Source organism: Neoarius graeffei, chromosome 5 (assembly GCF_027579695.1).
Source record: "Neoarius graeffei isolate fNeoGra1 chromosome 5, fNeoGra1.pri, whole genome shotgun sequence".
NCBI classification, from domain to species: domain Eukaryota; kingdom Metazoa; phylum Chordata; class Actinopteri; order Siluriformes; family Ariidae; genus Neoarius; species Neoarius graeffei.
The window spans coordinates 17,899,907-18,044,085 of record NC_083573.1 but is presented as its reverse complement, the minus strand read 5'-3'; the positions used below and the strand labels follow the sequence as shown (position 1 = coordinate 18,044,085).

The 144,179-nt window shown below is 41.6% G+C and overlaps 4 protein-coding genes across 6 annotated transcripts; 2 read left to right on the top strand and 2 right to left on the bottom strand.

Moving 5' to 3' along the window:
* Nucleotides 1-35,671: 35,671 nt before the first annotated feature.
* Nucleotides 35,672-57,770, top strand: tomm40 (translocase of outer mitochondrial membrane 40 homolog (yeast)). The gene is made up of 10 exons (XM_060921350.1): nt 35,672-35,755; nt 36,576-36,796; nt 36,948-37,015; nt 42,634-42,726; nt 44,855-44,956; nt 49,869-49,974; nt 52,314-52,436; nt 52,659-52,735; nt 52,920-53,022; nt 56,817-57,770. The coding sequence occupies exons 2-10, from the start codon at nt 36,577-36,579 to the stop codon at nt 56,954-56,956; spliced, it is 1,032 nt and encodes a 343-aa protein (XP_060777333.1). The 5' UTR covers nt 35,672-35,755; nt 36,576; the 3' UTR covers nt 56,957-57,770.
* A 4,334-nt stretch (nt 57,771-62,104) lies between these two features.
* nsmce2 (NSE2 (MMS21) homolog, SMC5-SMC6 complex SUMO ligase) lies at nt 62,105-76,653 on the bottom strand. 2 transcript variants are annotated; one of them, XM_060921351.1, is made up of 7 exons: nt 76,611-76,653; nt 76,158-76,281; nt 72,005-72,117; nt 71,778-71,931; nt 63,166-63,260; nt 62,507-62,613; nt 62,105-62,418 (listed from the first exon to the last, which is right to left on the bottom strand). In XM_060921351.1, exons 2-7 carry the CDS (start codon nt 76,270-76,272, stop codon nt 62,307-62,309), a joined length of 696 nt encoding a protein of 231 aa, XP_060777334.1. In that variant the 5' UTR covers nt 76,273-76,281; nt 76,611-76,653; the 3' UTR covers nt 62,105-62,306. The 2 variants fall into 2 exon arrangements, with proteins under 2 accessions (XP_060777334.1, XP_060777335.1); XM_060921352.1 differs by having other exon boundaries at nt 76,158-76,285; nt 76,611-76,630.
* Nucleotides 76,654-79,911: 3,258 nt separating this feature from the next.
* derl1 (derlin 1) lies at nt 79,912-102,388 on the top strand. 2 transcript variants are annotated; one of them, XM_060921347.1, is made up of 8 exons: nt 79,912-80,269; nt 96,331-96,442; nt 98,801-98,865; nt 98,940-98,966; nt 100,006-100,101; nt 100,185-100,237; nt 100,694-100,804; nt 101,085-102,388. In XM_060921347.1, exons 1-8 carry the CDS (start codon nt 80,117-80,119, stop codon nt 101,236-101,238), a joined length of 771 nt encoding a protein of 256 aa, XP_060777330.1. In that variant the 5' UTR covers nt 79,912-80,116; the 3' UTR covers nt 101,239-102,388. The 2 variants fall into 2 exon arrangements, with proteins under 2 accessions (XP_060777330.1, XP_060777332.1); XM_060921349.1 differs by lacking the exons at nt 79,912-80,269; nt 96,331-96,442 and adding an exon at nt 96,449-97,122.
* An 88-nt stretch (nt 102,389-102,476) lies between these two features.
* zhx2a (zinc fingers and homeoboxes 2a) lies at nt 102,477-143,468 on the bottom strand. The gene is made up of 3 exons (XM_060921346.1): nt 143,154-143,468; nt 107,506-110,042; nt 102,477-103,296 (listed from the first exon to the last, which is right to left on the bottom strand). The coding sequence occupies exon 2, from the start codon at nt 109,895-109,897 to the stop codon at nt 107,516-107,518; it is 2,382 nt and encodes a 793-aa protein (XP_060777329.1). The 5' UTR covers nt 109,898-110,042; nt 143,154-143,468; the 3' UTR covers nt 102,477-103,296; nt 107,506-107,515.
* Between the last annotated feature and the right edge of the window lie 711 nt (nt 143,469-144,179).

The following is a 144,179-nucleotide window of genomic DNA, read 5'->3' as shown; positions in this document are numbered from 1 at the left end:
AGGAAGTGGTAGAGTCACTGCCACATTCCCATACAGCACATGCCCACTTGAGTGCCTTGCCAGTGAGGAAGGTGAGAAACTTGGCAATCTTCTGTTCCTCTGTTACTCTGGAGATCAAAGCAAAGTACAAGGAGCATTGAAGAAGAAATCTCTTACACTGTGACACTTCACCCAAAAACTTTTCTGGCAGAAGAATGAACTGCATAGAGACATTGGGAGATGCGGGGTGTGGTGAGAGGGCCTGCAACATGACAGCAGCAAGCTGAGCGATCCTGGTGCTTAGATCCCAAGGCATCTGCTCATGTTCTCCCAACAAGTGCCCCTGAGCATTGAGCACAGTTTACTTTGACTCCTCTGCTGCATCCATCAGTGGCAAAGTATCATGTCAGAGTGCAAGCACTTACGATGCAGGCACAGGGGAGACCGGGGCTGAGCAAACTGCAGACATAATCCAAATCGGCATGCAGGAAGAGAGGTCAGGAAACAAGCGAGGGTTGACCAATCAGTGAACAGAGCAATGTAGAATAAACAATAAGGTGAGGTAAAGACGAAATGGGAATACAGGTCATACACTGAGAGACAGGTGGAAATCATATGGTTTGGTATGCTAGCAGAGAACACTAAATGATACTTTGCATTTATGTGGCATGAGAGCTGAGCTTATATAGGTGAGGAGCAGATTGTTGAAAAAGATGTAGGTGGCATGATAAATAATCAGGTGACAGAGGGTGCTGTGACTCTTGGGGTTTGGAGTCCGGAGCAACCATGTTTGAATGCTGTTCAAAACTCGTGTTCTCTGTGCAGTTACTGACAGTTTTAAGTCATATTTATGCAAAAATACAGAATATTTTAAAGGGTTCATGAACTTTCAAGTACCACTTTGTTTTCTTGCATTACTAAACAATATGAAACAATACCTAACACTTCAGTAGCTGTATTAATGTTAGTTTCATGCAGTAATTCTATCTACTGTGTAAGTATAAACAGAACATCTCTGTGTGCAGTGTGTTTTGGATACAGTTTTCGAAATTGTACATTTCACTTACCTTTTCTAACCTTTTGTATCCAAAGATACCTGTTTTAATGACTTGGCTTTTAAGTCATTAAAAAAAAATTAAGTGGGGTGGCAGGTCAGCACCAGTAAACATCTTTGGGTGGACACCACAAAGAATAACATAGTTATTATTCAAAGATATATTAAAGAATGGTTGTGAAAGTGTTCTAACTGTACACACATAATACAAAGTAGTTAAATAATCATGTCTATTATCGAGACTAGCACAGGACTGGCATGTATTATAACACACTGGTATTTATTACAGTTACTGATTGTTTTATACAGTTTTTACACTACTTTTCAGTGTGTACACTCTAAAGCAAGTGTGTCAAATTCTGAACATTTCAGTCACTGACGTGTTTCAGACAGTTAATGTTTAACTGAAAGCCAATATTCAGGGCCTGAGACTGTGTATGGAATACTGGAAATGTAAACAGGTAACCAAACAACACAAAAAATGCTGCCAAGTTAACCCAAATAATAAACTTGTAAGTAAATACCTGCTGCAATATTTAAAAAATATCAGTTATTAGAGTTTCCATTCTGACCTGAGATCCTGAGGTAAACACCCTAACACAAAAATCTAGCCTCATTCAAAAACACATTTCAATATGTTTTCCCCACACCCACAGCCACCCGACTAAATTAGAGATTGATTGACCTCTATACTCCAGGGTATAGAAATGTGTAGTCAGTGGAATAACCCAGTTCACTGAAGTGCTGCCTCAAATTTAACCCTATAAACTGAAGCATCATATGTTTCTCCATATGGTTCAAAGCTTTTATATGTTCCATAGCAAAAAAAAGGCTATTTTTAGTGTAAAAGTAGGTCTGACTGTGAATAAAGCTCTTTCAGACAATGACAAGAAACTGATGCTTCTATCCACATCCATATCCTTTCTTACTAAGGTCTTCTGTGAAGCCATTCTGTCCAGCTGGGTATTATTTTTGGAATCAAGTCTGGACAGGAGCCCCTGGGCACAGGAAGGGCTCAGGAGAAGGCGCATGTTTATTTGCTTATTCAGGCGGGAAATACAGTTCTATCTATACAGGCTACTGGCTCAGGTCACTCGTCCATGATTAATAGGTCCACTTGGTGTTGGAATTTATAGATGGTCACAAGTGGTAATGTGTTCTTTCTTCCTTAATTAATCACAGACAAGCCCTAATTCCAATGCAGACACAAAAGTTACATTATTCTCATCTCATCTCATTATCTCTAGCCGCTTTATCCTGTTCTACAGGGTCCCAGGCAAGCTGAAGCCTATCCCAGCTGACTACGGGCGAAAGGCGGGGTACACCCTGGACAAGTCACCAGGTCATCACAGGGCTGACACATAGACACAGACAACCATTCACACTCACATTCACACCTATGGTCAATTTAGAGTCACCAGTTAACCTAACCTGCATGTCTTTGGACTGTGGGGGAAACCGGAGCACCCGGAGGAAACCCACGCGGACACGGGGAGAACATGCAAACTCCACACAGAAAGGCCCTCGCCGGCCACGAACCAGGACCTTCTTGCTGTGAGGCGACAGCGCTAACCACTGCACCACCGTGCCGCCCAGCTACATTATTGTCCCACAGATTTCATACAGAGTAACATAGGTTAGTCCTTATGTTACCTTATTTACAAATAAATCTAAAATGAAAAAAAAGTAATACAGCTGCAAAGTGCTGTATGTATACTTTCTGCAGTATGAAGAACTATGACAACATACGACAGAACTTTGTACAAAGGGCTGTACATGACACCACAAGGAGTGCCTACTACTTTCAACTAGAGCAGTGGTAATGATTTCTCTGACTGGAAATTCAAGGCAGGCATAATAACAATAAGAATTTGTGCTCATTTAGGAAGCAACCCATTTAAAGAAACAAGGACATTAGGCTCCATGCAAGAGTCTGCTGAGTCTCATATTGTTTGAATTCCAGCCTGTTAGGAGTCATCCCTCCCTCTCCCCTTTTCTAGTTTCCTTTAAACGAGCAGTTATCAGACCCCTGATTAAAAAAAAAGTGTCCTTGACCCCTGTCAGCTGTCCAACTGTAGGCCAATATCAAATCTTCCCTTCATCTCCAAGATCATAGAAAATGCTGTGGCACAGCAGTTATGCTCATACCTACATAGGAATAACATCTATGAAATGTATCAGTCAGGATTTAAGACAGCATCATAGCACAGAGACAGCACTGGTTAAAGTAGTAAATGACTTACTACTGGCCTCTGATGAGGGTTGTGTCTCCTTACCTGTGTTGCTTGACCTTAGTGCACCTTTTGATACCATTGGTCATATTATTCTCCTTGACAGAATGTCATAGATAGATAAAATGTCATTGGAGTTAAGGGAAAAGCCCTCTCCTGGCTCAGGTGTTATTAAACTGATCACTATCAGTTTGTTGATATAAATGGCGACTTCTCTGTGCATATTAAGGTGAAGATTGGTGTTCTGCAATGTTCTATCTTAGGCCCACTGCTTTTTCCTTTATATATGCTATCTCTGGGGAATATTATGCATAAGCATGGTATTGACTTCCACTGTTGTGCTGATGACACACAGTTGTATGTTTCAGCAAAGCCAGATGAGAGACACCAGCTTAAAGGTCTCCTTGCATCGTTTTTTCATTAATTGTGCGGTGGTCTCTAATATGAATGAATTCCCTGTGAGCTAGTTTTGGTGAAAAAAAAATTTTGTGGTTCTCCTGTTTCAGGCTGTTCTAGTTTGCTGGAGGAGTGGGTGGCGGGAGAACGACAGGATTTCAGCTCTTACTCATTAATATTCATGACATGTAAACGTGTTACCTCTGACTGGCTAACAGCACTGTGACGCTACCTCCAGTGAGTCAGAACAAGCAGATGTGGGTGTCTTACTACGGCAAGAGAGAAGGAACAAACCGCGAAGGGAAAAATACCGCGCACTGACGTCATTAAGGTGCGACGCGAGGAAATAAGAAAAATTTCAACAAATGTTTGGGTTTTTACTGAACAAATAAATGAATAAAATGAACGAGTGACTTAAAAAAAAGAATGTGGGTGTCTTTGTAAAAACTGTTTTGATTGGCTATTATGGTCTTGACGTTGATGTTTTGACCAATAACAATGTAGATAACAGGAATTTTACATCACATTCAATGAGATTTAAACGAGACTAAAGATGGTGACTTACAAATAATGTGTAAACATCGTTGGAGTTAATAAAGTTTGAACAGCATGAAGGAACATACCCCAACCCCCCGAAATTAATAAAACAAATTCTCAACAGATTTGGCATAATATAAAAAGGTCGTTTTTTACTCAGAAAAAGCGGAAAACTCTCATCCCTGCCTAGCTTGTGACCATGTCATGCATGCTAACATGGAGAATATGAACATGCTATTTTGTAACAAAAACCTTCGAACAAAAAGTTCATGTTTTACTTACAGCTTGTGAGCTGGTAGTCAATCGTCTTGACGGCACAGATCCAGGGGTTAAATGCAACCTCGAAGCAAAACCACTACTGAAGGCACCGAAGTTTGAAAAGTCACTGTGGTTGAAATGATCAGAACACAGTACTAACACTGCATTATACTTTACTGGTAGTGTTCCAAAGATAAATTCCAACCATTTATTCTTCACCTCTTCTATCTTGGGCAAGAAATGCAACGTTGATGTCTTACTGCCACAAATAACACAGGCACGAACTTCTTCAGACATGTTTTCAACTTGCTGTTAGGTCCTCTTCGTTAGCTACTGACGAGATGGGCTCTGCTCAGTGTTGCCAGACACTGCTGATGTTTTCCAGCCCAAAATATGTTCAAATCCGCCAAAATGCACTTAAAACCACCCAATCTGGCATCATTGGCTCTGCTATCTCCCCTCGCACCTAAATCTGAATTTCCTTCCCGTGGGCGGTCGCAAGCCAAGGTGGGCGAGGCCATGAATACTAATTTATGAAGTGACGTAAGATCGTAGGGCTTTTTCAGATTCGCTCGTTTTTCCGACTATTTTCTTTCATAAGCTAATACAGGGAATGGGGGTAGAATTACATTTTCACATGCAGCATGCATATGCAACTCGGAGTGAACTATGGTATTTCAAAAAGAGCCAGTATTAAACGTTTTTGGTGGAAGGGCACCTTTAATAAAGTTGAGGAATGTGTAAAGGACATTAGACACTGGATGCATATTAATGTCTACGATGACCTGGCGACTTGTCCAGGGTGCACCTCGTCTCTCGCCCATAGCTGGGATAAGCTCCAGCTTGCCCGTGACCCTGCACAGGATAAGTGGTTATGGATGGATGGATGCTTATTAATGTAATTCTGATATAACAGAAGTACTTGTACTAGGGCCACATGCAGCTAGAAGCGAGCTTTCTGATTACATACAGAGTTCCATAGTAACTCTGGATGGCCTTTCTGTTTCATCATGTGCAGCAGTAAAAGACCTTGGTCTGATTATTGATTCCAATCTTTCATTTGAAACTCACGTAGATAATATTACTTCTTTAATCTCAGAAATTTTGCTAAGATAAGAAATATAATGTCACTGCACAATGCAGAAAAACTAGTTCATGCCTTTGTGACCTCTAGGTTGGATTATTGCAATGTCTTACTGTTTGTATGTTCCAGTAGGTGCGTAAAAAAGCTCCAGTTAGTCCAGAATGCAACAGCAAGAGTCCTTACCAGAACCAGAAGATATGACCACATCACCCCTGTCCTATCCACACTGCATTGGCTCCCAATCAAATTTTGCACTGATTATAAAATACTACTATTGACATACAAAGCACTGAATTATCTTGCATCACAGTACCTAAGCAAACTTCTGGTCTTTTTTGAGCCATCACTCCTACTTGAATCAAAAGTTGCAGGCTATTTGTTGGTACCTCAAATAGTGAAGGCTACAGCAGGGGGAAGAGCCTTCTCTTACAAAGCCCCACAGTTATGGAACAGCCTTCCAAGTAGTTTTAGGGACTCAGACACAGTCTCAGTGTTTAACTCAAGACTGAAAACATATTTGTTTAGTCAAGCCTTTTGTTAATAGTGTTTTATTAGGCAAAGGAACAGATCTGGAGGATTCTTGGGCATAGAATGTGTTGGTAAACTGGGATGTATGGATGCTGTCACCCCCCCGATCTCATGTGTTCACACTAATTTGTTGATAGTGTTGTGGCTGGCTGCTTTATGTCCCAGGGTGCCCTCATGTCTGTGTTACCTTCTGGCACTCCTTTTTAACCTTTCAGGTATGCTGTCATAGTTAGTCTTGCTGGAGTCCCTGCTTGAGCTCAGTGCACAATGTACACTGTTCTTAACCATTAGAACAATAGAACAATCTGTGTTTCTCTCTCTCTCTCTCTCTCTCTCTCTCTCTCTCTCATATTACACATTACTCCTGAGATACCAGTAATGCTGATCTCTCCTGCTCTTCGGACCTGCCTGATCCATCCTGATGCTCCACTTCTGGCTGAGGTTCTCAGGTTCTCAGCACTTCTTTCCTGTGGAGGATGGCCCCATATGGACAGTCAAAAGATACACTTAGAAGATGGCTCTAGACACTTATAGTTTTGCTACAATGGCTTAGGACTACAATTGCCATGATAACTTTAGGACTGCAGTTGTCATGAACAGTTTTGCACTCAGTCATTGAAGTTATCAATGAACACCTGATAACTTCAACAAAATAGACTTCATGTCAAAAATATAATGAATTTCCTGGTCATACAATTGCACTTTTTGACCATATAGGACACACTTATAGAAGCAAGTTATTCATCATGACGCTATCTGTTATCACACAAATGAGGATGGGTTCGCTTTTGAGTCTGATTCCTCTCAAGGGTTCTTCCTCATGTCATTTCAGGAAGTTTTTCCTTGCCACCATTGCCTCAGGCTTGCCCATGGAGGATAAATGTATGAATTCATATGTTTAAAATATATATTTTTCTGTAAAGATGCTTTGCAACAATGTCTCTTGTTAAAAGTGCTATACAAATAAATTGAAATTGAAACTGAAAAAAAGTTAAATATTTTAGTTTTAATTTAGTTTTCAATGAATATTTATTAATCATATATCTTTTAATCTTTAATGTTCTATTTAAGCTAAGAGACTGGTCTTATCACTCAACTTTGAGGCACATACTATATGACTATTAAATGCATACTTAGGAGATGATTCATTGCAACTGTAAAGTAGCATGTGTCAACAGTCACCACTTATTGGATGCAGTTCTAGGAGGAGATCTTAACCCACAGTCAGGACATGACCAATGAACAAACATCAGGAGGTTGCAACATCCTGTCTACCCTCTTCCTCATGAGTCAGGTGCTGGCTATACCTTTGGTATTGAATTAAATTATTGGGTAATTTTTTTACTAGGTCTACTAGATCTCTGACCAATTTTTCTCAGTTTAATTCAGTGGAAAGATGGTAGGATTGACCGTATTGTATTGTGGCTCACTGGCATATAAATGAGCATGCCCAAGAAATGCCCAAAAATGTGAGTACTCTTAGCTAAATAAATCAGAAGACCGGAAAACCAGCAAGAAGCCAGGGGAGGGGGCTGTTTCAGCTCTGTAGTCACTCTTGGCATACTCTGTGTACTAAAACACATTTCCAGACACTTGGCGCTTGCCTCCTTGCAACATAATGGCTCCTGTTGAATCTTTATTCAGCTCTCTTGTCCTAGATTTATTTAGCCAAAACATGTCCTCTGCTCCCTGGCACATCAATCCCTAAAGCCCTGATTAGGGCACAGCAGATCCCGAGCCTATCTCAGGAATCCTGGGGGTGAGGCTGTATTGAGCAAGCTTCCCAGACTCCTGTCACTACCCACTCCCCTAGTTTAGCCTTATCTCCAGCTTTACTTCTACTTCCTTTCTGTCATGGAGTTCTGTCATAGAGAATCACACTAAGAATCTCCATTTACATTTATCCATCTGGAAGATGCTTTTATTTAATTTTATTAGTCTCAATTTTCTGATTGTTCTCCTAGAGCCTTAACCACTGAGCCGCCATTGTAGGCACCTCCAAGACGCTCTGAATTGTTTTGGGACTCTTGTTTGGCTCAGTGGAGCTCTGGTTCAGTCTCTGCAGGATCACTTACACCAACTCCTACAGTCTGACATCATTAGTACAGCAATTTGTGCACTTTTATTTTTTCACAGCATTTCTAAACTACTGTGTGTTTGTTTTCCTTTAATCACCAGTTTTTCTATTGGGTTATTTTTCCCCCTGGAACCTTCGTCATCCGTTGCCAGGTTAACAATTACATAACACATTGCTCAGTCTGCTGGTTTCTTTCAAACTATCTGCCTGTAATGACAATGTAGCTCTCCCTGTGCTACTTCATACTTCATTTATGTTCATACTACACTTGGCCTGAAACAGCATCACAGCCAACATGACTTTAACTGCAGCTACTCACCACTGACCTACAAAAATCTTGAGATTTGTCTAAAAATATCTCCTCCATCATGCCTCCTGAAGTTTATCGCACACCTTCCCTGCAGCAGCAACCTTTAACACAATTACCAAGTTATCCTCAGTTTAATCACTAAATGAATTTAATGACTAGCTAATCTCCCACACACACACACACACACACACACACACAGCTTTTCCTCTCCACTGATTGCATTATGGACAGGTGCTGTTTTTCACAGAACATCAAACAGGTAAGATCACACACTGTAGGATGGTTTAAGGAAATTATTACTGGGTATGCAATATCTCAGAGCAAGTTATCTGGGAATTTCCGGGACAAATTAGGAAGACAGAAACAGAGATATTCTTGATATGCTCATAAGGACCATCACATAGGCTTGATTGATGTTCAAAATGTGCCAGATAAAAGACAGGTATTTTCTCCAAGGCTATCACTATTTATATAAACATGCTTTTGATTAAACACTACCATTTGGAATATCTTCTCATAGTTTGGTATCAATGTTCCCAATAAGATATAATCTGTTGTTCTGCAAATGCATGATGAAGTAAAATATACACTCACTGGCCACTTAAATAGGAACTTGTTCTTGATTCTAAGATTCCTGGTCTTGGCTGCAGGAGTGGAACCCAATGTGGTCTTTTGCTGTTGCATGCTGAGATGCTTTTCTGCTCGCCATGGTTGTAAAGAGTAATTATGTAAGTTACTATATCCTTCCTGGCAGTTCAAACCAATCTGGCCATTTTCCTCTGACCTCTCTTATCAACAAGACATTTCCACCCACAGAACTGTTGCTCACTTGATGTTTTTTTTTTTTTTGCACCATTCTGTATAAACTCTAGAGACTATTGTGTGACCCCAGGAGATCAGCAGTTTCTGAAATACTCAAACCAATCCATCTGGCACCACCCATGCCACAGTGAAAGTCACAGAGATCATAATTTCTCCATTCTGATGTTTGAAGTGAACATTAACTGAAGCTTTTGATTTGTATCTGCATAATTTTATGCATTGTGCTGCTGTCAAGGGATTGGCTGGTTAGACAACTGCAGGTGAATGGGTGTTCCTAATAAAGTGGCCAGTGAGTGTATTTGTCCAAAAAGTTAACAGCATGGCAAAAGAGAATGATATTGGACATATATACACAGACATGTGCAATTAGAGGGTCAGTGCTGAGGGTGTTTCTTTCTTGAAATGCTCTCAGAGTCTTCAGGGGGTTTTCAAAGGTCATGAGGGAATCTGCCAGGCAACCCAGGTGTATCATCCACCATTCCAGAATCACAAGTAAAAACAATCTGGATTTAGCCTTGCTTTAACACTCAATGTTAGTATCACCAGGTGCTCATTATTCCTGGACCGTAGTTATCAGGACAGAGTGTAGGTCCTCATAAGTGCCATCATGAAGGTAAATGAAGTTCCAGAGGTTTCTCTGTAGGTTAGCATGAAAATATTTGAAGTTGATGTGAGCTGCTATATATAACTGGAGGTTTCCTGGTTGCTAGACAGCAGAGAGTAGTTATAGTTCAGTTGTGAGTTGGCATGAAACCTACAAAAGGAGTTATGTCACATATTTTTGGTCTGATTTTCCCAATGTTATGCAAAGTAAATCTGCAAGATTTACTTATAATTCATCCATGTATTCATCCATCCATTATCTGTACCTCTTATCTATCACGGTCATGGGAGAAGCTGGAACCAGTCCCAGCTGACCTTGAGTGAGAGGAAGAGTACACCCTGGGCAGGTCGTCAATCTATCAAAGGGCTTTAGAAATAATCCCAATGATGTTTGTGAAGATGGTCATTGATGATTACCCCCAAATTTCTTGGTGCACCTTGATGGCAATACTGACTATTGACACTGAGTCACACTTGATCGTGGTGATGTATTCTATTCAATTCAATTCATCCATCCATCCATTTTCTACCACTTATCCAGGTCCAAGTCACAGGGGTAGCAGCCTAAGCAGAGCTGCCCAGACTTCCCTTTCCCCAGCCACCTCCGGCTTACATCTCCAGGGGAATACCGAGGCATTCCCAGGCCAACCAAGAGATGTAATCTCTCTAGCATGTCCTGGGTCTGCCCCGGGGTCTCCTCCTGGTGGGGCATATCCAGAGAGCCTCCCTTGGGAGACGTCCAGGGGGCATCCTAACAAGGTGCCCGAACCATCTCAACTGACTCCTTTCAATGTGGAGGAGCAGCAGTTCTACTCTGAGCCTCTCCTGAATGACCAAGCTTCTCACCCTGTCTCTAAGGGAGAGCCCAGCCACCCTGCAGAGAAAACTCATTTCAACTGTTTGTATCCACAATCTCATTCTTTCGGTCACTACCCATAACTCGTGACCATAGGTGAGGGTGGGAACGTAGACGGACCAGTAAATTGAGAGCTTTGCCTTTTGGCTCAGCTCTCTCTTCACCACAACAGACCGGTCTAGCAGCCGCAACACTGCTGATGCTGTCCCGATCCATCTGTCCAACTCCCACTCCCCCCTACCCTCACTCGTGAACAAGACCCCGCGATACTAAAACTCCTCCACTTGAGGCAGCAATTCCCCCCCCGACCTGAAGTGGGCACTCCACCCATTTCCAGCTGAGTACCATAGCCTTGGACTTGGAGGTGCTGATCCTCATCCCAACTGCTTCACACTCAGCTGCAAACCGTCCCAGTGCCTGCTGGAGGTCATAGATTGAAGAGGCCAACAGGACCACATCATTCACAAAAAGCAGAGACATGATCCTGAGGCCACCAAACCGGACACTTTTTCAATTCAGTTCAATACAATGTTATTTGTATAGTGTTTTAAAAACATACGTTGTCATAAATCAGCTTTACAGCAAACTTGATGTAGATTTAGATTCCTAAGAGGAAAAAAAATAAATAAAACCAGACCACATGAGAAAAAAATGTTGAGAGGCACCAGACTAAAAATGGAACCCATCTTCTTCTGAGTGACATCAGATAATGGGATTATAAAACATTCAACAACTGTATAATATAAAGTCAAACAGTAGTAAATGTGTTGAAATGATGTTGAGTATGGGTATCATATTGTACAGCAATAGTTATTTGGTACAAATTTACTATATCCAGGTGAGATTATCCATTGAAGCTAGGGTGAGATTTGGGCATAAACACCATTAGGTGGTTTATGTTTAACCCTCAACAATGAAGAAAGTACAAGTGTACGGAGACAATACATCTTCAAAGTTTATCAGTAGTTATCTGATGTGAATTGGACTCTTGGCTCCTCCATGACACCCTTCGCCCTTCACGCTGACCCCCATGTTTACACCCCTACAAACTAGGTTGATTTATTGGATAGTATCAGCTATGAAAATGGTGATATGCTGTATCAGTATTTTCTGTGGCTTATTTCAGTTAATATGTTGAGCATGTTTGTAGCATCAATTTATTGCAAATGACTGATTCAAATTTGGCTTTAATCCACTTCTTGATACATAGCTATTAATAAAATAAAAGCAAAAGTAAACAACTGACAATTCACTTGACTGTGCTTCAGGTTTTGGTTATTTATTTGCTTAGTTAAGTCTTGACCAAGAATAAGAAGAGTTTAATTATGCAACAGGGTTTGCTGTGGCATGAAAATAATTAACTGGGTGGTGTGATGCAAGCCAACAGCCCATAAAAGCACATCCTAAAGTTATTCCTTATTGCTCTTATCACACAGCAATTTCTGAGCCTGTTTTTTGTTTATCTGAAACGTCATTCTTTATCCCTTTATAGTTACAATCAATGTTGTGGGACATCCCAGACACAAGATAGTACCAGTTTTAACTTATTTTATAACAGCTATAAACGCACTGATCAGCCACAGTGGCACCTGTCAAGGCATTAGGCAGTAAGTGAACAGTCAGTTCTGAAAGTTGATGTATTGGATGCAGGAAAAATGGGCAAGTGTAAGGATCTGAGTGACTTTGACAAGGGCATTGGGGTTGAGGTCAGAGATCTGTGCAGGACATGAGTTTTTCCACTCCAAACTTGGCAAACCATATCTTCATGGACCTTACTTTATGCTTTGTTATACTGGAACATGTTTGGGCCTCTGAGTTCCAGTGAAGGGAATGTGCAATGATACAACATAAAGACATTCGGTACCACATAAGACATTCGGTCCACAAATTTTTGGTCAAATTTGCTGTGTAAACCCTAAGCAAAGTCACATTAGAAAAAATGAAAGTGTTTTACAATTACATTGTCTTATAGAAATATGCCATTCAATGCCATAATAAAGGTGCAGCAAAGAAAAGACAAAAAAAAATCATAGCTGTCTCTGGGGTACTGAAGTATTTCTTGCATAGAATCTGGAATATTTGAAGCTGACAGTTTAGTTTTGAACAAACTAAACTGTTTTTAGATATGTTTTGTTGTTCACAAAAAAATCTAACAATTTTAAAAAACAATATTTTTGTTGTTTCTTTTCTTTCTCAATTTATTTTTTGTGTCAGAATCCGTGTTTACATGAGGAAACTGGCAGTTTGCTGGCACAGTCCTTTACTGTCGTCCCTTGCCTTAATTTTACGTAGGTTATAAAGAAAGAAACAGGAGTGGCAGAGTTTCACACAGTCATGATTCACAACTGGAAATAAATATTGCACCATAACAAATCTGTCAGTTTGCTTCAAAGATACTAAAATAAATGGTTAACACATATACAGCCATGTTCCCATGTTCCCAACAATGTTTTATTCTGTATATTAAATCAGTGTCTGCATTTGATCATAAATATGTAATATTATAAATCAAAAAGAAGGAAGAGGTAAAACATGTATGGGAATGTAACACATTTTCTCAGCGACATGTAACAAGTGTATTTGTGCTATTTATGGCCTCCTCTTTGTATCTGTCTTGCTCAGGAACAGGGGAAGGAAATGCTCACTTACAGAGTCAGCTGATGAATGACAACGTATTTCCTGTTTCAGAAAAGCCTGTGAGCCAGTGAAGTGAAGCCAGTGATGCAGGTTTAATCCTAATCATCATGATCCACATTGGCTGAGAATGTTTATGTAAGAAGAGCGCATCCCATTAATACATCCATCCATCCATTATCTGCACCCCCTTATCCTGTCCTGCAGGGTCGCAGGCAAGCTGGACCCTATCCCAGCTGACTATGGGTGAGAGGCGGGGTACACCCTGGACAAGTCACCAGGTCATCACAGGGCTGACACATAGACACAGACAACCATTCACACTCACATTCACACCTACGGTCAATTTAGAGCCACCAATTACCCTAACCTGCATGCCTTTGGACTGTGGGGGGAAACTGGAGCACCCAGAGGAAACCCATGCGGACACGGGGAGAGCATGCAAACTCCACACAGAAAGGCCCTCGTCGGCCACTGGGCTCGAACCCAGGACCTTCTTGCTGTGAGGTGACAGTGCTAACCACTACACCACCGTGCTGCCCCCTATTAATACATTACTATTATATTGGATATCATTAATTATTTGGTCCAAAACAAATGGTCCCCTTGGCCTACTTGGCATAAGTTAATGACAATGTTGCCCCCTGCTGGAGATGTGTTTTTTCACAGACAAAAATAACTGTCCATTTTTTTCATCTACTTCCTGGGAAAGCAATATTGTTGTCTGTCTCAGATGACACTGCAGGATATTTTTCAGCACTATAGTCCAGCCTTGCTTTTCAGTACTCCCATAAATTTCTTATTCTTGTAGTAAAGTGTTTGGCATGCCACCAGACCAGCTTGAATGCATCTTGGCATAGATTGTGCACCTCTCCATAACTGTGCTAGAGAGAATGAATGAACATCATTCTTACAAAAGATATTCTCTTAACTGGTGTGTTGATGATGGTGATGGAGAATACAGTTGAACATTTCAGTCCAAAGTCTCCCATAGGTGTTTCATTGGGTTGAGATATGCTGAGTGTAAAAGCCATAGCATATGATTTACATCATTTTTATCCTTATTAAACCATTCCGTGACCCTTGTGACCTGTGGATGGGACATATACACTCCCATCAGGATAGAAATGTTTAAAGAAGAACTTTTTGCTGTGATTTCTCTCTGTGGAGACAAACGAACCTACTGTACATTATGCCAACAAAATGTCTTCATAGCATAACAGAGACATTTTTCCCTTTTAATTTGCCACCTGTTTGCGTCTATACCTTGGGTTTATAAATACTTTATTTTATCCTGATAAAAAAAAAACTACAAAATTACAGGGAAAAAAAAATCAAACACTACTTTAGATCTAGACAAAAGTGTTAAACATAAATTACATGCATACAGCTACTGACCTCTTGTGGTTAACACAATGATAAAGCTCTGGACTTCAACATTTTGAATATGTACAGTGTATATATACAGTACCAGTCAAAAGTTTAGACACACCTTCTAAGTCAATGTTTTTTCTTTATTTTTATTAATTAAAAGACACTTCAAAACACCAGTTGGTGTCCACTTTTTATTATTGCCCCAACAGTAGAAATGGACATTTTCCGGTGAGTAGCTTATATACAGTATATATATATATATATATATATATATATATATATATATATATATATATATATATATATATCCATTCTCTGACTTATGAAAGTCAACACACTTCTCCCTCATTTGGTTTGTATGTTCTCTTTTCTTTCCCATGTTGATGGATGACTAAGGGAATTTGGCCTCTGTGTCACCTCATATTTGTCCCCCAGTTAATAATGAAGTCATGGATTACAGCTTGAAAGTTCCTACACTCCAATCAACTCAAAAATATACAATTTAAATGGGAAACACGCTTCAGTTACATTATGTTCACTATCATTTCCAGGGGTACCAATAACAGTGTGACGTGTTTTTGTTGAAAATAATTATTTCTTAACGAGCAAGGTTTTTTTCTCTGAATAAATTTGTTTCAATAAAAAGCTGGATTTTTCTCATCTCATCTCATTATCTCTAGCCGCTTTATCCTGTTCTACAGGGTCGCAGGCAAGCTGGAGCTTATCCCAGCTGACTACGGGCGAAAGGCGGGGTACACCCTGGACAAGTCGCCAGGTCATCACAGGGCTGACACATAGACACAGACAACCATTCACATTCACACCTACGGTCAATTTAGAGTCACCAGTTAACCTAACCTGCATGTCTTTGGACTGTGGAGGAAACCGGAGCACCTGGAGGAAACCCACGCGGACACGGGGAGAACATGCAAACTCCACACAGAAAGGCCCTCGCCAGCCACGGGGCTCGAACCCGGACCTTCTTGCTGTGAGGGAACAGCGCTAACCACTACACCACCATGCCGCCAGCATTGTATATAATACTGACAAAAATTTGAACACCTTCTAATTCAATGGTTTTTCTTTATTTTTAACCCCGCCGACAGTAGTCTGAGGGGTTATTATTTTCACCTGCGTCAGTCTGTGTGTGTGTGTATCTGTCTGTCTGTCTGTCTGTCTGTGTGTCTGCAAGATATCTCAAGAACCAATGGATCGATTTGGACCAAATTGTGTACATGTGTTGCCAATCACCCAGGAAGGAAACCATTAAATTTTGGAGGTCAAAGGTCAAGGTCATGGCAGAACTTCGAAATTTTCGCCCAATGTATTTTAAAAGGGAAAAGGCGGGGTTTGCACTCGTTAGAGTGTCTCTGTCTAGTTTCACCTTCAAATTAACTGCTCAATCCTGGAGGTTCACATACTTTTGCTACTCACAGATATGTAATATTGGATCATTTCCCTCAATAAATAAATGATCAAGTATAATTTTTTAGATGACAGATGAAGAAGACTGTTTGATCTCAAACACATTAAGAAGGCAAGAAATTGCACTACTTAACTTTGGCGAGGCACACCTGTTAACTGAAAAACATTCCAGGTGACTACCTCATCAAGCTGGTTAAGATAATGCCAATAGTGTGCAAAGCATTATCAAGGTAAACACTGGATACTTTGAAGAATCTAAAATATGAAACATTTTGGGTTTTTTAAACACGTTTTTGTTTACCACATAATTCCATATATGTTCCAGATTTTATTTAATAGTACTGATGTCTTCAGGATTGTTTTACAATGTAGAAAAGAGTCAAAATACAGAAAAACCTATGAATGAGTAGAGTAGGGATGTACAAATTTTTGACTGGTACTGTGCATATATATATATATATATATATATATATCATCTCATTATCTCTAGCCGCTTTATCCTTCTACAGGGTCGCAGGCAAGCTGGAGCCTATCCCAGCTGACTACGGGCGAAAGGCTGGGTACACCCTGGACAAGTCACCAGGTCATCACAGGGCTGACACATAGACACAGACAACCATTCACACTCACCAGTTAACCTAACCTGCATGTCTTTGGACTGTGGGGGAAACCGGAGCACCCCCACGCGGACACAGGGAGAACATGCAAACTCCACACAGAAAGGCCCTCACCGGCCCCGGGGCTCGAACCCAGGACCTTCTTGCTGTGAGGCAACAGCGCTAACCACTACACCACCGTGCTGCCTATATATATATATATATATATATATATATATATATATACTTTTAGATCCAGGGCACTGTGAGCATCACTCAGATTTTTATCAACGTTTTAAAATTTTAAAATTGAGTTTTGAGCTGGGGCGGCACGGTGGTGTAGTGGTTAGCACTGTTGCCTCACAGGAAGAAGGTCCGGGTCCAAGCCCCGTGGCCGGTGAGGGCCTTTCTGTGCGGAGTTTGCATGGTGTCCGTGTGGGTTTCCTCTGGGTGCTCCGGTTTCCCCCAAAGACATGCAGGTTAGGTTAACTGGTGACTCTAAATTGACCGTGAGTGTGAATGGTTGTCTGTGTCTATGTGTCAGCCCTGTGATGACCTGGAGACTTGTCCAGGGTGTACCCTGCCTTTTGCCTGTAGTCAGCTGGGATAGGCTCCAGATTAAATATATCATTTGTAAATTGTCTGATCTATTTCAGTCAGCTTTCTACAGAAGTTTGTAGAAGTTTTCACCACTTGGCAGATAGATAGATAGAAGTCATCACATAGTATGTCATAATAATGATAATGTATCTCATAATTATGAGGTGCTATGTTATAATTATGACTTATTTTGTCATAATAATAATTTACTCTTTCATAATGAGAACACGGGAGGCACGGTGGTGTAGTGGTTAGCGCTGTCGCCTCACAGCAAGAAGGTCCGGGTTCGAGCCCCGTAGCCGGCGAGGGCCTTTCTGTGTGGAGTTTGCATGTTCTCCCCATGTCCGCGTGGGTTTCCTCCGGGTGCTCCGGTTTCCCCCACAGTCCAAAGACATGCAGGTTAGGTTAACTGGTGACTCTAAATTGACCGTAGGTGTGAATGTGAGTGTGAATGGTTGTCTGTGTCTATGTGTCAGCCCTGTGATGACCTGGTGACTTGTCCAGGGTGTACCCCGCCTTTCGCCCGTAGTCAGCTGGGATAGGCTTCAGCTTGCCTGCGACCCTGTAGAACAGGATAAAGCGGCTACAGATAATGAGATGAGATGAGAGATGAGATAATGAGAACACTTTCTCAAAATGATGACTTACTATCTCATTATTATGAGAATGTAAGTCATAATTATGAGATACTTCATAGGATCTTAATATTTAACAATTATTCGCTGAAGGTATGGTGAATATTGGTGAATAATAATGGAGATGAAGTCGAGGTTATTATTCACCAATATTCACTGAGCCTGAAGCGGATAATTGTTTTAGTATAAATACACAGGTGATAATAATAATAAGAAGAAGAAGAGAAGAGAAATCGTATTAAAAATAATTTCTTTCAATCTTCAAAAGCAGCATGCAAATGTAATAAAGTTGCATGCAGACTTGTGTCACTTATCTATGCCGAGTCACATAAAATACGTAGCTGGTTTTGAAATAGATAAAATAAATCACAATTCCACTTTACCTTTGAATAGTTTTAAACCAAACTTTGTAGCATCTTTAGTGCTTTTAGGAACAGCATTTTCTTTCATCATTTGTAATTCTTTGTCACATACAGTGACAAAGTGATTGGCTGCCATTTTGCCAAGACGATCGAGGTGATTATTGAGAAATAGTCCAAATTCCTCAACAAATCAACACACGGGATTTTCTATAATCACCTCCGTATTTATACTAACATGAGATAGCAAGTCATAACTGAGATACTAAGTCATTATTATGAGACATTATGAGTCACTGTGTGTCTCAATGACTGATGTGACGCGTAAATGGCTAGCAGTGTTCTGCGAACCAGGGAGCAGAGTGTGTAAGCCTTCCTGTGCCAGTATATAGCCTCTCCATTAGTAAGCCTTATGTAGTGCCTCCTCGTGGCGACACATGGTAACTGGGCACCCTGCGGCCCCAGGCTAAACTGCAAAGGACTCGGAGGAGATCTGGCCCCCAGACATGTGGCATGCAAGCCCACCGGCGTGTGGACCTGTCCTGATGCACATGTACCAGGTCCCCAGCTATGGGTTAAACAGCCCCGTTGCCTAGTGGGTCACTCGGTGAGAGAACCAGACTAAGGGAGAAAACCCCAACAAAAAATACGGAGTGGAGCCCCACAGACGGTTGATGTCAACAGAGACAACTCCTGGCAACTCCTGCAGCCAACCTGGTGCTAATCTGTACTGGTCTACTCCTTTCCATTGGGTATCATCAGGAAGGCCGAGAGGGAAGTCCTGGAAACTGGGCAAGCCAGAGCTTCCTCATCACTGCCCAGGCTCATCACCTGGAGAGGACATTCCAGTTTTAAACCACACTTAGGACGAAGAAACAACACGAGAAGCGGCAGTTACCGGTTCTAAGCTCTAGTCTAACTGGTGTAGGACAAGGGCGCCAGGGGTCATTTCTGATGGTGGGAGGGGTTATCACATTCCACTGGACAGCTACCGCCCGCCTCAAGCTGGGCAGCCCCCAGTCAGTTAGGTGCTGTCTCACCACGGCTAGCCTGCTTCAATGGGTGATTGGAGCTCAGAAGAACCTGTTCTTTGACAAGCTGGCCATAAAACCCAGTCACCAGACATAAAGAAAAGAAAGAAGACATCTGTTCTTCGGTTTGCAACCTGGAACGTTAGGACTATGCAACCTGGACAAACAACCAACTTGTGTGAAGTCGACGGTCTTAGGAAAACTGCCATCATTGACAAGGAGCTTTTAAGGCTGCAAGTGGACATAGCTGCACTTCAGGAAACCAGGCTGGCAGACAGCGGATCAGTCAAAGAGGAAAACTTCACCTTTTACTGGAAGGGTAAACCCGAGGAGGAAACAAGAGAATATGGAGTGGGATTTGCAGTGAGAAACTCCCTCCTGAAGATGACAGAACCCCCAGCAAATGGTACTGAACGTCTACTCCAGATTCGCCTGACCACAAAACAAGGCCCTGCCACTATCATGAGCATCTATGCTCCAACACTCTCAGCCACTCCAGAAACCAAAGACAAATTCTATGCTGACTTGGACACAGCTATCAAAAATGTACCAGCAAATGAGTTCCTCCTCCTCCTTGGTGATTTTAATGCAAGAGTAGGAAGTGATCAAGCTGCTTGGCCAACTTGTCTAGGTCACCATGGTATTGGCAGAATGACTGAAAACGGTCAACGGCTCCTGGAGCTCTGCTGTTTCCACAACCTGTGTGTAACAAACTCCTTCTTCCAGAGCAAGGATTGTCATAAAGTGTCATGGAGACACCTCAGATCAGGTCACTGGCATCAATTAGATCTCATTATCACCAGACACCAGACACTCAACAGTGTTCTCAGAACCCGAACCTATCACAGTGCAGACTGTGACACAGACCATTCCTTAGTGTGCACCAAGATAAGATTACAGCTGAAGAAGATGCATCACTCTAAGAGAGATGCAATCCCTCGTATCAACACATGCAGCTGCAGAGATCCAGCCAAAGCAGAGGAATTCTTAGACACCTTCAGGCATGTCTTCTCAGCAGAAGACCTACATCATGACCTTGCATCAGACAAATGGGATTCTATCAAGACCATCACTCATGAGTCTGCAGTCAAGGTGTTTGGAAAAAGAAATAAGAAGAATGCCAATTGGTCTGAAGCCTCCTGGCCCAAGATGTCCAAAGTCACAGAAGCCAAATGAACTGCCCTGCTAAACTTCAAGCAGCATCCAACAAGGTAAAATTGGGAAAGAATGAGGACAGCCAAGGGTACAGCTCAATGCACTGCCCGTGAATGTGCCAACCTATACTGGACAAAGCTCAGCTTGGAGATACAGACATGTGCTGATACAGGCAACATCCGAGGGATGTATGATGGCATGAAGAAAGCTTTTGGACCAGTCCACACCAAAACAACCCCCCTGAAATCCAGGACTGGAGAGCTGATCATGGACACATCCAAGCAGATGGATAGATGGGTGGAACACTACCTGGAAGTATATGGGACTGAGAACACTGTATCAGAAGCAGCACTCAGCTCGCTTCCCAGTTTTGACATCATTGAAGAGCTGGATGCTGAACCAACAGTAGATGAACTCACAAAAGCCATAAACAGCCTCACCAGTGGAAAAGCTGCAGGAAGTGATGGTATCCCTGGCGAAGTGATCAAGTCTGGAGGACCAGTTCTTATCCAACATCTACACAACCTATTAAAACTTTGCTGGTCTGAACATGCTGTGCCTCAAGAAATGCAGGACTCGAACACAATAAACCTGTATAACAGCAAAGGCAACCGAATGGACTGCAATAACTACCGAGGTATATCCTTGCTGGTAATAGTTGGCAAAGTGTTCACATGTGTAGCCTTGGGAAAATTACAGATTATTGCTGCTCGTATATACCCAGAGTCACAGTGTGGTTTCAGAGCCCAAAGGTCGACCATAGACATGGTATTCTCCTTCAGGCAACTCCAGGAGAAATGCCGGGAACAGCGGAAACCATTGTATATAGCTTTCATCGACCTTACAAAAGCGTTCGATCTAGTCAGCAGAGATGGTCTGTTCAAGATGTTGGAAAAGCTTGGCTGCCCACCCACCCTTCTCAGCATAATCAAATCCTTCCACAAAAACACTCACTGTGTGATTATCAACAATGGCATCTCATCTGAACCCTTCAAGACCAGCAGTGGCGTTAAACAAGGCTGTGTTCTGGCTCCAACCCTGTTTGGGATATTCTTCTTGGCCATGCTATCCTATGCCTTCCAGGAGTCAATGGATGGTGTCCATCTACATAGCAGGTCCAGTGGGAAATTATACAACCTGGCAAGACTCAGGGCCAAGACTAAAGTTAGACATTTATTAATTCGCGAGCTGCTCTTCGCAGATGATGCAGCACTGGTGGCTCACACAGCAGAGGAACTGCAGAACATGCTGGACAGATTCTCCCATGCCTGTAAGGAATTTGGTCTGATCATAAGTACCAAAAAGACCAAGGTCATGGGACAGGATCCAACAGAACCGCCAGTACTGATGATTGACGACATACCTCTCGAAGTGGTAAATGCCTTCACCTACCTTGGATCCACAATGACCAACAATCTATCTCTGGATGTGGAAATCAACAACAGAATAGCCAAGGCTGCTGCAACAATGTCCAGACTTAAAAGCAGAGTGTGGGACAACCGAATGCTCACCATAAACACCAAGGTGCAGGTATATCAAGCATGCGTCCTAAGCACACTTCTATACAGCAGCAAGTGCTGGACAACGTATGCTCACCAGGAGTCACGGCTGAACAATTTCCACCTTCGGTGTTTGCGGCGAATCCTGGGAATCACCTTGAAGGACAAGGTGACAAATACAGAAGTCCTCCAAAGAGCCAAGGTCCCCAGCTTGTTTGCAACACTGTCCCTGCGTCGTCTCCATTAGCTTGGCCATGTTAGAAGACTTGATGATGGCAGAATTCCCAAAGACATACTGTATGGCGAACTAGCTGAAGGAACAAGACCCAAGGACCGCCCACATCTGAGATACAAGGATGTGTGCAAGAGGGACATGAAGGCCTGTAACATCTCAGTAAATGAATGGGAAGATTTGGCAGAGGACAGGGTAGCCTGGAGAAGCAGTATAAGGAAAGGTGTCCTGGAATCTGAGACAGCAAGAGCTGAGAAAGCAGCAGAGAAGCGGAGATTGAGGAAACTGGCTATAACAGCCCAGGAATGCTCCACCTTCACCTCTCAGAAGTGCGGGAAGGACTGCCACTCGCACATTGGTTTGTTCAGCCACAGCAGACGTTGCAACCCTATAAGTCCACAACAGGTGAGACGACCCATTGTCTAGTAAGACGGACGGATGCCAACGATTATGAGAGAGGATTTCATTATATTTAGATTGAAAATCATAATTATGAGATATTAAGTCATCATGGGGTGGCACGGTGGTATAGTGGTTAGCACTGTCACCTCACAGCAAGAACATTCTGAGCTCAGTGGTCGATGGGGGCCTTTCTGTGTGGAGTTTACATGTTCTCCCTGTGTCTATGTGGGTTTCCTCTCACAGTCCAAAAGACATGCAGTTAGGTTAACTGGCTACTCTAAATTGCCCATAGGTGTGAATGTGTGTGTGAGTGCACAGAAAGGAACTGGCTGCCCTACTGCTGCAATTTTGGCCAAGTCAACCAACTATGGTTTGCCTCAAGCCGGAATTGGGTTTGGCAGTGACGATGACAACGAACTCATCATTATGAGAACTTAAGACATAATTATGAGATATTTGATAGGATCTTAATATTATGAGGTAGCAAGTCATAACTGAGATCATTATTATGAGACAGGATTTCATTATATTAAGATTGAAAATCATGGGGGTGCATAGCACCGGTCCCAAGCTCGGATAAATTGGAGAGGGTTGCGTCAGGAAGGGCATCCGGCGTAAAACTGTGCCAAATCTAACATGCGGAATGAAAAGAGAAATACCATACCGGATCAGTCAGGGCCCGGGTTAACAACGACCGCCTCTGGTACTGTTGGTCAACAGGGTGCCGGTGGAAAGTGTGCTACTGTTGCGCCAAAACGGAGAAGGAGAAAGAGAGGGGGGAGGCGTGTTAGGAGAGAGCGTGAAAGATGGAAGGGAAGGAGCTTAGAATTGAGGGTAGGAACACTGAATGTGGGAACATTGACTGGCAGAGCGAGAGAGTTAGCAGGTATGATGGAAAGAAGGAAGTTGGACATTTTGTGTGTGCAGGAGACGGGGTGGAAAGGAAGCAAGGCCAAGAACATTGGAGATGGATGCAAGTTGTTATATTATGGAGTGGATGGAAAGAGAAATGATGTTGGTATTGTTTTGAGGGGAGAGTTGGTCAACAGTGTGATTGATGTGAAGAGGGTGTCAGATAGAGTGATAGGCATGAAGTTGGAGATTCAAGGAGTGGTAATCAATGTTGTGTGTGCGTACACCCCACAGGTTGGATGTGAGAATGAAGAGAAAGAGTCTTTCTGGGAAAAGATGGATGAAGTGGTAGAAAGTATACCGAGGGAGGAGCGCGTGCTGATGGGAGCAGATTTCGACGGACATGTTGGCGAGGGAAACAGAGGAGATGAGGACATGATGGGCAGATATGGTGTAAGAGAGAGAAATGTGGAAGGGCAAATGGTGGTTGATTTTTCAAAGAGGATGAATTTGGCAATAGTCAATACATACTTCGAGAAGAAAGAGCAGCACAGGGTGACGTTTAAGAGTGGAGGAAGATCTACACAGGTGGACTACATACTCTGCAGAAGGGGTAACCTGAAGGAGATTGGAGACTGTAAAGTGATGGCAGGGGAGAGTGTAGCTAGACAACATCAAGTGGTCGTGTGCAGGATGAGCTTGAAAGTGAAAAAGAGGAAGCGTGAAATAGTGGAGCAGAAGATTAAGTGGTGGAAACTAAAAGAGGTTGAACATCAGAAGGGAAGAAATGAGACGAGCATTGAGTGGTCATGGACATCTGCCGGAAGATTGGAATACTACTGCTGTACTAGTAAGAGAGGCAGCAAGGAAGGTGCTAGGGTGGTCACTGGGAAGGAGGAAGGAAGACAAGGAGACATGGTGGTGGAACAAAGAAGTGCAGGAAATTATAAAAGAGAAGAGGCTAGCAAAGAAGAATTGGGATGAGCAGAGAGATGAGGAAAGCAGGCGGTTATACAGAGAGACAAGAGAAAGCAAAAAGAGCAGTAAGAGGAAAGGAGGGGGTATAGCGATGTTTGTGAATGACCGATGGTGTAACCCGGGGCACATCAGGGTAAAGGAGCAGTATTGCAGTAAAAACATTGAACTGCCAGCGGTTAGCATTCAGCCATATTACCTCCCGAGGGAATTCTTGCACGTTATCGCGATAACTGTGTACATCCCCCCAGTGGCCGATGCTGCTGCAGCCTGTGAGCTCTTCCACACTTCAGTGTCAAAGCTTCAGACATCGCACCCCCAGTCCCTGCTACTAATCTCCGGTGACTTCAATCATGCTTCCCTGTCCTCCATTCTCCCAACCTTCACTCAGAATGTGAAATGCCACACCAGAGACAAGAGAACTTTGGATTTAATGTATGTGAACACCAAGGACGCATATAGTTCATCACCCCTCCCCCTGCTGGGCCGTTCTGACCTACATACATACCTATGGTGAATAAACAACCACCCACCAAGAGGTATGTAAGGAGCTGGTCTGAGGAGACCAGTATGGCACTGAGGGACTGCTTTGACACCACGGACTGGGATGTGTTGTGTGAACCTCACGGGGATGACACTGATAGCCTGACAACCTGCATCATGGATTACATTAATTTCTGTGTTGAAAACACTGTGCCAGTCAGGAAGGTACGGTGTTTCCCAACAATAAACCCTGGGTGACCTCTGAACTAAAAGCCCTATTAAACGAGAAGAAGAGGGTTTTTAAATCTGGCAACAAGGAGGAGATGAGGAGAGTGCAGAGGGAGCTGAAGAGGGGGATAAGGAGAGGCAAGGACAGCTACAGGAGGAAGCTGGAGGAGCGCCTCAAGGGGAGCAACACCGGAGAGGTATGGAGAGGCCTGAAAACCATCTCTGGCCACACAAAGGACAGTGGGAGGGGCCCTGTATCTGGGGGCCGAGACTGGGCAAATGAGTTGAATCTCTTTTTCAACAGATTTGACTGTGCCACCCACCCTCCCCCACTCACCATAGTCCTGACCGGTCTGTGATATCGCTCCACCCCCCCCCCCCCCCCATAATACCTCTGACACCAACAGCTCCCTCCTCACACCACATCACCCCCCTCCGATCCCTGCCAGACCAATCCACACACTCCCAGGCATGAAAACGGGCCAGGGGTGAAAAAGGTGAGAAGGGTGCGCGAGTGGTGACGTGGCCTCTGGTGTTGTTTTATTTTGTTTGGGGGGTCCTCCCCCAGAATAAATATTATAGCCTCCTTACTAAGTATACTGTATTGACATTTGCACAAGGACATACAGTACAAATACAAATTCAAATACATGTAGTTATAGTGAAATTATGCCCTGGAAAAAAATGCGAATAATAGAACGAAGAAAGTGGAGAACACACAAGGAATAGTGATCATTTTTTCCTTTTATTTTCCTGGACCACCAGTGTCTCCATGGCCCGCTTTTGCTGAGTTGCCACATGTTTCAGCCTTGCCCGCTTCTCTCCTTCAGCAGTCTGTTTCAGTCTGGCCTGCTGAGCACTGCAAGTTGCTTGAGAGCCATACTTGCTCTGCTGCTGCTGCTTTTCCTCCTTGTTCACCCTCTGCTGGTGTTTGTATGTGGCTGCTGCAGAGTTAATGTTCTTGCACAATGTTCTGTCCACTTCCCCAAACTTCACGTCCTCCCTTCTAAAGAGCTGCACTTCCCCCTGGACATCAGCGTGTACTTGACTGTCTGTATTGCATTATATGTTTCCACATTCATGTTGCCACTCCTTTGATCAATTACATCATTCATCAGACTAAATAAGGACTCGACTCTAGGTCCATGAAAGATGGAGAGGCAACACTTAACCAGTGCACCCAGGGAGGGGTACTTGTCTGGTTTGTCGAACACATGACCCCACCACTCCACAATGCTCTCTCCCTCCTTGAAGCTGGGGATAGTCAGGTCAACACTGAACCACACAAGTTCCCTCTGGATATCCTGGTCTGCTGGCAAGAGGTGCCCCAGCATACCACTCAGCCTTCCAAGATATGGAAGTACCTGCAGCTTTCAGTTCTTTTTAAATCAAGGCTGAATACTTTCTTCTTTGCTGCTGTCTTTTATTAAATCAAATTTGAGACTTTTTAATTTGATTTCTTTCAGCACGGACAGCACTACAAAATGGCGTCTCCACTATACAGTGCCCTATAGAGGATGTGCAGTCACGTGACCCGTCCGTGTATACTCCGCCATATTGGACGGCTTCAGGATTGTTTACCTTGTGCGAGCGTAATGGATCCAGGGAGTAATCCCCAAGAAAATTTGGAAAATACCCCATCTACATCGCGCGATAACTTGTCTAAGTTTGTTCAGCATCTTGAAGGTGACGTGAGGCAGCGTTACGTGGAAAAGTGTTCCAGGTTGGGGATTGCAGATCCGTACAACCTGCCGCAATCCTTGTTCAGGGAAATTCGGAGCTGCGGTGCCGGCGATTTGCCCGATCTGGCCTACCACGACACTTACAATTTTCTTGTTAATCGTGAATCGTGTTACACTGGCAAAGCCCTCAAAGCTTACAAGAGCCTGGAAGCTTATAAATATTTTGTTGCGGGATGGGTATCCCAACTATACCTCTGGAAGGTTCCGAAGAAGAATGTCTACTTGATAACCTCACGGGTAAGTGGCATTAAGACGTTTATCATAAAGAGACTATGCAGGACGTTTTATCGTAAGAATGTTCGAAATCTAAACTCAGTTCCAGATATGAGAAGAAAACAGTAAATCAGAAAGCTGCGCAAAAACGTGCGCAGCTTTCTGATTTACTGTTTTCTTCTCATACTTCCTATGTTTCATGGACTGTAACGGCATTTGCTTATTTAGTAATTTTAATACAGAATTTACTCTGATGAAATTATTCAGACACTCCAACGCCCCCCCTAAAAAAAAATCGGATCTGCACGATTCAGCCGTGAAAAAGGCGGCATCCGCCAAAAGGCGCGCCGTTTGCATCCCTGTTTAAACTCATAGGTTAACCGACTTTAACCGGCTAATGAGGCTCGGTGGTCAGTCAAGATTTTTTTTAGTTTTCGCCATCCCTACTATGGATTGGCCTTTCAAAGGCATATATGAGCCAAAAAGATAGTAGTAGGGCTAGGCATAGCCATTTTAAACGTTAGAGATCAAGCGGACTGATGGCCACAAACACTGTTCTGTCTAGTTTCTAAGTATGCAGTTATCATTCAATCCGAAAATCAACTTAACAGATGTACTAGGAGTATTGAATTAGAAGATTACACCTACCTGATATGAAGTGTTCACTACACATTCGGCTGGTAGAACTAGGGTACCAGTTTTCTCTTCGCACAGCGGACACCCATTTTGCGCGTCTCTCCTCATCTGCGGGGAATCTATAAAATGACAGGCCCTCCTTTTGGCCCTGTCTATTGGTACAACCAAATGCTGAACAAGATATAACCATTCTCGAAAGATCTACTCCCACACACTTGATAAGTAGAACGGGTTTGTCTAAGTTCTATGCATGGCCATGCCGTCCAAAATGGCAGATAAACAAATATCATGTGACCTCGTGACGTCATGTGCACGCTCTCTATATAGTGAGTAGCGAGCAATTTTGGACACAGGGATTGTCAAAAGATGCGCGCACCCTCTTTCGAATGCTGACATAATCAAGCCGGAAGTTTTGTTTGTTTTGATAGCAATCAGGAAAGTTTGAAAAAAGTAGGAAATTCAGTCCGATGACTCAATCCAGCTTCCAGCTTCTGGTGGTCTGGTCTGCACTCTGACTGATGTGTGCACGCTTTGGCCAGCAGGAGAAGAGGCGTGAAATGATGCTGCTTGCCCTTCGCAGCGAGATGTACTCGTCGCTATGGCGTCAATATCAAAGCAGGAGGAGGAGGTGCAAACCGGCACGAACTGTCTATGGGTGCGAAGCGACCTCCTTGCCCTTTGGGTCAATATCAAACACCCCCTCCCTCCCAATTTTTGTTCTCATCGGATCTACATGATTCACGTAGGTCACCCATTTTGGTTTCAAAACGGCGAATTTCGATGAAAGGTGAGGGATTTTCATGTATGCACTCCACCCCCGATCTCACTCTACAGGACTCACACCTCGGCTACAACCCTCGCCTCTCCATAACAGCTGATCAGGTGTTGAAGGAGCTAAGGAGGATCAAGACAAGGAAAGCTGCTGGCCCTGATGGTATCAACTCCAGACTGCTTAAGGACTGTGCAGATCAGCTCTGTGGGATTCTTCTGTACATTTTCAACCTGAGCCTCAGTCTGGAGAAAGTTCCACTTCTGTGGAAAACATCATGTGTGGTTCCAGTTCCCAAGACTGCGCACCCCAGGGAGCTCAACCACTTTCGGCCAGTAGCTTTAACGTCTCACCTAATGAAGATCGTGGAGAGGATTGTTCTCTCCCACCTCCGACACCTGGTGAATAGCGAGATAGACCCCCTGCATTTCGCATATCGACCGGGCATTGGTGTGGATGACGCGGTCATTTACCTGCTACACCTGGAGGGCACTGGGAGCACTGTGAGAATCATATTCTTTGACTTCTCCAGTGCTTTCAACACAATCCAGCCATCACTGCTTAAGGGGAAGCTGGAGGGAGCTGGTGTTGACTGCCACCTGGCTGCATGGATCATCGACTACCTCATTAACAGACCGCAGTATGTGAGGCTCCGCGACTGTGTGTCTGATGTGGTAGTCTGCAGCACAGGGGCTCCACAGGGTACAGTGCTCCCTCCTTTCCTCTTTACACTTTACACTAGGGGTGGCACGGTTCACAAAAGTCGCGGTTCGGTACATATTGCGGTTTGAGGTCTGCGGTTCGGTACGTATTGCGGGTTTTTTTTTTTTAAATCTTAAGTACTCTGTATTTGGGCATATAGCCTACTATTTACCTTAAGTAAACATAGTTTAGGATACAGCATTTAAGAGAGGTTAAAATTATAGTTACAATGAAATAATCATGCACAAACTGAGTTTGAGTTGACATAAGCACATTTTATGAACAATCTCTGATGAAAAGCCAGGTAGTATTTTGAAACAGCAAGAGGGAAGACATGGATGATTTCAACAGCTTTTTTATTTACTACAGTATTTATACAAAGTGTCAGGAGTGTTTGCTGCCATATTGTGGCATCTAGAGGAACCAGGTGTCTTTTGTCACATACAGAGTTTTCATAATTGGAAGAAATAAAAATGAGTTCTTAAAGCTTACTTTTGAACAGATGTGTGTGTTAAAGTATTCCCACGAGTGTACGGCATTCGTACTTTACAAAGCTTGCATATTGTGACGTTTTTGTCAATTGATTTTTTGCCGGCGTCATCGCATGTAATGGGAAAACCAAAATGTTCCCACACACCTGATTTGAATGCCGCGGGGGCATCCTCTATGTACGACGACCTGCCTTCTCCACTCCCACTTGCCATTTTTGCACTTGCCATCCACACTCCGCTGTCACTTCAATTCTTTCGCGCAGGGGTGATAGCGTTCCGGCGCCGCGCCGGATTTCCAGTGTACCGCGGCGCCGGAAAAAAAAAAAATCTAGTTCGCCCATTATCCTGTGTCATTCTGAGATGCGCAGATAGACAGTAAAGGGAATTCCGAATTCCCTTTACTGTCTATCTGCGCATCTCAGAATGACACAGGATAATGGGCGAACTAGATTTTTTTTTTTCCGGCGCCACAGTACGCCGGAAATCCGGCGCGGCGCCGGAACGCTATCACCCCTGTTTGCGCGAAAGAGAACCACGTGGTTTCATACGGGCATTCAGCTTTTTTTTTTGGCGAACGTCTTAAATAGGGGTACTGCGGTTTATACGCGTATTGCACCGCAACAGGCGTATCATACGGTTCGGTTTTTTTCCCATAACCGTGCCAAGCCTACTTTACACATCTGACTTCAGCTACAACACGGACAGCTGCCACCTCCAGAAGTTCTCGGATGATACAGCCATCGTTGGACGTGTGTCAGAGGGGGACGATCTGGAGTACAGAGAGGTCATCACCAACTTTGTTGCCTGGTGCGAACTGAACCACCTGCGCATCAACGCCAGCAAGACAAAGGAGGTGGTGATCGATTTCAGAAGGACGGTTCCTCAAATTGCACCAGTGAACATCCAGGGTTTGGACATTGAGATCGTGGAGGAGTACAAATACCTGGGTGTTCACCTCAACAACAAACTGGACTGGACTAACAACACAGATGTCCTGTACAAGAAGGGCAAAAGTCGTCTCCACCTCTTGAGAAGACTGAGGTCTTTTGGTGTGTGCAGGACACTGCTTAGGACTTTTTATGACTCTGTAGCAGCATCAGCGATTTTCTACGCTGTGGTCTGCTGGGGCTGTGGAAGTTCAGAGAGGGACAGGAAGAAACTTAATAAACTGGTCAGAAGGGCTGGCTCAGTCTTGGACTGTCCTCTGGACTCCATTGAGGTGGTGGTTGAGAGGAGGATGTTAGCCAAGCTGACCTCAATCATGGATAACCCCTCTCACCCCCTACATGAGGCTGTGGGGGCTTTAAGCAGCTCTTTTAGTAGTAGACTGCTACACCCACTGTGTAAGAAGGAGAGATACCGCAGATCATTCATACCTGCAGCTGTCAGACTGTATAACACCCACAACTTGTAACGTAGCAACAATAACCTGTTTGTCATTATATTTGAACTACTTCACCACTACTACCTCTGCCATCTCTCATCGATGCAATTATTATGTGCAATAATATAGGCCTTAAACTATTTTTATGCATACTTATATTTATATATATATAAATATTATTTATGTATATATATGTGTATATATAGAGTCTACCTGTAATGTGCAATTTTTCCGAGCCTCTCAATAAGGCAATTTTTCTATACTTTTTCATGGTAGATAATGCAAATAGCCCTTTGTATTTAATCCTTCATTTGTCTAATTTTTATTTCAGTTTTATTTGTTATCTGTTTGACATTTTCTTGCTACTGTAACACGTGAATTTCCCCAATGTGGGATGAATAAAGTGAATCTAATCTAATCTAATCTAATCTAATCTAATCTAATCTAATCTAATCTAATCTAATCTAAGAGCTGTAGCGAAGGCGAAAACAGATGCATACCAGGAGTTGTACGAAAGACTAGAGACCAAAGAAGGCGAGAAAGACCTGTACAGACTAGCTAGGCAGAGAAACAGGGAAGCGAGGGATGTATAGCAGGTAAAAGTGATGAAAGATGTAAATGGAAATGTTCTGACAAACAAAGAGAGTCTATTAAGAAGGTGGAAAGAGTACTTTGAGGATTTATTAAATGAGGAGAATCCACGAGAGAAAAGGTCAGATTCATTGGAGACAGCAAATCAGGAAGCAGAGTTGGTTAGTAAGGATGAGGTGAGGGCAGCCATGAAAAGAATAAAGACTGGGAAAGCAGTCAGACCAGATGGTATCCCGATTGAGGATTGGAGATGTTTGGGTGAGACGGCTGTGGAGTTCCTAACAAGACTGTTCAATAAGATCCTAGAGAATGAGAAAATGCCAAATGAATAGAGAAAGAGTGTGCTAGTCCCAATATACAAGAATAAGGGAGATGTACAGAGCTGCAGTAATTACAGAGGAATAAAACTGATGAGCCACACCATGAAGCTATGGGAAAGGGTATTGGAGGCGAGATTGAGAAGAGAGGTAGCAATCTGTGAACAGCAGTACGGGTTTATGCCAAGGAAGAGCACATCGGATACAATTTTTGCTCTAAGATTGTTAATGGAGAAGTACAGAGAAGGCCAGAGAAAGCTACATTGTGTGTTTGTAGACCTGGAGAAGGCATACGATAGAGTGCCAAAAGATGAGTTATGGTATTGTATGAGAAAGAGTGGAGTGAATGAGAATTATATTAGAGTGGTGCAAGACATGTATGAGAACAGTGAAACAGCAGTGAGGTGTGCGGTTAGAACGACTGAATGGTTCAAGGTGAAGATGGGACTCCATCAAGGATCTGCTTTGAGTCCTTTTTGTTTGCCATAGTGATGGATAGCTTGACGGACGAAGTGAGGCAAGAGTCACCATGGGACATAATGTTTGCGGATGATATTGTGATATGTGGTGAAAGTAGAAAGGAGGTTGAGTTGGATTTGGAGAGATGGAGGTACAGGGGTGCTTGAAAGTTTGTGAACCCTTTAGAATTTTCTATATTTCTGCATAAATATGACCTAAAACATCATCAGATTTTCACACAAGTCCTAAAAATAGACAAAGAGAACCCAGTTAAACAAATGAGACAAAAATATTATACTTGGTCATTTATTTACTGAGGAAAATGATCCATTATTACATATCTGTGAGTGGCAAAAGTATGTGAACCTTTGCTTTCAGTGTCTGGTGTGACCCCCTTGTGCAGCAATAACTGCAACTAAACGTTTCCGGTAACAGTTGATCAGTCCTGCACACTGGCTTGGAGGAATTTTAGCCCATTCCTCCATACAGAATAGCTTCAGCTCTGGGATGTTGGTGGGTTTCCTCACATGAACTGCTCGCTTCAGGTCCTTCCACAACATTTTGATTGGATTAAGGTCAGGACTTTGACTTGGCCATTCCAAAACATTAACTTAATTCATCTTTAACCATTCTTTGGTAGAACGAATTGTGTGCTTAGGGTCACTGTCTTGCTGCATGACCCACCTTCTCTTGAGATTCAGTTCATAGACAGATGTCCTGACATTTTCCTTTAGAATTTGCTGGTATAATTCAGAATTCATTGTTCCATCAATGATGGCAAGCCGTCCTGGCCCAGATGCAGCAAAACAGGGCCAAACCATGATACTACCACCACCATGTTTCACAGATGGGATAAGGTTCTTATGCAGGAATGCAGTGTTTTCCTTACTCCAAACATAATGGTTCTCATTTAAACCAAAAAGTTCTATTTTAGTCTCATCCATCCACAAAACATTTTTCCAATAGCCTTCTGGCTTGTCCACGTGATCTTTAGCAAACTGCAGATGAGCAGCAATGTTCTTTTTGGAGAGCAGTGGCTTTCTCCTTGCAACCCTGCCATGCACACCATTGTTTTTCAGTGTTCTCCTGGTGATAGACACATGAACATTAGCCAATGTGAGAGAGGCCTTCAGTTGCTTAGAAGTTACCCTGGGGTCCTTTGTGACCTCGTCGACTATTACACGCCTTGCTCCTGGAGTGATCTTTGTTGGTCAACCATTCCTGGGGAGGGTAACAATGGTCTTGAATTTCCTCCATTTGTACACAATCTGTCTGACTGTGGATTGGTGGAGTCCAAACTCTTTAGAGATGGTTTTGTAACCTTTTCCAGCCTGATGAGCATCAAGAATGCTTTTTCTGAGGTCCTCAGAAATCTCCTTTGTTCGTGCCATGATACACTTCCACAAACGTGTTGTGAAGATCAGACTTTGATAGATCCCTGTTCTTTTAATAAAATAGGGTGCCCACTCACACCTGATTGTCATCCCATTGATTGAAAACACCTGACTTTAATTAACCCCGCTGACAGTAGTCGGAGGGGTTATTATTTTCACCTGCGTCAGTCTGTGTGTGTGTGTATCTGTCTGTCTGTCTGTCTGTCTGTGTGTCTGCAAGATATCTCAAGAACCAATGGATCGATTTGGACCAAATTTTGTACGTGTTGCCAATCACCCAGGAAGGAAACCATTAAATTTTGGAGGTCAAAGGTCAAGGTCATGGCAGAACTTCGAAATTTTCGCCCAATGTATTTTAATAGGGAAAAGGCGGGGTTTGCACTCGTTAGAGTGTCCCTGTCTAGTTTCACCTTCAAATTAACTGCTCAATCCTGGAGGTTCACATACTTTTGCTACTCACAGATATGTAATATTGGATCATTTCCCTCAATAAATAAATGATCAAGTATAATTTTTTTGTCTCATTTGTTTAACTGGGTTCTCTTTATCTACTTTTAGGACTTGTGTGAAAATCTGATGATGTTTTAGGTCATATTTATGCAGAAATATAGAAAATTCTAAAGGGTTCACAAACTTTCAAGCACCACTGCATGCATTGGAACGACAAGGAATGAAGGTGAGCAGGAGCAAAACAGAATACATGTGCATCAATGAGAATGGGGATGAGAGCATAGTGAAGATGCAAGGAGCAGACGTAAAGAAAGTTGGTGAATTCAAGTACCTGGGGTCAACTGTGCAGGAAAATGGGGGCTGCGATAGTGAAGTGAGAAAGAGAATGCAGGCAGGGTGGAGCAGTTGGGGAAGGATTTCGGGAGTCATTTTTGATAGGAAAGTCCCAGCAAAAGTGAAAGGTAAGATGTATAAGACAGTAGTGAGACCAGCTGTGATGTATGGATTGGAGACCGTACCCTTAACGAAGAGACAGGAGGCAAAGCTGGAGGTGGCGGAGTTGAGGATGTTAAGGTTTGCGATGGGAGTGACAAGGTTGGACAGGATAAGGAACGAGTACATCAGAGGGACAGCACATGTGGAGAGCTTGGGAATTAAGCTAAGAGAGATGAGACTGAGATGGTATGGGCACATCCTGAGAAGAGATGCAGAGCATGTTGGAAGGAGAATGTTGAGGATGGAGCTGCCAGGCAAACGAAAACGAGGAAGGCCAAAGAGGAGATACATGGATGTGGTGAGAGAGGACACGAAAGTGGCAGGTGTGGTAGAGAAGGATGCGGAAGACAGGGAGCAATGGAGACGAAAGATCCGCTGTGGCGACCCCTAATCAGGAGCAGCCAGAAGAAGAAGGTTGAAAATCATGATTGTGAGATAGTAAGACATTATGAGGAAGCTTCCTTTCTTCCCTTCTTAAATATGAATGGAAGCATAGATTTCAGTGTTAAGCGGAAATGAAACCTTTTGTATAATTGTGCTACTTGTTAAAAGCATCTTAAGTTTTACTGAATACATCACATGTTCATTTGTTTCAGCAGGGGTTTAACTGGAATAACCGCAGGATACCCTTGAAGTGAACGTGTAGTGAATGGATGAGCGTTATGTCACTTCCTGACTCCTGATCTTCACCTCTTACCTCTGAAGGAAACTCAGCAGGGAACCAATCCCCTTACAGTTACAGCACCCTTCAACCAATCATCTTGCAGGTCTAGCATGCTGTACCCAATCCCTTGCAAAGACAGGACGAAGTGGGCGGGCCAAGACGTTGGTCTTGTAGGTTGTCCCATACATTCTACCGGTGCTTCATAGCCCTGTAATTGGACTGCATTGCACAACGTGAGTAGAACACGAGGCCAAATGAAATAGATAAATAAACTACTGAACTCATAGGCTGTGTTTTAGTGTTGTAAATGTTATTATAGAAGAGGTCAGGGAGGTTTAGTGTGGGATTATAGTTTCCCTTCACGACTAAAGGCAGTGTAGCGTTTTAACAAGTGTTAGCATGTTAGCAATTTAGCTCACCTGCTGTCCTGTCAAGTGAACCGTGCACCAAGAATTACTGTGTACTTCATTATTATTAACTGGCCTTTTCTCCTCAATTTGATGTTGATTAAAGGAGGTTGTTGACAAAAAGCTGTTAGCTGCGTGTTATTTTTGTCCTTTGGTGGTTTGGTAGCATGTTTCAAAACTAGCAACAGACCTAAGGTCAAGGGCCAATCTCCAAATGCGTACAATTTGAAAACAAAGCTCCCTACATAGGGTGTAGACGCCTTGTTGTTTTATAGCTTGTGTAGTGTACTTGTATAGGAAGTAGAGGCCATTAAGGATTCAGCCCATGGCACACTGCAAATAATATGCTGTGTGAAAAATTAATTGAATTAACATTTTTATATTTATATGTTGTCATTTCTTGGAGACAAAAAACAGTGTTGATTTCACTTCTTAAAACATTTCTAGCAAGTTTATAAATAGAATTATTATTCGAAACTACAATAGTAAATTGGACATTTATAATTTATATTGTATCTGGAACATAAGATTTCTACTGATGCCTGGATCTCATCTTACAGTCTCGAGCAGTTGAAAGGCCCTAATTAAAGTGGTGTATTATTTATAATATTAGCCTGAATAACTAACTCTAAATTGTGTGTCTCAGTATGGGCAGTGTGTTGGCTGCCACGTCCCCAAACCCCCCTGCTTCAGGCAGTGGGAGCAGCAGCAGCAGCTCTCAAGGGGGTCCAGGCCTGATGGTGCCTCCTGGCTTCACCATGCCCACCATGCCATCATCTGTGGGCACCGGTGCACAGGCTGGCACAGACACAGAGTCCTCTCTCACCAACCCAGGCACATTTGAAGAGTGCCATCGGAAATGCAAAGGTAGCTACCAAGAACGTCGATTCTTTAACCAGTTTTCCACAGGACCCGTGAGTGCTGAAATACCATTAAGAACATTAAATCCAAAGAACACGCTGTTGAGTGCTGAGTAGAAACTGTCACATTCTTACTGTTTCATTTTTCTGACCTTCAGAGGTCTTCCCATTGCAGATGGAGGGTGTGCGACTGGTGGTCAACAAGGGTTTAAGTAATCACTTCCAGGTCAGTGTTATTGCTATCTCTTAGGTTATGAAATGTGCTGTGAGAATCATAGCCCCCTTTTTTAAATACCTTAAAAGCATCAGTATTTTCATGATGCTACACTGTAAAATTATCTCATGTTCATGAATCTAGTGTGATGTGAGTTTACTAATAGTTGCTTACTAGTTTCTCAACTTAGGTACAGTACATTTATAGTACTGTTCAAAAGTCTTAGGTGCATGTAAAGAAATGCTGTAGACCAAAAATGGCTTTAAAAAATATTGAAATGAAATGTTTCAACATAAAAAAACATACTGTAAACAGCAGCAAGCCATAATGATTTGAGTGCAATCGGCACGCTGTTTTTCACAGAGTCTTTGCACGTATTCTGTCAGGTACTATGCGGCAGTAGGGGGGTCTAAGTGCAGGAAGAGTGTTTATTAGTATGCGTGATATTTACAAAAACAAAACACAAACGACACCAAAAGCAGAGTCATAAACATGGCTACAAACAAGCGTAACAGTGATGATGATGATGATACTTCCCAAAGCCTCTGCGTCCTTATGTGTGCATGCTGATTGCAGTCAAATCAGTATCAGGTGTTTCCCTTAATCACTGGCTCCCAAGCGTGCGCGCAACACACTTCGAAGGATCCCCGAATATAAATGCACTTTAAGTCTCGGTGAAAACGGCTCTGTAAAGACACTGTGTTGCTCATATTCACTTCACTGTATAAGAATGAGCTCCTTGCTGTAATTGTGAATATTATTTTTGGAATTCTTACCTTCGTGGAAATTGAGTGAGTATACCATAGGGTTTTTGACCTCTCCGTTCAACACTGATGTCCCGCTGAATGTGTTTTGCCCCCATTTTCCCTTCTACATTTAGAAATTTCTCTATTTTTTCCCCCGATGATGAATTATCTCATCTCATTATCTGTAGCCGCTTTATCCTGTTCTACAGGGTCGCAGGCAAGCTGGAGCCTATCCCAGCTGACTACGGGCGAAAGGCGGGGTACACCCTGGACAAGTCGCCAGGTCATCACAGGGCTGACACATAGACACAGACAACCATTCACAGTCACATTCACACCTACGGTCAATTTAGAGTCACCAGTTAACCTAACCTGCATGTGTTTGGACTGTGGGGGAAACCGGAGCACCCGGAGGAAACCCACGCGGACATGGGGAGAACATGCAAACTCCGCACAGAAAGGCCCTCGCCGGCCACGGGGCTTGAACCCAGGACCTTCTTGTTGTGAGGCGACAGCGCTAACCACTACACCACTGTGCCGCCCCATGATGAATTATTTTTGGTAAATTAAAAAAAAAAATCTTAGGTCTTTGTTTTGTTCCAAACGATTTGCATGTCCAAAAACGCAGCAAAGCCTTCCCATACTGATCAGTAATGATTAACTCAGCTGAATGAAGCACTACATGCGTGCCCCCTGTCATGGCGGCGTAGTTACTGTTGCTATGGGGTCACTTGCAAAGCTGTTTTGCAAAATTGACGTGTTTGATCACCTTTTCTCTGATTTAGTTGAATTCAGTGACTAATAATCTATAATTAGATATTACGACGTGATTATTTTTACACATGCACCTGCTGTACTCGGCTCCCCGGAATTTTGTAAATAAAAACATGGTGGAATCACTGAGGGGATTGAACTAGTTTTATTGGAACTTTTATTGATGTAACTCTTCAATAATTACTAGAAAAATGGTGATTCTCAACAAATAAATATTCAGCTTGTCTTGTCAGACAGGCAGATGCGGATCTGACTTCTCCGGACCAAACAGTTGCTTGTCCCGGACAGTCGGGCTACCGTTAATGTCGAGCCCTGCATGTAAACAGCTTAGTAGGAATATTGTCTTTTTCAGAATAAAGGTAAAAACTGGAATATGGTGTGTGTGTAGTGACTGACTGCACAACTAGACTTCAAATCCTAAGTTCATTCGCTAGCCCAGTGGGTAATGTGCTGCCCAGTCCCATGTTATGCTTAAGTGGAAATCCAGTTAATTAGGCTAACATCATTTTACTCCATATAATTAGTCAATTATGTGCATTAATACAGACTGTTGAAAATAAGTGAGTACTTGAATTTTTGGGCGGCACAGTGGTGTAGTGGTTAGCACGGTCGCCTCACAGCAAGAAGGTTCCGGGTTCGAACCCAGTGGCCGGCGAGGGCCTTTTTGTGTGTAGTTTGCGTGTTCTCCCTGTGTCTGCGTGGGTTTCCTCCGGGTGCTCCAGTTTCCCCCACAGTCCAAAGACATGCAGTTAGGTTGCCGTGGGGCAGCCTTGGGCTGAGGTGCCCTTGAGCAAGGTACCGAACCCCTGACTGCTCCCTGGGTGCTCTGGTGTGGCTGCCTACTGCTCTGGGTGTGTGTGCATGTGTTCACTGCTTCAGATGGGTTAAATGCAGAGGATGAATTTCACTGTGCTTGAAGTGTGCATGTGACGAATAAAGGTTTCTCCTTAAAGGTTTCTTTTTTTTCTCCTTAATCACTGGGAAAGGTGACTTTATGTAGCTAGCTAAAGTATTTCACCCGTGAGTTCTCTCATGCACTTAAAGACGTGAAGGATTCTTGCTAGTGAATTCAGTAGTGTTCCGTGAAGTGATTAAGTGTGAGGTGACTGTGTGTTATGCTCAGTTTCCTTTCATATTCCTGATTCTGGAACTATTGTCTACCATCACTTCAAATAAATTAATGTTGAGTATAAATTGGCGTGTCACAATTCACCCAATTTACAATTCAGTTTGATTCACAATATTGGGTTCATGATTTGATTTTCCTACGATATTTTTGAAAAAAAATTAAATGAAAATTTTATGACCAAAAAAATGCAACATTTATTTTCTGATTCTTTATCAACTTAAATATTCCTTTTGTTAAATTTAAATCAGTTTTTCATTTTCTTAATACCCAGCAATGATTTACCCACGTTTATAAAACATGAAGTAAAATATAATTGCCTGATCAGGGCTCATCATTAACTTTTAAACCAACTTGCCCTGGGGGACAAGTGGGAGTTAATTTCCACTTGCCCCCTATTTTGCAAGGAATACTTTTTTTCGGAAAACCATAGAATAGTTGTGAATTGCAACAAAAAATGAAGATCACACATTGAGTTGAAGTTTGGTTATTGATTAAGTTTATTGTTAAGTTTGGTTATTGGTTACTTTTTACTTGTAACGGACAATAACAATTTTATCCAAAATAGTTTTTCCTGCCTTAGTCGATTTATTTCCATTTCACATGCATGCAGCTGTTGTAAAGTTCAGTGTGTTTATGTAGAACTCTCTCAGACTGTAGGTTCATTACTCGATAATGTAGAAATCATAAAATAGAAATCCATAAAGTTTGTATGAAGAAAACAATAGGGTGCCAAGACTTTTGAACAGTGTTGTGTTTGAGAATATATTTTCTGCACAGAAAGGCCCTCGCCGGCCACGGGGCTCGAACCCGGACCTTCTTGCTGTGAGGCGACAGCGCTAACCACTACACCACCGTGCCGCCCACCTCTAGGTTATTAAAAAAAAAAGAAAAAAAGATATGTTATTTGCCAGCTGGGAAATCCGTATCGTGAAATACCGTGACCGAGGTCTTGAAAGTACTGACCGAGGTCACGGTATTTCACCATACGGACCAACCTTAAGCTGGTAAATAATATATTTATGTTTTTCTTTACCAAATTCTAACAGAAAACGAGAGCGCCCGAAAGGGAAAACCATGCCGAGGCGAGCCGCCATTTTGAATCCTCATTCATGGCTGTAATGCAAATTGCTTTCTCCTCGGTATACAAGTGCACTTCCATGGCAGGAAATCTACATTTTGTCACCTATGTAGTCCTCTATTTATACAAAATTGAGTCATTCAGGATTCAGCCATGTTTTTGCTCTGCGTTAGCAACAGTTACAGGTTTTTAGCCTTCTCCTTAAATGTCTTTTTATTTCGTCTTCATCAGGGTAGTAAAACTTGCTTTCGCTGTGAAGACTGTTGTTATCGCTATCCATGCTGTAAAATTAATGCTATTATACTGAGAAATGCGAAAATAAATGTTGACAAAAATTGCTACTATGTTTTTTTGTTGTTGTGAACGAGCGAGTCGCCAGAGGTCCGTAACCGGGGTCCGTATCGTAGGATACGGACCTGCTCGCCAGCCAATCAGAGTGCAGGATTTGATGGAAACCGGACCGCGAAAAAAATAAATATAAATATTTTGCACAGGACTGTGTTCCTCTGATAACAGAAACAAAGCTCCAGCTCTCTCTGCTCTTAATCTGTTCTGTTCTTTCAGGATTTATTGTGCATGTCACTACTTGAGTTTTTTTTATGCCCGAGTTGTTTGAAACCAATCTGGGTTTTCTGTGTCGAATAACAAAGCGGCTTCACCTGTAAGCAAATCAAACACTTTCATGAAGGAGCTAACTCGAATGTGAGCAGAAAAAAAAATAAAACGAGATTCTTAAGCAAACTCTTCCATCCTCACTTCCGACTCATAAAATACATTTTAAATACAATTGTGAATTTCTCTGGAGTTTTCAGGCTGAGCTCCTCTCCTCATATTCTTTAACCACTAATTTTCTCGTTGTTCTTGAAGCATTTGCTTCTGTTTGTTAACATTTTTCTTGATAGCGGGGAGATGGTAATGCCTTTTATCTATTTCTATGTTTGAACAAGCAAAAACAGCGTAAAAATTAACCATGTTGAAGACAGATTAAGCCTTGCTTGCATGAAAGACGGTGTCTGTCTGACCCAGCTGTAATTATCACGTGATGCGTGACGTCATGCACAAGGGGTCTATAAACAGTATGTGTACCATACTACAACAGCGGGGCTATATAAAATAACTTGCAAAGCAGTAAATGAAACCGAGACTAAGAAAACAGCCAAGACATAATGGCGGATGCATAGTGAGAGATGCTTTTAGGAACTGAAATAAAAGGTCAAAAAGCCGAATTTTTGTGGTGCTAGTTCGTAATATATGCTTGTTCCAACTTGCCCAGTTGGGCATGTCGGGGGATATATCCCACTTGTCCCGGGCAATCGGGCAGTCCTAAATGTCGAGCTCTGCTATTAATTAATTAATTGAATAGGCCTTTTCTTAATAAGCTTTTGTGAACATTATACTACCTGCATTTGCTTTACTTTTCTTTAGCTTTCAGCAGTCTGTCAAAAGAGAGCTCTGATTTCTTGGTAAATCTGTTTGTACAGTCAATTACACAACAGCGCTTTCCCAGTTTAGATCTGTTTTTTAATGCAGCAATAGAGCTGTATTACTTCTACCTACAGTGAAGCCATGTGTATTCCCGCTATTGTATGTTATTTCTCCCTCTGCTGTCTAAATACCACAGTTACAGCTAGGAAAAACTAAGAGATTATGCAGCCTGATGATAATGATGATTCATCTTTTATTTTGTATTTGAATCATCATAAGTTTGTATTGTGATTTCTCATTACATACCTAATTACGAATGATTCCTTCCCCCTGTGCCTCTAAAGCATCCACAGTAACTGCACAGTGATAATAATGATAAGAACAGTAAGGTGAACTGATTGGTCACCACTTAGCATGGGCTAATAATCATTTTAAGAAAAGGAAGAATTACATGTGACCTCTGGCTTTATTGCTACAGGTGAGCCACACGATTACACTGAGTACCATGGGAGAATCCGGTTACAGGTTTGCAGCCACATATGTTGGGAGCAAGCAGACGGGACCTACTGAGGTGAGCGTTCTTACTTTAGTAAACTGTTTGAGAAAATTTATTTATTTTAATGGTCTTTCTCGAGAGCATCTCAGTATGTAATGAAGTACTGATGGCTTAATAAAATTGCCATATATTAATAAAATTGATTAGGTATAATTGATATAGGAAACTTTTAAAGCAGGCCTTCTACAGGCCAACATTTTTTCAGTACTGATCCATATGATTCTGTCCACAGTTGAAGTGCTGTTACATGGACATCACTGTAGGATTTTAAACTGGCGCAATGTTAAATATAGATTTCTTATAAAGCAGAGATGGAAGTGTTGTGCAAAGATCATACACCAATCAGCCATAACATTAAAGCCACCGACGGCTGAAGTGAATAACATCGATTATCTCATTATAATGGCACCCGTCAAGGGGTGGGATATATTAGGTAGCAAGAGAATGGTCAGTTCTTGAAGTTGATGTGTTGGAAGCAGGAAAAATGGGTAAGCATAAGGATCTGAGCGACTTTGACAAGGGCCAAATTGTGATGGCTAGATGACTGGGTCTAAGCATCTCCAAAACAGTACATCTTCCTGTTGAAGAGAATCTCGCAGAAGAGCTACTTTAGTACAAACTGCTGAAAAAGTTAATGCTGACACCTTTCTGTTTTAGCCAGCATTCACTTTTTCAGCAGTTTGTGCTTCAGTAGCTCTTCTGTGGGATTGGACCATATGGGCTAGCCTTCGTGTCCTATGTGAATCAATGAGCCTTCAACCCCCATGACCCTGTCGCCGGTTCACCGGTTGTCCTTCCTTGGATCACTTTTGGTAGGTACTGACTAGGGCTGCACAATATATCGAAAAAGTATCGATATCGCGATATCATAGTTTGCGATACACATACCGCAAAAATTACTTAAATTTCGATAAAAGGCACATTTTTCTGTGCCGTCCAATCACATTTGAATCTCAACGGGATAACTCCGCCCCCTATTGCAAAACAAGTAAAAGCCTCGTGGTGATGGCGGAAGGCGGGAGCAAGTGTGGTGAGACAAACTTGTGTGAGGAGGAACTGGTTTCCAAAAAAAAAAAAAATGCACGTCTGCTATTTGGAAGTACTTTGGATTCAGGAGGGATGATGTACTGCAAACTCAGGTACTTTGCAAGACATGTACCTGTAAAACAGTGGTGGGGCGGCTCACTGGGACAAACACTGCTGTACAGAAGCATAAAAACATAAAACCGCGCTCTCTCTCACTCTCTCTCTCTCACACACACTACCTCTCACTCTCACACACACACTACCGCTCGCTCACTCACACACACTACCACTCTCACTCTCTCTCTCACACACACACACACACACACACACACACACACTACCGCTCGCTCACTCACATACGCTACCGCTCTCTCTCTCTCACACACACACCACTGCTCTCTCACCCGCATGTGTTATTAACAGATTGTGTTTGAGTTTATGGTGAATCTGTGTCGCTCACCTTCATCTCCCGGGAGCCGCTGAAATTGCCGTTTTGAATGCTTTATGTTAATGTAATGTAGTTTTCAGTTTTTTGTTTACTTCAACTTAAGACATTTTCTGCTGCGCTCACAAAAATTAAGAGATTTAAAGATGATTGATGGACACCATTGCAGGTGTAGCCATGTTTTTCCAATAAAAAATAATGTTGGAATGGAAGCGATGCATTGGGTGGTTTTTTAAAATGCTAGATACAGGGCAGAACGGCGAGTAGAGGTAAGAAAAACATTATATATTTAATTATCGTGATACATATCGATATCGAGATATTCAGTCATGTTATTGAATATCGCATATTTTTCTGATATCGTGCAGCCCTAGTACTGACCACTGCATACTGGGAACACTCCACAAGATGTGCCGTTTTGGAGATGCTCAGACCCAGTCATCTAGCCATCGCAGTTTGGCCCTTGTCAAAGTTGCTCAGATCCTTACGCTTGCTCATTTTTCCTGCTTCCAACACATCAACTTCAAGAACTGACTGTTCTCTTGCTGCCTAATATATCCCACCACTTGACAGGTGCCATTGTAATGAGATAATCAATGTTATTCACCTCACCTGTCCGTGGTCATAATGTTATGGCTGATTGGTGTATGTGCCATTCTTTATTTTTTATAGTCATTTCCAGTAATGGTTGGTGACATGGATAACACGGGCAGTCTCAATGCACAGTTTATCCACCAACTGACCACACACGTACGCTCCAAAGTGGCTCTGCAGGTAAGTACCACACACTGGAGGAATGCCTCAGCCAACACACGCACTCATTTTGTAGTCCGTTATTTATACATGGAGTTTTGTTACCTCCATAATAATAAAATGGAGTCAGTGATAGTTTCACATTTAGAAGTATTTGTACTCAAAGGCACAGTGTCAGTTAAAGGATTGAGAAAAGTCAGCATTTGGAATCTGAGCGTTTTGTCTATATAACTATGAATAAAAACATTTACAGCATAATCATGTTCTGATTTAAAAACCACAGAAAAAGACTTAACTTTTTTCCAGCCTATTTGTGGGAAACAGTTAACAGTAGTATGTATTTACAATTTACAGTATACAAACACGAAATGCACAGAGCTGTATTTCTTGTGCATTTGTTTTCAAGAAAACTTCATTCTGTAATCAGTCACTCCAGCAGCACTTTTACAGGTATAGAGATGGTCCAGAATCCCACACTTCTGAAAGTATTACAGTTAATAAAGAGGAGAATAATGTATAATAAATCTTATGCGGATAGTGTGTGAGTAAACACTGAGTAATCAGCTAAAAACAAAAAAAGCCTTTATAACTAGCAGAGATGTCCACATCTCTGCTAGTTATAAAGGTTTTCTCCGCCTACATAGACGGTCTGCGCTGGCTACTTGATCCCAGGAAAAAAAAAAAAAAAACTTGCCTTTCAATGTTCAAGCAATTTATATAGTCTCCGCTGCCCATAATTTGCTGCAAATCCAATTATACCACCATGAAATTGTCTTCAATTCCGGTCTAGCAAGACCGGAAGTGATGCCATATTTGTTGATCGATTCTCGCGTTCTGATCGGCTGAGCTGGACCACGTGACCACGCCGTCACGTTTGTAGTTATGTTACAGAGCCAGGCAGCATACTACAGAGGGTAACTGAGAAAGCCAAGCACACGCACATCTGGAGGGAAATTTCATACAGATATTGCAAGTATTTTACAGCGAAATGGTTAGTAATTATTATCTGAGAATGTACCAGAAGCCACCAGAAGGCATGGAAATTTCAAAATTTTCTGCATGCCCCCGATCTCCCTAGCATTAGCGCATTAACGTTAGCCACCTACTACTTTTTTTTTTTTTTTAAGCCAGCTACTTCAGATTTTCTGGAGAACCCTGAACTAGTATGTGTTTTCATTTTCACAATCCACATATTACACTGTTCAATTTGTAGTAGTAGTAGGATATTTACTCGTTCGTTATCTCTAGCCACTTTGTCCTGTTCTACAGGGTCGCAGGCAAGCTGGAGCCTATCCCAGCTGACTACGGGCGAAAGGCGGGGTACACCCTGGACAAGTCGCCAGGTCATTACAGGGCTGACACATAGACACAGACAACCATTCACACCTACGGTCAATTTAGAGCAGGGGTCACCAAACTTTTTTCTCTGGGGGCCACATTGTCATTCCTGACTGTGATGGGGGGCCGGGGTCAGGTCAGCTATATAACATAGAATTGTATGACCCAGACAAATATGACCACCAGCAGGCCTCATTGTGTAGTAGAGATTACTAGCCTGGCACAGCCATCCCCACTACTATATCAACACTTGATTCCTGGCACATATTTGTTTATCTTTACTAGTGGTTTGCAAAAGTAGTAATCGAGTCTTCACACCCTGTTTTAATTTGAAATACCACAGATATTCCATTTATTTATTTTCTAATAAAAATAACATCAAATCTGTCAAGGTAAGAAACATCTGCCTAGTTGAGGTGATTGACACTGGCAAAGGTGAGTGGAAAATTATAAATTGTAGGTAGGCCTGTTGATATTATTAATAATATTAATAATAATTGTGTGCAGCACTTAATAAAGGTCAAATAAATAGGCCTATAAAATAAATACATTAAAAAAACCAGTGAAATTATAATAATATTTTATTATAATAGATCACAGCAATAAGCAATAGATCACAGCAGTTGTGCTGTGTCCTGCACGTCATTGCTCTCATCCATGGCCAAAGCAAAAAACTCGAATTCTGACGCTTTCTCATTCAGCTGGTCATACACGTTGTCCCCCAAATCTTCGGTTCGCCTGGTCATAGTAGGTGCGGAGAGACTCACCGCGTTGAGCGCATCCTTCTTGTCGGGACACACCTCCTCGGCCACAGCAAGCACGCATACTTTAACAAAGTCCCCATCAGTAAACGGCTTTCCATGGGTAGCTAGGTGGTGAGCTACCTTATAGCTAGCTCAGACAGCAGCCTGGTTGATCTGGGTTTGGCGAAGGAATGCATTCTGTTGTGCAGCCAGTCCGCATTTCATCCTCCGAATCCTGTCTTCTCTTGTTTGCCCTCGCAAACTAGCATACTCTTTGTGGCGGGTTTCATAGTGATGACGCAGATTATATTCTTTGAAAACCGACACACTTTCTTTACATACAAGACAAACTGCACGGTCCTTACACTGAACGAAAAAATAATCTGTGGTCCACTGTTCTTTAAAAACTCTGCACTCTCTGTCAGCTTTTCGCTTACCGCTCGCCATTTTGCTGTCCTGAACACTGACAGTTCTCTGCGCGTGCACTGCCTGTCACCGCTTGATCGCGAGCATATGATGAAAATTCGGAAAATATGAATAGTTCATTTTATAACTAAATATCAATTTTAATTGATAAAATCAACAAAATACAAGATGCAGACATGTTATTATTTGCCAAAAAGCAATTAAAAAAAATAGGCCATGACCACTTTTGGGGATTGCCTCATAGGGCCGGTTCAAGTGGTGGGGGACAGAGGGGCTGGAAGGCCGGTCAACGGGGGGTGGCGGGCCGGAGTCGGCCCACAGGCCGTAGTTTGATGACCCCTGATTTAGAGTCACCAGTTAACCTAACCTGCATGTCTTTGGACTGTGGGGAAACCGGAGCACCCGGAGGAAACCCATGCGGACACGGGGAGAACATGCAAACTCCACACAGAAAGGCCCTCACTGGCCACGGGGCTCGAACCCAGACCTTCTTGCTGTGAGGCGACAGCGCTAACCACTACACTACCGTGCCGCCCCAGAATATTTACTCATTTATAAAGAAAATATTTTTGGAACTTAAAGGTGACATACCCGTTAGCTGTTAACACAGTTCCCTGAGGTCTTAATGAAATGTGTGTGATATGCTTTGGTTGAAATATCACAAGGATAAAGCACCACAGCTCCCTTCTCACTCTGTCTAAACAGCCCTGTTCAAAACAGCTGATTTGAGTGCCTGTTCCTTTAAATGATAATGAGCCACTGTTCACCCTGCCTACCTCTTCAGCCAGCCAATCAGGTAGCACTGTACTCTTGAATATTCATTCACAAAGACAGTTCTCAAGCCATGAGTGGAGATACTCAGATGAGGGGGCGGAATAATGTTAACGAACTGCTTGTGACATAGGAAGTGGAGCCCAATCTGAACGGCTTGTTGAAGCTCATGTTTTCTGAAATAGGTAGAACAAAAGAAACTGACTCGATGTCTTATTTCAGAGTTTGAGTTAATAGACACTCTAGATACCCAAATGTGCACAAGCACTGTAAAAGGGTTTGTTTGTTTGTTTTTTTCCCATAATGTCAAGTCAAGTCAACTTTGTCAAATATGCTATACATGCTCGACATACAGCACAGATGAAATTTCAGTCCTCTCTGACCCACGGTGCAAATAGGCAATGCGGTAAATAAAAATAAAAATAGAATAATTGAAAAAAAAAAAAAACAATATAAACAGTATAAACACTCTAGATAGGAACTAGACATAGACTAAACACTCAAACAATATAAACAGTATAAATAAACAGTATAAGCACTAGATAAGAACTAGACATAGACTAAACACTCAGACAATATAAACAGTGTAAACACTAGATAAGAACTAGACAAAGACTAAACACTCAAACAGACAATATAAACAGTATAAACACTCTAGATATGAACTAGACGTAGACTAAACACTCATATATACATACACACACACATATATATGCACACACACACACACACACACGCACACACAGTGTTGGGCACATTACTTTCAAAAAGTAATTAGTTATAGTTACTTTTCCCAAAAAGTAACTGAGTTAGTAACGGAGTTACTTTGTCATAAAAGTAACTAATTACCAGGGAAAGTAATTATTCCGTTACATTTTGTTCCCCCTCAAAAAAAATCAAATTCAGTTAGTGTAATCATAATAAAAGTGAATGTTAAATGTGTTTAATGACTGAAATGGACACTTAACAGAACCAATTAGTAATGTTATCTACACTATATTAATATTTTTGTGGGACAGTGTGAGATAAGACATCTATCAAATTTAATAAATTTTAATAACTACAAAAATAATGTTACTAATTACTGGCCACTGACGAGGACAAACGCTTTGTTCCTCGACATAATGTGTATTGCACATAGACACTCTTGCCTTTTATTTCAAGTAATGAAAAGTAATGGCTGTATTTCCATTGTGAAAGCGCAGTGTTGGGCTGACCGCTCGCCATTGCTGTGTCTTCCGATTGAAAGAGCGCGCAGTAGTGCAGTAGGCGTGGCCTACCTACGTATGTTGTCCAAATCTACTCTGATTGGCTTACTGTGCCGTTGTCTCGTGTCTCCCCGCCCCACACGAAAGCAGAGTAAAGAAAGGCTGAACGAGCAGCGTGCCAGATGAGAACAGCTTTAATAAAGTAATGCATAGTATTTTATTGTAAGTAACGGGAACGGCGTTATAACGATGTAAAAAGTAATTAGTTAGATTACTCGTTACTAAAAAAAGTAACGCCGTTTATTTCTAACTTCCGTTATTCCCATCACTGCACACACAAACACATAATATGTGCTCTTTAAGACCAAAATGTGACTCTGAGCTGCTTTATACATACATACCGTGGTTTTCATCAGACTGAGGTATTGTCTTCTCTATCTGTTTCAGACACAGCAACATAAGTTTGTGAACTGGCAGTGTGACACAGAGTACCGTGGAGATGACTTCACTGCTGCTATAACACTGGGCAATCCAGATGTTCTTGTTGGATCTGGTGTGTTTCCGATGAAATAATTATTGACTCGGGCAGCATGGTGGTGCAGCAGGTAGCATCAGCGCCTCACAGCTCCAGGGTCCTGGGTTTGAACCTGAGCTTGGGTTACTGTTTGTGTAGCATTTCTGTGCATGTTCTCCCCATAGTCACCTGGGTTTCCTCTAGGTTCTCCAGTTTTCTTCCAAAAAAAAAAACATGCAGGGAGGCAGATCGGCTGTGCTAAATTGTATGTGAGATGGACCGAAGCCATCTGGCGTAAATTCTCCCACCTTGCATCCAGTATTCACAGTACAGGCTCCAGATCCACTGCAATCCTCACCAGGATAAAGTTACCTCCTGAATAGTTTTAGGACATCCTTTCACATAAGCTGACTATTTCACTTGACCAGAACTAATATAGAGATACCCAGCACCAAGTTTTATTTTTGAAATGCAGAGCCCCATATTATTTTTCAGGAAAGAGCAAAGTGAAAATAATAAAGTTTTTACCTTTTTCTGCATGTCCCTAATGAAATTTAATGTTTTGTGTACATTGCATTGTTCAGTTTTCCACATAATATTAAGAAGTAGAAAAACCTGAAACAAATAAGTTGTCCTCTTGGTATTGAATTAGTTAAATGATAGTTTAACTGTCCGAGTCAATATCCATTTCAGATTTTTGTCGTCACCGATAGTTGACACTCCTTAATCGATGATTTAACCGTTAAAAGGTAGGCCTATTTAGAATGGATGGAGTGAAGAAGAAGAAGCCTTTATTTGTCACATGCATGCTCAAGCAGAGTGAAATTCGTCCTCTGCATTTAACCCAGCTGGAGCAGTGAATATACGCATGCGCACACACCCAGAGCAGTGGGCAGCTATGCTACAGCGCCTGGGGAGCAGCTGGGGGTTAGGTGCCGTGCTCAAGGGCACTTCAGCCCATTGCCGTCCCATGTTAATCTAACTGCATGTCTTTGAACTGTGCGGGAAACCGGAGCACCTGGAGGAAACCCACATAGACACAAGGAGAACATGCAAACTCCACACAAAAAGGTCTCCGTCAGCCACTGGGCTCGAACCCAGAACTTTCTTGCTGCGAGGCGACAGTGCTAACCACCGTGCTCCCCGAGTGACTGTGACACCAATACAAAAAATTCTTTAGAAATTAAAAGTGCTTTATCACCCCCCTCCCCCAAATGCAAACAATTTATAACTTATGTAGATAATTAGCAAGACATTGCCAGACTTTGCAATGAACAAAACAGATGAACAAAACGAAAAATATTTAATCGTCCAGTGCCAAGTGCGCTTAACCGGCAGGTCCAGCAGCCTACGTCTCCTGTGTAGGACAATATTGTAAAACTCAGGCCTGTTAAAATGAACAGCAAGTGGGCACACTTTCTAATGTATAAGCACAGAGTGTGCTGAAACGAAAACCAGCTCTGCTATCGGGTATGTCAATTTAATTCATGATCAACAGCCAACATTTTAACAAAACGAAAGGTTGTCGCTTTCACACTTCCAAAAAAAAAAAAAAGACCCTCTATTTTAACCCGGACAACTTGTTGACTGATTTTATTCAGAAATAGCAATGTCAACATGCTTGTGCACTGTCTATTTACTGTGAGACCTGCAGCGGCAAATACCCACTCAGATGGCATCGATGTCCCCGGTTTGCTCCTGAAAACCCTCTCCACAGACCACACGAATGCGCAAAATGTCTTTCTCCAACATTAAACAAATTATCTGAGTTATCTCCTCAGACCACTGGGATTCACATTTTCTCCCAGCTAACATGGAGGGCAAAGTTTGTCGTCCTCGATCACACAGTGCTTATGGATGTTTACTTCGCAAGTGGTACTGCATTGCAGTTGTACTACTGCTACATTTCAACACTGCCTAATATAGCTTACATATAACCGCATCATCCTTTCTGTTGAAATGGTCCCAAACAGAACTACTTTTGGCTCGTTTCATTTCGCTCAGACTGCAAATATGGCTATAGCCTGTAGGCACCTGTATTGGTTGCACGTGTTGATACGCCCCCATGAATTGATAAGCTGTAACATTGGGCCCTGTCTCATCTTTTTTTTTTCTGTCTCATCTTTCTCTATGTTCTGTGCATTTACCACACTGCAAACTTTTATCTTTTTTTTTTAATTAATGGTTTAACTGATAGTATTAATGGGTTAAAACTCTTCTTATCAGTTAAATGGTGAATTCTGAACATCTCTATTATATGGATTAAGAGAAATATTACCGAATTATAAATATAATAGCCCTAAGGCCTACTCATGTATGGATTAAATTAAGGAAAAGGGCAGGTGGGTATAACAGCATCTTTATGATTTGTCTGCTAGGGATTTTAGTGGCTCATTACCTTCAGTCTCTGTCGCCTGCCTTGGCTTTGGGGGGTGAGCTGGTGTACCACAAGAGACCTGGAGAGGAGGGCACAGTCACCTCGTTCATGGGCAGATACACAGGTATGAAACAGACCCCACACGTTTGGACACGAGGGGTAAGCTGGGATGTTCAAACACTAATGGCAGTGAGGAATAAAACACTTTGGGACATGCTCTTCTAGAAACAGTTGGTTGGTTGATTTTCAGATAACAGCATTTCCCCCCCTAAAAAGTGTTTTATTCCTTACATAAAATATCCCCAGGATCTATAGCGACTTTACATGCTGCCTGTTTTCCTCTCAGGCACCAATTACGTGGCCACACTGACAGTTGGAGGAGCAGGTGCTCATGCATCATACTACCACAAAGCCAATGATCAGGTAGCCTTGGATTTTGTATCAGCTTTATTTAAAACTATAGCTCATTTTAACTGAATGCACCAATTCATCTGCCAGCGTACTTACGGCTGCAGTAAAATATCCACTCTTCTGTAACGTCAGGTGTTTGACAGTATGAAGTGAATGAAACTTTCCTCTGCGAGTCACAAAGGTTTTGTTTCTGCAGTTGCAAGTTGGAGTGGAGTTTGAGGCGAGCACACGCATGCAAGACACAAGTGTGACTTTTGGCTATCAGGTGGACCTGCCCAAAGCTAATCTTCAGTTTAAAGGTACTAATAAATGCACTGTATAACTTCCTACAGTAGCAGAGTAATGAATACAAAAGGGTCATTCCATGTCAATTCACACACCCTCCCCAGTGACACCTCTTCAATTTGCCTGATATTTATTTTATTAGTGCCTTATGATGTCAAAAGAAAGAATCCAAAATTTTAGCTTCCTAGCTGGAACGTTTTTTGATATTTGGCCCTTCAAAATTTGGGTGCCACGCCCACTTTTGGGGTCCGGGAATTGTACACTTAATTTGCAAGCATTTTTGGAGGCCCATATCTTTTGTTCTAAGGGGAATATAGACCTGTAAATTGCTAGATCTATGTATTCTGGCCCTGTCTATCAGATTCTGCACCTACAAATAGCACAAGTTTACTAACTTTAGAGATATTAACCCCTTAAAAGTGTTTTTTTTTAAATGACTTTTTTTTTTGACATTTCAGGGGTCCATATCTTGGAAAGTTTTTGTGTTGATGGGGTTTAAACTGATTTATCATCATATTTGGGAACTATACTGTGTACTTAGAGAGTTTCAGGGCACTCAGAGGTTTGGTGGGGGTACAGGAGGGCCCCAAATATGGCTTCGGGACAAAATTACCATTTGGTACGTCCTACTTCAGGCCATTAGTTGGCCATGTGGGCACATGATGACTGGAATGAGCCTTTAACACTATCAACAGACAACTTTTATCAAACTTTTAAGCCAATAAAAACTTTGATTATCCAACTCCTTCAATATAAACTAAGCATTTTTGTATATGGTACTGTTTTTGCATATTTTCTGAAAAATCCGAAAAGTCCAGAAAGTAGGTCAGCTATTGTTTTAACTGCCAATTCAAATCAAAAGGTACTAAAACACATTCAAATTATAAAATAGTAAGATTAAAACAAGGATATCACTGAACACATATATTTGAATATATAAACTGACAGTTTACATTTATTAACCCTTTGCACACTGTACACACACACGTAACTTAAACTACACTTACTTAAGAATAAATTAGTCATGTGATCAGATCAGACAATTTTAATGAGGCATGGACGCCATTTACTGCTGTAAAATACATGTAGGCACAATACAAAATGATTCAATTCAATTTAAAACCATAACCAGGCTTGCTGACTGACACTGACAATTAAGCATGAATGTACTTTGGAAGAAGCATCTCAATTCTTTCTACCTTCATGTTTATAATGATTATAATAAAATAATCTTTATATATATATAAAATTTCCCCTTTTTACTAATTGATATGCTAATTTTCCCCACATGAGTGGCTAGGGGCCCCTTCCCCTTTTCTTGAAAAAAATACCCTGATGAGTCTAGGTTTAACTTCCAGATCGGATGTCAGAACAAATGTAGTAAAGCAACCAGGATGTTTTTCTTGGGATCATCCCCTTGTTTGCATCTTTCCCTTTCCTGTTTGAAAGATGCATTTAACTATTAAGTGTATAGTGGTCAGAGTTTGGTTGGATACAGGGAAAGGTGTCAAATGTAAAAAAAAAAAATTGTCAATATAACTGATGGGGTATTGGGTATAAATAATCTTCCCATAGATTAAAATCACTATATGGGTGTGCTTTTACTACCTTAAACATGAATAGGCAGTCAAAACAACAGTTGACCTACTTTCCGGACTTAGGATTTTTCAGAAAATATGCAAAAATAGTACCATATACAAATGCTTAGTTTATATTGAAGGAGTTGGATAATCAAAGTTTTTATTGGCTTAAAAGTTTGATAAAAAGGTGTCTGTTGATAGGGTTAAAGGTTCATTCTAGTCATCATGTGCCCACATGGCCAACTAATGGCCTGAAGTAGGGCGTACCAAATGGTAATTTTGTCCTGAAGCCATATTTGGGGCCCTCCTGTACCCCCACCAAAGCTCTGAGTGCCCTGAAACTCTCCAAGTACACAGTAGAGTTCCCAAATATGATGATAAATCAGTTGAAACCCCATCAACATAAAAACTTTCCAAGATATGGACCCCCAAAATGTAAAAAAAAATTGTCATTAAAAAATCCACTTTTAAGGGGTTATTATCTATAAAGTTAGTAAACCTGTGCTATTTTTAGGTGCAGAATCTGATAGACAGGGCCAGAATACATAGATATAGCAATTTACAGGTCTATATCCCCCTTAGAACAAAAAATATGGGCCTCCAAAAATGCTTGCAAATTAAGTGCGCAATTCCCGGACCCCAAAAGTGGGCGTGGCCAGGGCTCGAAATTAACTTTTTTTCTTTGTGTCCCCCAGTGGTCCCGAATTCTGTGTTGTATTGTCCCGAATGGAAGCAATAGTGTCCCCATTTTTTTCCTCTCTGAAATAACCAGTGGTTAATATTATCATATGAAGTTACTATTATATTTGTAACTATGCAATTTTGAACCCTTTATATCATTTTTACAATAAGTCACAAGACACAAGCGACACATGTCCAATACATCATCTACTTCAAAATTACAGTTATTGCATTTTCAGTTTATTAAACTTTGGCGATCTCACTGTATGAATAGATACCCGTTTATTTAAAGGGGCCAACTAGCTCATTCAGAAAATGTTTCAACTCCCTACATCTGCAGTACACTTTAGTTGAAAATAAGACCCCTTTTATGTTCATTTCATCTACTTATACCTTGAATATCTGTTGGCACTTATAAGGCCAATTTATAATTTTCACCATTACCATTATCCATTTTTATGAACTTTCCGTTATCCATTACCGTTATCCATTTTTATGAACTTTCCGTTATCCATTACCGTTATCCATTTTTATGAACTTTCGCTGCCGGGTGCAAACGTTAGCAACATCAGCATAGTGGCAGGTCCGAGCCTAGTTGTGCTGCTGACTGACTAAACTTTCTGAACTAGAAAGACACCAAGAAAACTCACTTATTCTGTTGAACGGTATCTTCCGTCAATATCATCCACATCATTCCTGTTGTATTTTATAACGTGTCTAACAGTGTTCATTAAGTTCATTCAGTTGCTAGCGTTGCCTGCAGACCAGGCGATGACACTTTGGATCCTGAAGGTCCCGGAGACGTTATGTCTGGGCTTTCAGTTTCTTCCCCGCGGTCGGTCCGCTTCAACCACTTAAGCATTTTTGTTCTGGCAAGAGTCGGTGCAGCGTGTGCGGTAGCAATTCCATTCCAAGTCCATATAATGCGGACTCCGGCCGAAGATTCTAGAACAGAATGCGCTGCTCTGTAGCCTACGGATGCAGATGCATCGAAAGTGAAGCTACTATGTATTTTTCGCTGTTAACGTTTTAAAATTAAAATTGACAAATTAGGTGAATGTCTACGTATGTGTTACGGCTTTGTAAATAATATTAATGTAGAACTTTTTTTCTAGATCTATTTTTTTCCATTGTCCCGGGATTGTCCCAGATATGATAATTTTGTGTCCCGATGACATTTTTTATGGTCCCCGGGACATCGGGACACCATTAGTTTCGAGCGCTGGGCGTGGCACCCAAATTTTGAAGGGCCATAACTCAAAAAACGTTCGAGCTAGGAAGCTAAAATTTTTGATTCTTTCATTTGACATAATAAGGCACTAAGAAAATAAAAATAAGGCAAATTGAAGAGGTGTCACTGGGGAGGTTTTGGGCATTTGTGTGAACTGACATGGAATGACCCAAAAGTGACTGATTTTAGTTTGAAATATATTTGTTGTATTTTATATTGTGAATAATACAGTGTAACTTCAGACATTGCTGAATTTGCAAAAGTAGATTTAGTAAAATGTAGTAAAAAAAAAAACCTTTCACATGAAATTCCGCAGGTTCATTAGACAGTAACTGGGTGGTAGGGGCTACGCTGGAGAAGAAACTGCTGCCACTCCCGTTGTCTCTAGCTCTCGGCGCCTTCCTGAACCATCGCAAAAACAAGTTTCAATGCGGTTTTGGAGTTACTATTGGTTAGACTTGCACCAGGAGCAACAAATTGCAGCAGATCTGCATTTCAAGCAGACGTGAACTGGTGCAGAGAGACAGGGGGACATGGACCAACAACCAGATGGACTCAGATTCTCCCACAAGCACTGCGGAGTACACATATGGACTACACATGAGGACTACAATAAATCAGGCTAAAGTGACCGGCGTTTCATATTTGCCGATCTACTTCATGTGAAAAGAAACGGATCATGATCAGACAACATTAAAATATTTAGAAAAAAAAGTTTCATGTTTACTCCTAAAAAGGTGCCTCTAGGTTACATAATGATGCAGTTTTTATGTGCGTCCCTGATGATTTCTAAAGTTTGTTAGGCTCGAGATGTGCATTTCATCTGTGACACACGTGAAAAGGAAGCATTTAATCTGTCAGCCTTTGGACTTTATGTTCAAAATAAGATTTAATCCCTACATTTTATTAAAACTGACAATTTACTCTCTGTCCCAGGCAAGCTCAGTGATCAGGTGCACAATAAAAGCAGAGAGTAAGCCAGCCAGCTCAATCTCTCTAATCTCCAAGTCGTAGTACACTGTACTATAATATGCCATGACAGGTTCCGTGTCCCTTTGTCTCTGACTTGACAAAACTGTCAGAGCTTGGACCGGCCTTGGGACAAATTTATATGCTGGGTTCATATTCATGATCATGCAAGTATTTTTCAATACCAGGTCAAATCAGGAATTCCTTTTTAATGTTGAATTTCTTGTAATTGCTGTAAATCATTACGAGGGGCTGGAAGGACAGGAAGAAGAAAAAAATAAAATCTGCTTTGGTCATTTCATCGGTCATGTTAAGTGCGTCACTGGAGAGACTGGTATGTGTTTCACTTTTCCACTGGGTTTATATGTACTGTTGGTGTTAGTGGTGTTTAACGAGATTGAGTCCAATTTGTAAACCTGTAAATCTAAGTTTTTTTTTTTTTTTAAGTCACAGTTCAGTGTTCAACAGGAGACATGGTGAAGCAAAGACTCCACTGGAGAGTACTTTCTTGTCCAAATAAATCCTGCTTCCAAAATATTTATAGGTTTGATTCTCAAAAAATAAGACATGGACACCCAAAGTGCTTGGATGAGTCACTGCTGCGAAATTTGAGAAAGTGTTTCCAAGCGGCTAGAGATAATGAGATGAGATGATAGTGGGACACCTGGTGGACAGCTGATAGAATGCAGACAACCGAGAAGATTTGCACTGTTCCACCACTATGACAACTAGATGAAACTGTGACAGTGCGCTTCATCCACGCTGTTGTCCATCTGCATGGAGTGTGTATCCTGTAGTCTTCACTTTCACTGAGTTGATGATATTGGGATGGGGAGGGACAACTTTCATGGCTGTTGTAATAGGTTAATTGTATTACAGTAACATTTATATAGAATTTAAATCAGGTTCTGGTTTGAATTTGTGAATGTGCAACCTATGCTGTTCAGATGTGAAATCAATAAAACAATATGAACAATGTTTAAACAGGGAGGGCTAAAGTCCACAGTGAATAAAATCCCTGCAGGTGTCATGTACCGTATGAATATGCCTAGAACGCAGATGACCATGACAGTACGTATATTTAACATTTATTTTATTTTTAGAAAAGCTAACAAGACATGTATACAAGTTTTTTTGATCCAACAGAATTTTTTTTTTGCATTTGCTTACTGAATGAAGTAATATTTTATCAAGTATACCATGCACCGACAGGCTCTGGTTGAAATTATGGATTCTTTGTGAGGGGCACAGCCCTGAAGAAAACTGTGCTATGCCAGTCACCGTAATGAATCCATAATTCTCAGTGCATGGTATATTTAGATTTATATCCCTCATCAAAAAATTCCAAACTAAGTGTTAGCGACAAAGAATTAGAAATAAATCTGGAAAAAAAAATCAAATCACGAGTCATGATCATTATACGTAGATGTATGCGCGCACACAAACGTTCATGGAGCCACAGCTGTGACTCAAGTCGGCTGTATAGCTTGAAACTGTGACGTCAGTCCATGGTATATCCAGGATATACCATCAATGACTCTTTTTTTTAAACGGTAGACGGCCTTTCAGATTTTTCAAGTGTAGGTCATAAAAAGAATTTTCCCAACACCCAGTTATTTTTGTTTAGTGAACCGAAAGCTACTGAATTCGAATCACAGACTTCCAATTTTATGAGGTTTTTTAAAATAGAACAATTAATGAATTTAGAGCCACGTGGGGCCTTAAATTCTCCACTATTTTTTCCTGCTTCACCATGACGCAATTCAAGATACTACATCATGCATCGCATGGTGGGCTTTCCCCCATTCACGCAAGATATTGTGGGATACAAATTTGAAACAGGAGAGAAAAACTGAGGATGTGTGCGCAAATTAAATGCGAAAGACGTTATGTTGTGAAGGAAAGGAAACGCAGGGCCAAACTAATAAATATTAGCGGTCAGTGAGCACCTCGGTGTGATCAGCTGTTCGTTTAGCGACAGAATGATGTAACTGTCAGCGCACGGTCAAGGTAAACCTGTGCATGCGCACATGGACTTCCTCTGTCTGCTTGACATGAGTGATTTCATGCATATTATTTGCTAGGGAATCCACTCATATTAAATAACTTCCCAGCCACAGAATGGCCTGATATTTTGTGAGATATTACAGAAATAAACATATCACAATGACCAAATTTCACAAAATCAAAAAACCGTCTCGCTTTAATTTTTGACATCACGAGACTGATTAAGCACTCTATGATGGAACTATTTGTCACGTGAGCCATCCTTGGCCAATCCCTGCATGGGAATTTTTTTCATGAGGACTATAAATAAATATATATTACATGATGGCGCAAAGATATGAAGTTTATCTTTGAATGGTGAATGTACAGTGGGGCAAAAAAGTCACGTCAGTCACCAATTGTGCAAGTTCTCCCACTTCAAAAGATGAGAGAGGCCTGTAATTTTCATCATAGGTATACCTCAACTATGAGAGACAAAATGAAAAAAAATCCAGAAAATCACATTGTCTGATTTTTTAAAGAATTTATTTGCAAATTATGGTGGAAAATAAGTATTTGGTCAATAACAAAAGTTCATCTCAATACTTTGTTATATACCCTTTGTTGGCAATGACAGAGGTCAAACGTTTTCTGTAAGTCTTCACAAGGTTTTCACACACTGTTGCTGGTATTTTGGCCCATTCCTCCATGCAGATCTCCTCTAGAACAGTGATGTTTTGGGGCTGTCGCTGGGCAACACGGACTTTCAACTCCCTCCAAAGATTTTCTATGGGGTTGAGATCTGGAGGCTGGCTAGGCCACTCCAGGACCTTGAAATGCTTCTTATGAAGCCACGCCTTCGTTGCCCGGGCAGTGTGTTTGGGATCATCGTCATGCTGAAAGACCCAGCCACGTTTCATCTTCAATGCCCTTGCTGATGGAAGGAGGTTTTCACTCAAAATCTCATGATACATGGCCCCATTCATTCTTTCCTTTACACGGATCAGTCGTCCTGGTCCCTTTGCAGAAAAACAGCCCCAAAGCATGATGTTTCCACCCCCATGCTTCACAGTAGGTATGGTGTTCTTTGGATGCAACTCAGCATTATTTCTCCTCCAAACACGACAAGTTGAGTTTTTACCAAAAAGTTCTATTTTGGTTTCATCTGACATTCTCCCAATCCTCTTCTGGATCATCCAAATGCTCTCTAGCAAACTTCAGACGGGCCTGGACATGTACTGGCTTAAGCAGGGGGACACGTCTGGCACTGCAGGATTTGAGTCCCTGGCGGCGTAGTGTGTTACTGATGGTAGCCTTTGTTACTTTGGTCCCAGCTCTCTGCAGGTCATTCACTAGGTCCACCCGTGTGGTTCTGGGATTTTTGCTCACCGTTCTTGTGATCATTTTGACCCCACGGGGTGAGATCTTGCGTGGAGCCCCAGATCGAGGGAGATTATCAGTGGTCTTGTATGTCTTCCATTTTCTAATAATTGCTCCCACAGTTGATTTCTTCACACCAAGCTGCTTACCTATTGCAGATTCAGTCTTCCCAGCCTGATGCAGGTCTACAATTTTGTTTCTGGTGTCCTTTGACAGCTCTTTGGTCTTGGCCATAATGGAGTTTGGAGTGTGACTGTTTGAGGTTGTGGACAGGTGTCTTTTATACTGATAACGAGTTCAAACAGGTGCCATTAATACAGGTAACGAGTGGAGGACAGAGGAGCCTCTTAAAGAAGTTGTTACAGGTCTGTGAGAGCCAGAAATCTTGCTTGTTTGTAGGTGACCAAATACTTATTTTACCGAGGAATTTACCAATTCATTAAAAATCCTACAATGTGATTTCCTGGATTCTTTCCCCCCCATTCTGTCTCTCATAGCTGAAGTGTACCTATGATGAAAATTACAGGCCTCTCTCATCTTTTTAAGTGGGAGAACTTGCACAATTGGTGGCTGACTAAATACTTTTTTGCCCCACTGTATACATCATGAGTGAAATATTTTTCAACACGAGAAGAAAAACCTCACATCTTCACACCGTGTAATGTTCTTTATAATATATGGACACAGCCACAAAAAAAGGCAAGTTAATCATCTCTCTCTCATTATCTCTAGCCGCTTTATCCTTCTACAGGGTCGCAGGCAAGCTGGAGCCTATCCCAGCTGACTACGGGCGAAAGGCGGGGTACACCCTGGACAAGTCGCCAGGTCATCACAGGGCTGACACATAAACACAGACAACCATTCACACTCACATTCACACCTACGGTCAATTTAGAGTCACCAGTTAACCTAATCTGCATGTCTTTGGACTGTGGGGGAAACCGGAGCACCCGGAGGAAACCCACGCGGACACGGGGAGAACATGCAAACTCCGCACAGAAAGGCCCTCGCCGGCCCCGGGGCTCGAACCCAGGACCTTCTTGCTGTGAGGCGACAGCGCTAACCACTACACCACCGTGCCGCCTCAAGTTAATCATAATAAATTTAATTTTGAACCAGTTCGCCATTTTGGCAACGTGCATCCAATCAGCGGGAAAACACTGGGAGTGACGTCATCGGAGTGAAATATGTCACTCAGATCCGCAAGGTATTTTTGTATGAAAATTGTGAGTTTTTCAACACAAGATTAACTTCATATCTTCAAGCAAACGCGATTTTCTTTTTATTATATAGACGCATCCACAAACAAAAAGTACCCAAATTTATCAAAACATTTCCTCAGGAGTGACATATAGAGATTTATGGCCCGGATGTAGTTTGTATGAAAAATATGAGTGGCGTATTTCCCAGTAAAACACTTGTCTCTATGGGTTTTTTATACACATACATAGTATTTACGCACGAGTCTAGCTCAGCTCTTTCCAGTCTGTCTCTTATGGTTCTTTATAGTTCTCCTCATAACCAGGTCTGGCTCCAAATCCACTGGCCTGACGTCCGTGTTTCCACAACCGACCACAGGACAGCTGATGGAATAAACAAATCCAAAAAGGGAATGTCAGGTAGGAAAGGTAGGACTTTAGCTGTAGCAGTTTAAAGTTTGTTTCAGCTTACCGACATTTCTTCTTATTGTTTTGCTTCATCTTAATGTGGGACAGAATGGCTTCATGATCATAGTAATGCTGGCACTTCTTGTTTTTCACTGGATTGACCATTTCAACCTGTCAACATCATCATACGCAGTTAAAGAGGTACTGCACACTTAAATGTCGACTGTGATAAAACGTTAACACTGGTGTTAATATTGACAATTTTATAAAAACAGGTATTTCAGGAGTTGAAAACGGCTCAAAACTACCAGCATCTACTGGTTTAAATCATCCTGAACCTTGCAAGCCTGATACCAACTTAGAGTCAGCCATTTGTACTTCTCTACTACATTAATTTTTATTAAAAGAAAAAAGTTAACGCTCTCTAATCAGATGTGGGCAGCCCACCTCTCCCAGTCCCCGCCCTTGAGTGGGAGTCCGTGAGACCGAGCTCATTTTCAAACATATGCTCATCGCGACAGATGGTGTGGCTCAGGTTTTGAACACCAACACTATTGTAATTAAAACACAAGTATGATTCTGATGTCCAGCTTAAATTGCGCAGTACATCACATTCCTCTTTCACAATATTACCAGTTTTAAGCTGGAAGTATTAAGGCAATATTAACAGCACACTGAGATGAGTGAGACGTCTCGGCTTTTATGGACATGTATTTAATATACCTGCGTAAGAGGGCATGTGAAGTTCGTCTGGCTCTGTGTCACAGCAATGTCTTCGTCCAGCTCCTCTTCCACGCTGCCACATGCCACCTGATTTGCTACACGTGTATATAACATACATCATATGCATATATCAGTGTAAAGTACTGAATGAGTGTATCTGATTAGTGTCAAGCCTGTCACATACTTTTAGATATAAAATATACAGTTGTGGTCAGAAGTTTACATACAGTGACGTCATCTTGGATATGAATATCATGGCAATATTTGGGCTTTCAATGATTTCTCTGAACTGTTGTTCTTCTGTGACAGAATGATTGTACAGCATACAGCTTTTAAAAAAAAACTAGAATTCGGTGCACAATTTTCTTTGGGTTTTCTGAAAACACAAAAATTTACATACACTCAGATTATTAATTCAGAGGTGCTGAAATTTCCAAAATGTGTCTTATCTTGCCAAGGCCGAGATAAAATGAGTATTTGGTCACTTACAAACAAGCAAGATTTCTGGCTCTCACAGACCTGTAACAACTTCTTTAAGAGGCTCCTCTGTCCTCCACTCGTTACCTGTATTAATGGCACCTGTTTGAACTCGTTATCAGTATAAAAGACACCTGTCCACAACCTCAAACAGTCACACTCCAAACTTTTTGGTAAAAACTCAACTTGTCGTGTTTGGAGGAGAAAGAATGCTGAGTTGCATCCAAAGAACACCATACCTACTGTGAAGCATGGGGGTGGAAACATCATGCTTTGGGGCTGTTTTTCTGCAAAGGGACCAGGACGACTGATCCGTGTAAAGGAAAGAATGAATGGGGCCATGTATCGTGAGATTTTGAGTGAAAACCTCCTTCCATCAGCAAGGGCATTGAAGATGAAACGTGGCTGGGTTTTTCAGCATGACAATGATCCCAAACACACCGCCCGGGCAACGAAGGAGTGGCTTCGTAAGAAGCATTTCAAGGTCCTGGAGTGGCCTAGCCAGTCTCCAGATCTCAACCCCATAGAAAATCTTTGGAGGGAGTTGAAAGTCCATGTTGCCCAGCGACAGCCCCAAAACATCACTGCTCCAGAGGAGATCTGCATGGAGGAATGGGCCAAAATACCAGCAACAGTGTGTGAAAACCTTGAAGACTTACAGAAAACGTTTGGCCTCTGTCATTGCCAACAAAGGGTCTCTTAACTTCCTCTTAGTGATTATGATTGACTACAGCTGGTAGCTTATCTGTCTTCATAAAAAGGGTTTGTTTACAGCACTCACTGGATTGACCAACACACAGTAAAATGGGAAAGTCCAAGGAGCTCAGTGCAGATCTGAGAAAGAGGATCGCAGTTATACACAACTCAAGAATGTCTCTTGGAGCCATTTCTAAACAACTGCAGATCCCAAGATCAGTTCAAACAATTGTATCCAAGTTATTGTGAGGTGTAGTCACTTTTTGCCAAGCCACTTTGCTTCAAGAAAACCCAAACTGTCACTCTCAGCTGAAAGGAAATTGGTTTAGATGGTCAGGAACCACCATGCCACAGTCCTGCCATGAACTGGAAGCTGATGGATCATTGTCTACAGTTCAGTGAGTTTTAGATCACCATGGACTAAAGACCTCTGCATGCTCTTGCGACAAGGCTTTAAATTGGCCCTAAGAGGCTGCTAACCAAGAAATAACCCCCTGTTCCAAAATTGACACCTTCAAGCTTAACTAAAGTTTGAAGCTGACCACATAGACAAAGAAAAAGCCTTCGGGAGGATAGTTGTATGGTCAGATGAGACAAAGATTGAGTTGTCTGGCCACAATGACCACCATGTACAGAGGAACACTGTACCAGCTGGTGGTGGTGGTAGGATCATCATGCTCTGGGGCTGTTTTGCTGCCAGTGGAACTGGTTCATTGCACAAAGTGGATGGAATAATGAAGGAGGACTACCTCAGAATTCTTCAGCATAACCTCAAACCATTGGAAACTTGAACCTGATTGGGAGTGACAACAGGACAATGAACCCAAACACGCATCAGAGCTGGTTGTGGAGGATAAAGCAGGCTAACATTAAGCTTAAAACAAGTCCTGACTTCAACCGTATTGAAAAATATATGGACTGTGCTTATAACTAGAGTCCATGCCAAGGGAAAAAAAAAAAAATTTAATTCAATTCTACCCTGAAGAGTCATGAAATATCCAACCAGAATTCTGCCAGAAGCTTGTTCATGGTAAAAAAAATAAATAAATAAAATAATAATAATATAAATAATAATAATGTTTGGTCAAGGTGAATCTTGCAAAGAGAGACATTTTACCCAAATATTAGGTGTGCTGTATGTAAATTTGACATTGATATATACTTTTGACCCTGTGTTGATTTCAGAAAACCCAAAGAAAATTGTACACTGAATTCTAGTTTTATTTTTGAAAGATGTACAATCATTCTGCCACAGAAAAAGAACAGTTCAGAGAAATCATTGAAAGCCCAAATATTGCCATAATATTCATATCCAAGATGACATGTCACTGTATGTAAACTTCTGACCACAACTGTATACAGGGAAGTTTATTACCTCTTGGCACAAAATTCAATTTTTTTTTAATGTTTCATTTCATTATTTTTAAGCCATTTTTGGTCCACAATGTTTCTTTCCACGTGCCTAAGACACTTACACGGTACTGTAATTCATTTGGTGACATCAGAACATTTATATCCTTTTATTACATCCTATTTTTGAACTGCATGCGTTTTAAGTCATTGTCAGGACATCTCAATAGATAACATCCAAACAGCTACTCACATAATCCGAACTGTTCAAAAGGTTTTTGAGAAGTTAATACGTGAGGATTTTTATGGGATAACAAATCACTCTAACAGAATAATGTAATGAGAAAAATCAGAGACAGTTAAAGCCTTTACATGCCCGATACGACATGAAAATTTTCAACAAAAATTTCTGCACACGGTATGCACATAGTCTGATTCAATTTTTTTTAATATTCTGTGTCCTAGTTCATGCTCATTTCACTGTTTCCTGAGTGAATGATGCAGCCATCTTGTAGTGATGAAAAGACAGAAGCTAATGATGATAGATGTGGGGGGGGGGGGAAATAACCACGTTGCTTTGTACTATTCGTACTCTGTATGCAAGTACTCATGACAAAAACAACAGTTTGGAAAAAATATATATTGACATCCAAATTAATCGCATGAAAAAAAGAAGAAAAAACACCCTGGTGTTTAAAAGCCTTTTGAAATGCACCTTTGGGAGCACTTCATCCACGACTTCCTGTCTCACTGGGGTATAAATAGGAGACGATTTCCTCAGTCAGTTATCACGTGGGGAAGTTTTTATGAAAACACAATCACGTGTGTGGTTCTGATGGACAGCTTAAAATCTCTTCATCTCATCATAAATCACAAGTGACTACAGTTTGCTCGATTCTACTGGAACTGTATTCTGTGCTTAGACAAAAAAAAAAAAAAAAGCCATTTTTTTAAAAAGCAGCAAACACTTTAATCCTTTAATGAAAATATTCCTAAAAACAGCATACACTATACTAGGAGGAAAAAAAACCTTAAATAAAAATATAAATAAAATATATAAATATAGTGGTCAACAAAATCTATTTACAATATAATCTAAAAACTTATATAAAATACTTGCTTATGACGTAATAGCTGCAAGAGCAATGGATTTAAAATTATTTAAATTTACATCATTTATAGGTAAATTATTCCATGTTATCGTCCTTGGATAAAAAGAAAACTTAAAAACATTATTTGATACACTGATCTGATGAAAAGGATGAGTGTTTGGTAGTCTAGTAGCTCTTGTAATTTGACGCACTTCAGGAGGGAAACAAATGCCAACATGTCCACTTAAGATCTTGTAGAACATACTGGCTTGAAAGAAGAGTCTGCGATCTTCAAGAGAATCCCAACCAAGACGCTCTATCATCGGAGTCACATGACTAAAACGAGAATAGTCATTGTAGACGAATTGTGTAGCACGATGCTGGACCATTTCAATTTGGTCGATACTCTGCTTAGTATAGGGGTTCCACGCACTACAACCGTATTCGAGCTTTGGACGCACCAACGAACGATAGGCTTGATCTTTAACTTTTGGATCACATCCACTAAGAATACGACGCAGTAGCCCAAGAGTTGAATTTGCCTTCTTGCAGATGTTATTAATATGCTCATTCCAGCACAAGTTATCTGCCACAGTGATCCCAAGATATAGTGCTAAAGAGACTCTAGAAATAGACTGTCCATTTAAGACGTACTGGAACTCGGTAGGTACTTTCTTACGTTACACCAAGATGATAGCATTTCTTCAAGTTAAAATGGAGTTGCCAAGTTTTTGACCATAGAAACAACTGATCAAGGTCATCCTGTAGGGCCCAGCAATCTTGTACCTCACGAATTTCTCTGTAAAGGACACAGTCATCAGCGAAAAGACGTAGATTTGATTTTACCGATGATATGTCATTTATATATAACAGAAATAAAACAGGACCCAAAATCGAGCCTTGTGGGACCCCAGAAAGCACGGGCTTAGTAGAGGACTGGAGACCATTTATTGAAACTGATTGGGTGCGATTTGTCAGGAAAGCCTTGATCCACTTGAGCATGTTCCCTCTAATCCCATAGTAATCAAGCTTCATTAACAACCGTTGATTAGGGACAGTGTCAAATGCTTTGGAGAAATCAAGTAGAACAACATCAGTTTGGCTGCGAACATTGATTAACTTCGCCCAATTGTGTATGGCTGATATCAGTTGTGTTTCACAGGAGAACCGCTGCCTGAAACCATGTTGCTCATCAATCAGAATGTTATTTCTAGAGAGGTGTTTAGCCATATGGCTAAGGACAATATGTTCCATAACTTTGCAACAAATAGAAGTCAGAGAAATTGGACGGTAGTAGTTTGCTGGATCAGATTTATTATCCTTTTTGAAGACTGCAGTAACGCGGGATTTGGACCAATCTGTTGGAACGATGTTAAGATTAAATGACTGTGAGAAAATAAAAGCAAGCCACTCAGAAGCCGTTTGTGCAATCTCTGAGCACTCTTGAGGGTAATTCATCTGGTCCACAAGCTTTCTGAGGATTTAGCTGAGCTAATTGTTTAGCAACTCCATTAGGCGAGAACTGTAAGTCTCCAATCGGATGGAACGGTGAAGGTCCAATTTCGGGGAAAGGAATCTGTTCACGGGTGAAGACTGAAAAGAAATAAAAATTCAGAGTTTCTGCTTTGTCTTTATCTGAAATACTCAATCCATCTTCTGTCTTGAGAGGAGGAATTCCAAGATTTTCAGATTTGCTATGCTTAACATACGACCAGAACTTTTTTGGGTTGTCAATCAAGCTATCACCAATAACTTCATTTAGATAACAGTCATGGGATTCCTTGATGAGTTTGGCCACCAAGTTTCGTTGGCATTTAAACACTTTCTAATGCTGTTCATTTTTGGAGCGAGTAGCTTTCTTGTGAAGACGATCTTTTTTGCACATTTCTCGCTTGATCTCGGGATTTATCCATGGCAGCTTATTCTTTGGATTTGACGATTTCTGAGGGATAAACTGAGAAATACCAGTATTTGCTGCATGTTTAAATGCATTCCAATTTTGCTCTACAGAATTTTCACATGGGTTAGATGCAAAAAATTCAGACGACGACTTGGCTATGAATTTATTCAGGCCACCGAAATCTGCTTTTTTGTACACAAATTCTATGGGGATGCTGAGAAGATCGTGTTGCTTTCAAGTTAACCTCAAAATGAACAATATCATGGTCACTCAGTCCAACAGATGTACACACTCCAGAGGTAGAATTGGGGTAGGTTGTCAACAGTAGATCCAGGGTTTTCTCTGAAGCAGGTCTCGTAGGTACTGTGACATGTTGAGTTAATGAGTAGTCATCCAACAGATTTAAAAACTTATTGTGCTGTGATGCAGTAACAGGGTTAGTGGTAGTTGGTGTTTCATGGTCCCAGTTTATATCACCCAAATTAAAGTTTCCTCCGATAACGATATTTGGATGATTTGGCACTCTGGTGAACACGTCATTAACAGAAGTGTTAAGATGGTCGAGGATCTCAGTAGAGGAATTTGGTGGTCTGTAGAACGATGACAGGTACAAGGTCTTGTAGTTTGTCATTTTGAGAGACGTCCAGAGGATTTCACAGTCGTCATTATTAAAGTCGACTTCTTCAGTGCATACCAGGTCAGATTTGATTGCTTGGAAAACTCCACCTCTGTAACCATTTCTATCCTTTCTAAAAACAGTGTACGTAGGCGGGAAGATAGAATAAGTAGGTATACCAGGATGGAGCTTTGATTCAGTTCCCAAAACAAAACCCGGATCATGTAATTCGAGTAATGCTTGGAATTCAGTAGAATGTCCTGAGCTCTTCAATCCATTACAATTTATAATCAAACCTCTTAATGTATTCCTCTTAGGTGTCTTGTCACACTTGGGTACATTAGCACAGTTCATGTTTTCTCTTGAAGTACTTGATGTTGTTTGAGTACAATTCGTTGACAGAATATCAAACGAATTAGACAGATCGATCGAGCTAGTAGACGATTCCAATAAAGTAGTAGAGAAATTCGAGAGATCGCAATTCAGACAAATCCACGAGCATGAAGAATTGGCCAGAATTTCGTAATCATCAATGTTCATCTCCAGGCAGCGGACATGCAGCCAAGAATCACATGAGTCACATTGGATGCCAAGTTGGTTGCTTCTTGCAAAGTCCGCAGGGGTATTTCCAGGCTGGACCAGGGTTGATGTTTATATCCCCACACAGTAGTATTAAATTTAGCAAGAGGCAGGACCTGGGTTTTCGAATAAAGATGGCCGCTCGTCATTGGTAGTTTTGAGAGAACAAGAAAGCTTCAAAACTCGGAGAACTGATGGTCTGTGGCTTAATAAGATATTGGTTGACAGGAATTAAGCTTGTGTTTTCAATATTATTTGGAATTAAGTTATACCGAATAAACAGTCCAAAAAATAGGACTGTTATCGGAGCACTAAATTTCACATCACTCAAGTGAAAAGAAGAATAGTTACACAGGATACAGAAAACACCAGAATCCCTGTTCTGTGGTGGATGCTGCGGAACTGTTTCATCTCCAGAGGCCCTGGGAACCTTGTTAGGACATACAGCAGCAGATTTTAAAAGTAGACGGCCTTTCGAGTTCATAAAAATCGGTGAAATTTGGTCATTGTGATGTGTTTATTTTTGTAATATCTTTAAAAAACAGGCCATTCTATGGCAGGGAAGTTATTTAATTTGAGGGGATTCTAGAGCAAATAATGTGCATGAAATCGCTCGCTTTGCGCAGTCAAGCAGACAGAGGAAGGTTTACCTTAGACCGTGCACTAACAGTTACATCATTCTGTTGCTAAACGAACAGCTGATATGGTCAGCGGAGGTGCTCGCTGACTGCTGATATTTATTAGTTTGGTCCTACGTTTCCTTTCCTTCATAAGATAACATCTTTTCTTCTCGCTTTCTGTTACTGTAGTCGGTCTTTCATGTTTCATTCACACACTCACGTCCGCCATTGTTCTCTCCTGTTTCAAATTTGTATCCCACAATGCCTTGTGCGAACGGGGAAAGCTCACCGCGTGACGCATGACGTAGTATCTTGAATTGCGTCATGGTGAAGCAGGAAAAAATAGCGGAGAATTTAAGGCCACGTGGCTCTAAATTCATTAATTGTTCTATTTTAAAAAACCTCATAAAATTGGAAGTTTGTGATTCGAATTCAGTAGCTTTCGGTCCACTAAACAAAAATAACTGGGTGTCGGGAAAATTCTTTTTATGACCTACATGTGAAAAATCTGAAAGGCAGTATAGCTTTAAATGAAAGTCTGCCAAGAGGTTACACCTAGGATACGATTGGGTGTTTGTACAGAATGATCAATGGTCTGAAACAGATGTTCAAATCATCCTAGTACCACAATCTACAAACTACTGAAAACCTGTGGACTGAACTGAAGAGAAAAGAGAAGAGGCCATGAAGGAGAGGAGGATAGGTCTCTTAAGTCAATTAGAAGGTTCTCTGACGTTTTTAGCGTAACAAACTACTTAACAAAGAAATCGTTTCATAACCTTTGTAAGCCATGAGTGCTGAGATTAAAAAAAAAAAAAACGGAGAAATGTGTAGTTCTATGTTTTTATGTAATCAGAGGTGGAGAACCCTGAAGTTTGACCACGTGTTCTGGGTCCAACAAGCTTACACAGCAACAGGAAAAGTGGTCACCCTATCCTAACATCCAGAGATCACGAGTTCAAATCCAAGCGATACCACAGCCATCTGAGTGGGAGGGATGGAAGTCTGTCAATCACAGTGCCACTAGGCAATCGTGTCTGTGAGCTCACGTATGCAGAAGTGGGCAGACAGTGCTTTCCTTCAGATGTGTTATACGCAGCATGAGCAGCAGTTACAAAAGATGTACAGCTGACCAGCGTCATGTCATACGTCAGCCTCCACCCACACCAATAGGTAGCTCTTCTACTGTATAATATGGGAGAACTGACTAAATCCTAACCCACCCCCCAAAGCAAAAATGAAAGGGACTGAGTGGCAGAGCATCATCATGTCACCTGCATTACCTTGTTGCAGAGATTTCCTGATGCTGTCCCTGAAGTCTACCACTTTACTGTGGCGTTCAATGTCAGCGTCTGAGACTGCATCCATGCGTTCAGCGACTCGCTCCTTCACAGAGTCTTTCAGCTTGAACATGGCGTGTGGAGGCTCACGTCTCACCTACAACACGAAGGAGCTCAGTGAGACAAGTGGAAAGCAGCACTGTGATGTCACCTGGAGCAAAGATACTAACCTGAGTAATCATCTGTTCGACAGATTCCACAAAGCAGTTGATCTCTTGATCTAGTTTGGCACATTCCAACATCATCTGTTCCAGTTTCTTCACACCTGGACTGTCATTAGTAGCTGGAATTTAAAAAATTGTCAACAATTTTAATGCATTTTTCCATTTAAATTGGAGTCATTTCCACCTGTGTAACCTAATACACAAGTCTATAATCTTGTACTTGATAAGTACTTGAATGATGGACGCGCCACAGATCTGGTAATAAAACCGTATATGCAGTTCTGTGCACAAGTAAAGAAATGCTGTAGACCAAAAATGGCTTAAAAATAATGAAATTAAATGTTTCCACATATTAAAAAAAATACTATAAACAATCAGTAAACCATAATAAATGAAACAAAGACAATATTTGGTATGCGATGACCCGTTGCTTTAGTCTCGGGTACAGTGAGTGCAGTTTTAAAAGGAAATGAGCTGTAGGTTTTACTGAGCATCTTACAGAAGCAGCCACAGTTCTTCTGGACACTTTGTCACACTGGCTTCTTCATTTTGCACCAAAACCCAGTAGCCTTCATTATGTTTTCTTTTTTAATCTGAAAAGTGGTCTCTTATGTAATATGCTGCTCAGATACAAACTTTTTTTTTTTCCTGTAACAATTTTGTGCTGGAAAACAAACGTTTGGAACTCTAAAATGTTTTTGTACTGACTCGATAATGGAGAAGTCGAAAAATAGAAATGTATAACAGTTTGTATGAAAAAAAATAGGGTGCCTCAGACTTTTGCCCAGTACATGTGATGTGATATGGTGTACTTTTATGTGAGAAGACATTTTTGTATTTTTAGCATTTTTGGAAGGAGTCTCCAGTGTCTGCACTTTCACAACCAGAAGCAATTTTAAAAAGTTTTCTGACACGAGAAAATCTTCAAAACAGAGAGCTTTGGGTTTCCAGTTTGTCAGTAACATGACAAGCTGTGTGTGTTTTTAATCTTATGCAGGGATCAGACTACACGAATTCAGCCCAATTTTGACACGGCTGACAAATTTCCAGCACCAGGCCCGAATACGAACATCGGGAATGAACAGGCTTTGTAGTGGGACATAATCAAAGAACAACGAGGTCGTGTTTGGGACACTCTGACGAAAAGTCAAGCATTTCAGAGTTTTTTTGGATTTTCTCACCTATCTTGATAACATGTTCCTTGACATTCCCTTCGTAGCCACGATCGACAATTTCTTGCCCCTCCTCCCTGACGACATGAACGATGATTGGCAACACTAAAACTTTGACCCTGACCAGTCTCCTGAGTCCCAACCAAAACAAGTGTTTATGGCACTATGATTGCCTAATCTGACATAGTGACCATCGTGAAAGACAAAAATATTGCGTTGTAAACTGAAGGCACTGTTTAGAACTGTCACAATGTTAAGTGGTAACAGGAATAATAATAAAACACTTCAGGACCTGCCACATTACACCACCCCGTTCATTGATTACACCAATCAGCCATAACATTAAAAACACTGACAGGTGAAGTGAATAACACTGATTAGTATAAATCTGGAGGTGATGATAGAAAATCGCGTGCGCTGATTGGTCGAGAACTTCGGACTATTTCTCAATAATCACCTCATGTGACTCGGCAAAACAGCAGCCAATCGCTGTCACCGTATGTGAGGAAGAATTAGAAATTGTGAAAGAAAATGCTGTTCCTAAAAGCACTAAAGATGCTACGAAGTTTGGTCTAAAACGATTCAAAGGTAAGGTGGAATTATGATTTATTTTATGTGACTCGGCATAGATAAGTGACAAGTCTGTGCCGTGCCTTTATGACATTTGCATGCTGCTTTTGAAGATTGAAAAAATTTTTTTTAAATAAACACCTGTGTATTTATACTAAAACAATTATCTGCCTCAGGCTCGGTGAATAAAAACCTCGACTTTGTCCCAGTTATTATTCACCAATATTCACTGAGCCTGAGGCGAAGAATTGTTAAATATCTCATTACAATGGAACCTGTCAAGGGATGGGATATATTAGGCAGCAAAAGAACAGTCAGGTCTTAAAGTTGACGTGTTGGAAGCAGGAAAAATGGGCAAGTGTAAGGATCTGAGCAACTCTGACAAGGGCCAAATTGTGTTTTAGCCAGGGTTCACTTTCAGCAGTTTGTGCTACAGGAGTTATTCTGTGGGACTGGACCAGATAGGAAAGCCTTCGTGCCCCATGTGAATCAATAACCTCTTTTCCACCAAATCAGTTCCAGGGCTGGTTCGGGGCCAGTGCTGGTGCTGGTTCACAACTCGTTCAACTTGCGAGCCAGCTGAGAACCAGTTTGCTTTTCCATAGCTCGGGGTGCTAAGGGGAGCCACGTCAGTTACGTCACTGCGTTTGCATAAACCTTGGCGCGAACATCGAAGCAACAACAACACAGAGAAGAAGAAGCAGCAACAACAACAATAATGGATGACTGCTGCTTTACTGCATCCATGATATCTCGTCGCTTATTTAAAAATGGCGACCTTTTGTGGTCTTGCTATTGTTGTTGGTCTTAACAACTCTGCCCCCCCCGCTGATGTAAGCGGTTCTTTCCTCTGGCCCAGCAAAGAGCTGGTGCTAGCCTGGAACCATTTTTTCTGGCCCCAGAGCCAGTTCTTTGTCAGTGGAAACAGAAAACCCGGTTCCAAACTAAGCACTGGCCCCGAACCAGCCCTGGAACTGATTTGGTGGAAAAGGGGCAAATGAGGCTTCGACACCCATGACCCTGTCACTGGTTCACTGCTTGTCCTTCCTTTTAGACGGTACTAACCACTGCATACAGGGAACACCCCACAAGATGTGCCGTTTTGGAGATGCTCAGACCCAGTCATCTATAGCCATCACAATTTGGCCCTTGTCAAAGTCACTCAACTCCTTACGCTTGCCCATTTTTCCTGCTTCCAACACATCAACTTCAAGAACTGACTGTTCTCTTGCTGCCTAATATATCCCACCCCTTGACAAGTACTACTGTAATAAGATAATCAATGTTATTCACCGGCGGCACGGTGGTGTAGTGGTTAGCGTTGTCGCCTCACAGCAAGAAGGTCCGGGTTCGAGTCCCGTGGCCAGCGAGGGCCTTTCTGTGCGGAGTTTGCATGTTCTCCCCGTGTCCGTGTGGGTTTCCTCCGGGTGCTCCAGTTTCCCCCACAGTCCAAAGACATGCAGGTTAGGTTAACTGGTGACTAAATTGACCGTAGGTGTGAATGGTTGTCTGTGTCTATGTGTCAGCCCTGTGATGACCTGGCGACTTGTCCAGGGTGTACCCCGCCTTTCGCCCGTACTCAGCTGGAATAGGCTCCAGCTTGCCTGCAACCCTGTAGAACAGGATAAAGCGGCTAGAGATAATGAGATGAATGTTAGTCACCTCACCAATCAGTGGTCATAATGTTATGCAATGTCCTCATTGTTTATTCCTGCTAAAGGGCAATTCCATGTAAATGTCAACCTCACCATGCAAAAATAAAGCAACATGTAATACATCAAAACCACTCCCAGAGATATCACCTAGGCCTGTATTTTACAGATGTGAATAAGTTGAACCAATTTGTAACCAACCTAATATGTCACTGTCAGTCTTTCTTTCTTATAATGTAAACCCCAAGCTAAAACCAACTTTGATCATGTACAATTCTATATTATTGCCACAAGCCACAGAAATGTATGCTAAAATCCACAAAACAGCAAAACAATAGCCATCCTAAATATTATTTAAGAACTTTGATAGTTTTAGCTGATATTTAGAGAGTTTTTCAAAGGGTTATGGTGGTTAAATTGCTGATTTTCTAAACATATGCCATGTCTATTTCAGACGCGTCACATCCATAACGGAATTTCGTCACATCCATAACGCTGACTTTTCCTTCCGAAACTCTGCATGAAATACAAAATATTTTAAACAAAGATTTTTTTAATATTCACCTTGGACCCCTCTATCAAATGGATATCTCCATTTCGACATTAGGTTTACGATTTCACAGAGTTTGATAAAAATGTACAGTCACTCAAGAAAAGTGATACTTTTTCTGTCACATCCATAACGCATCTTTTATTGGCGTTTTCTGGCATGCCCTAGATGTACTAAGTGTCACGTCCATAACGCTGGAATTGCTCTAAAGTCACCTTGAGCTTCCACCAGGTCCAGGGCGACTTCTGACACAATGTCCATTCCTGTGTTGATATCAGTCTGACATAACTTCAGAACGGACAGCTGGGGTTGAATGGAAGTCAGGGACATCTCTCTGTACTGTCTCATTAAAAAAATCAAACAAACAGGTGGCGTTTAATGAAGGCGTTAAATTCTAAGTACATTAAGCTAAATGCACTAGCACACCCGCTATAAAAGGTTCTCCTGTATACAGAGTACTGTTATGTTCAGTGTGCTAGTTTACTGCACCTCTGAATTTAGTTTGTTTACAGGTGAGCACAGTTAGCCAGAGAAGCTAATGTGAGTGTGAACTGATTTTCCTACTACACTGTTCAAAACGCAGTAACATCATGTCTATAATGAGGCTTTCAAAAATGTTCCTAAAACACACTGAACTTTAAAAAAAAAAAATACTAGTGGTTACCTACCTCTCTAAAGTAACGCGCCACAAGAAAAGCTTCCGGGTTTTTACGAGTAATGGGATGACAAAATAAAAGTCTCTTTTCCTCTCCAGTTACTACTGATTCTAAAATAGGGTGCATCAGTTGCCCTCACTTTCATAAAATCTGACGCATTTTTGTTTGGGTGTTCCTTTTCACCAATAAAGACATCCTGTAAAATTTTTTGACCATATTCAAAAGTCTAATGGTGGCACCATGAGGTTCATTTTTTTTTTTTTGCCAAAAAACACTTATTTTATGTTTTCGCGTAAGGTTTGAATCACAATGTCGGACTCCATTTATTGATTTCTTGTGACCCAGAGATCATGTTAAGAACCTTTGCAAGGGATTGAGAAGCATTAATGTGATTCATAATACATTTGTATTGTTTAAAAGTAGTTGAACAATGATTCAATGAACAGCTAAAACTCAAACTGCTTGATAATATATTTAGAATATGTACTAAAAATGTGTATCTAATACTCTATAAGGTGCCATAATGTTTCATGAAAAGTGATCGAAATTTTGTCATAAGTCATAAAATAGCAGCTTTTTCCATAACTTTGAGCTCCTGGTGCCACCATTAAACTTTTGAATTTTGTCAAAATATTTCACCCAGTGTGTTTTCTTACCAAAAGGAACATAAAAACAAAAATGCATCATGATTGGAGGAACTTTTCATTTTTAGGGGGCAACTGATGCACCCTATTCTACAATCACTTCCAATACCAGCAGCATTAGTAGTAATTCATTTCATTCTCATCTCATTATCTCTAGCCGCTTTATCCTGTTCTACAGGGTCGCAGGCAAGCTGGAGCCTATCCCAGCTGACTACGGGCGAGAGGCGGGGTACACCCTGGACAAGTCGCCAGGTCATCACAGGGCTGACACATAGGCCAAGTTTACATTAGACCGTATCTGTCTCGTTTTCTTCGCGGATGCACTGTCCGTTTACATTAAAGCGCCTGGAAACGCCGGGAAACGGGAATCCGCCAGCATCCACGTATTCAATCTAGATCGTGTCTGGTCCGGTGCTGTGTAAACATTGAGGATACGCAGATACGCTGTGCTGAGCTCTAGCTGGTGTCGTCATTGGACAACGTCACTGTGACATCCACCTTCCTGATTCGCTGGCGTTGGTCATGTGACGCGACTGCTGAAAAACGGTGCGGACTTCCGCCTTGTATCACCTTTCATTAAAGAGTATAAAAGTATGAAAATACTGCAAATACTGATGCAAATACTGCCCATTGTGTAGTTATGATTGTCTTTAGGCTTGCCATCCTTCCACTTGCAAGTGGTAAGTGACGCGCATACCCGATATGCACTGAGAGCACACACACAGCGGCTCAGTCCCGAATTACTGCTTGTGCACTTCACTCGCGCGCTCTGTGAGCTGCGCAGGGCCGGAGTGTGCACCCTCCAGAGGGCACTCGCTGTTCAGGGCGGAGTGATTTGGAGCGCAGGATGCCTGCGGAGCCGAGCGTATCCGTGTATTGGCGTTGCTGTGTGCAGGCGAATCGTGTATTGGTGTTGCTGTGTGCATGTTAATCGTTTTAAAAATGTTAATCTGATGATCCGCTGATACGGTCTAATGTAAACCCCACCATAGACACAGACAACCATTCACACTCACATTCACACCTACGGTCAATTTAGTGTCACCAGTTAACCTAACCTGCATGTCTTTGGACTGTGGGGAAAACCGGAGCACCCAGAGGAAACCCACGCGGACACGGGGAGAACATGCAAACTCCACACAGAAAGGCCCTCGTTGGCCACGGGGCTTGAACCCGGACCTTCTTGCTGTGAGGCGACAGCGCTAACCGCTACACCACCGTGCCGCCCATTATTATTATTATTATTGGTGGTGGTTCAGTGGTTAGCACTGTCACCTCCCAGTTCTGGATTTAGTCAACTGGGGCCTTTCTATACAGTTTACATGTTCTCCTCATACCTGTGTGGGTTTTCTCCCCCAGTCCAAAGACATACAGCTTAGGTCAACCTGTTACTCTAAATTGCTCATGGGTTTGAATGGTTGTTTGTTTCTGTGTTAGCCCTGCGATAGATTGGTGACCTATCCAGGCTGAACTCCTCCCCTCACCCAAAGTCAGTTGGGATTGGCCTCAGCTTCCCCTGCAACCCTGACGGATAAGTGGATAATGATGGCTAGATGACTGAGTCTGCGCATCTCCAAAATGGCACATCTTGTGGGGTGTCTCTGGTATGTAGTGGTCCAAGGAAGGACGACCGGTGACAGGGTCATGGGTGTTGAAGGCTCATTGATAGGACACAAAGGTTAGCCTGTATGGTCCAATCCCACCAAAGAGCTACTGTAGCACAAACTACTGAAAAAGTTAATGCTGACACATTTCTGTTTTAGCCAGCATTAACTTTTTCAGCAGTTTGGCCCTTGTCAAAGTCACACCAATCCTTACACTTGCCCATTTTTCCTGCTTCCAACACCACAACTTCAAAAACTGACTGTTCGCTTGCTGCCTAATATGTCCCACCCCTTGACAGGTGCCATTGTAATGAATTAACGTTATTCACTTCAGCTCTCACTGGTCATAATGTTATAGCTGATCGGTGTGTGTATGGCCCTCTGTTCATTTTAAACAGATTGAAGCCTGGTCTTGTCCAACTGAACGTTTTCAAGATGGTCACCGAGTGGACAGACTTTGCTTTAACTAATGTTTATGATAGACACAATTATATTTGTAATATGTAACATATTTTTTGGTTAATGTGTTCAATATATTGCTGAGAATGTACAGGCTTTGATACTAAAATCGCACTTGTGTCTGAAATGTGACAAACATGAGCTAGCAGTTAGCTAACCTGCTAACTAAATAAACTAATATGAGTGACTGAGATGGAAGGAGAAAATGGAGGTGTGTCATTGTTGCATATTGGGGATATTTTATTTATAGCTACGTTTTGCCATTTTATGAGTATGTGACAAGCACTAAAACATACTAAACAATGTTATTCTATATGTAATTTTATTCATTCTGAGTAACTGCTTATCCTAGCATTAACCGTTTTTTTTTTTGAAAAAAAAATACAACCGGCTTTTATTTTGACATCGACATGCAAAAGCAGAAAACCACAACTTAGGACGTACCAAGTCGCGTTATTTTAGTTCCTACTCGCGTTCCGATTGTCCCCACCTCCTACAATGTGATTGGCTAAAACCTGGAGTAGTACCCACGAACAGGTTCCTCATTGGCTAGTCAATTCAAGGGTTGTGAATTCGGACCTATGAGAGAATCCCAGTACAGGAAGAGGGACTTGTCAGAAAACGGGTAGGGAAAAGTAGCGTTTGGTGTGCGGCCACGTCATTGTAAATGGAGTAAGAGTACGTCTAAACCAAAATAGAATATACTGAGACAGGATTTAGCAGCTGCGATTCCGCTCCACTGCGGCTGTACAGGGATTCTCTCTCCAAATCAGGAGACCTTATTAAATACAGCTTTGTATCGTATGGAAAGATGTCGGACATCGGGGACTGGTTCAGGAGCATCCCGTTTATCACGCGCTACTGGTTCGCAGGTTCGATCGCGGTTCCGCTGATCGGGAAACTGGGCTTGATCAATCCCGCGCTTCTCGTCCTGTGGCCGGAAGCATTCTTTCATAAGTTCCAGGTGAGTGAGAGCAAACCTCTGAACCAGGTAAACATGATTAGAGTGAATATGATCCGACAGGCCTCGGTGTCGTTGCTGCCATGAACGCAGGACACTGAAGGATCACGCGGCTGTATCCCAAATGGCACTGTTCTCCACTAGATAGTGTACGACGCGTAAATGGGCTGTGAACGAACTGCTATTGCTTATACAAGTATATTATATCGAATACAAAGTAATGCCTTCTACGTCTATAAATGTTATTAACAGACTCTGTAGAACTGGTCCAGATATTACTTTTTTTGGGACACGTATTTAGTGCACTTTCTGTCGAACAGAGTGTAGGGTTTAGGATCCAGCCGTAACGGGTGCTTCCGGGTTCCGGGCTGGCAGACAGGTTATTAGAGTCCAACACTTTTCTTCTTATTGCTCACTGTTAGTTTCTGTTAGATTATTATTATGTTCAGGTTTCTCTGAAAGTGAGTTAATAAAGCGAGGAAACGGCGCCCTGAGAAAAGGTCGGGTGTTTAATGAGGAGCCACGAGTTTGTCTGACAGTAAGATAGAGAAATAAAATAAATAAATAAAAAACCTGTCGGTTAAAAATAAGTACAATATTGTTGTAATAATGAAGGACTGCGCACATCCCCGAGCAGAAGGAGTTTCGTTGACTGAAGGGTCACAAGATGGCGCCCAACACTCATCTTGTGCTTATATACAGGGAATAAACCGGTTGAACTCAGAAATCTATGGCGAGAAATAATACTTACATAAGTCTTTTTGAAGTTGTTTATCAATCAGGGTGAAAACTCAAACAAGTGTATTATAAGGTAGTGTTGGGTCCAAGATCAAGAGTGACGCTAAGAGCGAGACCAAGACTGAGTTGAGACCGAGGCAAAGACCAAGAGTGAGATCAAAACTTGGTCAAGACTGAGTTATGCTCAAGACAAAGATTGGGTCAAGACCAAGAGTGAGACTAAGACTCAGTCAAGACTAAGCTTGAGAATGACACCAAGAGTGAGACCAAGACCAAGTTGAGACTGAGACCAAAAGCAAGTCAAGACCTGGTGTCACTCTTGGTCTCGCTCTTGGTGTCACTCTCGATCTTGACCAAGTTTGATCTCACTTTTGGTCTTGACCGAATTTTGGTCTCGGTCTCAGCTCGGACCAAAACTTGGTCAAGACTGAGCTACGCTCGAGACAAAGACTGGGTCAAGACCAAGAGTGAGACTAAGACTCAGTCAAGACTAAGCTCGAGAATGACACCAAGAGTGAGGCCAAGACTGAGTTGAGACTGAGACCAAAAGCAAGTTAAGACCTGGTCTCGCTCTTGGTGTCACTCTCGATCTTGACCAAGTTTGATCTCACTCTTGGTCTTGACCCGGTCTTGACCTCGATTGTAACTTGATCTTGACCGAATTTTGGTCTCGGTCTCAACTCGGACCAAAACTTGGTCAAGACTGAGTCATGATCGAGGTCAAGACCAAGAGTGAGTCCAAGACTGAGTTGAGACCGAAACCAAGAGTGATGCCAGGACCAAGACTGAATCAGAGCCAGAATGACACGGGTTCAAAACGAGACCAACACCACACATGGCTGAGTCTTTGTCAAGATCGAATTCGGAAGCTTGAACGTTAATTTTCTGGTTGTGGAAACTTCTGGGACAGCACAGTGGTGCAGTGTTTTAGCACTGTCACCTCACAGCAAGAAGGTTTTGGATTTGAACCTGCCAGTTGACCGGGGCCTTTCTGTTTGGAGTTTGCGTGCTCTCCCTGTGTCTCTGTGTAGGTTTCCTCCCACCCTCCAAAGACATGAGGAAATGGTCAACTGGCTACTCTAAATTGCCAGGAAGTGTGAATTGAGTGTGACTCACTGTCGGTCTCTCTCTGTTAGCTGCATGATGGACTGCTGACCTGTCCAGGGTGAACCCTGTGTCTCACCCAATGCCAGCTGGAATTGGCTCCAGCTTAGTCATGGATAAGTGGTATAGAAAATGAATGAATGGTAATTTCCTAATGTGACAGGACATTTCTATTGAATTAACCAAAAGAACACATTTTGTATAAATAAGTACACAAGATGCACACAGGACATGTTAAGCGTAACACATTTTGCTAGTCATACAAAAGATTCATTTAAAACAAATACAACAGGAAGCAGTATAACACACAGACTTGCAAATCCAAGCCCATTTTTGTAGAAAGGCATTAAAAACTAGAATTTGTTTTGGCTTATGCAACTTTCTGAAACCAAATACAGCAAGTACTCGTGCTGTATGAACATAAGAGGACAAAGTAACTTGAAACATACGGTGGTCTCCTGGAATTTCTAGTCACAGTTTGTATTTGTTCATGCAAATGATGTGGTTTTGAGGGGGTGTTGGAAAATTTATTTTGAGTCTTTTGAAACTGAGACAAGATGGAGTACGTTTGATGATGGCCGTTGATGACGAGACCAGTCTCAAGATCCACAGGATACAGGGTTGGCTTCCTTTCATCTTAATGTTTTGTCCAATTTGCATCTTTACTTCCAAAAAGCAGTCTTTTAAGAGTACTTGGTTTTTTTTCCAGCTTTATCAGTAAAAAAAATACATAAATACATATTTGTATTTTATTTTACAATGTGTGTCCTTCATGAATAAAGAGTAGGACTTTAGGTTCTCCCACCATCTTGGGTCCCGGAATAGTGCTTTCCTCTGCAGTGCAGCCCTGAATTTAGTGGCCTGCACCCACGTTACATTTTTTTTTTCTTCTTTCGTTTGTTTCGATAAGCTGTGTGGAGATTTTCTTCTGCAACTGAAAGTTTCAAGTCCAAAACATTTTGCATTTAATTGAAGTCGTCAAGTTGTGCAATAATGAAGATATTTTCAGAACTCGAATTGTCTTATGTGCTCTGTTTACGTTAGACACAATGTACTTTGATGTTTGTAGATGTCTCTAATTATCTTCTTTCAGCTGCGTCTGTTCGGGGTTGCCACAGTGGATCTGTTGCACATATTTGATGTGGCATAGGTTTTACACTGGATACCCTTCCTGACGCAATTCTCCCCAGTCTGTCCAGGCTTGGGACTGGCACCAAGTATGCACTGTCTTGTGCTGGGTATTTTACTTTATCTGCATGTCTTTTGAACTGTGTGAGAAAACTGGAGCACCTGGAGAACACCCCCCCCCCCCCCCCCCGGTCGACCGTGAAGTTCAAACCCGGAACCGTTTGTAGACATCTCTGATAACGTAACAAAACCACGGATCACCACGTGATTGCTCACACCGTTGACTTGCAACCAAAAGAGCTGCTGTGACGCACTGATGCCAACATGGTACATGTTTTTACGGCACTGTATGATTCTGATTGACCTTTAACTCTCAGCTCATGGTGCAGATTGAATTCTGCGTCACTTTAAAGTGCTTTGGATGAAACGTCTGACCAGTAAATACGTGCAAATAGTCAGTCAAGCAAAGCGGGACTTTCTGAAGCATAGACTGTGGTGGTAATGTCCTGAAGCATTTCGTATTTCATCCCACAGAAGTGGTGTCCAAGCCGCACTGCACTTGACTTGGATTTGTTTCTCCTCCTCCTCCCTCCCCTCAACCTCATTCCTCGTTCTCTTCCCATGCAGTCCTGTGGCGTGTGTTTTTCTCATACTCGCTGTTCTCTGCACTGCAGATGTAGACCTTCAGGACAGGGTGGATTGGTGTGAGGTGGTAACGTGTATTAGAACCAAACACATTCCCAATATCAATGTCTTCATCATTTCATTTTACAGGGCAGTAATATCCAGTTAGGGGAAACTGCTACAATATATTTTTATTTAGCTTTTATGGCAAATTTGACTTGGGGGCTTGGAATCAAGTCACACTTGAGTTGTACATTGACTCGACTGTTTCATGACCTTGATATTTTGGTCTTTATAAAAACATCAAATACATTCAGATAAGCAAAAGTGTTCTGTTTCGATCTTCCTGCGTGTGAAGCTATCTGTAGTTCTGTGATTGCAATGCAGAAGATATGGTTACTGCATGAAGCAAACACCTAATACTGAAGTGTTGCTTATTGTCCCTCGTTCACTTTCTGATCGTGTGGCTGTATGCAGATGTGTAGTCGGATCGAACTGATTAGCAGTTAACTACAATTTTTATCCTGAGGTGTTTAGTAATGCGGTAAAACATGAGATTGGACCTTTATCCTCAGTCCAGTTGAAACAATAGAAAGCATCCATTATAGGACAATCTAATGAAGAGGAAATATGTTTTGATTAGGTGGAGTATTTTTATATAATTTATTAGGTCCAGGTTTGGATAGAAGCACCAGGGATCGTCTGGATTTCAAATGCTGGCTGTAGATGTTCTTCATTCATCTAAAGCAGGGGTTCTCAACCTTTTCTACTTTAAAGGAGAGACACAGAACCATAGCCTCACTTTTTGTTTATAAATGCCTTGAGACCTCAAAAATGTCACAGGAATAGTTTTAAGTGTTAACAATAAATCTAATAGTAATTTTTACGATTAAAATGATTCATATAGGTAGCGGTCTGCGGAAATTATCTGGACATCTGTGACATCACCGCAGGAAGTCTATCGGTCTCATCGCCATTTCCACTATACTAAAACACAGAGCTAACTGCAACTCTGACCTTCCATTTTGAGCTAATTTATCACCATGTCATGTAGATGTGTTGCTGGCGGGTGCAGCAACACGACAGAAGGTGGATTTATGTTGCATTCGTGGCCCAAGAATGTTCAAACTGCAAAGATTTGGACGCGTTTTGCGAGTTGTTCACGGGCACATTGGGCACCTACAAAATGGTGTCTCTTCTGCTCTGCACATTTTACTGAGGACTCATACAAAACCTCTGATCTGGTGAGGGGCACTGGCTATAAGCCTGTATTGAAAGAGGGTGCAGTACCAACAATTAAAGGAAAAGAAAACCACAAGAAAAGGAAAGTAGTGTTTTGTTTTTTTTAAAGGAAAGTAAGTTCAGTTGTACCAGTTCTCCTGGAGTGTGAGCTGAGGGTTGTTGCTAAAACCAGTGATGTCCCATCCCGGGTTTTAGTAATTACCTGAGCTGAGCAGTAATGGAGAATGAAGAAAATGGAGAATGAGTGGACCAGCCATCTGACTTCTCCGCTGGATATGTTTGCCTCAGCAGCAATATCTCGTGCTTTATGTGGAATAAGCGAATGAACAGAGAACTGAACAAACAACTGAAAGTCAGATCATTTCAAATCGGCCACAAGGTCGGCTTTCAAGAAGCAAGAACACAGACTGGTAAGATGCGACTCTCATTTGGATACAAAACAACACTTCTTGTTTACCTGCATTCAGATTAATACATGTATTGTGTATTGAAGTTACCGGCGTAAGATTATTTAAATTTCTTCAGAATGTGATTCTCAGTTCATCTGGTTTATTTAATTAGCCTTTTATCAGTGAAAATGTATGCATGTACATGTATGTTGCATAAGTTATAACACCTATCCTGTTTTAATGAGAGTCAACCCACAATCAATGAAGTCAAATCGGTCTTAGTTGAGCAAGTTGGTAACGATATTTCTTTCACCATAAATTTTTATTTATATGACTGGTCTATAGCTGTCACAGGCCTTGGCCTTAAAACCGGTTCCTGCTGTGACGTCACGCACTCTGGGCTGGCTGGCTCAGTGGGGCAGCTCGAATGCTAACTTTTGTGGTCGATTTTAACTCTCAAATATATTTTTATTCCCATTTATGCAGCATACAAGAGTCAAGGATGGCGATACTATCCACTCAGAAATGTATTTAAAAGTAAAGGTTCTGTGTATCTCCTTTAAGGACCACCTATTCATACTTAGAAGTCGAGGCCCATTAAAAACAGATCCCCAATTATTTTGGCTCATCTATTCTATTAGAATTTAATTTTCTATCGTAAAGTGTATTAATGGGATGCAACCTCACTCCCTGTTACAGATGGGAGCCCAAGAATTAAATAAATGCAATAAAAACAAACTTTTTTTTTTTAATTGTATGTATTGTATTTAAAACTGTATGGATGTACCAGAAGCAAAACCATGCATGTAGGTCATTCTCAGTCAAAAGGGATTAATGATCCAAAAGTGGAGTCTGGTGAATTAACACAAGAACTTGTCATGTTTGTGTACAGCAAATAAGCAAGTTATTAAAACCAAGAAGTACAACCCCGATTCCAAAAAAGTTGGGACAAATTGTAAATAAAAACGGAATGCAATAATTTACAAATCTCAAAAACTGATAGTGTTCACAATAGAACATAGACAATATAAATGTCAAAAGTGAGACATTTTGAAATTTCATGACAGCAACACATCTCAAAAAAGTTGGGACAGGGGCAATAAGAGGCTGGAAAAGTTAAAGGTACAAAAAAGGAACAGCTGGAGGACCAAATTGCAATTCATTAGGTCAATTGGCAATAGGTCATTTAACATGACTGGGTATAAAAAGAGCATCTTGGAGTGGCAGCAGCTCTCCGAAGTAAAGATGGGAAGAGGATCACCAGTCCCCCTAATTCTGTGCCAACAAATAGTGGAGCAATATCAGAAAGGAGTTCGACAGTGTAAAATTGCAAAGAGTTTGAACATATCATCTACAGTGCATAATATCATCAAAAGACTCAGAGAATCTGGAAGAATCTCTGTGTGTAAGGGTCAAGGCCGGAAAACCATACTGGATGCCCGTGATCTTCGGGCCCTTAGACGGCACTGCATCACATACAGGCATGCTTCTGTATTGGAAATCACAAAATGGGCTCAGGAATATTTCTAGAGAACATTATCTGTGAACACAATTCACTGTGCCATCTGCCGTTGCCAGCTAAAACTCTATAGTTCAAAGAAGCCGTATCTAAACATGATCCAGAAGTCTTCTCTGGGCCGAGGCTCATTTAAAATGGACTGTGGCAGAGTGGAAAACTGTTCTGTGGTCAGACGAATCAAAATTTGAAGTTCTTTATGGAAATCAGGGACGCCGTGTCATTCGGACTAAAGAGGAGAAGGACGACCCAAGTTATCAGCGCTCAGTTCAGAAGCCTGCATCTCTGATGGTATGGGGTTGCATTAGTGCGTGTGGCATGGGCAGCTGACACATCTGGAAAGACACCATCAATGCTGAAAGGTATATCCAGGTTCTAGAGCAACATATGCTCCCATCCAGACGACGTCTCTTTCAGGAAAGACCTTGCATTTTCCAACATGACAATGCCAAACTACATACTGCATCAATTACAGCATCATGGCTGCGTAGAAGAAGGGTCCGGGTACTGAACTGGCCAGCCTGCAGTCCAGATCTTTCACCCATAGAAAACATTTGGCGCATCATAAAACGGAAGATATGACAAAAAAGACCTAAGACAGTTGAGCAACTAGAATCCTACATTAGACAAGAATGGGTTAACATTCCTATCCCTAAACTTGAGCAACTTGTCTCCTCAGTCCCCAGACGTTTACAGACTGTTGTAAAGAGAAAAGGGGCTGTCTCACAGTGGTAAACATGGCCTTGTCCCAATTTTTTTGAGATGTGTTGTCATGAAATTTAAAATCACCTAATTTTTCTCTTTAAATGATACATAACATTTTGATATGTCATCTATGTTCTATTCTGAATAAAATATGGAATTTTGAAACTTCCACATCATTGCACTCCGTTTTTATTTACAATTTGTACTTTGTCCCAACTTTTTTGGAATCGGGGTTGTACACTCAAAAGAAGTGGATATAGAAACCACTCAATGGGATAGATCTTTACACGCTAACTGATTTTTCCTACGAGTTGGAAAATTATCCATCCGTTAAGTTCCCCGACATCTCAAACTACCTGGTGCTGCAGACATCGTTCTACATGGACAAACGGATGAAAACCTGGAAGAGCATGAAGGAGTACAACTTTTTATATGTGGCTGGGTTAAAGATCTGGGGATCAGGAAGCTAAAAGATAAATCCTGTATCATTTATTCTCGGGGAAGTAGGAATTTTGGGTTTTTTGTATGTGTCTTTGCGATGACTGACTGCACGGACACTACAAGTTTTAGTATCGGAGGTAAACAAACCACAGCTGCTCAATTCTCAATCCTTCCTGATGATCTCTTCTTTGGAGCGTGTTGTGCGCATGCTTGGGACCCAGTCATTATAGGAAACACCTGATGCTGATTTGAGTGCTGTTTTCACAGAGACTTTGTGAAGTATTCTGTCAGGTATGCAGCAATAGATGTTAGTGTGTTATTTACAAAACCAAAACATGAGGCAAGGTCAGTGGAACAAAACGCAAATGAAAGCAGAATCATAAAGCACTTAACCAGTCATAAACATGGCTCGAAGCAAACGTGACCGTGATGAGGCCATTATTAAAAAATGCTCTGTTTCCGGTCCACCGACTGGGTGAGTGCCGTTGGAAAAAAAAAAATATATATATATATATATATATATATATATATATATATATATATATATATATATATATATATATATAAAATGTATTAATTTTTTTTTTTTTTTTAAACGCTGGTTTTTCGACTTTTTTTGGGCTTTTTTCACCTTTATTGGATAGGACAGTGTAGAGACAAGAAATGAGCAGAAGAGAGAGATGGGGAGGGATCGGGAAATGACCTCGGGTCGGAATCGAACCCGGGTCCCCGGATTTATGGTGTGGCGCCTGAGCCACGATGCCCCCAGGTTTTTCAACATTTTTTTTTTTTTTTCGGGTTCGTAAATCTATGGTAAAATCGAACTTGACATTTACGCACTCCCAGGGCTTTCCACTAAGGCTCATACTAGCCAGCCATGACACATAAGTAGCTGGGGGGGGAGGAAACACAAAATAAACTCCTGTACACGCGGTTCCCAGGGTTAAATGTATTTTCCACAGACCATTTATTTATTCACTTTACTCAAATACAAAGTAAAATGGCAGTAAATCTTCTTTCTTTTCTTGCGTATTGCATCACGAGGTGTTCCTGGCTTGTAAATCTCTTATTTTCGGTGCATGACACATTCACGCAGCTGAGCATGCTATGAATTAACAACAACGGTCTGCAGTGGTGGCTACACAATTAAACACTCAGCGAACATTTCTCCATTTGTGTATGGAAATGCACTCCAACGACTCAGTTTGGTTTCATTTACAACCAACGGTGTCTTTTGATGCCAGCACGTAATTGAACGAGAGAAGACTGGTTTACTGGAGACAAAATAAGTGTTATCTCTGCTTCTGTTCCCTCCGACGGCCCCGACACAATACTGCCTCCGCCGAGTGCGCGCGCACACCACGTATTGGGGCCGCGGATGAGTTACTCTCCCTTGATCAACGACGTCAGCAGGGAATTTGTGGTTATCGGTACAAACAGCGCGAATCACAACTTAAATGAGTGCGGTTCAGTTTGACATTATTGTCAGTCTGTTAGATAAACATTTAATTTTATTAAAATCGAAAATTAATATTTAGAGCCTGTGGGCTACAAAAATGTCATTAAAGTAGCCGGCTGGACTTAATTGTGTAGTCGGCTGTATGGCCGGCAGCCGGCGCTTGTGGAAAGCCCTGCATTCCGCGCAGGATATACGGTAGAATTGAATCAGTTCTGCGCATGCGCCATGCGGCACAAAAAAATGGCAGCCACCATGAAGGAAGGAGATCCGGAGTTTTCAAACATTTGCTTAAGTGTGAAATCGCAAAATGGTATTCTAGCGAACAACAAAATAGTAAAGATTCAGAAAAAATCATTCAGTGATCATTTTAATAGTGTAATTTCATCCGAACTAGGCCTAACGGTCGATTAAGAACTACAAAAAGTCCGTGTGTCGGACATTTTAAGTACCTTTTGTAAAACTTTTGCAAATGTTGCAGTCAGCATTTAAAATGCTAACACAGTTTTTGTACAAGTTTCAGTTGATTAAACTGTCATTTTATTAAATGTGTCTGCTTTTGTAATAAAGTACTGAAAGAAAAAGCAAACACAGCATTGCGATTTCTTATCCATCCATATAAAAAAAAAAAAATCCCTCCCTCCCGACTGAATTTTTTTTTTTGCTCACCCGGTGGACAGGAAACGGATTTATTTTTTTTAAGGATGGCCTGATGATAATACTTCACAAAGTCTCTGTGAAAACAGTGCTTAAATCAGCGTCAGGTGTTTCCCTTAATGACTGGGTCCCCAGTATGCAGACTACGCGTTCTGTGAGCATGCATGACCGTTTGAGCTGCACCAGACTCAAGCGCGCGAAGCATGACAGTCAAGTGTTCACCTGCTGTGTGACCACAACTTTTAGTTCACCTGTATATTAGGGTGCATCAGTTGCTCCCTAAAAATGAAAAGTTCCTCTGATCATGATGCATTTTTGTTTTTATGTTCCTTTTGGTAAGAAAACGCACTGGGTGAAATATTTTGACAAAATTCAAAAGTTTAATGGTGGCACCAGGAGCTCAAAGTTATGGAAAAAGCTGCTATTTTATGACAATTTCGGTCACTTTTCATGAAACATTATGGCACCTTATAGAGTATACCAAATATCTTAGATACACGTTTTTAGTATATATTCTAAATATATTATCAAGCACAGTTTGCGTTTTAGCTGTTCATTGAATCATTGTTCAACTACTTTTAAACAATACAAATGTATTATGAATCACATTAATGCTTCTCAATCCCTTGCAAAGGTTCTTAACATGATCTCTGGGTCACAAGAAATCAATAAATGGAGTCCAACATTGTGATTCAAACCTTACGCGAAAACATAAAATAAGTGTTTTTTGGCAAAAAATGAACCTCATGGTGCCACCATTAGACTTTTTTGAATATGGTCAAAAAATTTTTACAGGATGTCTTTTATTGGTGAAAAGGAACACCCAAACAAAAATGCATCAGATTTTATGAAAGTGAGGGCAACTGATGCATCCTACTGTATATCGCCACTAAAATGCCTCATTTTCATCGATAACCCATCACAAAGCATCGTGAGCTGTACCGTGACTGTAGCTTAATGACGCGGATGGGACGTCGGATGCAGTTCAGCAATTGTACCCTACTACGAGTAAAAATTAGCTTCAACCTGGGGAAAAAAATCTCGGCCCTCTAGGTGGCGCTTCGTGGCCCAGTGGTTGAGAAACACTGATCTAAAGTAAGCACTTTATCAGGGTTGGGGTGGATGTGGATTCAGAGCCTATCCTGGGAACACTGAATGTGAGGCAGAAATCCACCCTTGGTGAGATGCCAGTCCATCACAGTGCACCTTACACTAGCCCAGCTCAGACCCCTGGAACTGTTAGGCAGCAATGCAACCTGCTACAGCCTGGCTGTAAACGTTAAGTCTCCTGGAGGAGCCTGGGACTTTTTTCTTTTCTAGAAATGCCCCTGCTTCAATAATAACATTCAGGTACAAACATTGTCAGTGTGATGCAGATGGCTCAGGTGCTACGTCCAAGTCCAATAGGGCATCTACTTTCTTCATATCAGAGGTCATTTTTAAAATGATCAATTTGAGACCGATTTAATCCGTTATCAGAATTCCAGGAGGCCAGATCTTTCAAATACATCATGTTGACTGAACTGGAAGTGCCAGGTAACAAAATATTCACCAAAATATGGTGCATTTTTACCATTGGTCTGAGTGGCTGTTGTGTAAGGCAGAAGCTCCTACTCAAAGACCGATGTTTGTTTACTTAATTTAAAAAAAAAAAAAGTCCGAATAAAGTTTGTAGCTGATTACAAGGATGAAGACCTCGCAATTGGAGGCATGTTCTCTGGTTAGACCAAAAAAACCTAGTTGGATTATTGGGCCATAATGATCAGGGCAGAAAGGAGTTGAAGCTTTTAAGCTGAAGAACACCATCCCAACTGTGATGCATGGGGGTGGTAGCATCATGTCGGGTGTTTTGCTGGAAAAAGGACTGATGCACTTTAAAAAAAAAAATGGCATCATGAAGAAGAATAATTATTAGCAGCTAGTGTCAGAGTACATATCTAACTGAGAAATACCAGTTCTGTCCGCAGTAATGAGCACAATTTCCAGATTTTCGGCAAGTTGAAAGTTTACGTACTTTAAGATTTGGTGGCAATTGCTTAGATTGAATCAAACACTTGGGCTAGACTTCCACAAGCTTCTAACAATACTTGGATGCTGGAAAATATGTGAATAAAATATCAGGATATACAGTGGTGCTTGAAAGTTTGTGAACCCTTTAGAATTTTCTATATTTCTGTATAAATATGACCTAAAACATCAGATTTTCACACAAGTCCTAAAAGTAGATAAAGAGAACCCAGTTAAACAAATGAGACAAAAATATTATACTTGGTCATTTATTTGAGGAAAATGATCCAATATTACATATCTGTGAGTGGCAAAAGTATGTGAACCTTTGCTTTCAGTATCTGGTGTGACCCCCTTGTGCAGCAATAACTGCAGCTAAACGTTTCCAGTAACTGTTAATCAGTCCTGCACAATGGCTTGGAGGAATTTTAGCCCATTCCTCCGTACAGAACAGCTTCAACTCTGGGATGTTGGTGGGTTTCCTCACATGAACTGCTCGCTTCAGGTCCTTCCACAACATTTCGATTGGATTGAGGTTAGGACTTTGACTTGGCCATTCCAAAACATTAACTTTATTTTTCTTTAACCATTCTTTGGTAGAACGACTTGTGTGTTTAGGGTCGTTGTCTTGCTGCATGACCCACCTTCTCTTGAGATTCAGTTCATGGACAGATGTCCTGACATTTTCCTTTAGAATTCGCTGGTATAATTCAGTATTCATTGTTCCATCAGTGATGGCAAGCCGTCCTGGCCCAGATGCAGCAAAACAGGCCCAAACCATGATACTACCACCACCATGTTTCACAGATGGGATAAGGTTCTTATGCTGGAATGCAGTGTTTTTCTTTCTCCAAACATAACTCTTCTCGTTGAAACCAAAAAGTTCTATTTTGGTCTCATCCGTCCACAAAACATTCTTCCAATAGTCTTCTGGCTTGTCCATGTGATCTTTAGCAAACTGCAGGTGAGCAGCAATGTTCTTTTTGGAGAGCAGTGGCTTTCTCCTTGCAACCCTGCCATGCACACCATTGTTGTTCAGTGTTCTCCTGATGGTGGACTCATGAACATTAACATTAGCCAATGTGAGAGAGGCCTTCAGTTGCTTAGAAGTTACCCTGGGGTCCTTCGTGACCTTGCCGACTATTACACGCCTTGCTCCTGGAGTGATCACTGTTGGTCGACCACTCCTGGGAAGGGTAACAATGGTCTTGAATTTCCTCCATTTGTACACAATCTGTCTGACTGTGGATTGGTGGAGTCCAAACTCTTTAGAGATGGTTTTGTAACCTTTTCCAGCCTGATGAGCATCAACAATGCTTTTTCTGAGGTCCTCAGAAATCTCCTTTGTTCGTGCCATGAGACCAGTGTTGCCAGATTGGGCGGTTTCAAGTGCATTTTGGCTGGTTTTGAACTTATTTTGGGCTAGAAAACGTCAGCAGTATCTGGCAACCCTGCATGAGACACTTCCACAAACGTGTTGTGAAGATCAGACTTTGATAGATCCCTGTTCTTTAAATAAAACAGGGTGCCCACTCTCACCTGATTGTCATCCCATTGATTGAAAACACCTGACTCTAATTTCACCTTCAAATTAACTGCTAATCCTAGAGGTTCACATAGTTTTGCCACTCACAGATATGTAATATTGGATCATTTTCCTCAAGAAATAAATGACCAAGTATAATATTTTTGTCTCATTTGTTTAACTGGGTTCTCTTGATCTACTTTTAGGACTTGTGTGAAAATCTGATGAAGTTTTAGGTCATATTTATGCAGAAATATATAGAAAATTCTAAAGGGTTCACAAACTTTCAAGCACCACCGTACTCAATGCTGAAATTCTGGTCCGTCATCTCAGGTTCATGTTTTGTTCTCAAACCCAGATGTCCTCAGTGGATGATGATGAAAGCAAATCACGTGAGACTTGACACTTTAAAAAAAAAAAAAGTGCATGTTTTAAACATCTGAACGTTTTGGATTGAGTGACGCTGTTGTAAATCAATTTTGCATGGTTTGTTCTTTAGAAAATGGGCTGAACTGATTTATTACATATTTCAAGCAGTATGTGACACAATATAACTATTGCAGGTTTTGTTTTAACAGTACAGTGAATATAAAGAAACCAAATAATTGTCACCCAGAGCTGCTGGGAAGTCAAGACACTGAAGATGTACAGCGAACAGGATGGGGGGGGGAAATGCCCGTTCTTTCCTGACCCATTTTCTATGCCAGGTAGTAACCAGGCTAAAATGGATGACTGGGCAGATGAATTTTAGCTGGTTGGATGTGCGGTGCAGTTGTTGCTCAGCAATCAATGCAATCTGTTTGTCATCACCAACGTTTTGAGTTCAAATTCCAGGACATGTCTCATTGACGTCTGTATATGAGAGACACAAGCTGTCTGCTATTATACCCATCTGGCCTGAGTTTCCCAAAAGCATCACAGCACAAAGATCATCGTAAAGTGGTACAGCAAGCAGAACAGTTAATATGCTCTTAGCGTTAAAAGGCTTTTAGAAAACCCACCCCTAAATGAGATGGAACATAATAAATGTTTAGCTTGTCCTGTGCTTTGCTAATCAGCTAATTAGTGGTTAGAAGAGGACACTCTTACATAAGGTCACACAGAAATACTGCCACTACACAGAGAGCACAGTGACTATAAAATATACCCTCTTACTCGCTGTTGTAGATAATGTAGCTAACTATTACACAATCCTTTGTGTTTTGGAAACCACCGAGCCATTGATACTACACTGATGTGGAAAATAATCGCTGTTAGAACAGATGTGCCCAAGCATTCAGGACATTCAAATGATGTGAGTTTTTAGCGTTTGGGACCAGACGTGGACAGTAATGAAGTACATTTCCTTGAGTACTGTACTTAAGTACCCTTTTTGAGTATCTGTACTTTATTTTTTGGAAACTTGTGACTTTTGCCTTTTTCAAATGTAGCAAAGTTAATATTGTACTTTTTACTCCACTACATTTCTATCAAAGTCCTCGTTACTATGAAGTGGCTTTGAAAGTGGATGTTTTTCTTTTCTTTTCTAAAACGTGATGGGCTGCCTCAGTGTCACCTGCAAAAAAACCTATCAGTAATCACAAGGGTCACGTCCATAGACTGGATAAAATCAAGTTCAATGATTTCACAGCAGCATTATTTAACACGATCAGTTGATGGCAGAATGGAAGGAGGCGGTTCTTTTGGGGAATAATGCACACACCCATGGCCATACCTAGAACCCATGTTTCAGTTTTCTGAAAAGATTAAAGATTCGTTTCATTTTAAATGTTTGCTTTGTTTGCTGAAAACGAACCACATCACAGCCTACAAAAACTCGCCGTCCAACCTGTGGAAGCATATTCAGGGATATAAACGTTTTATTCCAAGAGAGAGCCTGCAACAAAGTTGTCTGTGCTTTTAGAGCTAGCGATAACGTTGCAATAGCTATACAGTCAAATGACTTTCTATGGATTTGCCCACCAAGTTGGCATCGCCTTGTCCACAACTAACGTTTAACACCTAGATAGTTAACGTGGATACTGTTAGTTAGCATGTGAAAACAGTTACGCTAGCATGAATAACGTTGACTTATCTGAAGTCCTTTCAGAAATATGTTTTAGCACAATCTTGCCAAATAAACAGTGTAGAAATCTTTCTTTTCTAGTAGCGTTAGCTACCCAATGTGATTTCGAGTTTGAAAAGAGTTTTCTAGCATGTCAAGTGGAGTTTCACTGACTAGCTAGCTTAATATTATCCACCATGATGGCACAGCATGCGTTCATTTTGTGAATTCGCATTTCTGTCTTTCGTAACGGCATTAGGTTTTGTAAGTGTTGTGGCAATAATACAATGATGCATTGACGGAAAATGTACTTTTAATACTTGAGTATTTTTTAAAAGCAAGTACTTCAGTAAAAATTTGACTGGACAACTTTCACTTGTATTGGAGTAACATTCAACCAGCAGTATCGGTACTTTGTCCACCTCTGTTTGGGACAAAGCCATGATGTAATGGGTCACTAATCATTTGGATCATCTGTCTTTCTACAGATATGGAGACCGATATCTTCAACACTGTATTTCCCAGTTGGTCCAGGAACAGGTTTTCTCTATTTGGTCAATCTGTACTTCCTGTATCAGTACTCGTCCAGACTGGAAACAGGTATGACCTACTGTAACTGTATGCCTTCCACGTAGCAGATTTGAATACTAAATCTTAACGGTGACACATCGTGCCCCTTTTCCACGAGTTAATGCACTTCCCTGAGGGCTTAATGAAATATGTGACACACTTTGGTCAAAATACCACACGGATAAAACATCACAGCTCCCTTCTCATGATGTCAAAACAGCCGATTTTAATGCCTGCTCCTTTAAATGATAATGAGCCACTGTTCACCCCACCCCTCTCTTCTGTCAGTCAGTCAAAGTCAGGGATGAAAGTCTTCCGGAAATCCGGATATTTGACAAAACTCTTGAAAATCTCCTGTTTTCCGAATAGAATTTATTTTTCGGATTTTTCGCGTTCCTAGACGCGGCGTAATACTTCGCATCGTCCTTGCATGGGCGCGGTCCTTAAACAGCCCAAACATAGTTCATTGATTTAAAGACGGGTGTTCTTTGTTAACGGCGCGCGTGCTGGAGCTTGTTAGGCACGAGCTAAGGCACGCAGGACTGACACTGTTCTGCGCAAGCGCAACACAATCGCACTAGAAAGCATGTTCAAGCTGCCAGTGTAGCTGCAGTCTTTTTAGTTGCGAATTACGAGTATTTTCTCTTGTGTTGTTAATTCGCCATGTCAAAACAAGTGAAACTTTCCTCCTCCTTTGGACGTGAAGAGAGGTAAGCAATTTATTATATAATTTTTCCATCAAAGTTGCATTTTGTGGTTTCGAAGCCAAGTTTTAGAAGAAGAGCCGGTTTCTAAGCTGCCTAAAACTAGCAGTGGTAATTATTTTTTGTTACATAATGTACTCAGGCTGCCAGTCAGTGTGTGACACACACACACCCTGAAAAATCCTAGCTACGCCCCTGATTTACATGAGAAATTTACAGACAATATGAACTAATGTAAACAATTGGCTTCAACTCGCATAAATATGAATTGGAAATTTTTAGTTCACTTTAGCTTATGCAAACGCACAACTCTACTAAAAGATTAATAAACGAGGCTCACTGTCCCCAACATTGAAACCTGAAAGCTTTAGAAACTCTAACAGACCTTTACTTTTTAACAGTACTCTTTTGAGATTTTGCTGAGTTTACCTTTGTCTGATTTTTTTTTTTTTTTTTTCAAAGTAATGAACTGTGTAGCCAGGAAAATCACCACATTTTCTAAATGCACTCCTGAAAATTACTCATTAATTCGGGGAATTAAAGTTGATATTTTTGACATGTTAATCATTAATGTACATGAAAGAAAAAGGCTTAAAAGTTATAACTTATTTTAGTGAAAATAAGTACTAAAATGCACTAGAATGCAGGGTTTTGCGTGTTATTAAGATATTTTCGGGGGACGTCCCCCGCAATCTTAGTTTGACTTTCAAAAGTTCAGGTGTTTTTTTTTTTTTTTGCTCCACTTTCATCTCTACAAAGTGGAGATGCTCAGATGAGGGGGCGGGATAATTCTAATGAGTTCCCCTTGTGACATAGGAAGTGAAGCCGAATCTGAACGGCTTGTTGACGCTCATGTTTTCTGAAATAGGCAGGACAAAAGAAACTGAATGGGGGTCTTATCACAGTTTGTTGGTTCGGAGACACTCCAGATCCCCAAATGTATTTACACAAGCACTGAAAAAGTGTGTTTTTCATAATGTGTCCCTTTGAGCAATTTTTGAAAGTAATTCTTTTTTTCGATTAGCCTAAAAGTTATCTGCTGTTTACTTGAACAGACAGCGGCAGTATCTGGCAGCTGTACAAAGGCAAACTGCAGTAGGCAATATTGTCGGTGGCGAAAAACGGTCCGATAATGTCACCTATTCGTTATTGGACCATCTTTTGCCGCAGATACTGCAGTTTGCCTTGGAACAGCAGCTGAAATGTTTAAACGCATCGTCTTCAGTTCAGTTTCAGATAAACGTGAATAAAATAAAAATCATCTGGTTGCTAATGAAACGTTTTTGCTGTTTTAGCTGCGCAGACCAGATGTAGGTCACATGCTGTACATAAGTCAAATGATTCTCTGTTTAGAGAGTCATGATGTATAGAATAGCAAAATAGTTGTAAATGGTTGAAAAACATGATGCATTTAAGAAAAAAAAAGGCATTCCACCAGGATATCGGCTGCAATATTTCAGTGTTGATTTGAGAGCGTTTGCAGTCACCAAAACACCTGCTTTATTGGGGGGAGTCATTTTTCAGCTCACACAGGTCCAGCATTCCTAAAGTATGTTGTGAAAGTAAGAAAAAAGGGGGTTGAGTTGAAAACAGGGTGAATTTATTACACTGCAAACCTTCCATCACACAAACACTTGCTTTAAAAAGTCTGAACTGCTCCATTATGTTCCTCTTCCTCCATTAGGGGCCTTTGATGGAAGACCAGCAGACTACATGTACATGCTGCTTTTCAACTGGCTTTGCATTGTTGTATCCTTTTCACTTTGTGGGGGGGGGTTGCAGTATTGTTTGCTAAATTACGGGTCCTTATCTACATGATCCAGATAACAGGATTGATGATGGACATGCAGGTTAGTCGGCTGTTGTTTTATCCTTTATTACGTTATGATTTCAGTCCTCATTAGGAGAGCTCGGTGAGTGACGGTGGAGTGCATTTCATCCGTTTATGCCCCGTCTGTACCAAGCTGTCTGTTTTGAAATGTTAAACTGGATATGCTTTAACATTTACAATCACACACGAGTTCAGACACTGCTTACTGCTGAACAGATTAAAGATAAGTGCATCTTGTTTCAAAATGTGAAAATTTTTAGTGTAAAGTGTGATCTTGGAGAGAAATGCAGAGTTGAGGCAAGGGTGGGGGGAAAAACCCACAAAAATTCGGAGTATGAAAGTGAGATTTCCAAGATTTAAAAAGTCACAAATTTATGAGAAATACGGAAAAATAGTGGGGTTTTTATTTTTTTGCCAAGGCAACACATCGCTTCACTTTGAAAGGTTGGATCAACCTCATCACGCCACAGCCGCCACGTCTCAGCCGAGGGTTCAAGGGAATGCAGGGCACAGCAACTATAGAAAAGATTCAACTGCGTTTCTCAGGATGCATTGCAGGCGGCAAGCATGTGATTGTTGAGCTTCTTGGATGCAACAGGAGATGAATGTATAAACACATTTGGTTTGTTTTATCTGCCTTTGTTTTTTGGGGGGGGTCTTGACTGTTTGTTTTATAAATGTTTAATTGTTGTGCAGGAGCAGTTTCCTGTTACTGTGTGTATGCATTCTTCTCTCTGCCCAAATCTGTTACTTTGGAATGGCTGAGTTGAAAGTGATGGGAAATGAGGTCTTTCCTTATCGATCGTGCAGTTTCAAAGAATAAAGCCAAAAGATTTTCAACTGTGTTTCCCAGAATGCACATGATTGTTGTCTCAGAGAATAGTGTTTTTTGTTTGTTTGCTTCTCTGAATATTACTCCCTGCCTCATCTGCTTGTACAGCTTTCAAAAGAATATTCTGTGTAGCTCAGACTAAAATACAAAATCATCTAGATAAGGTGGTGGTAATTTTTTTTTTTTTTTTTTTTTAAATAATGCTCTTTTAATCCCCCCTCCCCAGCTCCTGATGATCCCGTTGATCATGTCTGTGCTGTATGTGTGGGCCCAAATGAACCGAGAGATGATGGTGTCCTTTTGGTTTGGTACAAGATTTAAGGTAGAAATCCAATTTTGCAGATTTACTGTCTTTTTACACTGCATAAGAATACCTTCAATTAGTCTGACATGTTATGCTTGCAGGCTTGCTATCTCCCCTGGGTCATTCTGGGATTCAACTATATCATCGGCGGCTCGTAAGAACCTTCATTTTATTTTTATTGCCGTTTAGTGTGCATTTTGTCAGACAGGTTTCTGCTGTTTATGATTCGGAGCATGTGGGTGGTGTGGGTTTTTTTTTTTTTTTTTAAACAAGAATGAGAATAGAGGTTAATTAAGGTTATTAGTTATCTCATGGACCTTTTTGCTGAGGTCATCTCTACAACCTCTCTCTGAACACAGTCAACTGAAACATGGCTTCTAAAGGTTTGAGTATCTACAAGACTCCTGTAACTGATAATCACTGCAGTCTAACTATAACAAATGGAGTCCGTATATTTTGATTTGTGTATTAACAAAGCATGCCATTGGTAACAGAACTGCATCAGAACCTCAGACCTTTAAAGGCATATAATTACTTTTGTTGGTGAAATCTAACCAATGATCCCTGATTGATTTGTACACTGAGTTTATCACAATCTCTCTCGCTCTAGTGTTGTGAACGAGCTGATTGGAAATTTAGTAGGCCATCTTTACTTCTTCCTCATGTTCAAATATCCCATGGACCTTGGCGGCAGATCGTTCCTGTCCACCCCACAGACCTTGTAAGCACACAGTCAAAAACATTTCCATATTCACCGAGTTATCACTTTACTTTTGTCAGCGACATGGTATAAACCTCACAGACTTTCAAAGACCGATTGTGGAGTAAAACTAAAGCTGTGAGCTGATCAGCTGAGATGGTCCTCCTTTACTGTACCACAGTGACGTACACAATCATTACAACATGCTTGTTCAGCATCACATCTGCTGCTGTTGTGCTTTTAAGATGCAACCAACATCTGTTTTGTCTAGAGTACATTCAACAGGTTTGTTTTTCAACAGCTATCGGTGGTTTCCGAATCGGCGCGGCGGAGTTTCTGGATTTGGTGTCCCACCCGCTAGTAGACGCGCTCCTCAGGAACAAGCAGGAGGAGGAGGCGGCGGCGGCAGAGGACGTCACAACTGGGGCCAAGGCTTCCGGCTTGGGGAAGATTGAGGACGTCGCCCTGCTGAAGCCTCCATGGACACTGATGCTCACCAGGCATACAACACTGATGCTGCAGAACACAAAGTTTGCATTTTTCTCTCTCTCCTTCTGATGACGAATGAAAAGAAGGTGATCACACAGAGCTCCTTCACACTGGAACTGGGTTTATCAGCATGCAGAGAAAGGAGCTCAGGCAGTGTTTGGGTAAAGGAGATGATTCAGCGCACTGTGGCAGTGTGAGATGGCTTCAGATTAGATGCTTCAGTTATCGCGGTCCTGTTGATTTATGTACAGAATATAAAATTTTTTTTGTACTAAAGTATGACTATTTGTTAATCACTTTTACTAGTAATTTTTTTTTTCCCCCCCAAGGCTGTCAAGTGTAACCTTTTGTCTCAACACATACCTTAGTCAGTCTGACACACGTGTCTAACGAGCTCTGCTCCTAAACTAAACATTATTTAAATTAAAATCCCCCTCTCAATATTTAGATTTGGCCTGTAGGTGTCAGTAGATCATAAATGATAACTCAGAACTTGGTGATAGTGAGTAAATTGAGCTAAACTGACAACCAAGCGCTGTGTAAATAGTCTGATTTACTTAAAACACTTGAGTAGTCGCACTTTAAGTAATAACTATCAACCGTGACAAAATGATTGCCTTAAACAAGCACCAGGGCATTTTACAGCCATGTTAAGCTGATACTTAAAAACAAAGCAGTGAAATTCTGATGAACATGTGCACGTTTTAATATCAAAATCAAATCACTTGAATCTAGGATGAAGCTATCCACCAAGCTTCGTCCACTGCTTTTTGAGTCATGCTGGGAGGGGAATGTGAAAACATAACCTTCTAATGAAGTTGGCTGAGGTAAATTAAGCTATGAAGAGGAAGTACTGGCTGTAATTCAGTAATTTCAAGCTCTAGTACTTGTATTGAGTAAATGGCTCATTTATGATGAAGCGTTTTGTACTGAGAAGGGACTGCAAGTCTAGAAATGATACCATACAGTGATGTGGCCTGGACTATATTCTGAACAAGACTTTAGAAAAACAATTTTAAGGAGGGGGGGGAATGCTTTATCAACAGTTCTTCATAGTAAAACTGGTATGTGGATTGTATAAAGCAACAGGAAGTTCAATAAAATGTGTCAGTGCTGTTCAGTCTAACTCTTTTTTTAATATATAAACCTAAGGCTTGGATGAATTATTTTGACCAAGCTGAAAGAAAACACATCACACTGTGGATGTCTAAAACGGATGTCTAACACACTCATTTCAGTTGTGTGTTTTTATTGAGTTACAGCAGGCCGTTTTAAAAGAAAGAGCAAGCATGATTCTTGATACCCATACAGTATTCCTGATACATGTCTGAACATGAGAAGAGGGGACGAAAATGCAGACCACAGCTGGGATGCTGAAATGGAACTATGCCTTGAACACAGGGAAGAGGGGAGCAATTCTTCTGCGAGAGTAATGTTATGTTGTGAAGATGAACTAGAAATAAACGTGTTTTATGCCTGACTGGCATTGATTTCAATCTGGATTATATCCATCATGTGCACGCAATGCTTCTATGGTCCAAAGAAAAGTCTGTACTTTCACGTCGTTTGAGGAATGAGATCAAAAGAGCACTGCTTGCCTCTTGTCCGCTTCAGATATTAAGTGCCGTAGTGACCAAACTTAAATCAGCAGGTCCATCATTTAACGTCCTTTCACAAGAAGGCCAAACGTTCCTTCGGGAGCGTGAGGCAAAAATGGCTTGGGAACATCTACAGTATTATAAATGTAACAAAACATCCTCAATTTTTTTTTTTTTACAAATCTGTCAAACATATTTACATGGGCTCTTCTGCTATAAAATAACAAAAATCCTTAAACACCTAATGTAGTAACAGTAGCGTATCAGTCTGACTTTGGCACGCCGTGGTCAGTACTTAGACACACTCTGTCCCTTTATTCCTCTGATGAGATCAGAGTCCAGGCATGAGATCATTGGTTCCAAGTACGTCAACGCAATTATTTTCCTTCCCGCTTCAGGATTAGTCATAGCAGCCTAGTCTTTATCCTGCAACAAAAAACAGATGCGTATTTAGTATGAACAGAGATACGACATGGACATAATGATGACGTGTGTACTAGATCATGGAAGCAGATGCAATTCTAGAAAGTGATCATCTTTTAGTAGGCAAAGATGTTTTATTTATAACAGAGCTTTACATACTTTAAATCATCACACTTCATTTCCCTATACAGAATAATCAATGGATATGACCAGGAGTGAATGAAAATGGACAAGAGGGAATCAATGAAAACATTTCTGAAAGTGTTTACATTCTAAAGAATATCTTTACTGGAGCATATTTAACTCCTGGGGTAGGTGTTGCTAGCCTGGGCACCTGAAACACACAGACTATCACTAGTAATCTATAAATCAGAATTTCATTCACACAGTTATACAGTAAGCTATTAATATATCCTGGAGGGTTTTTTCCCCCCTTTCACTGAGCTCCAACAACCAGAGAGAGAAAAAAAAAACCTATTTATTAATCTTCAGTGAGTCCGGAGTCAATCCCAGTAACGTTATTATGGGTACAATATTCCCTGTTTAGCCTTCACAAAAGAAGCAATTCATATATAATCAAATAGGCATTTAAAGATTCATTTTTCTTAACCAACAATATTTATCTACACTTATAAAGGTTGGAGTAAAATTTAAAAGCCTGTTAAGACATTTTCTTAAACTTTTATGAACATTTGTACTACCTCAATTTGCTTCTCTTTTCTTTAGCCTTCAGAAGTCTGTAAAGAGAGCGCTTCGATCTCTTGTTGAACCATCACACAACAGCTCTTTCCTATTTTAGATTTGTTTGTTTTCTTGCAGCATTAGCGCTGTGTTACTTCTGCCTACACTGAAGTCACACACATTCCTGCTATTGTGCCCTTTGCTGGCTAAAGACCATTACAGCTAGTAAGAACAGATTACACAGTAGGGTGCATCAGTTGCCCTCACTTTCATAAAATCTGATGCATTTTTGTTTGGGTGTTCCTTTTCACCAATAAAGACATCCTGTAAAATTTTTTGACCATATTCAAAAGTCTAATGGTGGCACCATGAGGTTCATTTTTTGCCAAAAAACACTTGTTTTATGTTTTCACGTAAGGTTTGAATCACAACGTTGGACTCCATTTATTGATTTCTTGTGACCCAGAGATCATGTTAAGAACCTCTGCAAGGGATTGAGAAGCATTAATGTGATTCATAATACATTTGTATTGTTTGTTTAAAAGTAGTTGAACAATGATTCAATGAACAGCTAAAACTCAAACTGTGCTTGATAATATATTTAGAATATGTACTAAAAACGTGTATCTAAGATATTTGGTATACTCTATAAGGTGCCATAATGTTTCATGAAAAGTGATCGAAATTGTGTCATAAGTCATAAAATAGCAGCTTTTTCCCTAACTTTGAGCTCCTGGAGCCACCATTAAACTTTTGAATTTTGTCAAAATATTTCACCCAGTGTGTTTTCTTACCAAAAGGAACATAAAAATGCATCATGATTGGAGGAACTTTTCATTTTTAGGGGGCAACTGATGCACCCTATTATACAGCCTGAAAATATTCTCAAGTCATCAATTCATACCATCAAATTTGTATTGCAATTACAGGTCACACAATATATCATTACATGCCTAATATCAAATGAAGTTATCATAACACACAATGTATATATTTCTAGTGTATGCTGTACTGCTACTCTTTTCTGAATCCCAGCACCCCACGCCGAGGACACAGTCTACCTGTAGGAAGGAACTCTTCTTACTAGACATATTAATTTGCATGAATAAATGCCAAACAATCAACTCAAGAATCAGGAATATGAAGGGATGTGGAAACTGACTAAACGGAGCCAAATACACTATATTGCCAAAAGTATTTGCTCACCTGCCTTGACTCACATATGAGCTTAAGTGACATCCCATTCCTAATCCATATATGACGTCGGTCCACCCTTTGCAGCTAGAACAGCTTCAACTCTTCTGGGAAGGCTGTCCACAAGGTTTAGGAGTGTGTTTATGGGAATTTTTAACCATTCTTCCAGAGGCGCATTTGTGAGGTCACACACTGATGTTGGACGAGAAGGCCTGGCTCTTGGTCTCCGTTCTAATTCATCCCAAAGGTGTTCTATCGGGTTGAGGTCAGGACTCTGTGGAGGCCAGTCAAGTTCATCCACACCAGACTCTGTCATCCATGTCTTTATGGACCTTGCTTTGTGCACTGGTGCACAGTCATGTTGGAAGAGGAAGGGGCCAGCTCCAAACTGTAAAAACAGTCTGCATGCCTAGGTGCTTGATTTTATACACCTGTGGCCATGGAAGTGATTGGAACACCTGATTCCGATAATTTGGATGGGTGAGCAAATACTTTTGGCAATATAGTGTATAATAGCACAAAATCTATAAGTAATACAAGCACAACAGTCACCTCATACTTAAACGCTTAAAGCAAAATATGAGGACACTGTCAAGACTAAAAATGCCGTGGTGTGATAAGAGAACACCACAGCTCGTAGATAAAGAGTTAGCCAAACACATGCCTTTATGTCAAGGAATAGGAAAAACACTGCTTCACTAGCAGAGACCTGAGGAGAGGAAAGGACAGTGACTGGAGCTAAAGTTGTCTCTCCCAGGCATTCAGGTACTCGCTTATTTTCCATGCTCTGTATCAATGCACACAATCAGTTCATTGTACTTTTGAGTTACATTATGTTACTTGGATTTTTAGGGCAATCGTAACATGAGACTGGGAAGTACATGGGGGATTTCATAGGTTGTATTCAGTCACGTGACTTTTGCTTGCGAGTTTCCTCCCGGTGAATGAAGTGGTGGTCAGGCAAAACGATTTGGCTGCTGTTATGTAAAGTGCCAGTGAAACCATCTGGCTGTTTTCGCAGTTTAGAAGTCAATGCATGGTCAAGATACCTTCAGAAAGTTTCTCTTTGCAATGGGATAGATCCTTGCACGCTAGTAAAGGATTTTTCCTAGGAGTTGGAAAATTATCCATCCGTCGAGTTCCCCGACATCTCAAACTACTTGGTGCTGCAGACATCGTTCTACTGTACACGGACAAACAGATGGAAACCTGGAAGAGCACGGAGGTGTACAACTTTTTATATGAGGCTGGGTTAAAGAGCTAGGAGTCGGGACACTACAAGATTAATCCTGTATTATTTATGCCTGGGGAAGTAGACATTTTTGGGCTTTTTGTACGCAGATGGTTGCTTGGATGCTAGAAAATTTTCGTATCGTATGTAAATAAACCACAGCCGCTCGAGTCTCAATCCTCCCTGCTCTTCTCAACCAGATAAATCATTCACAGAAACCCCTTTAAAAGACCTGGGTATTGGTGAAACAGGATGGAGAAGTCATCACAGCTCACTGTAACTGCATGGCCACGGAAGCAGCATCATGCTGTTTACTCGTAAGCTCTGCTTTTGTGTTTTTTCCGTGGATTATCCAATTTATTTTACCTATCTAGCTCAGCGTAGGAGCCCAATCTACATCGTCCTTATAAAGGTTGCTCGACATCCTGATAGTGAACACGTTCACTAGTTTACAATATGGCGAATATAATCAAACTGTAAACAAAAACCGATCTCCTGAACTTCAAAATATCACAAAATAATGGAAAATGGCAAGAAAGGTGACTTGTGAATCCAAACGAAATAAAATCAGAGGCATTTACAAACCTTTCACGAAGTGATCGCTGCAAACTCGAGCATTCTTTGACTTGGCTCCCTTCTACTGCAGCGAAAGGTTCAAGAGCCACCTTTCTCATCGTCTTTTGGTAAAATCCTTTGCTCTTTCACTCTATCACTTCACGGGGAACCCGGAAGAAACTTTTATCAGTTTGTTCGTTTCGAGCAGGACAAAACAACGCAAGTGTAGGGCATTTTAATGACTAGCAAGGCATCCCATCGATAATAACGCTTTGTGAACAGTGAGCTTAGCTGACCACCACTTTTACCCCAGCTGTTGGCTGGTGAGCTAGCTTAGGTATTTATCGTTTGTCCATCCCTGTGGATAATGTTAACACACAGCTGCTCCTAGCTGCAAAATGTTAGTTAGATATTAAGATATTAGGATCAATGCCTGAATCTCCTAGCACAGCCATTTTACTTTGTATTGCTGCATGTTCAGGTGCTTGCACGGTTCCAATAAAGTGGGGAGTAACGCACGTAGTTGTAATGCATTACAATACTGGGCCTACCTTTCTCAGTTCATCCCGTCACTGTGTGTTCTGTGGTCAGAACCTCAAGGTCGGTGGCCACTCTCCGTGCCTCAGAGTCTTTTGTTTCATTCTCAGCTGCCATGGAAACTTTAACCCATCTCCCACTGTCCATCGTCACCAGTTCATGTTGGTCCTTGCTCCTGCTAATGTCCTGCATGTTGTGACCGAGCTTACTGGTAACCCAATTGACTATGTCCTGACTGACTACTTTCGAGCGCTCTGCCAGCTTGTCATCCTCCTCTAGGTTTAGTAGCTTTGCCTCTGGGAAATTTTGCTGGAGAACACTGTGGGCTGGTTCTGGACTCGGCAAGCTGTTCTGCCCGTTGTGTTTTTTGTTGCTCATATTCTCAAACTGCTCCATCCACTCCAAGGTTCCATTTCTCAGAGCAGATCGGTTATTCTTAAACCAGCGTACGATTTCTGTACGAGGAAGCCCTGTCTGGAGTTCCAGTTCACTGTACTCTTCTGGCGACGGCCACTGTGTCTGCGAGAAAACCTCTTTCAGAAGGTAAAGAGACTTGCTGTCAATTTCAGGATAAACAGAAGTTAGAAGAGGAAGGGGAGAGGACCTTGACCGGGCTTCCTGCTCATGTATCCCATTCAGAGCTCCTCTGTCCAGTCTTTTAAAGCCCATGGAGTTGAGCAAGGCTTGTTCAAGGTTATCTCTTAAAGCACGACGCTCCGTGAACCAGCCATCAATCTCTGTTTTGGAAATTCTAGTGTCAATCACCAGGTTTTCAATCTCGGCCTGTGACGGAAAGCTTGTCCTCTGGAAACACTCCTCTAACATTTTCATTTGCTCTGAGGATTTTCCCTTTACCCATTCCAGAAGGGGAAACTTGGTGGCTACAGGTTTCTGAGGCTGGTTTTCTTTCAATGCAAAGTCAGCCCTTAATGGCAGTCCAGGCTTTTGGTTTCCAAGACGCTGATCACTGAACCACTTTTTAATTTCTCCCCAGGAAAGGCCAGTCATCTCAATAAGACGATACACTTCTTCGTCATCAGGAAACTGGCACTGAGTATAGCTGGCCATCAGCTCTTTCATCTGGCCTGGTGTTTTTTTGCAATCTGAAGAAAGACTGGGGGTAGGAGAGACCGATTTATTAGTCGTCTGAACTGTTTGTATTATTGAAGGCCTCTTCACCTCTGGAGAAGCAACAGGGGACATGAGGGGCCTCTTAACAGCCTGTGCTGCCTGATTTGAAACCGTTAGTGCAAGCGGACCAGAAGTTGCATTGGACCCATTGGCTACTGGTGTCAACACCAAGCCAGACTGTCCAAGAACTTGGCAAGGGACAGTCTGAATAAGGGATTGGGAGGCTTTTGTGGATTGAGTCAGCTGGGCAGGTAAGACAGTGAATGCTTGTTGAACAGGCTGAATAGTTCCATTGAACATTTTCTTACGTGCTTCCTCAACCTCCTCTGGTGACCAGCTGATGCCTTGTTTTAGCCTTTGGGTCGTGAACCATACTTTGATTTGTTCTTCTGGGTGCTTCGATGCTGCAGTGAGCCATGAGAGCTCAGCTTGTGTAGGATAGGGAAACTTGTTAAAGGAAGTAATTAGAGTCAGGTTTCCATCTAGGGACGCATTGTATTTCAATGTGTTTAGAGGAACAGCGATTTTTGGCACTAAACTGTAGTTAGGTGGACGCTGCAGGGACGGCATTATGTGCGAGAGACCCTCGTTGAGTGTTGCATCTGGGATGATGACTGTTCCATTCACATTCACTGCAGTGATCTGTTTTTTGGATAACTCTGGGGTGAGCTTCTCTGTTTGACTGTCTCCCAGAGGGCGCTTGCCATCAGTTTTTGGTTTCTTCAGAACCATGGATTTGCTTGAAGGAGAAAGGTCCTCTCCTGACTGAGGACTCCGAACATCATAAATGGCTGCACAGTTTGAACCTTCAATTGTCTGCTCCAGGATGGTCTGACTGTTCAGTTTTATCCTCTTGAATTTGAAATTGTGCTCTCCAGGATGGAATTTCTCATTGTGTTCAGTCAAGTTGTCAAACTTTTTTGTGTTGAAGTTGCAGACAGCACATAGATACAGAGGGTTGAGGATGACATTAGGGTGGTTGGAATCCACGTGTTCTTTGAATTCATTAAGGTTCTGTGTGGAGAAGGTACAATATTTACACTCGTAGCCTCCCAGCACCTTCTTCTGTGGGCGAATTTCTGCCTCGGGCTTTTCCGAATCATTTATTGATGGTACAGTGCTTACAACATTCCTCTGGTCAGTCCAATTCTCACTAGCAGGAACACATGAAGATCCATTCTCCACTGTACTGTCCACAGTGTCGTCTATATCCTGGTCCAACAAGTCATTTGGCCGAATCATACAAGGAGTGGTAGACTTTCTTCGACTGGCCATGACCTACTGTGGAACTATGACAGGGAAACCCTGACAAAGGACTGAATGGATCTCTGTCTGGGGACTTGCTAGAGAATATTTCTGCTGACCATTAATGTCAGCTCCAGCAGGTGACTTCATGAGACTTCATCGCAGGCCACACGATCTAAACAAATGCAAAAGAACAACATTTGAATTTGAAACACGTTCTTTAGTACAAGTAGTAGTTTTCAATACACAAAAGCAGGGGTGTCAAACTATCACTGAGGGCCACATCACTAAATTTCTTGGTCATCAAGGGCCAAATCACTGAACATCCATTTAAAAACCGCAACCATGAAATCTACACAGCAAAATGATTAGTTTATTCAATAAGTTTTGAACACTTTCATTGGGAATCAGTAAAACAATGAATAGGCTAATTTCCTATTCAGTTCATTTGACTCCATTTCAATACACTTCCAACTTTTTGATATCTTTTAATACGAAAATGAGTGCAGTCAACAATTTACATTCAGTATGTCAATCGGCTATAAACTTGCCTGTCATCACCAGCCTGGCAGTAAAAACTTAACAGTTTAGTGCCTTGCAAAAGTATTCATACCCTTTGAACTTTTTCACATTTTTCCACGAACTTAAGTTTTTTATTGAGATTTTATGTGATGGGGCGGCACGGTGGTGTAGTGGTTAGCGCTGTCGCCTCACAGCAAGAAGGTCCTGGGTTCGAACCCCGGGTCCGGCGAGGGCCTTTCTGTGTGGAGTTTGCATGTTCTCCCCGTGTCCGCGTGGGTTTCCTCCGGGTGCTCCGGTTTCCCCCACAGTCCAAAGACATGCAGGTTAGGTTAACTGGTGACTCTAAATTGACCGTAGGTGTGAATGTGAGTGTGAATGGTTGTCTGTGTCTATGTGTCAGCCCTGTGATGACCTGGCGACTTGTCCAGGGTGTACCCCGCCTTTCGCCCGTAGTCAGCTGGGATAGGCTCCAGCTTGCCTGCGACCCTGTAGAAGGATAAAGCGGCTAGAGATAATGAGATGAGATGAGATGAGATTTTATGTGATAGACCAACACAGAGTAGCGCATAATTGTGAAGTGAAATGAAAATGATAAATGGTCTTCAAAATTTTAAACAAATAAAAATGTGATGTGCATTAGTATTCAGCCCCCCTGCGTCAATACTTTGCAGAGCCACCTTTTGCTGCAATTACAGCTGCAAGTCTTTTGTGGTATGTCTCTACCAGCTTTGCACATCCAGACACTGAAATTTTTGCCCATTCTTCTTTGCAAAATAGCTCAAGCTCAGCCAAATTGGATGGACAGCGTCTGTGAACAGCAATTTTCAAGTCTTGCCACAGATGCTCAATGGGATTTAGGTCTGGACCTTGACTGGGCCATTCTAACACATGAATATTCTTTGATCTAAACCATTCCATTGTAGCTCTGGCTGTATGTTTAGGGTCATTGTCTTGCTGGAAGGTGAATCTCCTTCCCAGTCTCAAGTCTTTTGCAGCCTCCAACAGGTTTTCTTCCAGGATTGCCCTGTATTTAGCTCCATCCATCTTCCCATCAACTCTGACCAGCTTCCCTGTCGCTGCTGAAGAAAAGCATCCCCATAGCATGATGCTGCCACCACCATGTTTCACAGTGGGGATGGTGTGTGCAGGGCGATGAGCAGTGTTAGTTTTCCGCCACACATAGCGCTTTGCATTTAGGCCAAAAAGTTCAACTTTGGTCTCATCTGACCAAAGCACCTTCTTCCACATGTTTGCTGTGTCCCCTACATGGCTTCTTATGCCTGTCTTTCAACAACGGCTTTCTTCTTGCCACTCTTCCAAAAAGGCCAGATTTGTGGAGTATACGACTTATAGTTGTCCTGTGCACAGATTCTCCCACCTGAGCTGTGGATTTCTGCAGCTCCTCCAGAGTGATCATGGGCCTCTTGGCTGCTTCTCTGACCAGTGCTCTCCTTGCTCGATCTGTCAGTTTAGGTGGACGGCCATGTCTTGGTAGGTTTGCAGTTGTGCCATACTTTTTCTATTTTTGAATGATGAACAGTGCTTCTTGAGATGTTCAGAGCTTGGGATATTTTTTTATAACCTAACCCTGCTTTAAACTTCTCCAGAACTTTATCCCTGACCTGTCTGGTGAGTTCTTTGGTCTTCATGATGCTGTTTGTTCTTCAGCATTCTCTAACAAACCACTGAGGCCTTCACAGAACAAGTGTATTTATGCTGAGAGTAAATTACACACAGTAGGACTCTAACTAATTAGATGACTTCTGAAGGCAATTGATTGCACTGGATTGTATTTAGAGGTATCAGAGTACAGGGGGCTGAATACTAATGCACACCACATTTTTCAGATTTTTATTTGTTTAAAATTTTGAAGGCCATTTATCATTTTCGTTTCACTTCACAATTATGTGCTACTCTGTGTTGGTCTATCACATAAAATCTCAATTAAAAAAAACTTTTAAGTTTGTGGTTGTAAGGTGGAAAAATGTGAAAAAGTTCAAGGGGTACAGTAGCGTGCACAGATAGACACGAGGTGGTGCTCAAGCACCTGCCCCTCTGCCCTCTGTCCAAAAAAGTGCCCTTTTGAATTTTTTTTTTTACAGTTTACTGAGGCCAATGTCGACATGATCTTTTAGAAAAGCCGCGGCATTAAAAGCGTGTGAAAATAATGTCCCGATGTGTGCCCCCTCCGCGCACACACCGGACCTCTGTCTCTCTTGCTCTGTCACGTGAACAAGCGTGCAGTGCATTCAATGTGAGGTTGCAGCAGCATAGCGTCCTGGAAGCCACGGCCTTGTCGTAGCGCAGACAACACATCGGGCAGTCAGTCAGCTCTTCCCCTGCCCCACCAGCCAGGTAACACATGAATCGAGTGAAAATGTACTGTTTGCCCTCTAAGCCCAAGCTGTAATTATTTTGTCGTGAAGTAGCCTGTCACATACAGAAACAACTGCACATGGCAGCCTTTGCCAGCTTATTTGCTCCCTTTCCATATGGAGAAACAAACTGAACAACATTTTAAATGTAGCCTAAACCACTGAGGCAACCCCACTCTCCATCAATTCCGACCTGTTTTTATAACATGATTAAGAATATCACGTTATGCTAGTATGCACGCCGTTATGCAAATAAAGGAGAGCTCCGTTGAACCCATTGAGTGTGTATATTTCGTTACAAATTTTAAGATGATCGCACGGAAATCTGTGAATAAACACAGTCTTGAGACTCAAGTCAGTGACGGGAAGATCAGACTTTCAGACTTTATCAGACTTTTTAAAGATGGAACTACAGAAAAATACCTAAAACTTTGATATGATTATGAACACAAAAGGAGGGTTAAATCTCAGACTTTTATAATAAGGTGTTCCACATGTGCAAAAAAGTGCCCTTTTTCCCCCCAGAGCACTTGCCCCCCAAAATGTCTGTGCACGCCACTGAAGGGGTATGAATACTTTTGCAAAACACTGTAGTTTCAATAGGAACATCTTTAAAATTCAACTTCCATTCATTCCCAGGATATTAAAAGTACAGTGGTGCTTGAAAGTTTGTAAACCCTATAGAATTTTCTATATTTATGCAGAAATATGACCTAAAACATCATCAGATTTTCACACAAGTCCTAAAAGTAGATAAAGAGAACCCAGTTAAACAAATGAGACAAAAATATTATACTTGGTCATTTATTTATTGAGGAACATGATCCAATATTACATATCTGTGAGTGGCAAAAGTATGTGAACCTCTAGGATTAGCAGTTAATTTGAAGGTGAAATTAGAGTCAGGTGTTTTCAATCAATGGGATGACAATCAGGTGTGAGTGGGCACCCTGTTTTATTTAAAGAACAGGAATCTATCAAAGTCTGATCTTCACAACACATGTTTGTGGAAGTGTATCATGGCACGAACAAAGGAGATTTCTGAGGACCTCAGAAAAAGTGTTGTTGATGCTCATCAGGCTGGAAAAGGTTACAAAACCATCTCTAAAGAGTTTGGACTCCACCAATCCACAGTCAGACAGATTGTGTACAAATGGAGGAAATTCAAGACCACTGTTACCCTGCCCAGGAGTGGTCAACCAACAAAGATCACTCCAAGAGCAAGGCGTGTAATAGTCGACGAGGTCACAAAGGACCCCAGAGTAACTTCTAAGGTGGGGTTTACATTAGACCGTATCAGCGGATCATCAGATTAACGTATTTAAAAACGATTAGCGTGCATACAGCAACGCCAATACACGATTCGCGTGCACACAGCAACGCCAATACACGGATACGCTCGGCTCCGCAGGCATCCTGCGCTCCAAATCACTCCGGCCTGAACAGCGAGTGCCCTCTGCAGGGTGCGCACTCCCGCCCTGCGCAGCTCACAGAGCGTGCGAGTGAAGCGCACGAGCAGTGATTCGGGACTGAGCCGCTGTGTGTGTGATCCCAGTGCATATCGGGCATGCGCGTCACTTACCACTTGCAAGTGGAAGGATGGCAAGCCTAAAGACAATCATAACTACACAATGGGCAGTATTTGCAGTATTTTCATACTTTTATACTCTTTAATGAAAGGTGATACAAGGCGGAAGTCCGCGCTGTTTTTCAGCAGTCGCATCACATGACCAACACCAGCGAATCAGGAAGGTGGATGTCACAGTGACGTTGTCCAATGACGACGTCAGCTAGAGCTCAGCACAGCGTATCTGCGTATCACAATGTTTACACAGCACCGGATCAAATACGAACTAGGTTGAATACGTGGGCCCTGGCGGATTCCCGTTTCCCGGCGTTTTAATGTGAACGGACAGTGCATCCGCGAAGAAAACGAGACAGATACGGTCTAATGTAAACTTGGCCTAAGCAACTGAAGGCTTCTCTCAGATTGACTAATGTTAATGAGTCCACCATCAGGATAACACTGAACAACAAATGGTGTGCATGGCAGGGTTGCAAGCAGAAAGCCACTGCTCTCCAAAAAGAACATTGCTGCTCATCTGCAGTTTGCTAAAGATGACATGGATAAGCCAGAAGGCTATTGGAAAAATGTTTTGTGGACAGATGAGACCAAAATAGAATTTTTTGGTTGAAATGAGAAGCATTATGTTTGGAGAAAGGAAAACACTGCATTCCAGCATAAGAACCTTATCCCATCTGTGAAACATGGTGGTGGTAGTATCATGGTTTGGGCCTGTTTTGCTGTATCTGGGCCAGGACGACTTGCCATCATTTGATGGAACAATGAATTCTGAATTATACCAGCGAATTCTAAAGGAAAATGTCAGGACATCTGTCCATGAACTGAATCTCAAGAGAAGGTGGGTCATGCAGCAAGACAACGACCCTAAGCACACAAGTCGTTCTACCAAAGAATGGTTAAAGAAGAATAAAGTTAATGTTTTGGAATGGCCAAGTCAAAGTCCTGACCTTAATCCAATCAATTGCTGCTTTTCCACTACAAACGCGGCTGAGCCATGCCGTGCTGAGTCGAGCCGAGCGGGGCTGTTGGAGTTGCATTTCGACTACAACCGCGCTGAACCGTGCTGGCTGGAAGTGGGTGGACACATTGGGTGGAGTTAGCGAAAGTGGGTGGACGTCACGTGATGTCGTTTGGCGGTGCAAACAGTGACATCAGTGAGCTTTTAAGCGGTAGTCTCACAACCCGGAGAGTAAACAATAAACATGGAGGACATGGAGTCGTTAGTGTTGCTGGTCTTGGTGCTGTGGCTTGTTGTCACCGACAACGCCAACAGATACTGGCAAGAGCGTATAGATGAGGCGAGGCGCATAAGGCTTCAGAAATTCTCGTAATTCGTAATTATTCTCCTTCCGGGTTTACGGTGTTTACAGATCCCAGCATGCTCGCGGGGCGTGTGTGGCCATGTGAGGACACTCCTCCTCACCAATCAGTGCACAGGGGAGTGTCTGCTCACGCCCCCAGCCTCGCTTTGGCTCGCTTCGGCTTGCTTCAGCCCCACTCCAAAACGGTGCGAGTTTTAGGGGCTAAGCAGGGCTGAAGCGAGCCGAGTCGTGCTGTTTTTTGGTAGTCGAAACGCGAGCCGTGTCGAGCTGAAGTGAGCTGAAAAAGGGTAGTGGAAAAGGGCCAAATGTTGTGGAAGGACCTGAAGCGAGCAGTTCATGTGAGGAAACCCACCAACATCCCAGAGTTGAAGCTGTTCTGTACGGAGGAACGGGCTAAAATTCCTCCAAGCCGGTGTGCAGGACTGATCAACAGTTCCTGGAAACGTTTAGTTGCAGTTATTGCTGCACAAGGAGATCACACCAGATACTGAAAGCAAAGGTTCACATACTTTTGCTACTCACAGATATGTAATATTGGATCATTTTCCTCAATAAATAAATGACCAAATATAATATTTTGTCTCATTTGTTTAACTGGGTTCTCTTTATCTACTTTTAAGACTTGTGAGAAAATCTGATGATGTTTTAGGTCATATTTATGCAGAAATATAGCAAATTCTAAAGGGTTCACAAACTTTCAAGCACCACTGTATATTCCAGTGTGTTTTGTTTATCATGTAACATACAGTAGAATTATTAACAGTAATGAAAGTGCAGTCAACAATTTACATTCAATATAAGCTATAAACTTGCCTGTCCTCACCATTCAAAAACTGCAACTTGTGAGCAAACTAAACAAATTTGCTTACTGTTAACTTCCCGAAACAAGTAGGCTTTTGTCCACTTTTCCTGAACATTTCGACTATAAACTTGCCTTTTCTTTGACAACATCTTGACACTTGACAGCAAGAAGCTAGCTCGCGATTTCTTTAGTGCGGCATATCAAGGCGCTCGCTGGCCGTGCTGTGAAAATTGTGCATGCAGACGCTCATCTAAATTTCCAAATCTGTCATTGCTTAACTCTTGAACATTATCATTAAAAGGCTTATCATCTCTGCTTTCCCAAGAAATTTCTCTCGTTAAGATCTGTTCAGTACTTTGGGAGTAACGGCAGGTTGAAGTCGGTACAACAGAGAGTACAGTCTGCTCACAGGATGTCAGGAAACTGCCGGTGCGTTTTGAGTCACGGGAAAGAAGTCAGGCTCTCTCTCTTCTGATCGGTTTCTGACTGGATTACTTGTGAATATCAAATCGGATAACTTTTACAGGGATGCTCTCTCACTCTCACGGTTTCTGATGAAGTATTCAGCAACATTTTCCATCAGCTAGTTTTGATGTTCTGCTTTACGGGAGACTCGGAAGTGAGTTTTCATAGCTTTACCTACTTATTTTTTCAAGTTAAACTGATTAAATGAATAAATAACTATTTTAAAATAACTGTCACTGTTTTGATGAAAAATATTGAGATCTTAGGGTCGAATGAGATTTAAAAAAAACGGAAGTCAGAAACACGAGTGTCAATTTCAATTCAGTTAATGTGAATTGTTTATTCATGTGGATCACTTTTTTTTTTTGAGGTTCGCCTTGAAAGCTGTGAATATTAATCGAAATGATCATTTATATTCGTTCATATAAACACTAGTAGACCCTACTTGGAAATACAAAGGCCTACAGAGCACAAAGATTGTACTAGAAATATTTTATTACTTTTTTTTATTGAGTGCACCGATTTTAACATTGTTGGCCTAATTAGCATAATTAATGCAAATTAAATGCTAATTTGCATAATTGGTTTTACTAATTTTTCAACTTTTGTATTCAGTATACAACCATCTATGTGGCTGTCAATTTCCATGTAAATATCTTGAAAAATGGAAAAGTTAAGAAAAACCATTTGAGCTCATTGGTTAAATGAGGCCCATTTTGGACCATGCGATCCTCATACTGAATATTACGGCAGCTTTCTAAAAATTAAGCCATTTCTTCAATATTTTATTTGTAATATCTTAAGAACGGATAAACATTTTAATTCTGTAAAAAGCATGTTCTGCATTCAATTCTGAATCCAATGAGAGCAGTTTCGAGCAATTTGGACTGAATTTAAATTTTCACCTAATATGCTTACTTTAGTCAATAAATAAGCTGTTTACTTAATCTGTTGTCACCAAATAGTGGATGGATGATGAATTGCATTTCGTGGTAACGGTTGACGTGCAGGCTGTTTTGAATCTTTGTGCCGGTTGGATGTGGGCTGTATATTTGACACCCCTGCAGTAAAGCATGCTTAATTTAACCTAATAATAGCCAATAAATTGTCTAGGGAGCATCAATCACATTTAAAGTGTTTCTCAGTACTCTCAAATGTTGGCCATGTGCATTTTCTACCTACTTAAATAATCTGCTAATGTTAAAGCATATATGCAGAGCCATGGCCTCACTTTCGTTTATAAATGCCTTGAGACCTCAAGAATGGCACAGGAATAGTTTTGAGCACCAACAATGAATCTAATATAGTAATTTTTACGATTAAAGTGATTTATATAGGTAGCGGTCTGAGTGAATGACCTTGACGTCCGTAATGTCACAAGAGGAAGTCTCATCGCCATTTCCGCTATACTAAAACACAGAGCTGACTGCAACTCTGATCCTCCATTTTGAGCTAATTTATCGCCATGCCACGTAGCTGTGTTTTTGCCTGGTGCAGCAACACAACAGAAGGTAGATTTACGTTGCATTCATTGCCCAAGAATGTTCGAACTGCAAAGATTTGGATGCGTTTTGCAAGTAGTTCACGGGCACATTGGGCACCTATGAAGTGGTCTCTGCACTTTTTACTGAAGACTCGTACGAAACCTCTGATCTGTTGAGGAGCGTTGGCTACAAGCCCGTATTGAAAGAGGGTGCAGTATCAACAATTAAAGAAAAATAAAACAAAAGGAAAGTATTTATTTTATTTTTTAAAAGTGAGTTCAGTTGCACCAGTCCTCCTGGAGCGTGAGCTGAGGGTTGTTGCTAAAACCCGGGACGGAATGGGACGGGACATATCGCTCGGGCAGTGACCTCCCTGCGGTTGTTGCTAAAACTGGTGACGTCCCATTCCATCCTGGGTTTTAGTAATTGCCTGAGCCGAGCAGTAATGGTGGAATACACAGTATGGAGAGAATGAGTGGACCAGCTGTCTTAATTCTAAACTGGATATTGCTGCCATCTTGCCCTTACGTGAAAGAAGTGAATGAACAACTGAAAGTCAGATTGTTTTGAAACAATCGGCCTTCAAGAAGCGAGAACACAGACGGGTAAGCTCCGAGTCTCATTTGGATTAAAAAAAAAAAAAAAAAAAACTTGTTTACCTCCATTTAGATTAATACATGTAACTTGTATTGTGTGTTTAAGTTACCGATATAAGTATTTAATTTGCTTCAGAATGGTGATTATCAGTTCATCTGATTATTTAATTAGCCTTTTACATTTTATCAGTGAAAATGCATGCATGTACATGTATGTTGCATAAGTTATAACACCTGTCCTGTTTTAATGAGTCAGCCCACAATCAATGAAGTAATCAGTCTTAGTTGAGCAAGTCGGTAACGGTATTTCTTACTTTCACCATAAATTTTTATTTATATGGCTTTGGTCTATAGCTGTAAAAGGCCTCGGCCTTAAACCCGGTTACCGCAGTGACGTCACGCCCTCAGGGCTGGCTGGCTCAGTGGGGCAGCTCAAATGCCAACTTTGCGGTCGATTTTAACTCTCAAAAATAATATTTTTTTATTCCCATTTATGCAGCATACAAGAGTCAAGGATGGAGATACTATTCACTCAGAAATGTATTTAAAAATAAAGGTTCTGCGTATCTGCTTTCAAGTGTATTTCTCTGATTTCCTCTGTAACACTTGAAGCCAGTCACCATATCTTTCAACAGAAACCATCTCACAAACCTGTTGTTTCACAATTGTTCATTTACACAGTGGAGCCATTATCTCCTGACAGCAAGCTTAATTACACATTTCCTACTAGACACAGAAACAGAAAACAGCTGGATTACAAAGAAAATACACACTCTTGCAGGCCCACCTTTTCAAAGTGACATTTTGCTTAATTACAGTAAACCTAGGACAGATATCTACAGTTAACAAAACCACTGCAAATTCTGACGGCATGTGAAACTACATTTCTACTTTACAGACCATCAGCGATCTATACACGATGCAATTTCACTAAATAATAAAAATCAGCCTTTTAGACGAGCGCTCTTCATATTTAGAGGACATTATGAGTGTAGTAAGGGCTAATCACCACTCAGGACTCAGGAAGTTCTTGATTCGTATCGGGTTTGCGCCGTCATAGTCCGAGCAGGGCTTCATTAAAAATTAAGGCGGGCCTTATTTCCATGTTGTAGTTATAGCAACTGCTTTGAGAGAGCGGCCTGCCCTTGTGCTACATCACAGCAGTGGATTAAGGATCCTTACATGTTTTAATTAGTGTGGAAAGAGATGCAATTGCCAGAGGGAGAAAAATATCTTCTGGCACGTCTGATCGGTTATCTAGTGTTAATCTTCCTCAGGCTTGCACTGACCTCGTGTCTCAGTACAGTGGAGGGTCATGAAATATGCATGAGCCACAGTGCTCTCGTATCTCAACCTCAACTCACTCCAGCAGATCCAGCCTGGAGCACATAAGGGCTCCCAGTACTTTATTCATTTGTTTGTTTTCAAAGCAGTTGATCCGAGGGTAAACAAAGATGTTCAAATGTGATACAGGACATTTTATCAAGTGGGTTTTGTCCTACTTTAAGTCAGTCATTTGGGTCACCAGGGTTGTTCTTTACAAAAGTTTTGATTTCATCTCCACATCGAGAGGTTTTTAATTCCACAAGACCTAACAAAATACTCAGAGAAAAGAAACATCACTCAAAATGTGCGCGCAAGGAGGGTTATTAAGTTGCTGCAGTTTTCTGAAAATAACATTTTCCTTCGATGGCTTGTTCCTTTCCTGTCTCACCTGAAAAGAACGAAAAAAACCGTCTCCCAGTACTGTAATCCTGCTTCCTCTCCACTGCCCCTTTTAATATGCGTATTTGACAAACGGTTGAATGAAATGTGACCGAGGCATATGTTACACAGAGAGTACTAGAGAGAGGAAGATGAGCATTGTGTGCCTTTCCACTGGCTGAGCCGCATCCTTCCATGGGAGGACGTAACTGTGTTACTGCTGTGTGAGGAGGCGGAGACAGCGTCTTGTTAATACCATGCAGTGCAGCAGGGAAGGGGCTGAATTTGGGATCGAGGCAGAATTAATTTAAATCTCATCAGATGGGGCCTAGGAACCCTGCAGCACTGCACTGCAACTTGCTTCAGATGCAGAGCTGCTGATCGACCAATACACAAAACTACTGGCTCCAATTATCTCCCTCCAAAACAAGTTTGAGGTTTCGTGCTTGTGTGATGGGGTGAAATACATCTTCCGAAGGCAAAAAGTGACAGGTGTGCGCACGTGCCTGTGTTTCGAACCTTAGTGGAGTCTGCTTCCAACCAAACTCGAGATGAGACTGTATATGAAATGCATAAAACGCAGGCTCCATGACATGAAATCATAAGGGTTCTCTTTGAGAAAGCAATAAATGTCTATTAAATCAACTGAAGCTCATTTATAAAGCGATCCGGTACATGTCTTTAACATAACATGATAAAAATAACTTGCACACTGCCTTGAATGACTGTGCCCAACTGTATATTTGAACTTTTAGGAAGAAAACCTTCATAAGTTCATGCCTCTTCAGGTTTCCAGGGTTATTTTTTTGACGAGGGGTATCTTGAGACCAGGCTCCGGGTTTTTAAAGGGAGGGGAAGGAAAGGGAAAAAAAAAAAAAAAAGGCAGCGTGCCTCTTGGGTTGCCATGGAAACGGCCCTAGGCACGAGGGTGGGAGGGTTTTTTTTCCTCACCAGAGGTCCAGATGAGGATCCGCATTATTCCGCATTCCTATTTTTGGCCAAGACATTTTTTGCGGGTTAAAATCCACATGCAGCAGATGTGGATAAAGCCATTTACACTGTCCTGTACAGAAAATGCTCATCCTTAGACCTGCAAGTTTACTACGAGTTTTGTGGCTCAAAACTAGTAATAAGCAAACAATCATTAAAACATAACAGCCATCAAAAAGCAGACGAATCCAAGCCCATTTCTCAGCCGTGTGCCCAGCTATCCGTTAGTATTACCCAAAATACATTACCAGCGAAGAAACACACACAAGGTAATTAAAATAAAATGACATGTTTGCATCACAGCTAAAGCATGTATTTATACTCAGTCATGGTTTAGATTCCTTTTGGCACCAACCCTCAGAGAAATAGTCCAGTCCTGACTGACTGCTTACACACACATACCACCTCCATACGCCATCTTTTGTTCTCGGAGGTCATGTGGCCTCCTCCAAGTTAACACTCATGTTCTTTCATTTCAGTTGTTGCTTCTAATAATCAAGTACAGGCCTTATCCAGAAACTACAACTTTATTTTCCTTTAACCAAAGCAACACCACCATGAACACCTTTTAAAAAAACAGCCATTTACTACTACGTTACAAAACACACCAGTCAGACTATATTATACTGAATTATATCACATTCTATCCACATTCACTGGATATGAGCAATTGCGCGCTCTGATTGGCTACGCCACTACTAGGCTATCAGCTCATATTGAGGTATTTCACCTGACGTCACAGGGTCACGTGACGCCCCGGTGTCCGCCATTTTGAACGTCAAGCTAGCCAATGTCAACAACAGTAGCTGGTATGTTACTGTAGCAATGTTTACGTTCAGTCATTTGGATGACTGTTAAAACCTTTCAGTCTCAAGTTTTTCCTTTACTGTATTTACTAGTTTACTGAGCTAGCGCGCGCCGGCCGGCTGGCAGGCTAGCGCGCGCTAGCTCCCAGCTTGCCCGAGCGCGCTAGCTCAGTAAACTAGTAAATACAGTAAAGGAAAAACTTGAGACTGAAAGGTTTTAACAGTCATCCAAATGACTGAACGTAAACATTGCTACAGTAACATACTAGCTATGATGTTGTTGACATTAGCTAGTGCTAACAGCTAGTTGCTAATACACTGCTACAACTACACCGACCCTAATAATACAGTTCTTAGTCATTGCCTGGTAACAGCAAATTTATAACGGGCCATGTCTCAACAGACTAAGAAGTTATTTCAATGACATTTAATAACATTTTGTTTATCCTGAGGACCGAAAGTAAATGAAAATGTGAACAAACTTTAGCTGTAATAAGATGGCGACCACCGGCTCCAGGGACGACCCACTGATGTAGGCATGTTACCCAGCCTGACACAAAATATTTGTAGGTATCCAAACTCGTATACGCTTTCAGATCAATACCTGTGTATGGCGATGGGTTTTTAACGACATAGGTATACAGATCATGTGGGCCGAAGTCAGGTAAAGACGAGGGCTTTGTGTACTTCCGTACATCAGTGAACAATCCTGGTGGAAGCAGGTAAACGTCGTTCTCTAAGCCTGCCTCAATTTTTGCAAATACCTCTCCCTCTGCTCGCCCTGTAAATGCCCTACGTCGCTGGATAGTGAAGGTGTTTTCTGCATCTCGCTCCTTTTTCTTTTATGTTTTTCGTTTGTCGCCTTCCTCGCATTCAAACTGATTCGAGCCGTGCCGTCCAAAATGGCAGCATCACATGACTTGGTCACGTGAGTGAAATACCTCAATACTGTGAGTAGAGAAAAACAAAATGGTGGAGCGTGTTTCTGAACCAGCCGAGGATCAAATAAAAACTCTACAACAACAAAACCCCAAGAAATACAAAAAATAAGCAACAAAATATGGAATAAAAGTATTTGATGGCAAGAACATATTTGTTTTATTTGTCAAGAATTATAGCATTTTTCATAAATTGCTCCTGTCATTTCGCCAGTTTGTTTACATTCGAAGTGGAAATGATTGTCGTACGTTTTGTATAAAGTGTTTGTTTATCGAATTCGCAAAAAATAAAAATTCTCCGTTTCTCAAAATCCAGTGAACATGGATAAAATAAGTTATTCCACTCACTCAATCTCGTCGTACATGGCTTATAGCTAACCTGGTGCTATGCGCCTCATCGACCATCAACTCGCGTACAAAACAATTTCGTGGTATAACTGCTGAACAATTTTTTTTAATCTGTTTTTTTTACCACATTTGAGATCCATATTTCTTCCATCATTATCCTGCATATTTATAATAAAAGAAGAGCAGTGACTACACATCCCAAACAGTTGATTATAAGGCATGTAACAATATATTGTGTGACGATAAATCGTGATACAAATTTATGATGATTTGAATTAATTAAATACATTTATCACTATTATCAGGCTGCATAATCTTAGTTTTTCCTTACTGTAATTCCATTGTTTAGACAGCAGAGGTTGCAATAGTGGGAACAAGTGACTTCACCCTAGGTGGAAGTCACAGAGTTCTAATCCTGTGAGAGAAACACACAAAACCCCACATCTAAAATGGAAAAGAGCTGTTGTGTGATTGACTGTACAAATACATTTAACAAGAAACCGGAGCTCTGTTTGTACGGACTGCTGAAAGCTAAAGAGAAGAGAAGCAAATGGAGGCATTACAAATGTTCATACAAGTTTATTAAGGAAAGACCTACTTGTTATGAACTTTCATTTTTAGTTAATAGGCCATTATTTTTTACTCCAATCTTTGCAAATGTGTAAATTATTGCTGGTTATTAAGAAAATACATTTACTTAAATTTTAAATTAAACACCATCTGTCAATGGTGTAAAAAAGATTTTGCAGCACGAGGTCTCATGCCTGATCCAGTTTCTGTCGGTGACACACTGCTACAGCTGATTAAGCACACTTTGCGTTTTCTCTGCGGAAATACAGTCTAGTTCCAGCTTGTGCTTTCTTTTTAGCATCATTGTGGCATTTATATGCAACACAATGGGGCATACTTACTTAAAAACTGAAATTTGGTAAAATACTTGTAAAACTAGCAAAACTATGACGTAAACAGAGAACATAAACAGCCAAGTTTCTCCAAGCGACCACAACGTGAAGTCATTGCATACGTCACCACTGCAGGAAGCCCATCTGATATTTTAAAGAAATTCATCTTTCTAGAACACTATTTGGTCTCCGAAAATGAAAGTTTGATTTTTGAAATCTGCAACTACTTTTACTTAAGTTTGAGAATAAATCCGCTGGAGGATCCCTTTAAATCACTTGTGCACTAACCTTATAGTCAAGACCACCTAAACCGAGACCAAGTCATGACCAAGAAAAGAGTGCATCAAGACTGAGACAAGACCAAGATTTTGAGAGGCTGAGATCAAGTCAAGACCCGATCAGTAGGTGTGAAGGGAAGTGGGGAGGGATGACAACTGTTAACAGTAATGAAAATGTCAAATTAGCAACAAGTCACATTACTGATTGCATTTGAAGCAGGAAGTTTTACATCCAATCACAGTAACAATGTTCACGAATAATCAGACCCTTTGCACAGGCCAGGGTTTTTTCTAGAAAAAATTAGTATGAGGGCGCTCACCATGGCGAGGGAGCAAAGCGACCGGGGGGTGCCGGTTGTCCGTCCCCCCCTCCGCTGTGCGAAGCCTTTGAAAAATTGAGGCTACAATGGGACATTCTGAGGCTATCTGAGAGGGAAATTGTAACAAATTGTCTGCCAACATTGAAAAAGAAAGAAGTAATCATCTTCTGCCCCAGACAGTCTTTGGCTTTCTTCCGTTTCATGCCGCGGGATGACATCTTTAAATCCCCAAGTGTCAACAAAAACAACTCGCGAACTACTTCTGTCAAAAGCTCCCGCACCAGTGGGTGAAAAGTCATTCAGTCTCGAGAAATCTCGCTCTACAAGTCAGTTGACCTTGTATGTAACCCATGTCAAATCTCGCGAGAGCAGCCGCGACAAGTAAACAACTAAACATGGCGCCTCGGTCCGGAAAACGCCAATTCGGATTGTTTTTGCACCATCTGGCGGTGTATCTACTATGATTGGAATATTTCTGGAGTAATTATAACGTATTTGATGATCAGACACTGTCACGTGGTGTTGCCGGAATGTTTTCACGGAGAAAAGATCGTTTTGAGAAAGATTGCATGTTGTGCAGTAGCATATAAGTGCATGGCCTAAGTGTGACTTGGGGTTCAATCGGCATTTCGGTAAGAGGGCGCACACCGAGAGTAAGAGTGCGCAGCGCCCCTGTTCCCCGGTTTAGACGAAAGCCTGCAGGAAATTTAGTGATCTTCCCAACCTTGAAATAAAATCCAGAGTCCTCGATGTCTGAGACCGAGACAAGACCAAGTAAAAAATGCGGTCGATGACGAGACCTTCAAAAAGTGGTCTTGAGACCAAGACCAGTCTCAAGTACTACACCACTACTGTGCATTGTCTGATTTATTTGTTAGCATCATTTACTGTGATTGGATGTAAAACTTCCTCCTTCAAATGCAACCAATAACATGACTCATTGCTAATTTGAATTTTTTGTTACGGTTAACGGTTGTCACCCCTCCCCACCTCCCTTCACACACACTGGTCTTGACTCAGTCTCGCCCTGACAGGTGGTCTTCACTACAACACTAGTAATGAACATTAATAATGATTGGAGGCCGGCTCCTGAACATTGCCTACTCGTGGGCCGCCTCAGTAAGGAGCAGAGAAATGCATTCCACAACAAACTATTTTAAATGAACCCAGGAATAAAGCAATACAATACAGTACCTTCAGTGTGGTCCCACTCCTAAGCAATGAGAAGCAGATTCACAAACACCAAAGACAAACAACTGTGTACGAATCATCTTCACATAATTCCTCATTTGGCTTCCACGTGTTAAGGCAGTTTCTAAAACGAGTTCAATGCTGAAATCGCTGCTCTTGTTTGCACGGACGTGTACATCGTTTCAGTCTATGTCTTGCTCAGTGCTTAGAAGACCACAGTGGTATTCATCAAGCCTTTGCCGTCATCCAACTGTGAGGCTGAGTCACAGCATCCAAACGCTTGACTCATACAAAGGCCACACGTCTACAGCTAATACTCACAGCTTATAAGCTATGACCAAGAAACAAAAGCCAGATATGAAGTAAAATAAATAACGTCCTTATTTATTTCTCCTTTATGTTTCTATCTAAAAGCTGTACAAATAGAAAGCAGTCAGTGCAATGTCTTCTTACAAGGTCCATGAGGAAGTTTAAAGCAACGCTAGGTAGGAATTTTAATTTAAAATATCAGCTTTGAAATCATGGCCATGGTCTGAAGGTTAGAGAAGCAGCCTTGGGTCCAAAGGGTCGCCGGTTCGATTCCTGGGACCGGCAGGAAAAACGTGATTGGAGTTGAGTGAATGAACAGCGCTTTCCCTTCCCTCTGTATCATGGCTGGAGTGCCCTTGAGCAAGGCACCTAACCCCCAACTGCTCCCCAGGTGCTGTAGCATAGCTGCCCACTGCTCTGGGTATATGCATGTGCTCATTGCTCACTTGTGTGTTCCCTGCTTCACGTGGGTTAAATGCAGATGAGGAATTTCACTGTGCTTGAGTGGCTGCTGCTTCTTCCACTGACTTGGAAATGGGAGAATGGCTTGCCTTTCATTTTGAGTCTGCACCCGGTTCGCTATTTATAGCATTACGTAACTGCGGAAGAGCGTCCCTGAGACATCTCACGAGAACTGTAAATGCTTTATGGCACCCCAACCAGCATCCAAAATAAAATAGCTGAACCAGTATTCTCAGTACAAACATCATGACAGTCAAGGTGAAGAAACCAAAGAAGACACCATCAGAGGAGGCCAGGAAGAGAAAAAAAGCATGACCGAGCAAGACGAGTAAATTTTAGAGCCAATAGATAAACAGCTGCAAGATGGACGCTGAGCTGGGCTTCTTTCTGTTGAAAGAGTATGTAATAAGTTAGACAGCTTGCTGTGTGTCGTGTTGTTGCACTTGCTTGATATTTGGCTGCTAGCTCTTTTCAACTCACTCACTTTTGATCATAAACCATGTCAGTCCATTTTGACAGAACTTTAGCCGCTAGCTACATCTTGAGGCGATGTTAGCAAACTCGCTAGACGCTAAGAAAACACTTGGACATCGTGACTGTTAAGAAGTGCTCTTATGTTGGTTTCTGTCTCACTTTGTTGGCAAGTTTGCCACCCATATTTGCATCACTTTGTGCCAGGGGCATCCAGTATAAGATTTTAAGGTTAATTTAGTTGACTAGCTGTTCTTTGTCCATTAGCATCCCTCGGCATCAGATGTGTCTGTTACTGCGGGTCTGGGCTTGTTAGCCTAGCATGCTACAACAACTTCCGAGTTGTGTGCAAGTGCAAATTCTGATTTGCAGCATGGCGGCAAAAAAAAAAAAAAAAGAAGCTGAAATCAAGACCCAAGTAGTGATCTGTCTCATGGCTAACTGGAAAACATTGACAATCCGACCGCTTTTATTTATGAAAGACTGCAACGTAAGCTGTAACGTTATCAGTGTTATTCCTTTGTAGGTTTTCCAGATGACAAACGCATACTTGCCAACACTACTGATTCACACGCTAGTCTACTACTTTTGACAGGTGAATACCGCGTACCGCTTTTAGTTCTAAAAACTACCACATTACAAAATCATTGAACACTGCTGGATTCTCTCTTCTGACCTCACTTCAGCTGTTTAACAGCACAGGGGATACAGAACGTCAAATAGTCATTAAGTGAAGCCGAGAGAAAACGGAACGGCGCAATCATGATGTTGAATCAAAAGCCTAGGTCACAACCGGACGTATGATTTTTTGGCCATGTGATTTTTGGCGTTTCCCAAATCGCTGCGGTTTTTTTTGTTCATGGAGAAAGACGCACGTTGGCCGTAAGTTTGTCTTGCAACCTGAAAAAAAACGTAAGAGCCTATAGAGTTTGTTTGACATGACAAAGAACCTCTGCGGCCGGTCTGCGGCCAGCCTATGGCTCAAAAATCAGCACGTCACACGCGCGCCCTCCGTGTGTTTCTTGCGTTTTTTGCACATAGACCGGCCGTAGGAGCACGTACGGCCGGTTGTGACCTAGGCTTAAATTGTACTGCTTTATCACACCATTCCATTGGCTCTTGTTATGGTTCTAGCCAGCCAGCAGTGAGGTCACACATTACAACAAATCATGCCAGTATGTGTGTTTGTATTTTCTTGAGATATGGCACTCGGAATGCAGGAGAATGCACCATTTTACACTCCCCCGGAGGATGCCCCCGGATCCCCCTAAAAGGGCGTGACTGTGTCGCATAATCTGACCTACTGCTTTCCATTCTCTGGGGGTTAAGTAATCAAAAAAATCATCTACCCTTGGTGTGTACACACGCAGGTGTTCATGAATAATGAATTCTTTGGGGGTTGACCAGTATTCAAAAGTCATCTAACCTTGGTCCCATCTCAGGCTAGGATGCAAATAAATAAATAAAATAAATAAATAAGCAAGCCAAAATATTCGGTCAGTCTCATGTCAAATAAATAAGCCTTGAACGCTTGCAACTTTGCAAAACTCCTGCAGCTACCCTGTAGTAAATTATGCTGCCCAATGTATATTACGTGCAATGTGTGCCTAGATCACATCAATTTTACACACACACACACACACACACACAAACGCTTAGCAAACAATGTACATGGCCTGAAATTTCAAACATGGTATTTCAGCAAAACTAAAACTTTGATATTCTTTGCGCTGTGTTAGTGTTCATCTCCAAGGTCACAATAAATAAAACTGTGCAGTCATATTTGTGTAAAATCCTGCATCATCCCTCTAGTTTCTCTTTTGGCTTCTACCGGTCTGTATCCTTCAGCTTAGAAACAAGCGTACATGCACAGAGATCCATAACAAGAGCTCAAAGCATGACTTGTATTTACGAGAGTGGCATAAGTACACTCCCCAACTGTAGGGGGAGCCTTAGAGCAGAAAATACAAATTCTCACACGATGGGGTTCATTTCAACCTTGCAAAAATAACGTTCTGTCCCATTCTGACTGTGAGTCAAAACAATGTAGACTTTCAGGATGAGAAAACTTGTGTACAGAAAATCAAGTCTACACAAGAAACTCTTGAGGTTCAATAGTGGTTTCAAAAAACAAAAAAAAAAAACACGAGAATAAGCAAAACACATTGATGCCTTCATAATATGACCAAAACTGATCTGACTAAAATATCAGACTTCATACTAAGCAAAAATTCGTATTTATACGTATCTGATATTCACGAGTGTAAAATAAAAATACCATTTCTATAAATGTAGCATGTGACCATTTTATTTCATAACAATGACACATTTACTGTTAAGTATGCTCTATAAGAGGAGGAGGAGGAGGAGGAGGAGTGGCTGTCTGCAGGTTTTCTGAAAGCGTACCTGCATTCAAGGGCAAAGGAACGCCCTAATCATTGGATCATGGTGTATATCTCACTTAAAAAAAAAAAAAATAGCACTGTGTAGTATTTTTAGCACAGTGTATTCAATCTTGCAACAGGAGACCTCATGACTCGTACAGCAGTATGTCTCAGTGGTTGCGCTTTGAAAGATAATCATCAAACAAGGTAGATTTTGAGTCTGATTAAACTTTAATTGAAGTTATAGTGCGTCAGATCTCTGTACACAACTAACTGCATGCCGGTTCAGTGATGGTGTGTGCTGTTTGATGAGAGTTTAAAAGGCCAAAAAAAAAAAAAAAAGCCCTTACCACTATAAACTACATCCACCAAGCAGTTCCATTCCCATAAACACAGGAAACAATTCCTGTAGGCAGAATAATTGCATAATGGCTGAGGTCCAGCAAAAAGTGACATTTAATTGTTCATTTGCAGCAGTTTTCAGGAAGAAAAACAGCTCGGGTTGCCAACACGGTGTCACTGGAGTTCATATCAGTCCTGAGTTCCCTCTTTACCTCTCCACAGTTTCTTCACACTATCCAGTTGTGGCCATTTCCTTTTACACACACACACACACACACACACACACACACACACACAGAGTACTGTGCAAAAGTCTTAGGCACATGTAAAAAAAAAAATGCTGTAGACTGAAAATGGCTTAAAAAATAATGAAATTAAATGTTTCAACATAAAAAAAATACTATAACAGCAGTAAGCCATAATAAATGAAAAAGTCAATATTTGGCGTGAGACAACCCTTTACTTAAAAAAATAAAATAGTCGTCTCAGGTACAATGAGTGCAGTTTTATAAGGAAATGAGCTGTAGGTTTTACTGAGCACCTTCCAGAAGCAGCCACAGTTCTTCTGGACACTTTGTCACACTGGCTTCTTCATTTTGCACCAAAACCCAGTAGCCTTCATTATGTTTTCTTTTTTAGTCTGAAAAGTGCTCTCTTTTGTAATATGCTGCTTTTCTGCAACATTTAGTTTTGTGCTGGAAAACGAACGTTTGGAACTCTAAAATGTTTTTGTACTGACTCGATAATGTAGAAGTCATAAAATCGAAATCTATAAGAAAGTTTGTATGAAAAAAATAGGGTGCCTAATACACTACCGTTCAAAAGTTTGGGGTCACTTTGAAATTTCCTTATTTTTGAAAGAAAAGCACTGTTCTTTTCAATGAAGATCACTTTAAACTAATCAGAAATACACTCTATACATTGCTAATGTGGTAAATGACTATTCTAGCTGCAAATGTCTGGTTTTTGGTGCAATATCTACATAGGTGTATAGAGGATGTGCAGTCACGTGACCCACCCGTGTTTACTCCGCCATATTGGACGGCTTCAGGATTGTTTACCTTGCGCGAGCGTAATGGATCCAGGAAGTAATCCCCAAGAAAATTCGGAAAATACCCCATCTATTCTTTAAGTTCGTTTCTTAAGACACGTATTTTTTAGGATGTTACCTCGTTTGTTGACAGTTTCGGCGAACACTTCCGCCTTCTTCAAAACAGTCACCAGATGTCGAGTGGTGACGTGCCTTATCAGCTGATGTACTCTATGGAGGCGTGAACGTCCCGCCCAATTTGACAGATAGTCCACACCTCCTGCTGTCAGGTCGCTGCCCCATACGTGTCTTAAGAAACGAACTTAAAGAATAGTTATAATAATCAGACAATGAATTTTCACTACATAATACCCCATCTACATCGCACGATAACTTGTCTAAGTTTGTTCAGCATCTTGAAGGTGACGTGAGGCAGCGTCACGTGGAAAAGTGTTCCAGGTTGGGGATTGCAGATCCGTACAACTTGCCGCAATCCTTGTTCAAGGAAATTCGGAGCTGCGGTGCCGGCGATTTGCCCAATCTGGCCTACCACGACACTTACAATTTTCTTGTTAATCGTGAATCGTGTTACACTGGCAAAGCCCTCAAAGCTTACAAGAGCCTGGAAGCTTATAAATATTTTGTTGTAGGATGGGTATCCCAACTATACCTCTGGAAGGTTCCGAAGAAGAATGTCTACTCGATAACCTCACGGGTAAGTGGCATTAAGACGTTTATCATAAAGAGACTATACAGGACGTTTTATCGTAAGAATGTTCGAAATCTAAACTCAGTTCCAGAAAACAGGGTTGTAAATATGTATGCTTTTGTCTGAAAAAAAAAAAAAAAATCACAAATCACCGCTATCTTTATCTGTGCAGAATTATTATTCAATATCAGATATAAATGTATAGGGGTCACAGATATGTCCAGCTTCTATATTCAAACAAATTAAAAAAATATTTTCTGACACCCCTGTGTCAGTGTGGGTCAGGCTGTGAGCCAAATAGGTCTGGATCACTCTCTCCAAGGGGGACCCTTATATGAACTTGTGAAATACTATGGATTGGCCTTTCAAAGGCATATATGAGCCAAAAAGATAAAACATTGTCATAGACTAGGCCAGGGTAGTAGGGCTAGGCACAGCCATTTTAAACGTTAGAGATCAAGTGGACTGACGGCCACAAACACTGTTCTGTCTAGTTTCTAAGTATGCAGTTATCATTCAATCCGAAAATCAACTTAACAGATGTACTAGGAGTATTGAATTAGAAGATTACACCTACCTGATATGAAGTGTTCACTACAAATTCGGCTGGTAGAACTGGGGTACCAGTTTACTCTTCGCACAACGGACACCCATTTTGCGCATCTCTCCTCGTCTGCAGGGAATCTATAAAATGACAGGCCCTCCTTTTGGCCCTGTCTATTGGTACAACCAAATGCTGAACAAGATATAACCGTTCTCGAAAGATCTACTCCCACACACTTGATAATTAGAACGGCTTCGTCTATTGGCCCTTTTCCACTACCCTTTTTCAGCTCACTTCAGCTTGCTTCAGCTCACTTCAGCCCGACACGGCTCGCGTTTCGACTACCAAAAAACAGCACGACTCCGCTCGCTTCAGCCCTGCTTAGCCCCTAAAACTCGCACCGTTTTGGAGTGGGGCTGAAGCGAGCCAAACTGTGCCGAGTGAGGCTGGGGGCGTGAGCAGACACTCCCCTGTGCACTGATTGGTGAGGAGGAGTGTCCTCACATGCCCACACATGCCCTGCGAGCACGCTGGGATCTGTAAACACCGTAAACCCGGAAGAAGAAGAATTACGAATTACGAGAATTTCTGAAGCCTTATGCGCCTCGCCTCATCTATACGCTCTTGCCAGTATCTGTTGGCGTTGTCGGTGACAACAAGCCACAGCACCAAGACCAGCAACACTAACGACTCCATGTCCTCCATGTTTATTGTTTACTATTCAGGTCATGAGACTACCGCTTAAAAGCTCACTGATCTCACTGTTTGCGCTGCTTAACGACATCACGTGACGTCCACCCACTTTCGCTAACTCCACCCAATGTGTCCACCCACTTCCAGCCAGCACGGTTCAGCGCGGTTGTAGTCGAAATGCAACCCCAACAGCCCCACTCAGCTCGACTCAGCACGGCACGGCTCAGCCCGACTCAGCCGCGTTGGCAGTGGAAAAGCGGCATAAGTTCTATGCGCGGCCATGCCGTCCAAGATGGCAGATAAACATCACGTGACCTCGTGACGTCACGTGCACGCTCTCTATAGAGGCCCATTTCCAGCAACCATCACTCCAGTGTTCTAATGGTACAATGTGTTTGCTCATTGCCTCAGAAGGCTAATGGATGATTAGAAAACCCTTGTACAATCATGTTAGCACAGCTGAAAACGGTTTAGCTCTTTAGAGAAGCTATAAACTGACCTTCCTTTGAGCAGATTGAGTTTCTGGAGCATCACATTTGTGGGGTCAATTAAATGCTCAAAATGGCCAGAAAAATGTCTTGACTACATTTTCTATTCATTTTACAACTTATGGTGGTAAATAAAAGTGTGACTTTTCATGGAAAACACAAAATTGTCTGGGTGACCCCAAACTTTTGAACGGTAGTGTACTTTTGCACAGTACTGTATTATATAACACACACATGCAGTATATTCTTGGTGTGAGCTTGATGTGTTAAAGGTGACATACCCCTTTTCCACATGTTAACACACACTGTGCAAAATGTCTGTAATATGCTTTGGTCAAAATACCACAAGAATAAAAGCACCACAGCTCCCTTTTCACTCTGTCTAAACAGTCCTGTTCCTTTAAATGATAATGACCCACTGTTCACCCCACCCCCATGTCCATCAGCTAATCAGGTAGCACTTTCCTCATGAATATTCAGTCACAAAGGCAGTTCTCAATCCATGAGTGGAGATACTCGGATGAGGGGCGGAATAATGCTCCTTGCGACATACAAAGTGGAACTGAACGGATTGTTGAAGCTCATGTTTTCTGAAATAAGCAGCACAAAAGAAACTGACTGGGTGTCTTATTTCAGAGTTTGTAGGTTGGTCAGCTCCAGATACCCAAATGCATTTGCGCAAGCACTGAAAGCATGAGATTTTCATAACGTGTTGCTTTTAAATGTAAAAGCCACCAGTCAGGAACAAGCTTCCCTAGGAACAGGGTTTCAGAAGCTTTTGCTTCTTCACTGCTGTTCCTTCACATTGAATCCATGTTTAAACGTTTACGAGTCCACGTCCTACATATTCACATTATAGTTTATCAGAACACTAACAGATTTTTAAAAGCGCACACCTACAACTTCTCTAATGAAATCCATTCGGCCCATAACACATGTATCCTAAACGTGACGTTCTCTAAGTGCAGTTTAAACAGGTAATTATGGATCCTCTTTTTTGCCTCTCAAGCTCAAGTGGAGTCAAATAAGGTGGTGTTTACATTAGACCGTATCCGTCTCGTTTTCGTCGCGGATGCACTGTCCGTTCACATTAAAACGCCGGGAAACGACTCCACAGGCGGAACAACTTGAATCCGCCAGGGCCCACGTATTCAATCCATTACGTATCTGATCCGGTGCTATGTAAACATTGAGGAACGAGGAAACGCTGTGCTGAGCTCTAGCTGACGTCGTCATTGGACAACGTCACTGTGACATCCACCTTCCTGATTCGCTGGCGTTGGTCATGCCACGTTGGTCATGTGACGCGACTGCTGAAAAACGGCGCGGACTTTCACTTCCTGCTATTTGTCCCGAATCACTGCTCGTGCGCTTCACTCGCGCACTCTGTGAGCAGCGCAGGGCCAGAGTGCGCACCCTCCAGAGGGCACTCGCTGTTCAGGGCGGAGTGATTTGGAGCACAGGATGCCTGCGGAGCCGAGCGTATCCGTGTACTGGCGTTGCTGTGTGGACGCGAATCGTGTACTGGCGTTGCTGTGTGCACGCGAATAGTTTTAAAAACATTAATCTGATGATCCGCTGATACGGTCTAATGTAAACATAAACTAAGAACACCACTGATATTTCCCCATATCGTGAGCATATATAGCTCAGCTGAACATGCAGTCAGACAGGGTTATTGTGTTGTTTTTTTTTTTTATTGTGCGCCTCAAGGTCAAAGGCTGAATACCAAGCAAAATCAACAAAAGGCACCATGTCTTTATGAAACGGAACGACCTAAAGAGGACTCGCATTGAGAACCAGCAACAAAATCACATTTACCCCTTTTCAACCAACAGGAAATGGGTTCCGTTCTGGTTCGCACACCAAATTTCGAACCCTTCAGAACATTTCGACTAAAAATTAATTGCTTCAGAACCTGAAAAGTTGGTTTTCAGCTGAAGCCAAAATATAGCTGGTTTTTCCAGCACGAGCTGTGATGACATCAGTGGGTGTGTCAGTTTGGACAGGAAGCAGAGCGCAGCAGAAAAGGATACATCAGAAAAAAATGAAAGCTAGAATGAAAACAAATCTGCAATAACAGAACAAAAGCTTGCAGGTAATCGGTGCGCTCTGCCATCTTGCTGCTACTGTTTACTCCCGTTGTGAATTGCGCAACACCCTCTGTTCATCATGATTCCACTCAAAACGTGGGCCGGTTCGCTAGCTGGCACCAACATTCAAAGAATCCTGGACGGAACTGGTTCATTTCCTGTTGGTCAAAAAGGGGTAATTGTGGAAAGTGTGAAGATCTGTCTCTGACCTGGTTAGAAATGTTCAATTTTAATGAGAATCTCTCAAAGGTCATATTATATTATATTATATATATATATATATATATATATATATATATATATATATATATATACACACACACACACACACACACACACACACACACACACCAGTGTTCTCCCCGGAGCGCTTTTGCACGTCGGGGATGATATGCTTTAATTTCATGCCGACACGCTATTTTTTTGCTCCGATACTCACTGAAAACTCGCGTCAAATTTCTACCTTGCAATGTTTGGGGCATATTTTGAAGGAAAATCAGTGTTTTGGGCCGGTTTCCTGCCATGATGCACTCAGGCAGACCAGAAATACCCCTGGGAAATCCCCAATCACAACAAACACCCTCAATCACTTTGCTGCTGCACTGGTATCATGACGCTTCAATGCGCGGGCAAGCACCCTTGCACCGACGTCACATTTACCTTAGTAACCGTTACTACCTTATGCCTGGGGGACAGATGAACTTTGTTTACATACTGTTCACATACTGAAGCCAAACAAAGATGTCCGGTGTCTGTTGCCCAAAGAAAACTACAGCTAAAAAAAGCTCTGCTACTGGATTACTTGGATAATCTTAGTCAGAAAGAAGCAAAGGATAGATCTCATCTCATCATCTCTAGCCACTTTATCCTTCTACAGGGTCGCAGGCAAGCTGGAGCCTATCCCAGCTGACTACGGGCGAAAGGCAGGGTACACCCTGGACAAGTCGCCAGGTCATCACAGGGCTGACACATAGACACAGACAACCATCCACACTCACATTCACACCTACAGTCAATTTAGAGTCACCAGTTAACCTAACCTGCATGTCTTTGGACTGTGGGGGAAACCGGAGCACCCGGAGGAAACCCACGCGGACACGGGGAGAACATGCAAACTCCACACAGAAAGGCCCTCGCCGGCCCCGGGGCTCGAACCCAGGACCTTCTTGCTGTGAGGCGACAGCGCTAACCACTACACCACCGTGCCGCCCCGCAAAGGATAGATATACATGGAAATTAGAGTACAGTTATGATCCGTACAAAATTCCTCGAAACAACTGGAGTGACTATGCAGATTTGTGGCCTAGAGTTAGCTACATGTTGGAGTATACCTTCTTTTTCCCCCCGAAGAGTCCTAACATGGAAGAACAGTTAAAAAAAAAAAAAAAACTACAAAAACAAGAAAACCTTTGTGTAAAGACTCCCCCCCCCCCGACATCAGCTTTTGGGAACAGAATGTTGCGAAAGCCAAAGCATTTACATGGGTGCAAGTTTTCCGGTATGTGCCGGAAGCTCCGTTTTTTGCGGTTCTGAAAAAGCCATTTTTCCAAATCGTGTAAATCCGTTGAGATTTTTTTTGGGGGGGGGGGGGGGGGTAATAGGGGTGGCCCTCTCACTGTCTCACTCTCAGCGTATTACCAGGTTACCATGGTACAGTCTCTGCACGAGACAAATCTTTTCATCTCGTCTTCACCACAAACCTCATTCAATTTATACGCCGCTCACCGACGAGCGGTCCTGACTAGCCCGTTGTTTCACGGTGTTATAAGTGTGATATCATGTTTCACGCACGTAGCATGTTGTTCGACCAAATCAACACAGCTATTCCCATGAGTCGCCGTTTCTTTTGGTGCAAGTTAGAACGGTGCTTTTGATTGGCTCACTGTTAACTGCCGTCCAGTGAAACTTCAGCTTTTATAATAAGCCTTATTTCGCTTCCCTCCCTTGCGACAGATCCACGTGCTTTGCCTCTGGTTGCTGATCAAAACATGTCAAAATGAAGTTTTATCGGAAGGCTCCAATACAAAAGAATTAGAAAAGACGTCTAGAAATAAATGGAGATGGGAATGGTTAACTGAGTGTGACAAAAACGGTGACAAATGGGGAATATGGCTGAGAAAACCGGACGTCCCGGGAGTTGCATATTGTGACTGCTGTTCAAAGACTATCAAGGTAGGTCTTGAAATAAGTTTGTTAGCTTTTTTATCATCTTTTCTAATGTGGTTGTTAGGTTGAAAACTCATTTGTAGTCAGTAATGGATTATAAAATATAGATATTTTTGTATATGGAAAAAGCTGAATCTTGTCATTTGCTAAAATCCAGGAGTTTCTGAGGACATCAAGACATGTGGCCCCTTATTTTAACTCAAGCTGTGTATATATTGTATAAAAGGTATCATAGCAAAAGCATATTAAAAATGGTTGTTTCAACATTTAAATTAGTAGTTGCTAGATGTTTTGAAATATCAAACCTTGTACTTGAAATGTTACTTCAGATGAATTGATGAAATGTATTAAACATTTGATGTGAATATGCAAATCATATAACTATTAATATTATAAATGTCTGCATGAGAGACAACCATTTTAACTTGTAATTAAAAATTTTTTTTCGAGCCCTAAGGGGGGCTCACCCCTCTTTGTAACCCCCCCTGCATGGCTGTGCCATGCACACCTGAGTTTGTCAGACTTTTCAGGTTTTTGAAAATTTTATATTTGCACCCATGCATTTACTCTCAAAGGACTCCGACCTGAACTGTGGGCTAGATGGCATTCCCAGCTTTCCATGTCTCAGCAACCCCGAGGACATCTAGTTACACAGCTATTTGCACTCTATCATTTATACAGTAATGCTTATTATTGTTAAAACAATAGCTGAACTGTTATTTTTTTGTAAAATAATATCTTACTCTAGACTTTCAAACAATATTGTAAGATTTTATTTTATCTAATCATGGATGGTACAATAATTACATTATTAATTAATACAATAATTACATGTACTAATAGCAGTATTATTGCTCAAACGTGTTGTTTATTCTAAGGTGGTTAAGGCTCTGGGTTACTGATCTGAAGGTCATGGGTTCAAGCTCCAGCACTAACAAGCTGCTGCTGGGCCCTTGAGCAAGGTCCTTAACCCTCTCTGCTCCAGGAACACTGTCATGTACCCCTTGCTGTAGGTCACTCTGGATTAGAGCATCTGCTAAATGCCTGTAATGTAACGATAATTACATATTTTATGACAAATGTTGGTCACTGCTCTGTTTGCTTGATGACTCTGGGTTTATCATTCCCCTGTAATTAAAGTGTATTTACTTTAATCTGTACAAACTGCTCATGAGCATGTGGGATATAAATATTTCCATAAGAATTCTCACGAACCCAAAAGGTACAGTGAACACAAAAGTGTGTGTTGGAGCTTCAGAGCTGAGAAGTTGCTCCTTTTGATCTCCACATTATTTGGTTCACATGATGGTAAAGAACTGAATTAAAACAGTTATGATTAGAGATGCACCAAACTGTCAACTCTTGGCCATCTGGGTGCGTGTGTGGGTTTTGGTTTTTTTTCCTCTTTTTCTTGAAATATGCAATTGGAGATCAATTATCATAATGAAGACATCAAATCTGGCAGCCAAACCAGGCAACAACAGATGCCTTAATAATAGTAGCAGCACATGAGCATTTGATATTGATGAAGATCTTGTTGGGAAAACAAATATTTATCTTCCAACAGCAATTACTATAGTGAACAAATATTAGCTTATCACTGGGTATAAACTACAGCTAATTATACACAGCATACAGTAACACACTGACCGTATAAAGAAAATACACAGCGAGTAACAACTATAGCTTTTCATGCTTTGAAGTAACACAATGCATTTTAGCTACACGGTGATAATATTTAGACCTTTTACTGTCCAGAATCCCTTCTGACACAAGCCTCAATGCCAGGCATTGCCCGAATGCCCGATTTGCCCGACCAAGACGTTCGGGCAGAAATATTTTAGCGAGTGAGGCCTGTTTGGGCACACCTATGGTCAGCTTCTTTAAGCACAAAAATGATTTTCGAGCGAGTATGTTCCAAAAAACAAGACGTATTAACCAGCATCCTTGCCTCCCCTGTGATCGCCATTTTGTTTTTTTTCTTCCTGATTTGTAACAGCGGGCGGCACGGTGGTGTAGTGGTTAGCACTGTCGTTGCACAGCAAGAAGGTCCAGGTTCGAGCCCCGTGGCCGGCGAGGGCCTTTCTGTGCGGAGTTTGCATGTTCTCCCCATGTCCGCGTGGGTTTCCTCCGGGTGCTCCGGTTTCCCCCACAGTCCAAAGACATGCAGGTTAGGTTAACTGGTGACTCTAAATTGACCATAGGTGTGAATGTGAGTGTGAATGGTTGTCTGTGTCTATGTGTCAGCCCTGTGATGACCTGGCGACTTGTCCAGGGTGTACCCCGCCTTTCGCCCGTAGTCAGCTGGGATAGGCTCCAGCTTGCCCGCGACCCTGTAGAACAGGATAAAGCGGCTAGAGATAATGAGATGAGATTTGTAACAGCGATTCTGATTGGCTCACTTCAGGCACACATGCACATTTTGTGCTTTTCATCACTACGAGTGGTCGCTGGTGCCCTCTACGTTTCCTAAACTCTATATAAAAAGATGTATTACATACCAGTACCATACATAAATCTTACATATATGATATTGATTTATGTTTCATGTTTTCAGGGCTTGTCTTGTTCTTCTGTTGCAGAAATAAATGTCGTTTTTAAAAATAAACTTTTTTTTTTAAACATGTACTTTTGTCTAAATAACTCAATTGTACCCCGAGAAAACATATCAGTATTGCCTTGAACCGTGTACTTGAAAACTTGCCGAATACTGCAAAATTTGAGGGCAAAAGGAAATTGGGGGGGTTTGAGGCCATTTAAGGTGTCAAAAGTTAACATTGAGGCCTGTGACAGCAGTCCTCAAACTCTCTAGACCGAACTCGTGTGCGTTTGTGTGTATGTAACAGCAAGTAATACAAACAAGACTGTCAATAACCAGTGTTGCACCTAAAATCTATATAAATTTTTGCACAGTTTCCTGTTGTTGTGTTTCAAAGCCTTTAATAAAGTAATTTTGTTGTGCATATTTGTTGTTCACATTCATCAAAAACACTGTAGCTCGAAGTTGGATGATGGATTACTCCACAAACACCAAAAAGCAGGACGTTCAACCAAACAAAAACAAACAAACATTCACTACACGACAAGAAGATCCTGCGAGAACTTGTTGCTCTCTTATTTCCATGACACTCAAGTCAAGTCAGAGAGCAGGAGTGTAGGCGATAACGTCTTCTAAAAAGTGAACCTTAATGGCTGAACCCATCAAACTTTCTTACAGAGATGAAGACAGGAAGAGAAGATTTGGAGCCTTCATTAGAGATTAATAATACATTAAGTGAGGCAAGACACTCTCACAATGAACCTTTCCATTCAGTGAAGTCATCACCACCAGCAGCAGAGAAAATACAGCTCTGAAAGGAGCCCGGCCCACGGCTATGACATCATCGCCTCTGCTCGCTTAGTCATCGACGGCCTGGGCAGCAAAACCGCCTCCTCGGTGACGTCAGCTCTCTAGCACCGACGCAGGCAGCCATTTTGAATCAAGCCAGTCACCTGGCACAAAAAGCATTTGGTGCCAGAGCTAGGGAAGCTGAATCAGGGTCTAATATTTATATACTGTGCACAAGCAGCAACACTTTCACAATCTGGATTTTATACTACTGATATGATTTAATTTAAAAAAAAAAAAACTTCAGGCCTACAAAATTCAAAACCTCCAGACAACTTTTACGGATCTCAAGACCTATTTACAGTGTATAGCTTGAAGCAAAAATATACACAAGGCATTCCTTCAAAGTTCCAACCTGATCACAGAGTACTTGAATTTATTATTTATTTATTTATTTATTTATATACATCACTCCAAACAAATCCAGACAACTGCAAACTGCATTTGGCTGGCAACATAATCCTAATCCTCACTTTAAAAACAATATTAACCGTGCTGGGAAAATTATTTTCATGACTGCACATATCTGAGACACGTGTGTTCTGGCTACGATTCTCTTGAGCCTCTTCAACTGACCAGCCATCAAGCTCTGAACTTGAATAAGGAGTAACTTGACTAACAGGCCAGAAGATAACACTTAAGACATCATCTTAATCAACAATCATCCTGCATATGCATCCAAGCACGTGTGGTGTTTTACACCAAGGTTTTCTGTAAAGACTAACGTGAACTCAGGTACGAGTCAAACACAGGTTGACTCATAAAAGGTCTTCATAAAAATGTTCCTCAAACTATTAAACACACACATGAAGGCTGAAGTTAATCCTTTCTGATTTCAGAAAGGATGCCTAAGGGAGCAAAGTAAGATGATCTGACCCAAGAGCATCATCTCACTCACTCCTGGAACAATGATCCAAACCAGATTGTGTGGAAATGATAATGATAACGATAAGAATAAAAAGTGTGAGAAACGTTGCTGCAGTGTGTGCTGGAAGGGAGAAGAGGCGTCACCTGCCTACATCACAGGAGCTCGTTAGCCATTCCTGAAGTCCTCCTACTGCCATGGTTCCCCGGTCTCTGGACGCGTGAATAAACACCAGCCGGCGAGAAATAACCCGGACGTCGGTTATTAAACCGGCTAGTCAGACAGCCTACAGCAGCCTGTGTGTGCCACCGTGAAGTCGCCATGTCGCCGCTGGAAGCCATGATTTTTCGACGCGTTCACGCGCACATTTAGCCCCCTCTTTAAAACGGCTTTTAACTGAACCGCTAACATCTTCGGCTAATGTTTAAACCTCAGCTCAGCGTGGAACTGTTTATTTAAATCAGCGCTACCAGGACATACGAGTGGGCTTGTCTTTCTTTTTTTTTTTCCATCCCTGTTACCCACTTTGTACGATATATATTTATATACACGGCAAACAAAGTTCAATAGATAAGTTAAGAGTTAAGGTTTAGGCCACGGCGCTAAAGCTAACTAGTTAGCTAGCAACCGCATACATAATAGTTATAACTTTTTTAGCTTAGATGAGGTTTGGTCATTTTGGGTTTCTGTGAATATTTATTTCAGCGTTCTTACCTGTCCATGGTATCAGACGAAGCGCAAGGCGACAGCATGAACCCGAAAGAAGGAGTGCGCGACTTTTCCGAATGATGTATAAAAACACCGCGGACATGTAAAGATCCAAACCGAACCCTATAGACAACAGCCGAAAAAAAATGCGCGAGCGCAGGGGGGTGCGACGCCAAAAGCCACGTGACTGCACACGTCAGAGGCCGCGTTTGCATACGCGAGAAGAGAAGAAGCGCCTCCATGGCGTCCTGTAGACACGGCGGAGAAGGAAAAGTTTCAGAAAGTACAAGGAGCTGGAAAGCCAGCAAACCCTGTCAGTCAGCTGCAGGCGGCCTCCCTTCTGTGAGGCGACTGAAGCTCTGCTGTTTTAGGTTATAGGTCATTGAATATTAAGCACCAATGACTCACTCTCTCTCTCTCCCCCCTCCCTCTTCCAGTGACCGTTATAGCAGTTAGAGTATTGCTAAAGCATGGAAATAACTAAGAAATGTGATGCATAATGTTCTTATCTCTAGCCGCTTTATCCTGTTCTACAGGGTCGCAGGCAAGCTGGAGCCTATCCCAGCTGACTACGGGCGAAAGACGGGGTACACCCTGGACAAGTCACCAGGTCATCACAGGGCTGACACATAGACACAGACAACCATTCACATTCACACCTACGGCCAATTTAGAGTCACCAGTTAACCTAACCTGCATGTCTTTGGACTGTGGGGGAAACCGGAGCACCCGGAGGAAACCCACGCGGACATAGGGAGAACATGCAAACTCCGCACAGAAAGGCCCTCACCGGCCACGGGGCTCGAACCTGGACCTTCTTGCTGTGAGGCGACACCGCTAACCACTACACCACCATGCCACCATGCATAATGTTAAATCAATAAAAAAAGAGTAACTGCATTTACAGTTAGTTGATGAATACTTCCATTAATTGTAAATCGATTGCATTTTAAAAATCGTTCATTCATAATACATTAGGTCATTCATCCTACAATAGGACCAACAAATATCTCATCTCATTATCCCTAGCCG

Bases quoted from the DNA above. Each gene is read 5' to 3' on its own strand.
- tomm40 (XM_060921350.1), top strand. From the start codon at position 36,577: ATGGGCAGTGTGTTGGCTGCCACGTCCCCAAACCCCCCTGCTTCAGGC. The intron at 44,957-49,868 runs GTAAGTACCACA...TATCTGTTTCAG, and splicing joins GCTCCAAAGTGGCTCTGCAG to ACACAGCAACATAAGTTTGT. The intron at 52,736-52,919 runs GTAGCCTTGGAT...TTGTTTCTGCAG, and splicing joins ACCACAAAGCCAATGATCAG to TTGCAAGTTGGAGTGGAGTT.
- nsmce2 (XM_060921351.1), bottom strand. From the start codon at position 76,272: ATGTCCCTGACTTCCATTCAACCCCAGCTGTCCGTTCTGAAGTTATGT. The intron at 72,118-76,157 runs GTGACTTTAGAG...TTTAAATTCCAG, and splicing joins GGACCTGGTGGAAGCTCAAG to CTACTAATGACAGTCCAGGT. The intron at 62,614-63,165 runs GTATATTAAATA...TGATGTTGACAG, and splicing joins TCACATGCCCTCTTACGCAG to GTTGAAATGGTCAATCCAGT.
- derl1 (XM_060921347.1), top strand. From the start codon at position 80,117: ATGTCGGACATCGGGGACTGGTTCAGGAGCATCCCGTTTATCACGCGC. The intron at 80,270-96,330 runs GTGAGTGAGAGC...GTCTTTCTACAG, and splicing joins CATTCTTTCATAAGTTCCAG to ATATGGAGACCGATATCTTC. The intron at 100,805-101,084 runs GTAAGCACACAG...GTTTTTCAACAG, and splicing joins CTGTCCACCCCACAGACCTT to CTATCGGTGGTTTCCGAATC.
- zhx2a (XM_060921346.1), bottom strand. From the start codon at position 109,897: ATGGCCAGTCGAAGAAAGTCTACCACTCCTTGTATGATTCGGCCAAAT.